The sequence below is a fragment of the Salmo trutta genome, chromosome 18 (genome assembly GCF_901001165.1).
Source record: "Salmo trutta chromosome 18, fSalTru1.1, whole genome shotgun sequence".
NCBI lineage: Eukaryota > Metazoa > Chordata > Actinopteri > Salmoniformes > Salmonidae > Salmo > Salmo trutta.
The window spans coordinates 58753512-58859180 of NC_042974.1; the positions used below are offsets into that span (position 1 = coordinate 58753512).

The window sequence follows — 105669 nt, forward strand, 5'->3', positions numbered from 1 at the left end:
GTGCCTTTGGAATAGTGTTCTGGACGCGCCAACAAAACGGAGGTATTTGGACATAAATGATGGACTTTATCGAACAAATGAACATTTCTTGTGGAATTGAGAGTCCTGCGAGTGCATTCCGCCGAGGATCAGCAAAGGTAAGGAAAGATTTATAACACTAATTTAGAGTTTTGTTGATGCCAGAACTTGGCGGGTAACTGTATAGCTTGCATTGATGGCTGAACTCTGTACTCAGAATATTGAACAATGTGTTTTCTCCGTAAAGTTATTTTGAAATCTGACACAGCGGTTGCATTAAGAAGTAGTATATCTATAATTCGTTATTTTGTCAACGTTTATGATGAGTATTTCTGTAAATTAATGTGCACATTCACCGGAAGTTTTGGGAGGCAAACATTTTCTGAACATCACGCGCCAATGTAAAATGCTGTTTTTGGATATAAATATGAACTTGATCGAACAAAACATTCGTATTGTGTAACATGATGTCCTATGAGTGTCATCTGATGAAGATCATCAAAGGTTAGTGCTTAATTTTAGCTGTATTTCTGGTTTTTGTGACACCTCTCCATGCTAGGAAAATGGCTGTTCGCTTTTCTTGTTTAGGTGGTGTCCTAACATAATCTAATGTTTTTGCTTTCGCTGTAAAGCCTTTTTGAAATCGGACAATGTGGTTGCATTAAGGAGAAGTGTGTCTTTAAGATGGTGTAAAATAGTCGTATGTTTGAGAAATTTGAATTATGAGATTTTTGTTGTTTTGAATTTGCCGCCCTGCTATTTCACTGGCTGTTGGGAGTGTGTCCCGCAGGTGGGACGGTCACGTCCCACATACCCAAGAGAGGTTAACTCAGTCGACAGGGGACTTAACATTCTACAAACATGTCATAAAGCAATTAGCTGCTACGCACTAGCTCAGCACCGGGATTAATAACTGTAGTTTAGGTTCATGCTATGTCAAACAGAAGTTACCAAGACATCTACAGCCATCTCCACCTCTGCACTGTTTTGAGAGAAAAGTTTTGCTCTTCACTGCAGCTGCATCCATGTACTCTCCATAGTCCTAAAGCCAGCCAGGCATACAGCCTTCCCACCTGCTCCGAGGAGTCCACATGGTCTTAAAACATACTCTCTACTACCGCTAAACAGCCTGCCCGTCAGCATGGTCCTAAAGCAAGCCTCTAATAACACTAATCGCAGACCTGACAGCACTGTCAAACTTTTTAGAGTACCAGACGCACGGGGCAAATTGGAGATTCATGTGCTTTGACATTATGGATCACACCTGGTTCAGATCAGTCCTCTGAAAAGGTATTTACAGAACATAAATAATAGATTCATACTGATGAGTACAGAACATATAAAATAAATATATGTTTTGTGGAATTAGCACAGACGGTCTATGTTTATTCCATTGCATGTACAGTGTAGAATGGAGATAAGAAAAACGTTGTAGATAATTAGCACATGCCCCCAAGTTTAGTCTCTATAGTAGAGGAATGCGTTGTCACCTCTCAAACAGGGCCAACCACTAGGGCCAGCTCACAAGTATAGGCTTTTTAGACACGGTTCCTAATCAACACTAAAAGCTAAATCTTTTTGAGAAAAAAATAAAATAAATAAATTAAATTTAAAAAAAAAATCGCATCGACACAGACCAAACTGGCTACACAAAGCTTAAGTAGGCTACTGCAAAGGGAATCTGAACACTGTTCGCTAGAAGAGTCCGGTGCTTCAGCCTATGTAAAGGTGTCTATTGTATTTCTTTGCAGCATATACATTTCAGATTTTTGAAATTGATCTCAAATCTTGTGCAAAGACATTTTAGAAGCATTGCCTCTATAGCTAACACCGGACACTCATTCATTCTTCATCGCGCAGTCTTCTAAACTCCTGACTCCATTTAATGCCATGATGTTTATATTTATTTTTGATTATACTTTTGTAATGCTTTCTGTGATGTGGATTATAGTTAGTCTATCAGGTTGCGTGATCCTCATAATGTTACGTGGAAAATACAACTAATGGGACATATACATTTGATTCTATCACACTCGCGCAAATGCGACCCGTTCTTTTTCATATTTGCATTTAATTTCTTTCACTAGCAAATGTGAGTGAACTGCTGGCACTTTAGAGCCTACTGAATGTCCATCTTATGTTCGATAACTTTAGCTTCAGGCAATTAGTGTTTACCTTTCCACAACACACAGAGTCGAAAAGGGATTTGTCCATGTGTTTACGTACAGCTGAGTCGGCAAACTTGGCATCACAACAAACAGGAGGAGGGGCAGACACGGGGTAGCTACGTCGAATAATGATGTATTAATCTCCATGTCCGTTGACACAAACTCCGTACATGTCTGTGTGTTGCAGCTCGAGAATCGTGATGTTAGATTTACTCAGTGGATTTATTTTTTATGAATTGTGTTTTTTCAAAAAAGTACACATTACATTTTTTTTTATCTGGCTGTATTCATTTCTGCGTACTTTTAACTTGGATTTCGTACCTGCTTACATGGACAGAGAATTGCGTAGCTGGTACGCAAAATGCATGCATATTGGCAGGTCTGTAATCGCCTTTGCCTTTTCAATCTGGATTGGAATGATTTTAGTAGCTTATTTTAAATTGGTGTTGAGCTAGCTAGGGCATTACCAGTGCGATAACATTTGACACATTATCTTGAGTTTAACAAACATGATTTATTGTCGAAAATATTATTTTTAAAACACACGCCAGACCAGACCGATGCAAGGGTCGCATCCTGTCTAAGACTCATCACCTTTAAAGATTCTCTAAATCCTCCTGCCACGACCTCTGAACCCTTGGACAGAACCCTGGCCGAAACACACCGTCCTAGGAACCCTGGTGGAACAGAACACAGTCCACTAAACATACACAATCCATTCCTGAGAAGTGCACTACCGCGTCCCACGACAGCGGTTGTGTATATCCAGCTATACCCCTCCCATTGTTGTGGGACTTGGCTTCATTTTGCATAGTTAAAAAAATATAACAAAAATTGCATGGACTATGTAAAGGCATTGCAGTTCACCAGTCCCACTTCAAATGTATTATTCTATATTCATGTATGCATTCAGGGTCATTGCACATCGACTGTAGGTCTAAGGGAAATACAGTAGAATAATGTAGTGCACCATGTAGGAAATAGTGTGCCATTTGAGATTTGAAGTGAATACTGACCTGTAGGAGTGTCTCTCTCTGTTGTGCTGTGGTCTCTGTTGGTTTGTGGTGGGCTGGATGGTGACAGAGAGGATTGGGGCAGTATCATGATCTGTGGGCAGCTCTACTGTGTTAATTGGGATTCCTGCAGGGTCCAGGATACCTGGTTCCAGAGAGTGATTTATCTCCATATATTCCTCTTCCTCTGGTTGGTCAGGCAACACCTCACACACACCCTCAGGTTCACTCACACTCATGGACACCTCCATACTTGTGCCTTTCTGCGGCATATTCTTCTTCGCTCTGTAAGACAGGGGGGAATGCTTTATCCTCTACACACACATACTTCAATCACAGATTTTACCCAATGCTGATAGATGACTCATTCTGACACGCTTCCACCACCTGTTGGACACAGTGAGAACAACCCTTGAATTTGTGTTTACATTTTGATATTCTTGATCCTCTTCGCCTTGTCGAACATGAAGTCAGAAGGGTACTTATGGATCTTGATCATATGGTCTTTCCTCTGTTCTCTGGTTCTGAACTTCAAACCACAACCCTCCACTAGACACTGGTACTTGGGGGAAAAAAGAGAGAGTGAGAAACAGTGTGCATAGACTGGTCCAAGTCAAGGCCAGAGTGAGCAACATAGTGAGTGTGTGTGCACGTGTGTTTGTGTGCATGTATGTTAGCTACCATGTCCTGCCTTTCAGCCAGAATGCTGAAGAGCGAGTCGTGCCACTCCTGGATGTGGATGTCGAGCAGGCGAGCGGAGGGCAGCGACCTCTGGCAGGAAGAACACACGTGTCTGTGGAGCATGTTATAGTGATGCTCATAGTCCTCCACAGTACTGAACACCTGGCTACAGCCAGATATATGACACCTGAACTCACACTGCCTGAGAGAAGGAAAAAAAGGAGGGGTCAAGAGAGAAATACGGAAAGTCAACATGAAGGTTATTCTAATGACTTCAATTGACTTACTAAAAAAACTGTCTGAAGTACTATGTCAGTGTTTCTCCAGATATCACGGGACACAGAACAGTCTCATGAATCCCTCCACAATTGAACTTTGTACTAATAGAACTGCTGATCTGTATACTGGACACCATGGGACAGAAATAAAAAGTAGCTGAAGTCAAAAGATACTTTTGGTTCCATGTGAGAAGGCAGAAGCTGAAGATCAGCTCTATCAATTAGGCCTAATGCCATTTAGCAGAAACTAGACACTGACAATAAACTTATGTTTTGTGCCAGAAAGACATTGAATAATCAAGACTAAGGAAGCCATCATATCTTGAATGTGACTTGTCTTAGCATCTTGCATTTGTGAATGTGACTGCATGTACCCAGAACACTGTGTTAAAGCTGTTACTTCGACCGTGCCTCTGACTTTAACTTTTTTTTAACGGACTCAAGTCTATCACCTGACTAAGTAAACTTATCTGAAAATACTGCTCTTTAACAGTCATCAGCTATTTGTAACATTATGCCACATACGTCATTCTTTCCCATGCCCCACTGTATTACCATGTGAATGGGTTATACTGTAAAATCTGTTGTTGATCACCATGATAATGATAATATTGTTACCTGGCTGTAGGTGAGTCATAAGCTGGGCAGGTTGAGAGGTTCTGGAGGTACAGGTGTCTATGTATGTCCCCATCCTAACACACACACACACACACACACACACACACACACACGTCAGTTACACTGCTGTAGCTTCTCTGCATGTGACTATAACACTGCTGGTGGTGGCAATGATGGTGTATTACCACACTAAATATGTATTGTTTTAGTTATTATAAACATACATTTTATTACCCCGAATAGCCCATCTTATATAGCATATAATATAATCACTATGGTTACATAAGACAGATGGTTACCCTTCCCCTAACCTTAACTATTTTAGTTAAGACTAACCCATTGCCTAGCTAAAGTTAGCCACCTAACTAGAATCTGAACATATACGTTTAGCAAATACTTAAAATATTGAACGTTTTGAAAATTCGTAACATAATATGAATAGTAATTTGTTACATATACGAAATGAGTGATGGACATCCACAAATGAATACAATACTACGTTAAATGGACAGAATCATATGAAACGGTTGACCTGGTTGCATTTCCTTATCTGCGGTCATCAAAATGCTAAAGAGAAAATTGGTGAAAAACACAGAACACATAGGCTACATTCAGTTTTTCAGCGGTTATAGATTTAGCAGCAGCAGCAGCTAGATTACCTCAAAAAACTCGTGGTCCTTGTTGAGCAGTATTTGATGTGGAATGAAGGTGAACGTTAACCTCGCCTCCCTGTCCTGTGATGTGAACGAACTGAACAAACTCCCCGGTCTGAAGCCCACCTGCAATTTAGGAATTTCGTCGATTCGTAAATCAACCAAATCACTCGCTGTCAAAATCTGTATCAATTCAGGCTTCAGCATTGTAGCTAGTTTGCGAAAGAGGATTTTATGTCACTACCAAGTTCTCTGACATTACGAACCGATAACGACGAAAGTGTGTTGTTTTCAACGTCATGGCCGTGTAATGCCAAGGCAGAGTTGCCGCGTTCAAAACAACTGGGAACTCGGAAAATAGGAAGTCAAATAAAGAGAAAGTGGCCCAAGTTGGAATTCCGAGTTGGATGACGTACAAAATTATTTTTCCAAGACGGAGTTTTTTTTCCCGAGCTCCCAGTTGTTTTGAACGCACTGAAGTCGGAGCTTCACGAGTTTCTCGTTCCCAGTTGTTTTGAACGCGGAAAGTGCCTCGGCGTCACACGGCCATGACGTTCAAAACGTGCGACAGTTCAACGGTTTCCTACTTAGTCAACAACAAACTTTCGTGGTTATCAATTAGAAATTGACATAAGATATATTTAAAGGTCCGTGTACTTTAATTAATATTTCATATTAGACATGATACAAAACGAGTACAGGATCGTTCTTTGTTTATTTGATTTGAATTTGAAGTCAAACAACACAAACGGTTTAGTTTTTATTGTTTAAATTAAAGGAAATATGAAATAACGAGAAACTGAATAATGGTTTGATTATTCAAATATATTGTTTTTAATTATAAGTTCTGGTTCAACCCATGCACACGTTTTGGCCTATTAATAGTTGTGACTTTCTAACAACACAGAAAATTATAAATGGGTTGATCTTCATGATATTTATCTTACATATTATGTAATTGAATAAACATAAAGATTATTTAGGCCTATTGATTCTTTTTTTCTTCTCATTCCAATGATGTGATCATTGACAGTCAATGTAGTGGCGAACAGATGGAAGAAGAAGGAAAAGATGGCGGAAGTGGACGCTGATGTGGATCTTGAATCTAATGGTGTAATCAAGGAGAATTGTAATATTGTCTAAAAGAATGGAAAATGGAGCAAAGTAGCGTACAATGCTGAGAATGTCCCTTCTTACCAAAATTGAAGAATCCATTTGAGATATCCAAACTGGTGGAGAGTTCTGGGTAAAGTGAAGGCTATGAGGATCACGAGAGGCGGGCTTGTTTAGATGTTTTGTACTTCTGAGGATCAGAAGGAACGTGTGTTGCATCTCACTCGATTTGAGAAGTTTAACATGTCGTGTGTGTCTCTTCGGAACAGGCCCACTCAAGGGGATAATATCTGGCGTCTCGAGGGAAGTCGATGTTGCAGAAATGAAAAATATTCCTGGAATGATTGATGCATGTAGGGTGAATCATGTGGTGAATGAAGAAAAAGTGAAGAGTATCTGTTCTTTAGTTTTTTGAAGTGGAGTCTCTCTCTTCTCAAGTGCAGTTGGGGTATATAAACTACAGTCAGAGCATTTAACCCAAAACCAATGCAGTGTGATCACTAAAGCTTTTGGACATGTTTCAAGTGTTTGCAGAAGGGAGAAGCCAAGATGTACAAGTTGTGGAAAGGATCAAATGTTTTAAAAGTGATGAAAATGTGACATGTTGCAATTGTGGTGGGAACCATGAAGTCACGTCTTTGGAATACGCGACAAAGGTGAAAGAGAATGAGGTGGCCAAAGTCAGGGCTGTCCAGAGAATTTCATATGCAACAACTGTTAAAAGGGTTGAGGGTTTGAATGGTGCTCCTGAAGAGTCCATGGTGGTGGATAGGCCTTCACTGCAGGGGATGCCTTTCACCAGCAGGGCGCAGATATTTTAAAGGTTAAGAAGGTGGAATTTGTGGCCTTTATAGCTATAGTGATTAATGGCACTGCCAAGGTGGAGAGGAAGTCCTAGAAAATAGATATCATTATGGATGCAACAGAGCAGTTCCTGAGACTGAAAGAATTCTCAGCAGAGGAGTTGAATGGAGTATTGTCACAAGCCATACCAACCCTCTCAGGCCCTGGCCTAGAGCCTGAGATATGGACATTTGAAGTGGGAGTCTTGGTTTTGTACAATTTTTACTTGAATGGATTGTTAGTTTTCCCTATCACCTATGGATGTTCTTTTTACCTTGTTTTTTTTCAACCCATTCCAGTTGGTGGAGGCTTTTTGGGTTATAATACACCATTTACATTTTAGTCATTTAGCAGACAGGAGCAATTAGGGCGAAGTACCTTGCTCAAGGGCACATCAGTAGATTTTTTTACCTAGTCGGCTCGGGGAATTGAACCAGTGACCTTTTGCTTACTGACCCAACACTCTAACCACTAGGCTACCTGCTGCCATAAAACCCACAGAATAACTTATGGTAGTGGGTCATGTGACCAGTCCAAATTTGCCCAGGTCAGTGAGACAGCCACTTCCACAACTTTTACAACCTTAAGCACTTTAACCTGTAGTCTTGTGGATAGGCTCAATAACATGCAACTTATCACCACAAGCTTCAGTGCCTACGAGCTTAGACAACAATCAATAGATTTTACAGGAAAGCATGAATGTCATTCGATATTCAATTATAGAGGCATTATTTACCATGGGCAGGCAAGCCGGGGTCTGGTAAAATTTGTGCCAATGACCAATGATTTACACAGTGGTCATAACCAAGAGTGAACAGTTTCTAGTTTTGTCGATTTCAGGATCTGGATATTTCTGATGAGCCTATAAACCTACATCAATAATTAGGTATGATATAAAAACTTAGCTCTTTCAACAGACCTATGAGATGATGTGTCCTTTGAAACTCTCAGATGCGCAACCGAGTGTTTAAGACCTGACCCGTCCGGTCTCTCCTGGACTGTATCACCTTAGGTGACATTCCCGGGGAAAAGTCCCTCACAGTTCAACAGCCAAGTTGGCAATGCTATTAAGCTATGATTTACAACGTTTATTTGTCTAAATATGTAGGCTACTATGCCTTTACAATGCAGGGGCGCAGAGCAGCTCGCCATATAGCTTGATGGGGGGCATCGGATAAATTACTTCCCAGTGATTTCACACATTGGTATTTTTGCAGAATCCTAGCCTTGATTGTCAGGGAAATGTTCTGTATAAGTATAGGCTACTTTGACTGGACAATTAGCCTACGATACAAAAAAGCTACTATTGAATAGGCCAAAAGTATAGCCTATCCATTTAGCGAAATTAATGATTGAAGACAGGATTTATGCAGTCTTCCACGGTGCCCGTCTCTATACCAGTGGTGTCGGTCAAGCGGTAATGCGTCCATAGGCCTATTAGAAACTGTACATCTGCCCTGCTTGAGGCAGGACTCAAATGCTACATTGAAATATCACATTTACATAAGTTTTCAGACCCTTTACTCAGTACTTTATTGAAGCACCATTGGTAGCAACTACAGCCTCGAGTCTTTGGTATGACGCTACATGCTTGGCACACCTGTATTTGGGGAGTTTCTCCCATTCTTCTCTGCAGATCCTCTCAAACTCAGTCAGGTTGGACGGGGAGCGTTGCTGCACAGCTATTTTTAGGTCTCTCCAGAGATGTTTGATCGGGTTCAAGTCCGGGCTCTGGCTGTGCCACTCAGGGACATTCAGAAACTTGTCCTGAAGCCACTCCTGCATTGTCTTGGCTGTGTGCTTAGGGTCATTGCTCTGTTGGAAGGGGAACCTTAGCTCCAGTCTGAGGTCCTGAGCGCTCTGGAGCATTTTTTAATCTAGGATCTCTCTGTACTTTGCTCCGTTCATCTTTGCCTCAATCCTGACTAGTCTCCTAGTCCCTGCCGCTGAAAAACATCCTCACAGCTGCCACCACCATGCTTCACCGTAGGGATGGTGCCAGGTTTCCTCCAGAGGTGACACTTGGCATTCTGGCAAAAGAGTTCAATGTTGGGTTCATCAGACCAGAGAATCTTGTTTCTTATAGTCTGAGAGTCCTTCAGGTGCCTTTTGGCAAACTGCAAGCGGGCTTTCATGTGCCTTTTACTGAGGAGTGTCTTCCGTCTGGCCGCTCTTCCATAAAGGCCTGATTGATGGAGTGCTGCCGAGATGGTTGTCCTTCTTGAAGGTTCTTCCATTTCCACAGAGGAACTCAATAGCTCTGTCAGAGTGACCATCGGGTTCTTGGTCTCCTCCCTGAACAAGGCCATTCTCCCCCGATTGCTCAGTTTGACCGGGTGCCCAGCTCTAGGAAGAGCCTTGGTGGGTTTACAAACATATATTGTGATAAATGGATTTGAAACTTGTATCTCATTATTGTAAATGGTGAAATAAGTAGAGTCAGTTATAATTATAATGGTTTAGCAAGATAATAAGAAAAGACGATCAGTATTTACCTGGCTAAAAGAGGAGGAAAAGCATATCTATTCTTTACAGGAAACTCATTCAACAATTTTAGATGAAGTTGTGGGGGAAAATGACTGGACGGGCAAAATATATTTCTCCCATGGGCAAAAAGAAAATCAAGAGGGGTGATGATATTAATGAACAGTAATTTTGATTGTTCAAACAGATCCTCAAGGTAGTTATTGGACCATATACAGATGTGGCTCATTATCCTATACGATCCACACTTCTTTAAAAATATATAATAATTTATCAACCCTGCAAGCAATACAAGACTCTATTATTATGGTGGAAGATTATAATACTGTTTTTAAAACCTCTATGGACCGTAAAGGAAATCACACTACAAACTATCACCCTCACGCACTTAAGGAAATCACAAATGTCATGGATATATAGGAACTAGTGGATATACGGAGGCTTAAATATCCTGACCTAGTGAGATACACATGGCGGAGGCTCAATCATGCTAGTCGTCATTCTCTCTGGCACCAAATGTGTTGATAGGGGACAGAATGCGGTCGGACCATCAAATAATTGGCATATATATTACTCTTACTGGATTTCCACATGGGCGAGGATATTGGAAATTTAATCAAAGCCTATTGGATGATAACTATAGGACAGAATAATTTATAACTGACTTTTTCCGACATAACATACAGTTGAAGTCGGAAGTTTACATACACCTTAGCCAAATACATTTCAACTCATTTTTTCACAATTCCTGACATTTAATCCTAGAAAAATTCCCTGTCTTAGGTCAGTTAGGATCACCACTTTATTTTAAGAATGTGAAATGTCAGAATAGTAGTAGAGAGAATTATTTATTTCATCTTTTATTTCTTTCATCACATTCCCAGTGGGTCAGAAGTTTACATGCACTCAATTAGTATTTGGTTGCATTTCCTTTAAATTGTTTAACTTGGGTCAAACGTTTCAGGTAGTCTTCCACAAGCTTCCCACAATAAGTTGGGTGAATTTTGGCCCATTCCTCCTGACAGAGCTGGTGTAACTGAGTCAGGTTTGTAGGCCTCCTTGCTCGCACACACTTTTTCAGTTCTGCCCACACATTTTCTATGGGATTGAGGTCAGGGCTTTGTGATGGCCACTCCAATACCTTGACTTTGTTGTCCTTAAGCCATTTTGCCACAACTTTGGAAGTATGCTTGGGGTCATTGTCCATTTGGAAGACCCATTTGCGACCAAGCTGTAACTTCCTGACTGATGTCTTGAGATGTTGCTTCAATATAGCCACAATATTTTCCTCTTCATGATGCCATCTATTTTGTGAAGTGCACCAGTCCCTCCTGCAACAAAGCACCACCTCAACATGATGCTGCCACCCCCATGCTTCACGGTTGGGATGGTGTTCTTCGGCTTGCAAGCCTACCCCTTTTTCCTCCAAACATAACGATGGTCATTATGGCCAAACAGTCTTATTTTTGTTTCATCAGACCAGAGGATATTTCTCCAAAAAATACAATCTTTGTCCCCATGTGTAGTTGGCTTTTTTTATGGCGGTTATGGAGCAGCGGCTTCTTCCTTGCTGAGCGGTCTTTCAGTTTATGTCGATGTAGGACTCGTTTTCCTGTGAATATAGATAATTTTGAAACCAGTTTCCTCCAGCATCTTCACAAGGTAATTTGCTGTTGTTCTGGGATTGATTTGCACTTCTTGCACCAAAGTACATTCATCTCTAGGAGACAGATCGCGTCTCCTTCCTGAGTGGTATGATGACTGCGTGGTCCCATGGTGTTTATACTTGCGTACTATTGTTTGTACAGATGTACGTGGTACCTTCAGCCTTTTGGAAATTGCTCCCAAGGATGAACCACACTTGTGGAGGTCAACATTTTGTTCTGTGGTCTTGGCTGATTTCTTTTGATTTTCCCATGATGTCAAGCACATAGGCACTGAGTTTGAAGGTAGGCCTTGAAATACATCCACAGGTACACCTCCAATTGACTCAAATGGTGTCAATTAGCCTATCAGAAGCTTCTAAAGCCATGACATCATTTTCTGGTATTTTCCAAGCTGTTTAAAGGCACAGTCAACTTAGTGAACTTCTGACTTCAACTCTGGGTACAGCAGAACCCCTTATTATATGGGACACCTTTAAAATGTGCCTTCAGAGGCCATGCAATTCAGTACACATCTCTAAAACAAAAGCCTTTTAGGTTAAAAGAGTCCATATTAACAAAGGAAATGGAAGGACTAACAGTACAGATAGATAGCAATAAAAACTGTACCATTGAGGCTCAGAATAAGTTGGAAAAAAAAAAAAAGAAATGGAGGAACTTATTCAACAAAGATCAAGTGTAATATACTATACATATAAAGTGGACTGGATGGAATATGAAAATCTTCAACATAGAAATGCTACCAAAAATAATTTACTGTACTTGTCATCCATGATTCACCAAACAATATTTTGAAAGAGGAAGTACTTTAAGCATATGCTTTCGTTTCAGTCTCCTCCATCTCTACTAACCAAAGCTAATTGTGTGGATTTTTTTCTGCTAATAATGTAAAAGACACATTTCAGAGAATTCTTGATGCAATTAAAGCTTTTAAGTCCAGGAAAACTCCAGGGCTGGATGGCATAACGGTGGAGGTATACCAAACCTTTTTTGATATTGTTACATTCCACAGTTTGTGTTGTTATGGGTTTGTAAGTGTGCGTATTTCAGGAAATGGCTTCCTGGATTCCAAAAGCAGCTGATTGGTCGGCCCCATCGCTGATTGGCGCTCTGACCCCTCCCTCTCATCAGGGGATACAGCTGTCTCTTCAATTACCAACTCGTTCTCCAGCTTGATAAAAGCAAGTGTTCCTCCCTTAGGTAGAAGAGCTTCTTTTTGTTATGTCCTGTGTTGGTTGTTGTTGTTGTTGTTGTTGTTGTTGTTGTTGTTGTTGTTGTTGTTGTTGTGGTGGTGGTCAGTAAAAGTTTTGTTGATATTATTTTGTAGCCACTCCTTCAGAGATATGTGTATGCCAAAAGGACTTAGTGTTTTTGGTTGATGAAATGTTTCACTTAAAGTATTGGTAGTTATTCTGTTTCATTTGTTCCCAGAGGGGAAGGGGAATGCACCTTGGAAGTGTTTCGGCAAGAGGCCTGCGGGTATACGTAACCCGTAGTATTTAATCTGTCTATGCACACTAGGTAAGACCTGGGCAGACCACCCCCTGTATTTTGTTTAGCGTGCCAGGTGGAGCTAAAGGTTAGGTAAGAAGTGGGAAGGCCTCTTCAACTTTTACTTTCTTTGCTTTAGTTCCGTCCAGCCCCTTTCCGTCCAAAGGTATTTTTCTTTGCCTCTGTTGTCCTTCCCCGCACCTACGATCACATACTTTTTATCACTCCACGGGGTGTTGAGATGTAGCGGGGGGTTGCGTTCCCTCCAAGAGGCGTACGTAACAGATATACTCAGAGGACCATTATTTGCATGTTTTAACCACACCTATATAAATGGTAGATAATCAGACACTCAACAAGGTCTTATTTCATTATTACTGAAACAGGATCCAAGTGGTGTGTGTGTGTATATAAAGACAGTCCATTAAAAAAATTGGAGACCTCTTACACTTCTGTGCAAATGTATAGTGCGTAGAATTAAAAAGGTTTTGTCGGATATTATTCATCCTAATCAGACAGGTTTTTTTTACATGGACGATACATTGGTGATAATATAAGACAAGTATTGGAAACAATAGAACAATATGAAATATCTGGGAAACCAGTTCTACTATTCATAGCTGACTTTGAAAAGGCTTTTGAAATTGTACGACTGGATCTTATTTATAAATACCTGGAATACTTACATTTTGGAGAATCGCTTATGAAATGTGTTAAAGTTATGTATAGTAACCCTAGGTGTAAAATTGGAAATAATGGCTATTTCTCAGGTTTTAAACTCAAGAGGCGTAAAATAAGTTTGTCCACTATCGGTATATCTATTTATTATTGCCATTATTATTGCCATTTTAGCTGTTAAATTCAGATCCAACAATAATATCAAGGGGTTAGAAATCCAGGGCTTAAAAACAAAAGGTGTCATTGTAAGCTGATTCATGTTTTCTTTTAAATCCACAATTTGGATCCCTCCACAGCCTCAATGAGGATCTCAATACCTTTTCTAACCTCTGGATTATATTACGTATTGGAACACACACACAAAAAAAAACTTTTACATCACCGTGTAGTATACCAATAAAATGGTCTGATGGTGATGTGGACATACTCAGCATACATATCCCAAAAGAAAGAATTGCTCACTCCAATACATTTTAATATAAAGTAAGCAAAAATAGATAAGATCTTGCTACGATGGAAAGAAAAATACCTGTCTATTTGTGGAAAAGTCACCCTGATAAACTCTTTAGTCATATCCCAGTTTACTGATTTGCTTATGGTCTTGCCTACACCTAGAGACCTGTTTCAAAAAAGAAAAAACTATTTTATGAAATGAGCAAAAAATATTCAATTTTGTTTGGAATGGCAAGCCAGACAAAATTAAAAGGGCCTATTTTTATAATGAATATGAATTCGAGGGCAGAAATGATTAAATATTAAAGCATTAGACCTCTCACTAAAGGCTTCAGTCATACAAAATGTTTTCTTAAATCCGAACTGGTTCTCTAGTAAATTAGTAAGAATGTATCACCCCATGTTCAAGAATGGCCTTTTTCCCTTTATTCAGATTACAACCTCTCACTTTCAGTTATTTGAAAATGATATAATCTCACTATTCTTAAAACAAGCCATAGAAAGTTGGTTGAATTTCAGTTGAATCCACCGGAAAAGTCAGAACAAATAATACAACAAATATTGTGGTTAAACTCAAATATACTAATTGATTAAAAAAAAAAGAATTATCTTTGTAAATTATATCATTAAATAGGACTGGTGGAGTTATGTCATACATGCAGCTAACACAAATATATGGGAATGTCTGCTCTACCCAAAATTACAACCAACTAATTGCAGCATTACCGCACAAATGAAAGAGGGAAGTGGAATTGGGAAAAAGTAAGGAACTTGTCTGTCGGCCCAGCATTAACGACCAAAATTGGTTAAAGAAAATTGTGGTAAATAGTAAAGTATACCAGTTTAATTAAGGACCCCAAAATTTGACAGCTGTGCTATATAGATTATAAAATTGTTGAAGAGATTTTCGATGTACTGATTCCATGGTTTATGAACTGATACGCAAAATGTATTCAAAAAGCCAGATTCAAAATTCTTGCAATATAATGTTATATAAAATGGGGGATACAACCTTCCCAGCTCTGCCGACTTTGTTGCGAAGAGAAAAAGTAATTAGATACTTTATTTTGGCACTGTCCATATGTAGTAGCATGTTTTTGGTCACAGGTCCAGGAATGGCTGAAGAATTGCAACCTTTACCTGGAGCTAACTCTGCAGAAAGCACTACTAGGTGATTTGAGAAGTCATAGTCAATCGATCAATAATATAGTAATACTTTTAGCAAAAAAAATTCTTTAATTTACAATCTGTAGAAACTATGAGAATAGAAAGGTTCAGAACTTTGTCACAGCACAGTTGAAAAATATATGACAAATAGAAATCCAATATGGATGGTGTTAAGAGATAGATGGGAGAGGTAGAATGGAGCTGAAGGGTGGGACTAATAACAACAAGATAACTGATGTAAAATATACTGTGTCTGTAAAATGTATATAGGTTCAGAACTTTTGTGAAACAGCACAGTTTAAAAATATATGGCAAATATAAATCAAATTGGATGGACGTAAGCCTTCCCTGTAGCTCAGTTGGTAGAGCATGGTGTTTGCAACACCAGGGTTGTGGGTTCGATTCCCACGGGGGGCCAGCACAGAAAAATAATGTATGAAATGAAATGTATGCATTCACTACTGTAAGTCGCTCTGGATAAGGGCGTCTGCTAAATGACTAAATGTAAATGTAAATAAGAAATACATGGGTGACGTTGAGGGTAGAGGAAGGACAGGACTAAAAACAAACAAAATATAGCTATTGAAAAATATATTGTGTACATAAAATGTATATAGTATGTAGAAGCCTAAATGTTGTTGTTCATTAGTTTACTCCAATTACGGGAGGGGTATATGTATATGTACAGTACCAGTCAAAAGTTTGGACACACCTACTCATTCAAGGATTTTTCTTTATTTTTACTAAATTGTGGAATAATAGTGAAGGCATCAAAACTATGAAAAAACACATATGGAATCATGTAGTAACCAAACAAATGTTAAACAAATAAAAATATATTTTATATTTTAGTCTTCAAAGTAGCCACCCTTTGCCTTGACAGCTTTGCACACTCTTGGCATTCTCTCAACCAGCTTCATGAGGAATGCTTTTCCAACAGTCTTGAAGTAGTCCCCACATATGCTGAGCACTTGTTGGCTGCTTTTCCTTCACTCTGCAGACCAAGTCATCCCGAACCATCTCAATTGGGTTGAGGTTGGGTAATTGTGGAGGCCAGGTCATCTGATGCAGCACTCCATCACTCTCCTTCTTGGTCAAATAGCGCTTACACAGCTTGGAGGTGTGTTTTGGGTCATTGTCCTGTTGGAAAAACAAATGATAGTCCCACTAAGTGCAAACCAGATGGGATGGCGTATCACTGCAGAATGCTGTGGTAATTCTAAATAAATCACAGATGGTGTTACCAGTAAAGCACCATCACACCTCCTCCGCCATGCTTCACGGTGGAAAACACATGCAGAGATCATCAGTTCACCTACTCTGCGTCTCACAAAGACACGACGGTTAGAACTAAAAATCTAGAACTAAAAACTCATCAGACCTAAGGACAGATTTCCATTCCTTGTGTTTCTTGGCCCAAGCAAGTCTCTTCGTATTATTGGTGTCCTTTAGCAGTGGTTTCTTTGCAGCAATTCGACCATGAAGGCCTGATTCACGCAGTCTCCTCTGAACAGATGATGTTGAGATGTGTCTGTTACTTGAACTCTGTGAAGCATTTATTTGGGCTGCAATCTGAGGTGCAGTTTTTCTAATGAACTTATCCTCTGCAGCAGAGGTAACTCTGGGTTTTCCTTCCCTGTGGCAGTCCTCACGAGAGCCAGTTTCAGTATATCGCTTGATGGTTTTTGCGACTGCACTTGAAGAAACTTTCAAAGTTCTTGAAATGTTCCGTATTGACTGACCTTCATGTCTTAAAGTAATGGACTGTTGTTTCTCTTTGCTTATTGGAGCTGTTCTTGCCATAATATGGACTTGGTCTTTTACCAAATAGGGCTATCTTCTGTATACCACCCTACCATGTCAAAACACAACTGACTGGCTCAAACGTATTAAGAACGAAATGATCTTTTAAGGAACACCTGTTAATTGAAATGCATTCCAGGTGACTACCTCATGAAGCTGCTTGAGATAATGCCAAGAGTGTGCAATGCTGTCATCAAGGTAAAGGGTGGCTACTTTGAATAATTTCAAATATAAACTATTTTTTGATTTGTTTAACACTTGTTTGGTTACTACATGACTCCATGTGTGTTATTTCATAGTTTTGATGTCTTCACTATTTTTCTACAATGTAGAAAATAGAACAAATAAAGGAAAACCCTTGAATGAGTAGGTGTGTCCAAACTTTTGACTGGTACTGTAACTACTGTATAGTAGGTCAAAGCTGTGTGCTGGAAAACCTCGGTAGAGCATGGGTGGAATAGGCACTATAGCGCTCCTGAATTTCCTTTTTTTCCAGCTTCAGACTTGAGCCTATTCTCACTTAACTTCGTTTTTTGTTTTTAATATTATATTGTTCAAATTGGGAGACATTATGTATACTCAATCATGAAAATGATAATGCAAAATATTTTTTTGCATTTCAATTTGAATTTTGTCACAAAATGCTTACCCATTTAGGAAAAGGAATGGCAAACATGATATTGATTTATCATTTCACCATTTGCATTTCCAATTGAGTTCGGCAGCTATACTGAACAGAAACATAAACGCAACATGCAACATTTTCATTGATTTTACAGAATTACAGTTCATATGAGGAAATCAGTCAATTGAAATGAATTAATTAGGCTCTAATCTATGGATTTCACATGACTGGGAATACAGATATGCATCTGTTGGTCACAGATACCTTTAAAAAAAATGGGCCTTACAATGGGCCTCAGGATCTCGTCAATGTATTTTTGTGCATTCAAATTGTCATCGATAATATGCAATTGTGTTCATTTTCTGTAGCTTATGCCTGCCTGTACCATAACCCCACCACCATCATGGGGCACTCTGTTCACAATGTTGACATCAGCAAACCGCTTGCCCACACAATGCCATACATGTGGTCTGTGGTTGTGAGGTCGGTTGGAGGTACTGCTAAATTCTCTAAAACGGCATAGGAGGCGGTTTATGGTAGCAAAATGAACATTCAAATCTTTGGCAACAGCTCTGGTGGACATTCCTGTTGTCAGCATACCAATTGCACACTCCCTCAAAACTTGAGACATCTGTGGCATTGTGATGTGTGACAAAACTGCACATTTTAGAGTGGCCTTTTATTGTCCCCAGCACAAGGTGCACCTGTTTAATGATCATGCTCTTTAGTCAGCTTCTTTATATACCACACCTGTCAGGTGGATGGATTATCTTGGCAAAGAAGAAATGCTGACTGACAGGGATGTAAAGACATTTTGTGCACAACATTTGAGAGAAATACACTTTTTGTGCATATGGAACATTTTCAAGATATTTTATTTCAGCTCATGAAACATGGAACACATTACATGTTACGTTTATATTTTTGTTCAGTGTAATTGCGTCAACATCATTATGGTGTCAAGGGCTATTATACTATTTGTAAGGTGCGCCCCCAGCTGGTGAAAGACATTACTGCTTGGCTAGGGACGTGCCACCGTAAACTTGTATGTTTACAGTGGTTGTGAGCTATCAAGCCAGAGTCCACTGTGCTTTTTACTGTTGGCATTTATTTTCCCTCAGTTGTCATTATATGAAACCTCCAATCTGGATCGCGGCGGTAGCAACAGGAAGAAGATAGAATAATTATCTTGGTCTTCTCGTGACAAACTTGTCCAATCAAAGAACAAAATGTTGTCAAAATTTACATATATTCTACAGCACGCAGTCGAGGCGGTGAGTTTTAATTTCTGTGGAAAGGTGTCAAACCTCAAAGAATGGTTCAATCGAGGTCGGGGACAATTGGGTCCAACTTGACGTTCAATTTAAGTTAGCCAACTGTACTGCAGTTAACTATGTAATAACCTAGCTAATTAGCGTAGCTCTGTTAGATTTGCCAGATGTCTGCTGCTAATGTCAACAACCGATGTTGTACAAAGCCTGGCAAGCTAAAGCTTTCCCTCTTTTTTCCGGGCTTGTTTCTGTTCAAGCAATGCGATTGAAAATATTCGCTGAAGGTGTTAGCTAGCTAGCAATGGCATGCATTCATTAATATTTGCTATCCTAATTGTTAGAACTGTTAGCTAACTAGCTAGTTATTGCTAACTAGCGGCTAGCGTTAGCATATCAGACGTGTTTATGCTGATGTCACAGGAGCTAACGAGTTGAGCTAGCTGCTGTACGCCTATGAATAGATAGCAGATTCTGATACGTCTGCAATCTGGTACCAGCCTTCTGCCGTATGGGTTATAGCGAGAAAGGCAAATGAATTGTTGTGATGTAGACATGTTAGTTATTCAGCTGGTAGACGTTTTCATCTGCCGTCAAACGTGAGCTGGGTTCCATCTGTGGTGGATTTATCCACAACCTTGTTAATGTGACTTCACTTATCGATGTTGTCCAAACAAGATTGACGGTAGAAAATAGCTACAGATTGTTACACTAGATAATATGATTTAACCAAAGATTTTTGGTATCCATTATTGGGAGTTACAGGATAGGCACACTTTAGTGTAGCACAGAGACTTTTCGACCAACCTTAACCTGTCAATACTATCTTCGTTCTCGATTCGGCCAAACATCTAAGTTATCTTCTAAAATGTCCGTGTCTAGATGAAGATGGTGTGTTTTGAATTTAGAAAATGCTCCGTTATTAAAATCAATGTATTTTTTGCTCCATGAAGTAATCCAACAATATGTACACTGCCATTTTGTCTATTTCAAATCTTCTCACTTTGATCGAGACAGGTGAGCGCCATTATGACTGCAGCACTTTGTGGAGGACCCACCTGTCTCCTCTTCTGATTCTTTGTGTGGCTTTCTGGCAGACTAGACGATGTGTTATGCAGGTTTGCCCATTTGTAAACCCCCCCCCCCCCCCAAAAAAAAGGGGAATGGGAAAACCATCTAACCCTTCACCTAACAATATCCCCCAAAAACCACCACCCCATCCCACTACTTTGTCCCTAAACGAGTCGAATCAAGTCATCAAAAAAACAAAAGAATTCGACCCTAACCCTTAAATTCAGAGCAGAGCAATACCCAAAGGACTATTATGAGTCAGGCGATAAGCTGTTTTGCAAATTCTGTCAACATACTATTGATTGGACCCGTAAAAATACGTGTGATGACCACTTAAAGTCTAAAGCCCATGTGAAGAACAAGGAAAAGCACTGTGTTAGCCAGAGCATGCCTCTTCAAAGGACCATTACTAGTGCAAGCGCATCAGCACATTCAAGACAAGAATTTATTCAGGACTTTGTGGCTGTGTGCACTGAGTCTGACATTGCAAACAGGGAGGAGCGTTGCCCGAAAATGAGAGCAGCCTCCGTCAAACACACCTGCCCGGTGTGTTTGACCAACATATGACTGCCATTCTACAGAGGATCTGTGGGAAGAAGTTTGCAGTGGTTGTTGACAAGACAACAGATGCAAGGGATTGCAGGGTTCTAAACATGAGTCATTGGTGAGTTAACTTAACAGCCTATTAATACACCGTTGCAAAAGCCTACATTTACATTCTGCAATGTGAATTGTATGCATGCAAATTGTGATATTCCAAACAACGAACTATCGTGAAATATAGCAATGCGTAATGTTAGCAGCTGTCTTCCTCTCTATCTAACTATTGCTGTATCTATATCCAATTTGTAAGTCGCTCTGGATAAGAGCGTCTGCTAAATGACTTAAATGTAATGTAAATGTATATTGTGTTTACACTTAACATTTAAATAACACTTATTTTGTCAATTTTATTTTAGGTTAAACATAATTCAAGTTTTTCCTTATCTTTCATTGCAGGTGTTGAAAACCAGTACTTTCTGGTGGATGCTGTTTTCATGGACAGATGAAAAATAATACTAGCCTCCCTCCACAGCAACAATCTAAACCTGAATGATGCCTGGGCAGTGGTCACAGATAATGCCTCCTACTGCCTGAAGGCATGCATGGAGGTTCTGAAAGGAGTGATGCCCAACAGTGTCCATGTAACCTGTCTCTGCCATGTCATCAATCTGGTGGGTGAGACCTGGCAGCACTACAAATATTTCACTTGTGACATGGATGAGATCTGTCTTCTTCAAGAAGCCTGCCAGAAAGAGAAGATGGGTGAACTTCCTCATTATGAAGGAGTTTGTGCTGGCCAAGGATCCTCTTGAAGCGGTGTACTCCAGATGGAATAACTGGTTTGAATCAGTGAAGTACCATGTAGTTCATCTGTACAGAGTTTTTGGTGGCAGAAAAGTCATCAGCCCAGGCAGTCACAAACATCCTCAGCCAGCTGGAAACAAAGGAGAAAGTTGCTGCATTGTTGCCTATATTCTTGCATTACTTTTTTCCCATTTATAATGAAATGCTTAGTAGGACTCTGTATTGAAGCACTTGTCTTGACAAAAAATAGTGCAATGTTGTGTTGCATCATTACAAATTTACTGTTATATCTTATTAAATTGTTGACTTTTTATTCAGTCATTATTAGACAGTCTTTCTGATGATAAAATTTGCGTAAATCGTAGAACACAGAATTCAGAAAAATGAAAATGGAATTTTGAGAAAAATAAAACAGATTTCATAGGGCCTTAGATATGCCACACCTGTCAGGTGGATGGATTATCTTGTCAAAGAAGAAATTCTTGTTAAAAAATTTGGGCCCCAAATTTGAGAAAAATAAGATTTTTTGTGCTATAAGATCTTTTATTTCCACTCATGAAACATAGGACTAACACTTTACATGTTGCCTTTTATATTTTTGTTCAGTGTATTTAGCTATTAGCATGTATTAATGTTATTGTCATGTCCGATTAGCCTAAAATAACATTCCATCGTCACTCGTGGGATGCAAATGGCGGACTTGCGGTTGATGGGGGTGCACAGTTGAGGAAACCAATGCTGCATACTCCAGTTGTAAAACCGTCTCAAGCTCTCAAAATTGGCTAGGATTTTCCTCTTTCAATTCTAGCCATGTAATATGAAAAGTAAAAAAAGATATATTCTTAGAATAGCCTTATTGACAAACTAAAATGCTGTCAAGATCTCCCCTGAACACTGAATATTTTAACCTTACAAATATATACATATCTGAGTTAGTTACCTTGCCCTCTTAGCCCTTTGATCCCTTGTTCATTGAATGAGGGAATTTATTTTATAAAGACATTAAAAGTATTTGGTTGTAATTGTAATGCTACAGGGTGGCCAACCATCCTCCAGGAGATTCCAGGTGTGCAGGCTTTTGCTTTAGCCCTGCTCAAACACACCACATAAAAAAGCAGCTGCTCAACAGGACCTTGATAAGCAGACTAGTGTGCTTGAGGAGGGTTGGCTCAAAAGTCTGCACACCCAGTACCTCTCCAGATGGAGGGTTGATGAATGTGTTTTATACAGTAGCCTATCAGTGCAGTATTTTACATTTGGGGCGGTTAAGTGCTTTAATCAAGGCGATAATGTATAATACTTGGGATCAGAGACCTACAGCCTTCCATTGTCAGTACCAGTGATAACAATGAATGTTATTTTGTGAAGTGGTTCCTTGCATTATCCAACACAATTTTCAGTCACCTTTTTAAGTGGCTTCTGCTTTCGGATAAGTAAAAAAATCTGTCAAATCAAAAATCGAATCGCATTTTATTGGTCACATACACATGATTAGCAGATGTTATTGCGGGTTTAACGAAAATGCTTGTGCTTCTAGCTCCGACAGTGCAGTAATATCTAACAAATTACACAACATATACCCAATACACACATCCTAAGTAGGAATGAATTACGACTATATACATATGGACGAGCGATGTCAGAGTGGAACGGACTAAGATACAGTAGAATAGTATAGAAAACAGTATATACAAATGAGATGAGTAATGCCAGATATGTAAACGTTAAGTAACTAAGATACTGTAGAATAGTATAGAATACAATTTATACATATGAGATGAGTAATGCCAGATATGTAAACATTATTAAAGTTCCATTCCTTAAAGTGGCCAGTGATTTCAAGTCTATGCCTGTAGTCAGCAGCCTCTAATGTGCTAGTGATGGCTGTTTAGCAGTCGGACGGCCTTGAGATAGAGACTGAAAAACAGCTTCTTTGTCCCATCTTTGATGCACCTGTACTGACCTCACCTTCTGGATGATAGTGGGGTGAACCGGCAGCGGCTCAGGTGGTTGATGTCCTTGATGATCTTTTTCGTCTTCCCGTGATATCGGGTGCTATAGGTGTCCTGGAGGGCAGGTAGTTTGCCTCCGGTAATGCGTTGGGCAGACCGCACCACCCTCTAAAGAGCCTTGCGGTTGCGGGCGGTGCAGTTACCGTACCAGGCGGTGAAAGAGCCGACAGGATGCTTTCAATTGTGCATCTGTAAAAGTTTGTGAGGGTTTTAGGTGACAAGCCACATTTCTTTAGCATCCTGAGGTTGAAGAGGCCCTGTTGCGCCTTCTTCACGGCACTGTCTGTGTGGGTGGTCCATTTCAGTTTGTCAGTGATGTGTACGCCAAGGAACTTGAAGCTTTCCACCTTCTCCACTGCGGTCCCGTCGATGTGGATAGGGGGGTGCACCCTCTGCTGTTTCCTGAAGTCCACGATCATCTCCTTTGTTTTGTTGATGTTGAGTGAGAGGTTGTTTTCCAGGCACCACACTCCCAGAGCCCTCACCTCCTCCCTGTAGGCTGTCTCGTCATCGTTGGTAATCAAGCCTACTACTGTTGTGTCGTCTGCAAACTTGATGATTGAGTTGAAGGTGTGCTTAGCCATGCAGTCATGGGTGAACAGGGAGTACAGGAGGGGGCTGAGCACGCACCCTTGTGGGTCCCCAGTGTTGAGGATCAGCGAAGTGGAGGTGAGGTTTCCTACGTTCACCACCTGGGGGTGGCCCTACTTGTCCAAGTGGCTAAAAAAAGGTAATGTCAAGCCCTGTAGCCTATCGAACTGTTATGCATGCAACTGCATATGACTGTCAGATAACAACAGTGCGGGCGACACAGCTGCTTGTGCAAACGAGAGAGAGACATATCTCTGTTCTGATAGGCTATTCACATTTTGTACATCTGTGCGGCACCTTCAGCTTTCAGATGCTTGTAAAATTGCTTTCCCTATGTCAAATCATAGGCATCATTAGTTGAGTGACAAGCAATGTAATTTGTTTGTCACTCAACTAATTGTGTGGAAAATTGTGTTTTACCGGGAGTTGTATAGCCTACCGGAGTGGACGTAACTCGTATCCAAATGCAGATTGGGGTACAGTCATTCAGATTTGATTTAGATTGTTCAGGTTAACCATAAGAAATAGTTGAACAGTGTAATTTCAAAAAGGAAAGCAAGACATTTTTGGAGTTGAGCATGGTTGACGTGGGATAAACTCTCAGGAAAATTCAAAATGGTCTAAACCGTTCGCTTTTGAGAAATCCAAAGCTGCATTATATTAATTGGCTAAATGCCATGATCATTTCTAAAGATGGATATTGTCATAGAACTAGCTCACATTTTTTTATCTGCAAAAATACATGAATCAGTTGGTGATTTCAGATAGTGTGGGGACAAAAAGCATACATATACTTAATGGTCTACATGCGCACAGTCGTGAAGAAGCCTCGACACCACACACGCTCACACACAAAATGCACACACATTTATACTGACTCATCGTACAGTGCATTCGGGAAAGTATTCAGACCCCTTGACTTTTTCCACATTTTGTTACGTTACAGCCTTATTCTAAAATTGAGTCACCCCCCTCATCAATCTACACACAATACCCCATAATGACAAAGCATTTTTTTTGTTAAATGTATTAAAAATAAAAAACGTATATATACCATTTACATAAGTATTCAGACTCTTTACCCAGTACTTTGTTGAAGTACCTTTGGCAGTGATTACAGCCTTGAGTCTTCTTGGGTATTACGCTACAAGCTTAGCACACCTGTATTTCGGGAGTTTCTCACATTCTTCTCTGCAGATCCTCTCAAGCTCTGTCAGGTTGGATGGGGAGCGTCGCTGCACAGCTATTTTCATGTCTCTCCAGATATGTTCGATCGGCTTCAAGACCGGGCTCTGGCTGGTGGTGAACCTTTGCTCCAGTCAGAGGTCCCGAGCGCTCTGGAGCAGTTTTCATTAAGGATCTCTCTGTACTTTGCTCTGTTCATCTTTACCTCTATTCTGACTGGTTTCCCAGTCCCTGCCACTAAAAAACATCCCCACAGCATGATGTTGCCACCACCATGCTTCACCGTAGGGATGGTGCCAGGTTTGCTCCAGATGTGACGCTTGGCATTCAGGCCAAAGAGTTCAATCTCGGTTTCATTGTTTTGTCATGGCCTGAGCATCTTTTAGGTGCCTTTTGGCAAACCCCAAGCAGACTGTCATACCTTTTACTGAGTGGCTTCCGTCTGGCCACTTTACCACAAGGTCTGATTGGTGGAGTGCTGCAGAGATTGTTGTCCTTCTGTATGTTTCTCTCATCTCCACAGAGGAACACTGGAGCTCTGTCAGAGTGACCATCGGGTTCTTGGTCAGCTCCCTGACCAAGGCCCTGGTCTGTTTGGCCGGGCGTGTCTTGGTGACTTCAAACTTCTTCCATTTATGAATAATGGAGGCCACTGTGTTCTTGGAGACATTCAACGCTGCAGACCATTTTTTTGGTATGGAAATGGAAAAAGGATGACATTTCAAGTCTCAAAGCAAAGGGTCTAAATACTTATGTAAATAAGGTATTTCAGTTTTTTCATACATTTTTAATATTTTCTAAATGTGCTTTCAAAATATTTTCTTGAATCCATTTTAGAATTAGGCTGTAACGTAACAAAATGTGGAGAAATTCAAGGGGTCCGAATACTTACCGAATGCACTGTATATGCTGCTGCTACTCTGTTTTAAATGTATATATCCTGATGCCTAGTCACCTTACCCCTATACTGTACATATCTACCTCTATCACTCCAGTATCCCTGCACATTGTAAATATGGTATTGGAACTGACCCTATAGCTTACTTCTCCTATTCTGTGTTTTTTGTTCTACCTTATGTTATTTTTAATACTACATTTGTATTGATTGTTGGGTTTAGAGCTTGCAAGAAAGGCACGTGACCTTGAAACTAAATTGCCCCCACCCCTAATCTGATAGTGGGGTGGTAGACGCTCAGTCTGCCCTATGGCTCAGCTCAGGTACCTACACACAACATTGACATTGAGACACACACACACACCGAGGGCCACTCAGCTTAGAGAAGTAATCTCAGACAGATGCAGCTCATAGGCCCAGCTCCTGAGCTTCCATCAGCAGCAGATAGAAATGTAAAATGTATTTGTTCATGCAGAAAGAAATTGTCCATCAATTTGTTCCCTAATCAAACTGAATCTTTTAAAACTAAAGCGTATTTTTCCTCTATCGGAGCCCTTGTATCTGGATGAGTATCAAATCGTTCATGAAAGGAGATATGCATATCCCTAGTACCTATCCTGTAACTGGCAGTAATGAATACCAGAAATCTTTGGTTAAATCACATTATTGGGTGTAACAATCTGTAGCTAGGTAGAAAAGTGATTTATACGGTTTTTAAGACACTACAGTTGGGGGCTACAAGAAGTAGGCCTACATGTCCAGTGTGCAGAGAGAGTGAACATCTGCTCAAGCAGATTACATGTTTGTGCATCTTGCCTGGACGAGAGTGCATGCTTTACGCACAAACTGGCTATAGGCCTATAGTAGCCCAATAATGGACTAAAGCAGTGCTAATTATGTCCTAGCTATCTGCGTCTCCAAACACCTGTGTGTAAACCGAAGACGGACACCACAAACGTGTTGTCAGTCACAGAGCTCACTCTGACAGAGCTCCAGTGTTCCTCTGGAGATGGGAGAAACCTACTGTTCACCATGTTAACCAGTTTTAACACAGTTGCAGCCAACAGTATTTTTTAGGTGTGGCGTCCGTCTTCCGTTTACACGAGTGTTCGGTGATGCAGATAGGGCGTAATTAGCACAGCTATGACTATCTATCTTCCGTCTGTTTTCTGTAAACAAGCACCGTAACATGGAAATATGGCTGTGTGCAAACGGCCCGAGCATCGGGTCTCCTTAACAAAACTCCTCCGGCCAGAAAATACTATCGTCAATAGGCACTAAAGGTAGTTTGTGTGCCTGAATGGGTTAGGCCTAGAGTGGAGATCTCTAAACTAATTAAGCAAACACTGGACTTATCCCATCCTCATATCTCAATCTTGTGTGGTAAACATGCTTTTGATTGAATCTCTCTCCGTTTCAGCTTGCGCCTTCACTGCCCTTGCAGGAGGACTTTGTGTATCACTGGAAAGCCATCACACATTACTACATAGAGACATCGGGTAATAAACAGCACTTAATAGAAATCCAGTATGAGTTTTAAATCACTGTAAACATACATGGAGAATAGATGTTATTAATTATGTATTACCTGTAACGACAATGTGCATCGAAAGCAATGTTTGTTTGTTTATTTCTACCTTGTCAGATGACAAAGACCCCGTGACAGACACCAACATCCCGTCCCATCTGGAGCAGATGCTGGACATCCTGACGCAGGAGGAGTCAGAAAGAGAGTCTGGAGAGACTGGGCCATGCATGGAGTACCTGCTGCACCACAAGATCCTAGAGACCCTCTACACCCTGGGCAAGGCAGATGTAAGGGGAACAATGCCATTTTCACACTATCATGCCAACTCAAACCACACTGTGCTGGCTTGGATATTTATTTTCACATTGTCCTTTTCAGCAACTTTAGTGGATGCGTAACCAGGCCAGCACAGTACAGCAAGACTTGGCTCAGTAGTGTGAAAAGAGTAAAATACCTCACTGCGCTTTATTGGGTAGTTAGCCTATACCAAACCATGTAAGAAATACCAGATCATGTATGAAAAGTACCACAATGTTTCTTCATCTTAATCTAGTGGTGTTTTGTCGCCATCAGTGTCCTCCGGGAATGAAGCAACAGGTCCTGAGTTTCTACACCAAGCTGCTAGGACGCATTCGCCAGCCTCTTCTGCCCCACATCAATGTCCATAGACCTGTACTGGTGAGATCCCAGAAGTTCTCATGTAACATGTAGATATGTTTACTAGGGTTGGGTGATATTATGATAGCATACAGTGTGTGCTCAACAAATTTTTTTGAAATTATGATGTTGGATTTATAGGTAATTTAGTATGGTACCCTGCGTACCTGCTTCATTGCTCCAGACTAGCGCAAGCGGGAGTTAGAGCACTGATTATGCTTTTGGGTCCCAAGGCGCTAATGTGTCTCTAACTGACAATGAATGGGTGACATAAACCAAATAGAAACTGATATTTGTGCACGGCTTCAAAATTGAATTTCAATTAACTGAATGATGAGGATGAAGAAGGTGATTGAATTTAGAACAATAATGTAAGAATTGCTATTCCTCTGTCCTGCATGCGTACACCCTTGTTTCTACTCGTCAATATTACTTACTAAAACTTGTTAATCTAAGGTTTTTATTCTATGAGAAACAAAAATGTTCAATTATATTCCATGATATTCTTAAGATATGTGTTGACTGAATATGATCAAGGGATGTCTGCTAAATAATCAAGTTGATGGCGCATTCATATAGCCTCGGCACCTACATAAAGCTGAGTGACTCAGGCATTCATGGCTTTGGATCAAAATAAATAAGTACCAACATTCTTTCTGATACTCTTTAATAAAGAAATGTTTTGGTTATTATAATAGCCATTATGGGTTATTAGCAGGACAATACTCTTTCCAACACCTCTCTGTATTTTTTATAGTTTGTGCAAGGCAATTGAAACTTTGAAATCATCTCCACAATATCACTATGGTTTTAAACAAGCCATAGAAAGTTGCTTGCAATTTCGGTTTAGTCCACCAGAAAAGACAGAACAAATAATACAACAAATATTGCGGTTTAACTCATTTAAATATACTAATTGGTAAAAAAAACTTTATTGGCTGTACTAGATTTTCCGTTCATCCTGAAAGCCCAAATCTGCTCACTTAAATTAAGAGATCCTGGTCATGTTGCTACAGTATGTTGTTATAGCGTAATCAAACTGAGGACAATCTGCGATCTGCTGTATACTTACTTAAGGTGTAAGCTGAAAGTCACACCTTACCAGTACTCCTCGAGCCGTTTATCTTAAAAAAATGACATTGCAATCAAAGAGAACAGACGAAATGGACATCGTTTTCATCAAGCCAGCTTCTTTCTATGGTGCTACCCGTTCCAGGGTTAGGACCGTAACCACCAGAGGACTTGAAAATGAGCCGGAGCTGAGAGGATCACCAAAACTAAAGGTATTTTGGTTTCAGTGCATTTTCTTTAAACAAAAGATCAATGTGTAGCTATACTGTGTAATAAAATTGATAATTAAATAAAGGTGAAATAAAAAATAATTGCGGACAAAAAACGTGAATGTGTTTTTGCAGATCATACAACCAACCATCTGTGGAGATCAGTGGACAAAGGGCTGGATAATGGGCCGCACCGAAAAAACGCATGGTTCCCATAAAAAGCGATTAGTTTTGCTAGATTCTTAAAATGTGTTTCTGTACGCTGCATTTGTGTGTTGGAGTCACTTAATTCTTAGTTGATCTACCGTTTCTATCATAGGCCACTGTTATTGATGGGGGCTCAGGGCGGTCATTCACTTTAGGTTATTTGAAAACAAAATAACGCCCAAAATGTCGTTATTTTTTAAAACAAAGCAATGGATGTTATAATAGCGCCGATGGAGATGGCAGTATTTTGTTTTCAAATAACCTAAAGTGAATGATTGTAATCTGAATAAAGGCCAAAATAATATTCATAAAGGCCAAAATATTTCTGTTTTTAGAGGGAGAGAAACCATAAGCCCACCATGCCTATTTTTTGGACAAGGTCATCCTGGCCGGGTAAACTCTCCCCTAAACCCGGAAGACGCTGGGCCAATTGTGCATCGCCGAATGGGACGCCCAAACACGGTCGGATGTGATACAGCCTGGATTCGAACCAGGGACTGTAGTGATGCCTCTTGCACTGAGATGCAGTGCCTTAGAACCACTGCGCCACTCGGGAGCCATGACCAATATATATTGTCCTACTAGCTTTTAAGCAACTCTGCAGTATTTTGTTTTATGTACAATTTTTTTACGTTATTAGCTCAGGAATTGTTTTGTGTCATTACATACAGCCGGGAAGAACTATTGGATATTAGAGCGGCGGTTAACCCACCAGAACTTCAAGCATTATCACCAGGATTACGACTTCCCTGGAGCGGATCCTTTGTTTGCCCTCCCCAGAGTAATTGAACTTATTCCAGAGGCTGGCCCAATACAACGGCGGTGGAGGAGAGGTACTCAAGGGGGGTCTTCTGGTCCGACTTAGGAAGCGTGCACACCACCCACCAAGTATTTTACTCGCAAATGTCCAATCTCTCGTTTTAAAATTGATGAGCTCAAGGCGAGAGTTGCTTTTCAGAGAGACATCAGGGATTGTAACAAACTCTGCTTCACGGAAACTCTCTCGAGATATACTGTCTGACTCTGTAAAGCCAATTGGGTTCTCAGTACATCGCACCGACAGAAACAAATGTCTCTCCGGGAAGCAGAAGGGTGGAGGTATATGTTTATGATTAATGACTTATGGTTTAACTGTGATAACATACAGGAAGTCCTTCTGTTCACCCGACCTAGAATATCTCACAATCAAATGCCGACCGTACTATCTCCCGAGATACCTTTCGTCAATAATAGCCACAGCGGTCTATATCCCCCCCAAGTGGATACCACGACGGCCCTCAAAGAACTTCACTGGACTTTATGCAAACTGGAAACCACATCCTGAGGCTGCATTTATTGTAGCTGGGAATTTTAACAAAGTAAATTTAAAGGAAAAGGCTCCTGAAATTCTATCAACATATTGATTGTTGTACTCGCGCTGCTAAAACCCTCAACCATTACTATACTACCTTCCAGAATGCATATAAGGCCCTCCCCTTGCTACTCCCCTCCTATAGGCAGAAACTCACTCGCTTTGAGGATAATACAGCGCCAACGACGCGGCCACTATCAAAGACTGTGGGCTCGACTTCTCCGTGGCCGACGTGAGTAAGACATTTAAGCCTGTTAACCCTCGCTGCTGGGCCAAATGGTATCTCTAGCCGCGTCCTCAGAGCATGTGCTGGTGTGTTCACAGATCAATTCAATCTCTCCCTATCCCAGTCTGTTGTCTCAACATGCTTCAAGATGGCCACCATTGTCCTTGTACCTAAGAAAGCAAAGGTAATTGAACTAAATGGCTATTGTCCCATAGCACTCACCTTTGTCATCATAAAGTGCTTTGAGAGACTAGTCAAGGATCATATCACCTCCGCCTTACCTGCCACCCTAGACCCACTCCAATTTGCTTACCGCCTCAATAGATCCACAGACGATGCAATCGCCATCATGCTGCACACTGCCCTGTCCCATCTGGACAAGAGCTATACCTATGTAAGAATGCTGTTTATTGACTATAGCTCAGCATTCAACACCATAGTACCCTCCAAGCTCATCAAGCTCGAGACCCTGGGTCTGAACCCCGCCCTGTGCAATTGGGTCCTGGACTTCCTGACGGGTCGCCCCCAGGTGGGGAAGGTAGGAAACAACACCTCCTCTGATCCTCAACACTGGGGTCCCGCAAGGGTGCGTGCTCAGCCCCCTCCTGTGCTCCCTGTTCACCCATGACTGTGTGGCCAAGCACGCTTCCAACTCAATCATCAAGTTTGCAGATGACACAACAGTAGTAAGCTTGATTACGAACAACGATGAGACAGCCAACAGGGAAGAGGTGAGGGCTCTGGGAGGGTGGTGCCAGGAAAATAACCTCTCACTCAACGTCAACAAAACTAAGGAGATGATCGTGGACTTCAGGAAACAGCTGAGGGAGCAGCCCCCTATCCACATCGATGGGACCGCAGTAGAGAAGGTGGAAAGCTTCAAGTTCCTCGGCGTACACATCAATGACAAACTGAAATGGTCCACTCATACAGGCGCACCAGCACCTCTTCAACCTCCAGGAGGCTAAAGAAAGTTGGCTTAACACCTAAAACCCTCACAAACTTTTACAGATGCAAAATTGAGAGCATCCTGTCGGACTGTAACACCGCCTGGTACGGCAACTGCACTGCCCAGAACCGCAAAGCTTTCCAAAGGGTGGCGCGTTCTGTCCAACGCATTACCGGGGGCAAACTTCCCGCCCCCCAGGACACCTACAGCACCCGATGCCATAGGAAGGCCAAAAAGATCATCAAGGACATCAACCACCCGAGCCACGGCCTGTTCACCCCACTATCATCCAGAAGGTGAGGTCAGTACAATTGCATAAAAGCTGGGACCGAGAGACTGAAAAACAGCTTCTATCTCAAGACCATCAGACTGTTTAACAGCCATCTCCAGCACATCAGAGGCTGCTGCCTATAGACATAGATCAGGAATCACTGTCCACTTTAAGGAAATTAAACACTAGCCACATTAATAATGTTTCCGTAAATACAGCCTTGCAGACCTTTGGCGTTCTAGTTGTCAATTTGTTGAGGTAATCTGAAGATATTTCACCTCATGCTTCCTGAAGGACCTCCCACAAGTTGTATTGGCTTAATGGGCACTTCTTACGTACCATAGTCAAGCTGCTCCCACAACATCTCAATGGGGTTGAGATCCGGTGACTGTGCTGGCCACTCCATTATAGACAGAATACCAGCTGACTGCTTCTTCCCAAAATAGTTCTTGCATAGTTTGGAGCTGTGCTTTGGGTAATTTTCCTGTTGTAGAAGGAAATTGGCTCCAATTAAGCGCTGTACACAGGGTATGGCATGGCGTTGTAAAATGGAGTGATAGCCTTCCTTCAAGATCCCTTTTACCCTGTACAAATCTCCCACTTTACCACCACCAAGCACCCCCAGACCATCACATTGCTTCCACCATGCTTGACAGATGGTGTCAAGCACTCCTCCAGCATCTTTTCATTTTTTCTGTGTTTCACGAATGTTCTTCTTCATGATCCGAACACCTCAAACTTAGATTGGTCTGTCCATTACACTTTTTTTTCCCCCAATCTTCCTCTGTCCAGTGTCTGTGTTCTTTTGCCCATCTTAATTTTTTTTTTTTAATCGGCCTGTCTGAGATATGGCTTTTTCTTTGCAACTCTGCCTAGAAGGCCAGCATCCCGGAGTCGCCTCGTCACTGTTGACATTGAGACTATGTTTTTTTGCGGGTACTATTTAATGAAGCTGCCAGTTGAGAACTTGTGAGGTGTCTGTTTCTCAAACTAGACACTCTAATGTACTTGTCCTCTTGCTCAGTTGTGCACCGTGGCCTCCCACTCTGCTTTCTATTCTGGTTAGAGCCAGTTTGCGCTGTTCTGTGACAGGAGTAGTACACAGCGTTGTACGAGATCTTCAGTTTATAGCCTTCATTTCTCAGAACAAGAATAGACTGACGAGTTTCAGAAGAAAGGCCTTTGTTTCTGGCTATTTTGAGCCTGTAATCAAACCCACAAATGCTGGCGCTCCAAATACTCAACTAGTCTAAAGAAGGCCAGTTTTATTGCTTCTTTAATGAGGACAACAGTTTTCAGCTGTGCTAACATTATTGCGAAATTAGCCCTTTAAAATGATAAACTTGGATTAGCTAACACAACGTGCCATTGGAACACAGGAGTGATTTTCTAAGTGACCCCAAATTTTTGAATGTGTTTATATATATTCTTAATCCATTCCTTACTTAGATTTCCGTGTATTTTGGGTCTATGTTTTGACACGGTTAGATATTACTTGTTAGCTATTACTGCACTGTCAGAGCTAGAAGCACAAGCATTTCGCTACACCCACAATGACATCTGCTAAACACGTGTATGTGACCGATTTTGATATATTGTTGTTAATTAATTTAGAATTATATAAAGGCCCCTTAGATATTCTCACAGATCAGATTTGCCCTAATGACAAATGCCCTTTAGATATTAATTTAGAATCCTCCAATCTTCTAAATCTAATTATTGGCGGAGAGTCACGTCATTGAAAATAATATTTTTAGATATACTGTAGGTGTACATAGGCGACATGAGTCTCACTAGTGTTAAAAGTGGTGTAGATCTTATTTATTTAAGAAGCATATTGAAGTTTGAAGCAATAGGATTTGAAGCAATACCCTACCCGCTGTTTTCAGCTATTTCAGCACCGTTTCGCACTGCTCTGAGACAAGCATGGGGACTGGTCTTGATAAATTAATGAGATTTTATTTTCACTGAGTAACACGCTGAGTAACATGCCTGAGTAACACGCTTTTCATCCGGACGTGAAAATACTGCCCCCTAAAGAGAGGTTAACAGGTGTGCCTTGTTAAAAGTTAATTTGTGGAATTTCTTTCCTTCCTTAATGTGTTTGAGCCAATCAGTTGTGTTGTGACAAGGTAGTGGTGGTAGGGTATACAGAAGAAAAAGACCAGGTCCATATATATTATGGCAAGAACAGCTCAAATAAGCAATGAGAAACGACAGTCAATCCAGAAAATTTCAGGAACTCTAAGTTTCTTCAAGTGCAGTCGCAAAAACCATCAAGCGCTATGATGAAACTGGCTCTCATGAGCACCGCCACTGGAAACTATGACCAAGAGTTTCCTCTGCTGCAGATAAGTTCATTAGAGTTGATTGCACCTCAGATTGCAGCCCAAATAAATGCTTCACAGAGTTCAAGTAACAGACAGATCTCAACATCAACTGTTCAAAGGAGACTTCATGAATCAGGCCTTCATGGTCGAATTGCTGCAAAGAATCCACTACTAAAGGACACCAAGAAGAAGAGACTTGCTTGGGCCAAGAAACACGAGCAATGGACATTAGACCGGTGGAAATCTGCCCTTTGGTCTGATGAGTTCAAATGTGAGATTTTCTGATTCCAACCACCGTGTCTTTGTGAGACGCAGAGTAGGTGAACGGATGATATCCGCATGTGTGGTTCCCACCGTGAAGCATGGAGGGGGAGGTGTGGTGGTGCGGTGGTGCTTTGCTGGTGACACTGTCAGTGATTTATTTACAATTCAAGGCACACTTAACCAGCATGGCTACCACAGCATTCTGCAATGATACGCCATCCCATCTGGTTTGGGCTATCATTTGTTTTTCAACAGGACAATGACCCAACACACCTCCAGGCTGTGTAAGGGCTATTTGAGTGATGGCGAGTTATGGAGTGTGATGGAGTGCTGCATTAGATGACCTGGCCTCCACAGTCACTCGATCTCAACCTCAATGAGATGGTTTGGGATGAGTTGGACCACAGAGTGAATGAAAAGCAGCCAACAAGTGCTCAGCATATATGGGAACTCCTTCAAGACTGTTGGAAAAGCATTTGAGGTGAAGCTGGGTAAGAGAATGCAAAGCTGTCATCAAGACAAAGGGTGGCTACTTTGTTTTAACACTTTTTTTGGTTACTACATGTTATATATTTCCTTTTTTTTTTTACACATTTAACCCCTTTTTTATATCTCTTAGATTATGGACAGACACTTCAAAACCTTGTTTCTTATGAATTTTTTTTTGAGGACTGCACTTTTTTGCATTTATGAATGAATGTGTTATTCAATACGTTTCTATGGGCTTTAGAGTAAAAGCCAAAATCTATGTCGTCAGTTGTCTGTCACTCCCATCATTTGCGTGACACACAGACACACACCTGACCTGGCCATGTTGAAGCTCCACCAGAAATATTGGAAAATATTTGCCTCCACTTAGCCTCTGCCAGGGCTTTCAAATACATTCTTTCGTCATGATTCTTCTAGTTGTGTTATGCGATTTCGTGCTATAGCCCAGCTGTGGTTGGCCAGTAGAGGGTGATATCATAGTATATCACTTTTTTTGTTGAGTACATAATCATGATAGGACAAAGGTTGACATCGCCCATCCCTAATGTTTAACATGTAAATGGTATTTGTACACTGTTTCAGTGTGAAGCAACGTTTCTCCCTGGTTGTCTCCTTAGAAACTAATCCGTCTGTGTGGAGAGATCCTGGCTGCTCCCACAGAGAACGAGGAGATCCAGTTCCTCTGTATCGTCTGTGCCAAACTGAAGCAGGACCCCTACCTTGTTAACTTCTTCCTGGAGGTACGTATGATGTTCGTAAGATGCTACCTTTACAGAGACAGCAGGGTTGTGTTCATTAGTCACCAAATGCGCTGAAATGGAGTGAAATAGAGGTACTATCTGTTGCAAAATGTTTTGTTAGTGTGCTCAAATGAGCACAACCCAGCTCGTTTCAGTAAGGAGACTTGAGAGACAGCTGAACTGATGTCACAGTGTTAATCCTTCAACAGTTTTTTTTCTTGTTTCTCCTTGTTCACAGAATAAAGTGAAGAGGCCTGACCCAAAGAGTCCCAGTGCAAAGGGGGTCAGAGAGGATTTGGCTTCACCAGACACAGGTCAGCCCCAGGCAGAGGGAAAGGCAGCTGAACCACCTGATGAGCCCAAGGCTGCTGCTGACCAGTCCAACATCAACAACTACAACATAGTCACGTCTCTCCTCAACCTCACCAAGAGCCCGGTCAGTACCTGCTCATACCACAGATCCCGGACCAGGTTACTCATACCACACTGTTGTGGAATATAGTCGTTTTGATATGAGGTTGCAGTGGGAATAGCTTCAGTTGTGTTTTTAATGTAGATTGAACTGTGTTTGTGTTGTTTTAGTAGCATTTATATTCATACTTTTCTCTTACTCTTCCTCCCTCTCTCTGTCTTGTCTCTCAGGATGGCAGGATAGTGGTGAAGGCTTGTGAGGGTCTCATGCTGCTGGTCAGTCTGCCTGAGCCAGCCGCGGCCAAGTGTCTGACAGAGAACACTGAGCTGTGTGAGCTCCTGACTGACAGACTTTCAGCCTTCTACAAGGCTCTCCCCACGTCCATGGATCCGCTGGACATTGAGACAGTGGAGTCTGTCAACTGGGGGTGAGGCTTCGTTGTCCGCTATTCAAGCTAGCTCTGCTCTGTCAGAGATCTGTCTGTGGTGCTATATGTGTCCCCCAAATGGCACCCTATATAGTGCACTACTTTTGATCAGGGCCCATTATTAATGGAAACCCACAACTAAAATCTCACGCAATTGCGTCAGATGCTCCAAACGAAAACTCTGAGCCAAAGCATGGGCCAAATGTCTAACCAAATGTTTAATCTGTTGCTGTTAGTAATATTTCACTAAAACAATGAAGTGTGCGTGCGTACATACAGTACCAGTCAAAGGTTTGGACACACCTACTTATTCCAGTGTTTTTTTTATGACTATTTTCTACATTGTAGAATAATAGTGAAGACATCAAAACTATGAAATAACACATATGGAATCATGTAGTAACCGAAAAAGTGTTAAAACTTAAGTATCGGCGTTCCGTAAAATGGGACAGTTGTAAATCATGCAGCGCGTTATGTCAAGATCGCAGATTTTAGAGAAACAACAAATGTTGGTACATATGTGTCTTATATGAGCTGAAAGCTTAAATTCTTGTTAATATAACAGCACTGTCCAATTTACAGTAGCTATTAATGTGAAAAATTGCCATGCTATTGTTTGAGGAGAGTTCCTAACAACAAAACACTTTTTACCGCGATAGGTTTGATAAATTCACCTCTGAAGGTGAAATGTGTACTTAAATCAGAGCAAGATTTAAAAATGTATCATCCAAAGGGTCCCAGAGATAACATGAGGTGTTGTTTTGTTAGATAAAATCCTTTTTCATATTCTAAAAAGGTCCATATAGCATGCACGATCGATTTTGTATTTCCACTCGTTCAATTTGCAAAGAAAGGAATCTGAAAATCTCACCCTAAACGTTGTTTCATTGAGTCAAATCACATTCGTATCTATTCCTCAGAGATCCTAGAAGGTAACAAGACTTCACTATTTCATTAGGGGTGTAGTATATCCTATAGGACACCATATTTGGTCAGAGAGCAACGCCTTCATGGCACGCCTATGACGCGAGCGGCCATCACTTGAACGACTGTATCTTTGTCAAATAAGCACCAATCGGGGTCAAACAAGCTAGCTAGATAGCCAATGAGCTGGGCTTTAGGGGAGTATCCGGAAACAATGTATATGTCGTAAAATGTAGCTGCTAACCTTGTACGACAGCATGCCTTTTCATTTTGGACAAAAATTATAAGTATATTCAGAGTTATGAAGTTATGAAAACTGATTGTTTTGCAAATGTTGAACTTATAATATGGCTACTAATACTTGGAAAGCTAAATCGAAGTCCAAGTATACAGATTTGTTGATACCACATTTCCACAAACTTCAGTGTTTCCTTTCAAATGGTACCAAGAATATGCATATCCTTGCTACAGGCATTTAGATTTGGGTATGTCATTTAGGCGAACATTGAATAAAAGAGGGCTATCCATAAAAGTTTTTTTAAACAAATCAAAATATTTGTTATATTTGAGATTCTTCAAAGTAGCCACACTTTGCCTTGATGACAGCTTTGCACACACTTGGCATTCTCTCAACTAGCTTCATGAGGTAGTCACCTGGAATGCATTTAAATGAACAGGTGTGCCTTGAGAAATGACAGTCTATCATTACTTTAAGACATGAAGGTCAGTCAATCTAGAAAATGTTAAGTACTTTGAACGTTTCTTCAAGTGCAGTCGCAAATACCATCAAGCGCTTTGATGAAACTGGCTCTCTTGAGGACTGCCACAGGTAAAGAAGACCAAGAGTTACCTCTGCTGCAGAGGATAAGTTAGAGTTACCAGCATCAGAAATTGCAGACAAAATAAATGCTTCAGAGTTCACATCTCAACATCAACTATTCAGAGGAGACGGTGTGAATCAGGCCTTCATGGACACCAATAATAAGAAGAGTCTTGCTTGGGCCAAGAAACACGAGCAATGGACATTAGGCCGGTGGAAATCTTTCCTTTGGTCTGATGAGTCCAAATTTTAGATTTTTGGTTCCAACCGCCGTGTCTTTGTGAGACAGAGTAGGTGAATGGGTGATCTCTGCATGTGTGGTTTCCACAGTGAAGCATGGAGGAGGAGATGTGATGTTGTGGGGGTGCTTTTCTGGTGACACTGTCAGTGATTTATTTAGAAATCAAGACACACTTAACCAGCATGGCTACCACAGCATTCTGCAACGATACGCCATCCCATCTGGTTTGCACTTAGTGGGACTATCATTTGTTTTTCAACAGGATAATGACCCAACACACCTCCAGGCTGTGTAAGGGCTATCTGACCAAGAAGGAGAGTGATGGAGTACTGCATCAGATGACATGGCCTTCACAATCACCCGACCTCAACCCAATTGAGATGGTTTTGGATGAGTTGGACCGCTGAGTGAAGGAAAAGCAGCCAACAAGTGCTCAGCATATGTGGGAACTCCTTCAATACTGTTGGAAAAGCATTCCTCATGAAGCTGGTTGAGAGAATGCCGAATATAAGGCAAATTTGTCATCAAAGAAAAGGGTGGCTACTTTGAAGAATCTCAAATATATTTTGATTTGATTAACACTTTTTTTGGTTACTGCATGATTCTATATGTGTTATTTCATAGTTTTGATGTCTTCACTATTGTTCTACATTGTAGAAAATAGTAAAAATAATGGAGAACCCTTGAATGAGTAGGTGTGTCCAAACTTTTGATTGGTACAGTATATATTTTTTCATACATATAGTTTTTTTTAGATCTGGCTACTGTCCCCCTGCAGTACCTCAGAACTCCACTTTAAGAACCCCTACCATAGTAGTGCGCAATATACTCTTTACGTTTTATTTGTGAATGGTCTACTAAGGAAGAATTGATTTATCAAATCAGTGTAATGACTTATCAATGTTTGCTTGCACTGGACACTTAACAAGCTACATTAGACCCCATCAGTCTAAAAGCCCCACCTGAGAGAAACCTATAGCCAAACAGTGGCCACAGTTCAGAATAGAAACATTCCATGATTCCTCAGTTAAAACACACCAAATATATCTATCCGAGTTAAGACAACTATAGAATGAACATGCATCTTCCTTTTTTTATGTAACCTTTATATAACTCGTCAAGTCAGTTAAGAGCAAATTCTTATTTACAATGACGGCCTACCGGGGAACAGTTTGGGGGCGGAACAACATATTTTTACCTTGTCAGCTCGGGGATTCGATCCAGCAACCTTTCGGTTACCGGCCCAATGCTCTAACCACTAGGTTACCTGCCACCCCGTCCCTGCCGCCCCATCTTGTTCAATTAAGGATCCAGAATTTGAAAAGTATAATATTTAAATTGTCTCTGTTGCAGACTGGACGTGTATAACATGAAGGATGATGCTGCAATCTTCACTGGGAAGCGAGCACTCATCTCATTCCTATCTTGGCTCGATTACTGCGACCAGCTCATCAAAGAGGCACAGAAGGTACAGAGCAACAACATTGACACACCATTGACTGGTAAATGCTTTAAATAGAAGACAGTGGCTTGAAAAAAGTTACTTACATTTTTTGGGGAACAACAAAGACAGAAGATAATACAATTAGCTATACATACAAGACTCGCATTACATACATTTTCTATCATGAGTTTTTATATCAGTGACTTCGGGAGTAATGAAATGTTTCCTGGTCTTGTACCCTCAGACTGCAGCTGTAGTGTTGGCTAAAACAGTGAGAAAGATGTTCTTTGTGACGGTCATGGAGCCCCAGCTGATGCAGACGTAAGTACCCATTCAGAATCATCAGGGGAACACTCATAGATGCCTCTTTGTGTGTGTATGTCTGCCCAATACATCCATTGACAATGAACAAAGGACTTGGTCATAATGCCAACACACGTCATTCAGTGATGAGACATTGTTATGGGAATGTGGGTATAATCTAGGGCTGACTGACTCCAATTAGTCGACTGGTCGATTGTTTGGGCGACCAATATTTTTTTTAGTCGAGCAGGAGCAAACATATATCTATATATTTTTTTTTATTGCACACGAGACACACCTGTCTTATTCGCACCCATCTCAGTGAACTAATACATTGTGGAGGCCGAGACTAATCCTTTGCGGAGGCCGCAGGGATAGCACCGTTCAAGAAGAAGGGGAGTGTGGCTAAAATGCACAATGCACGTCTCTCTCCAGAATGCGACCTCCCCCGCCAATTTGTGCACATTCATTGTTTCGTAACTTCATAGTGTGAAGTGTTTGCGTTTGATTGTTAGTGTCTATCAATTCCCCATTACATACAGTACCAGTCAAAAGTTTGAACACACCTAATCATTCTAGGGTTTTTCTTTATTTTTACTATTTTCTTCATTGTAAAATAATAGTGAAGACATTAACGCTATGAAATAACACACATGGAATCAGGTAGCAACCAAAAAAGTGTTAAACAAATGGAAATATATTTTATATTTGAGATTCTTCAGTCATTTTTTTTTGTTGTCATTTTTATTAGGATCCCCATTACCTAACGCTATAACGCTAGCTAATCTTCCTGGGGTCCAACACCAATTAACAAGACATTACAAACCACAAATCAAGACTTCACAAACATTCAACAAGTAGACAATACAGACAATTAAAATACCTGACAGGAAACACATTTAACATTCAGTTGATGCTTTCTATTTCCTGGTCTATCACATTAGATATTCTTTTATTTTTTTGTTGAAGTTGGATTTACTTTTTGCCTGAGAAATATGGATTGGTAAAGAGTTCCATTCAGCTATGTCTCTATATAAAACTGTAGATTTAGGGCGATTTGTCCTTGGTTTAGGTTGTCTTAGCTGCCCTGAATTTGCCTGTCTGGTTAGGTGGTTTTGCGTGTTGCTAGTAACTGGCCTGAAAAATGTAGCATTCCTAAAGAAAATCAGAAGACTGGATAGTAATTTGTTTTTAACGTGAAGCCATGAGAGATTGTGATGCGTTTGGATAATATTCATACAGATAGAGCAATGAAGAGCTAATCTGGCAGCCCTGTTTTGAGCGATTTTGAGCTTTTTTATATCTTTCTTTGCTGTAGATGTCCATATAACCGGACAGTACTCTAAGTGTGATAGGACCAGGGATTGAATCACCTGATTCAGTGTGCTAGATGTTACATACTCTGAACATTTTCTTGTGACAGCAATTCCCTTACCCATCTTAATAACAATATTATCTATGTGTTCTGACCATGATAAAGCTGCATCCAACATGACGTCTAGTAGTTTAGTTTTTTTCACTTGCTCTACATGCGTTCTATTCATCGACAAATTTAATTCGGGATCATCAGCAAGCATATATCTTGAACCAAATACAATACAATTCATTTTAGAAATGTTCAACACCAATTTGTTCATATCAACCCACTCAGACACCGTTCTTAGTTCACTGCTCAGTACATCTGTTAGCTCATTACATTCGGATGCTGCGCTATACATTGTAGTCATCAGTATACATGACCACTCTTGCTTTGTTCATTACTAAAGGTAAATCATTAGTAAAGATAGAGTAGAGAAGTGGGCCTAGGCAACTTCCTTGAGGAACACCACAGTGTAAATCTTTACTGTTTGAAAGTTACCATTTAAGAACACTTTTTGCCTTCTCCTGGATAGATAGCCTTCCATCCAGGATAGAGCTATAGACTTAAAACCATAACATTTGAGTGGATTTCATAATCAATTACATCAAAAGCAGCACTGAAATCTAGCAAGACTGCACCAACTAACTTCCTGTCATCCATACTCTTTAACCAATCATCTGTCATTTGTGCTAAGGCCGTACTCGTAGAAGTACTCGTAGAATGCCCTTCTTTATAAGCATGCTGGAAACCCGTTATCAGACCATTATGTGAGAAATAATCCTTGATTTGTACAGATACATTTTTTTCAAATAATTTACATAACACACACATATAGGACAACTATTAGGACCAGTGAATGCATATTTTTTATCATTAGGTAGTGGAATAACCTTTGACTCTTCCCAGACTTCTGGGCACATCCCATACATCAAGCATTTATTAAAAATATGTGAGATTGGGGTAGATATTTGGTTAGCTGTAACGCTAAGCAATTTGGCGTCAAGATTATCTGTACCAGGTGACTTGACATCCAAAAGAGACAACAGCATCCTTTTTTCCCTCTTGATAAAATTCAAACATGCATTGCCTTCTCCTTACATTTACATTTACATTTAAGTCATTTAGCAGACGCTCTTATCCAGAGCGACTTACAAATTGGTGCATTCACCTTAAGATATCCAGTGGAACAACCACTTTACAATAGTGCATCTAAATCTTTCGGGGGGGGGGGGGGGGGGGTAGAAGGATTACTTTATCCTATCCCAGGTATTCCTTAAAGAGGTGGGGTTTCAGGTGTCTCCGGAAGGTGGTGATTGACTCCGCTGTCCTGGCGTCGTGAGGGAGCTTGTTCCACCATTGGGGTGCCAGAGCAGCGAACAGTTTTGACTGGGCTGAGCGGGAGCTGTGCTTCCTCAGAGGTAGGGAGGCGAGCAGGCCAGAGGTGGATGAACGCAGTGCCCTTCTTTGGGTGTAGGGCCTGATCAGAGCCTGAAGGTACGGAGGTGCTGTTCCCCTCACAGCTCCGTAGGCAAGCAGCATGGACTTGTAGCGGATGCGAGCTTCAACTGGAAGCCAGTGGAGAGAGCGGAGGAGCGGGGTGACGTGAGAGAACTTGGGAAGGTTGAACACCAGACGGGCTGCGGCGTTCTGGATGAGTTGTAGGGGTTTAATGGCACAGGCAGGGAGCCCAGCCAACAGCGAGTTGCAGTAATCCAGACGGGAGATGACAAGTGCCTGGACTAGGACCTGCGCCGCTTCCTGTGTGAGGCAGGGTTGTACTCTGCGAATGTTGTAGAGCATGAACCTACAGGATCGGGTCACCGCCTTGATGTTAGTGGAGAACGACAGCGTGTTGTCCAGGGTCATGCCAAGGTTCTTAGCGCTCTGGGAGGAGGACACAAGGGAGTTGTCAACCGTGATGGCGAGATCATGGAACGGGCAGTCCTTCCCTGGGAGGAGGAGCAGCTCCGTCTTGCCGAGGTTCAGCTTGAGGTGGTGAGCCGTCATCCACACTGATATGTCTGCCAGACATGCAGAGATGCGATTCGCCACCTGGTTATCAGAAGGGGGAAAGGAGATGATTAATTGTGTGTTGTCTGCGTAGCAATGATAGGAGAGACCATGTGAGGATATGACCGAGCCAAGTGACTTGGTGTATAGTGAGAATAGGAGAGGGCCTAGAACAGAGCCCTGGGGGACACCAGTGGTGAGAGCACGTGGTGCGGAGACAGATTCTCGCCACGCCACCTGGTAGGAGCGACCTGTCAGGTAGGACGCAATCCAAGCGTGGGCCGCGCCGGAGATGCCCAGCTCGGAGAGGGTGGAGAGGAGGATCTGATGGTTCACGGTATCAAAGGCAGCAGATAGGTCTAGAAGGATGAGAGCAGAGGAGAGAGAGTTAGCTTTAGCAGTGCGGAGAGCCTCCGTGACACAGAGAAGAGCAGTCTCAGTTGAATGCCCAGTCTTGAAACCTGACTGATTAGAATCAAGAAGGTCATTCTGAGAGAGATAGCAGGAGAGCTGGCCAAGGACGGCACGTTCAAGAGTTTTGGAGAGAAAAGAAAGAAGGGATACTGGTCTGTAGTTGTTGATATCGGAGGGATCGAGTGTAGGTTTTTTCAGCAGGGGTGCAACTCTCGCTCTCTTGAAGACGGAAGGGACGTAGCCAGCGGTCAAGGATGAGTTGATGAGCGAGGTGAGGTAGAGGAGAAGGTCTCCGGAAATGGTCTGGAGAAGAGAGGAGGGGATAGGGTCAAGTGGGCAGGTTGTTGGGCGGCCGGCCGTCACGAGACGCGAGATTTCATCTGGAGAGAGAGGGGAGAAAGAGGTCAAAGCACAGGGTAGGGCAGTGTGAGCAGGACCAGCGGTGTCGTTTGGCTCAGCAAACGAGGATCGGATGTCATCAGCCTTCTTTTCAAAATGGTTGACGAAGTCATCCGCAGAGAGAGAGGAGGGGGAGGAGGATTCAGGAGGGAGGAGAAGGTAGCAAAGAGCTTCCTAGGGTTAGAGGCAGATGCTTGGAATTTAGAGTGGTAGAAAGTGGCTTTAGCAGCAGAGACAGAAGAGGAAAATGTAGAGAGGAGGGCGTGAAAGGATGCCAGGTCCGCAGGGAGGCGAGTTTTCCTCCATTTCCGCTCGGCTGCCCGGAGCCCTGTTCTGTGAGCTCGCAGTGAGTCGTCGAGCCACGGCGCAGGAGTGGAGGACCGAGCCGGCCTGGAGGATAGGGGACAGAGAAAATTGAAGGATGCAGAAAGGGAGGAGAGGAGGGTTGAGGAGGCAGAATCAGGAGATAGGTTGGAGAAGGTTTGAGCAGAGGGAAGAGATGATAGGATGGAAGAGGAGAGAGTAGCGGGAGAGAGAGAGAGCGAAGGTTGGGACGGCGCAATACCATCCGAGTCGGGGCAGAGTGAGAAGTGTTGGATGAGAGCGAGAGGGAAAAGGATACAAGATAGTGGTCGGAGACTTGGAGGGGAGTTGCAATGAGATTAGTGGAAGAACAGCATCTAGTAAAGATGAGGTCAAGCGTATTGCCTGCCTTGTGAGTAGGGGGGGAAGGTGAGAGGGTGAGGTCAAAGGAGGAGAGGAGTGGAAAGAAGGAGGCAGAGAGTAATGAGTCAAAGGTAGACGTGGGGAGGTTAAAGTCACCCAGAACTGTGAGAGGTGAGCCATCCTCAGGGAAGGAACTTATCAAGGCATCAAGCTCATTGATGAACTCTCCAAGGGAACCTGGAGGGCGATAAATGATAAGGATGTTAAGCTTGAAAGGGCTGGTAACTGTGACAGCATGGAATTCAAATGAGGAGATAGACAGATGGGTCAGGGGAGAAAGAGAGAATGTCCACTTGGGAGAGATGAGGATTCCAGTGCCACCACCCCGCTGGCTCGATGCTCTAGGGGTATGCGAGAACACGTAGGCAGACGAGGAGAGAGCAGTAGGAGTAGCAGTGTTATCTGTGGTAATCCATGTTTCCGTCAGCGCCAGGAAGTCTAGGGACTGGAGGGTAGCACAGGCTGAGATGAACTCAGCCTTGTTGGCCGCAGACCGGCAGTTCCAGAGGCTGCCGGAGACCTGGAACCCCACGTGGGTCGTGCGCGCTGGGACCACCAGGTTAGAGTGGCAGCGGCCACGCGGTGTGAAGCGTTTGTATGGCCTGTGCAGAGGGGAGAGAACAGGGATAGCCAGACACATAGTTGACAAGCTACAGAAGAGGCTACGCTAATGCAAAGGAGATTGGAATGACAAGTGGACTACACGTCTCGAATGTTCAGAAAGTTAGGCTTACGTTGCGAAAATCTTATTGACTAAAGTGACGAAAATGCTAGCTAACTAACACAACACTACACTAATCAAGTCGTTCCGTTGTAATGTAATAGTTTCTACAGTGCTGCTAGTCGGTAGAGGTTGGCTATTATACAAAAGCAACTTTGTAGCTAGCTAACATAACATAACACTAATCAAGACGTTCCTTTGTAATGTATTTAGTTTCTACAATGCTGCTCGTCGGTAATAGTTGGCTGGGTATGGAACAATGGCGTCGCGGGGGACGGAAATAGCTGGCTAGCTAACCTAGCTAACCTAGCTAGCCTCGATAATTACTAAACTACACAATTATCAAGCTATGACAAAGACAGCTATGTAGCTAGCTAGCTAACACTGCACTAGTCAAATCGTTCCGTTGTAATGTAATAGTTTCTACAGTGCTGCTAGTCGGTAGAGGTTGGCTATTATACAAAAGCAACTTTGTAGCTAGCTGACATAACATAACACTAATCAAGACGTTCCTTTGTAACGTATTTAGTTTCTACAATGCTGCTCGTCGGTAATAGTTGGCTGGGTATGGAACAATGGCGTCGCGGGGGACGGAAATAGCTGGCTAGCTAACCTAGCTATTACTAAACTACACAATTATCAAGCTATGACAAAGACAGCTATGTAGCTAGCTAGCTAACACTGCACTAGTCAAATCGTTCCGTTGTAATGTATTTTTAATTACAGCGCTGCTAGTCGGTAGCGGTTGGCTAGCTAGCGGTGTTGACTAGCTAGCAGCTAGCAGGCAGCAGTGTTGACTACGTTAGGAGGACGAAAAAATAGCTGGCCTCGATAATTACTCTAATTACTCTAAACTACACAATTATCTTTGATAGCTAAGAAAAAATTGTTCAGATCAAACAAACCAAACCGTTGTAATGTAAAGAAGTGTAATATTACCTGTGGAGCGAAGCGAAATGCGACTGCTCGCGACTGCTCGCTCCGGACCTTCATGATACAATCTTGTATAAGGGTAAATGACATGAAGACATCAGTTGGAATCATAGCATTCCTCAACTTGTCCACTTTGCCTGTAAAATATTCATTAAAGTAGTTTGCGATGTCATGTGGTTTTGTAATAAATATACCCTCTGATTCAACAAAAGAGGCAGACATGTTCGAATTCCTACCCATAATAGTGTTCAACGTTTTCCACAGTTCTTCCCCCATCACCCTTTACTTAATCAATTTTGTGCTGATAGAATCCCTTCTTTCCTTTGTTTAGCTTGGTCACAAGATTTCTTAATTTACAATAACTTAGCTTATCAAACAGTGCACCAGATTTATCTGCTACTTTTTTGACATCATAACGTTGAGTCATTAAATTTCTCAGCTCATCATCAATCCATGGGGCACTGTTTGACCTCACAGTGCATTTCCTTAAAGAGGCATGCTTATCAGCTATACTCATAAATCAAATTCATTTATAAAGCCCTTCTTACATCAGCTGATACCTCAGTGCTGTACAGAAACCCAGCCTAAAACCACAAACAGCAAGCAATGCAGGTGTAAAAAAAAAACTCCCTAGAAAGGCCAGAACCGAGAAAGAAACCTAGAGAGGAACCAGGCTATGAGGGGTGGCCAGTCTTCTTCTGGCTGTGCCAGGTGGAGATTATAACAGAACATGGCCAAGATGCTCAAATGTTCATAGATGACCAGCAGGGTCAAATAATAATAATAATAATCAGTGGTTGTCGAGGGTGGAAATGGTCAGCACCTCAGAAGTAAATGTCAGTTGGCTTTTCATTGCCGATCATTCGGAGTATCGCTACCGCTCCTGCTGTCTCTAGAGAGTTAAAAACAGCAGGCCTGGGACAGGTAGCACGTCCGGTGAACAGGTCAGGGTTCCATAGCCGCAGGCAGAACAGTTGAAACTGGAGCAGCCGCACGGCCAGGTGGGCTGGGGACAGCAAGGAGTCATCAGGCCAGGTAGTCCTGAGGCATGGTCCTAGGGCTCAGGTCCTCCGAGAGAGAGAGAATTAGAGAGAGCATACTTAAATTCACACAGGACATCAGATAAGACAGGAGAAATACTCCAGATATGACTGACCTTAGCCCCCCGACACAAACTACTGCAGCATAAATACTGGAGGCTGAGACAGGAGGGGTCGGGAGACACTGTGGCCCGATCCGACGATACCCCTGAAAAGGGCAAAACAGGCAGGATATAACCCCACCCACTTTGTCAAAGCACAGACCCCACACCACTAGAGATATCTTCAACCACCAACTTACCATCCTGAGACAAGGCCGAGTATAGCCCACAAAGATCTCCGCCACGGCACAACCCAAGGGGGGGCGCCAACCCAATAAATAATTTCATAAACAAACTTAGTGACATTTCAGGATCATCCTTACTACACACTTCTAATGATTGCACATTCTTAATCTCATCCACAAATGAGTCCTGATTGAACCCTCTGTAGGACCTTCGGTAGATTACCTTAAGCAAAGCATCCACCCTTTGCCTTGATGACCGCTTTGCACACTCTTGGCATTCGCTCAACCAGCTTCATGAGGTAGTCACCTGGAATGCATTTCAATTAACAGGTTCACCTTTTGTTAAAAGATAATTTGTGGAATTTCTTTCCTTAATGCGTTTGAGCCAATCAGTTGTGTTGTGACTAGGTAGAGGTGGTATACAGAAGATAGCCCTAATTGGTAAAAGACCAAGTCCATATCATGGTAAGAACAGCTCAAATAAGCAAAGAGAAACGACAGTCTATCATTACTTTAATACATGAAGGTCAGTCAATCCGGAAAATTTCAAGAAATTTCAATGTTTCTTCAAGTGCAGTTGCAAAAACCATCAAGCGCTATGATGAAATTGGTTCTCACGAGGACCGCCACAGGAAAGGAAGACCCAGAGTTACCTCTGCTGCAGAGGATAAATTCAGCCTCATAAATTGCAGCACAAATAAATGCTTCACAGAGTTCAAGTAACAGACACATCTCAACATCAACTGTTCAAAGGAGACTTCATGAATCAGGCCTTCATGGTCGAATTGCTGCAAAGAAACCACTACTTAAAGACACCAATAAGAAGAGACTTGCTTGGGCCAAGAAACATGAGCAATGGACATTAGACCGGTGGAAATATGTCCTTTGGTCTGAGTCCAAATTTGAGATTTTTGGTTCCAACCTCTTTGTGAAATATGGAGTAGGTGAACGGATGATCTCCGCATGTGTGGTTCCCACTGTGAAGCATGAAGGAGGAGATGTGATGGTGTGGGGATGCTTTGCTGGTGACATGGTCAGTGATTTATTTAGAATTCTAGGCATACTTAACCAGCATGGCTACCACAGCATTCTGCAGCGATACACCATCCCATCTGGTTTGGGCTTAGTGGGACTATCATTTGTTTTTCATCAGGACAATGACCCAACACACCTCCAGGCTGTGTAAGGGCTATTTGACCAAGAAGGAGAGTTATGGAGTGCTACATCAGATGACCTGGCCTCCACAATCACCCAACCTTAACCCAATTGAGATGGTTTGGGATGAGTTGGACCGCTGAGTGAAGGAAAAACAGCCCACAAGTGTTCAGCATATGTGGGAACTCCTTCAAGACTGTTGGAAAAGCATTTGAGGTGAACCTGGATGAGAGAATGCCAAGAGTGTGCAAAGCTGTCATCAAGGCAAAGGGTGGCTACTTTGAAGAATTTCAAATATAAAATATATTTTGATTTGTTTAACGCTTTTTTTGGTTACTACATGATTACATATGTGTTATTTCATAGTTTTGATGTCTTCACTATTATTCTACAATGTAGAAAATAGTAACAATACATTTATTTATTTTTTGCCAATTTAGTCCTTGTGCTTTGATTGGAGCACTCCTGTCAATGTTGAGTAAGGACGTGCACCTGATTACGCTAGAAGTAGGCCTATAGGCTTCCTGGCCTGCGTGCAAATGTAGGCATATTAATGTGCCCATTTGGGGATCTGATAGTATTTCTGATTTGGCATAACGCACCACCACTAATGAGCTGTGGAGCTTCTCAATGTTTTCTTCACCTCAAACAGCAAGCAAACAAGTCTGTTTTTACATCCGTTGAGAAAGACAATTGTTCCTCAATGTATTTAAAAAATCTTTCCAGCTTTCTCCCTTTCGATAACCGCTGCGTGAAAGGGGCTGCTGCATGAAAGGGGAAAATGTCATGCTCTAATCCAGTGGAAATGTCATAAAATCGGCCTACCTGATTACTTATCCAGTGAGCTCGGGACAGACGGCCTACAGCTGTGTCTGTCCAGAGCTCACTGGAGCAGGAAACTCTGAGTGCTCAAAATATTTTATACAATGTTGCAAGTTTGCTAGCACAGCTTCAGGTTGGACCCAAGTTAATAGTTGTTACAATGTTTCAAGTTCGTTGCAGACAGGCCATGCATAGCCAATGGGATTCATAGGATATTTATTTTTATCAGGATATGTTTTACCTGCGGGCTGCAATGTTTTTGTTTGTTGGCTTTATAGGCAATTTTTTTACGTAGTTGGCATTGGCAATAGAAGTTACTTTTTAGGTTTGTATAACTTTCATTTAGATTTGGATAGAATTTTGTTTTACCACGACAACGATTTTGAGATACGACGATGTTATTATAAATGAAATGAAACTGTTCCACGAAAATGTGCATATCAAAACCATAACTGGCAGGTAAGATCAGTAGAAATGGTAAGATAAATTAGAATTCCAAATAAGAATGGTTGCCGATTCCTCATGTAGCCTATTACCGGCAACTTCAGGAGAGCAACTGCAGTATCTGCCAAGCCAGTAGGAGTGGGAGGAGGATGGTTAGGTTAATATGTTTATTTGAGTATAATGCTGTGACAGTGGTTGACAGTGTCCCTTTTGTCCCCTGTGTAGGTCGGAGGTGGGCATCCTGACCTCCACAGCTCTGCTGAACAGGATCATCCGCCAGGTGACCTCAGAGGCCCTGCTGCAGGAGATGGTCTACTTCCTGCTGGGGGAGGAGAAGGGACCAGAGACCCTCGCCACCATTGCCCAGAACCCCCTCCGACACAGACTCATCGAGCTCTGTGACCACCTGTCAGATGAGGTACAGTGCCTAGTGATTGACAGTTGTCACATTTTGCAGCCTAATATTTAAATCTAAAAAGGATTACATATGGTTTTTTTCCTACTGATCTATACAATCTACTTCACATATTTGTATCATGTAGAATGGCGCAGAAGAGGATAGCTGATGTTTTACCTAACCAACTGTGCTATTTTGTTAGTTTTTTTACATTGTTTGTAACTTTATTTTAAACTTATTTTGTACATAATGTTGCTGCTACTGTCTTTTATGACGAAAATTACTTCTGGACATCAGAACAGCGATCATTCACCTCAAACTGGAAAAATATTTTACCTTTAACGAGTCCGTGTCCGACGCGAAGGATATACTGCTTTCTTGGGAACAGGCCCAAATCCCTGTCATTTGCCTGAAGAAAAGATGGAGAAAAAGGTGGCGGAGGTCGGGCTGCCTTCTGAGAATTCGGAGACGAGCGAGTAAACTCTCTCTGCCATCCGTTCTATTGGCCAACGTGCAATCATTGGAAAATAAAATCGATGACTTAAGGTCAAGATTATCCTACCAACGGGACATTAAAAACTGTAATATCTTATGTTTCACCAAGTCGTGGCTGAATGACGAAACGGATAATATAGAGCTGGCAGGATTTTCCATGCACCGGCAGGACAGAGAAGCTACATCTGGTAAGACTAGGGGTGGGGGGGTGTCTATTTGTCAATAACAGCTGGTGCACGATGTCTAATATTAAAGAAGTCTCGAGGTATTGCACGCCTGAGGGTAGAGTACCTTATTACAAGCTGTAGACCACACTATCTACCAAGAGAGTTCTCATCTATATTATTCGAGCTGTCTATTTACCACCACAGACCGATGCTGGCACTAAGACCGCACTCAACCAACTCTATAAAGCCATAAGCAAACAAGAAAATGCTCATCCAGAAGTGGTGGTCCTAGTGGCCGAGGACTTTAATGCAGTCAAACGGATTTAAGTTTGCCCTAATTTCTACCAGCATGTCACATGTGCAACCAGAGGGGAAAAAACTATAGACCACCTTTACTCCACACACAGAGATGCATATAAAGCTCTCCCCCGCCCTCCATTTGGTAAATCTGACCATAATTCTATCGTCTTGATTCCAGGCTTACAAGCAAAAACTAAAGCAGGAAGTACAAGTGACTCACTCAATACGGAAGTGGTCAGATGACGTGGATGCTACGCTAGCACAGACTGGAATATGTTCCGTGATTCATCCAATGGCATTGAGGAGTTTGGCAGTCACCGGATCATCAATAAGTGCATCGACGACATCATCCCCACCATGACTGTACGTACATATCCCAACCAGAAACCATGGATTACAGGCAACATCCGCATCGAGCTAAAGGCTAGAGCTGCCAATTTCAAGGAGCGGGCCACTAATCCGGGACACTTATAAGAAATCCCGCTCTGCCCTCTGACGAACCATCAAACAAGCAAAGCATCAATACAGGATTAAGATTGAATCCTACTACACCGGCTCTGATGTTCGTCGGCTGTGGCAGGGCTTGAAAACTATTATGGACTACAAAGGGAAACCCAGACGCGAGCTGCCCAGTGACGTGAGCCTACCAGACGAGCTAAATGCCTTGTATGCTCACTTCGAGGCAAGCAACATGCGCGATAGCACCAACTGTACTGGACGACTGTGTGATAACGCTCTTGGTAGACGATGTGAGCAAGAACCTTTAAACAGGTCATCATTCACAAACCCGCAGGGCCAGATGATTTAAAAAAATGTATTTTATTTAACCTTTATTTAACCAGGTAGGCCAGTTGAGAACAAGTTCTCATTTACAACTGCGACCTGGCCAATATAAATCAAAGCAGTGCGACAAAAACAACAACACAGTTACACATAAACAAATGTACAGTCAATAACACAATATTACCAGGACGTGTAGTCAATGCATGAGCGGACCAACTGGAAAGTGTCTTTTCTGTCATTTTCAACCTCTCCCTGACCGAGTTTGTAATACCTACATGTTTCAAGCAGACCACCATAGCCCCTGTGCCCAAGGAAAGGAATGTAACCTGCCTAAATGATTACTGCCCTGTAGCACTCATGTCGGTAGCCATAAAGTGCTTTGAAAGGCTGGTCATGGCTCACATCAACAGCATCCTCCCGGATACGCTAGAATCACTCCAATTCGCATACCGCCCAAACAGATCCACAGATGACTCAATCTCAATCGCACTCCACACTGCCCTTTCCCACCTGGAAAAAAGGTTCATTGACTACAGCTCAGCGTTCAACACCATGGTGCGAACAAAGCTCATCACTAAGCTAAGGACTCTGGGACTAAACACCTCCCTCTGCAACTGGATCCTGGACATCCTGACGGGCCGCCCCCCCAGGTGGTAAGGGTAGGCAACAACACGTCTGCCACGCTGATCCTCAACTCTGGGCCCCTCAGGGGTGTGTTCTTAGTCCCCTCCTGTACTCCCTGTTCACCCACGACTGCGTGGCCAAACTACGCCAACACCATCATTAAGTTTCCTGACAACATAACAGTATTAGGCCTGATCACCAACAACGATGAGACAGCCAATAGGGAGGGGGTCAGAGAATTGGCAGTGTGGTGACAGGCCAACAACCTCTCCCTCAATGTGAGCAAGACAAAGAAGCTGATCGTGGACTACAGGAAAATGCGGGCCGAACAGGCCCCCATTAACATCGACGGGGCTGTAGTGGAGTGGGTCAAGAGTTAAGTTCCTTGTTGTCCACATCACCAACAAACTAACATGGTCCAAACACACCAACAAACTAACATGGGGACCCACACCAACAAACTAACATGTCCAAACACACCAAGACTATCGTGAAGAGTGCATGACAACACATTTTTCCCGTCAGGAAAGAAAGATTTGGTATGGGTCCCCAGATCCTCAAAAAGTTCTACAGCAACTGTTCGGCCTCTGACCGCAAGACACTACAGAGGGTATTGTGTACGGCCCAGTACATCACTGGAGCCAAGCTCCCTGCCATCCAGGACCTATATACTAGGCGGTGTCAGAGGAAAGCCCAAAAAATTGCCCGACTACAGTCACCCAAGTCATAGGCTGTTTTCTCTGCTACCACACAACAAGTGGTACCGGAGCGCCAGGTCTAGTACCAAAAGGCTCCTTAACTTTTTAAGGTATAGGGGGCAGTATTTTTGATTTCGGATGAAAAGTGTGCCCAGAGTAAACTGCCTAATACTCGGGCCCAGAGTCAAATATTTGCATGTTATTAGTATATTTGGATAGAAAACACTCTGACGTTTCTAGAACTGTTTGAATGATGTCTGTGAGTATAACAGAACTCATATGGCAGGCAAAAACCTGAGAAAAATCCAACCAGGAAGTGGGAAATCTGATGCTTGTAGTCTTTTCAAGTCATTGCCTATCTAACACACAGTGACTTAGGGTTCATTTTGCACTTTCTAAGGCTTCCACTAGATGTCAACAGTCTTTAGAACCTTGTTTCAGGCTTTTGCAGTGAACAGAGAGCGAACAAGAAAATGACATGAGTTTATTGGCGCGCGTCCACATGATGAGGTAGCTGTGTTCCATAACATTTTTCAAGACATTGGAATCGTCTGGTTGGAATATTATTGAAGTATTATGTTAAAAAGGCCTTAAAAATTTAGGCTATACAACGTTTGACATGTTTCTGCGAACGTAAATAGAACTTTTTTTGACTTTTCGTCGTGAAATTCTTGGCGCGCTACCTACATTTGGAGATGCTTACTGAACGCGCAAACAACAAGGAGGTATTTGGACATAAATTATGGACTTTATCGAACAAAACAACATTTATTGTGGACCTGGGATTCCTGGAAGTGCCTTCTGATGAAGATCATCAAAGGTAAGTGAATATTTATAATGCTATTTATGATTTTAGATGACTCCAAAATGGCGGGTATCTGTATTGAATGATGTATTTTTCTGAGCGAAGTACTCAGATTATTGCAAAGTGTGCTTTCCCCGTGAAGCTTTTTTCAAATCTGTCACAGCGGTTGCAATAAGGAGATGTTTATCTATAATTCTTTGAATAACAGTTTAATATTTTATCAACGTTTATGAGTATTTTTGTAAATTGTTGTGCTCATTCACCGGCAGTTTTGGAGGCAAAATATTTCCTGAACATCACGCGCCAATGTAAAATGGGCTTTTTGGATATAAATATGAACTTTATCGAGCAAAACATACATGTATTGTGTAACAAGAAGTCCTATGAGTGCCATCTGATGAAGATCATCAAAGTTTAGTGAATATTTTAGCTGTATTTTTGTTTTTTGTGATGCATGTCCTTGCTTGGAAAATGACTGTGTGGTTTTTCTTGTGAAGTTTATGTCCTAACATAATCTAATTTTATGCTTTCGCTGTAAAGCCTTTTTGAAATCGGACAATGTGGTTGGATTAACGAGAAGTTTATCTTTAAAATGGTGTAAAATAGTTGATTGTTTGAGAAAATGAAATTATGAGATTTTTGCTGTTTTGTATTTCGCGCCATGCTATTTCACTGGCTGTTGAATAGTGTGTCCTAGCCCATAGAAGTTAACAGCTTTTACCCCCAAGCCATAAGACAGCTGAACAATTAATCAAATGGCCACTGGACTATTTACATTGACACCTCCCCCCTCCCACACACTGCTGCTACTCGCTGTTTATTATCTATGCATAGTCACGTCACCCCAACCTACATGTACAAAGTACCTCGACCAACCTGTACCCCCGCACATTGACTCAGTACCGGTACCCCCTGTATAGAGCCTCGTTATTGTATTGTTACTTTTTATAATTTTTTACTTTAGTTGATAAATATTTTCTTAACTCTTTCTTGAACTGCACTGTTGGTTAAGGGCTTGTAAGCATTTCACGCTAAGGTTGTATTCGGCACATGTGACAAAGTTTGATTTGACATATTTCAAATTCTCAATCTCAGTATCCCTTCTTTCTTTTCTCTCCAAAACTCTTGAACGTGCCGTCCTTGGCCAGCTCTCCTGCTATCTCTCTCAGAATGACCTTCTTGATCCTAATCAGTCAGGTTTCAAGACTGGGCATTCAACTGAGACTGCTCTTCTCTGTGTCACGGAGGCTCTCCGCACTGCTAAAGCTAACTCTCTCTCCTCTGCTCTCATCCTTCTAGACCTATCTGCTGCCTTTGATACTGTGAACCATCAGATCCTCCTCTCCACCCTCTCCGAGCTGGGCATCTCCGGCGCGGCCCACGCTTGGATTGCGTCCTACCTGACAGGTCGCTCCTACCAGGTGGCGTGGCGAGAATCTGTCTCCGCACCATGCGATCTCACCACTGGTGTCCCCCAGGGCTCTGTTCTAGGCCCTCTCCTATTCTCGCTATACACCAAGTCACTTGGCTCGGTCATATCCTCACATGGTCTCTCCTATCATTGCTATGCAGACGACACACAATTAATCTTCTCCTTTCCCCCTTCTGATAACCAGGCGGCGAATCGCATCTCTGCATGTCTGGCAGACATATCAGTGTGGATGACGGATCACCACCTCAAGCTGAACCTCGGCAAGACGGAGCTGCTCTTCCTCCCGGGGAAGGACTGCCCGTTCCATGATCTCGCCATCACGGTTGACAACTCCCTTGTGTCCTCCTCCCAGAGTGCTAAGAACCTTGGCGTGATCCTGGACAACACGCTGTCGTTCTCCACTAACATCAAGGTGGTGACCCGATCCTGTAGGTTCATGCTATACAACATTTGCAGAGTACGACCCTGCCTCACACAGGAAGCGACGCAGGTCCTAATCCAGGCACTTGTCATCTCCCGTCTGGATTACTGCAACTCGCTGTTGGCTGGGCTCCCTGCCTGTGCCATTAAACCCCTACAACTCATCCAGAACGCCGCAGCCCGTCTGGTGTTCAACCTTCCCAAGTTCTCTCACGTCACCCCGCTCCTCCGCTCTCTCCACTGGCTTCCAGTTGAAGCTCGCATCCACTACAAGACCATGGTGCTTGCCTACGGAGCTGTGAGGGGAACGGCACCTCCATACCTTCAGGCTCTGATCAGGCCCTACACCCAAACAAGGGCACTGCGTTCATCCACCTCTGGCCTGCTGGCCCCCCTACCTCTGAGGAAGCACGGTTCCCGCTCAGCCCAGTCCAAACTGTTCGCTGCTCTGGCACCCCAATGGTGGAACAAGCTCCCTCACGACGCCAGGACAGCGGAGTCAATCACCACCTTCCGGAGACACCTGAAACCCCACCTCTTTAAGGAATACCTGGGATAGGATAAAGTAATCCTTCTAACCCCCCCCCCCCTTAAAAGATTTAGATGCACTATTGTAAAGTGGTTGTTCCACTGGATATCATAAGGTGAATGCACCAATTTGTAAGTCGCTCTGGATAAGAGCGTCTGCTAAATGACTTAAATGTAATGTAAATGTAAATTCACATTTTAATGAATTAATTAAAAATAGAAAACGAGATGTCTGAATTGCATATGTCTTCACACCCCAGAGTTAATACTTGCTTGAAGCACCTTTTGCAGCAATTACAGTTGTGAATCGTGTTGAAAAAGATTCTCCCAACTTTGCACAACTCTTGGAGCAAAATATATCCATTGTTTTTGACAGAATTGCTCAAGGTCAGTCAATTTGGTTGGGGATCATTAATCGACATCAGTATTTAAAGTCTTATCGATCAGATTTATGTCAACCCTGAGTGACACTGGACCACTCAGGGACCCTCAACACCTCTTGGAATGCCATTCTGGTGTGTCTTTAGTCTTAAAATGTGCATACTTGTATTTTTCAATGAAACAATTATCTCCTTACCATACTCAAAGGGATATTCAGTGTCTTGGAATTATTTAGTAACCTCCCCTGACATGTGCATGTTAATTCTAGTTGGCACATTGTGGTTTTGAATCAACTGTCTGAGGTTGAAGCTGAGCCAATCTGACGACTTGGGCGAGGAAAGAAATCTCTAGCTCTCCACTCCGATCCAGACATCAAAACAGAATTCAACATTATTCAACAATTTATTGAACTTAGTAGGAAAGTCAATGTATTGAACCAAGTTAATCATAAGACATGAACAAAATGCGTCAGTGATTTGTATTTTCCTGCAACTTCAGGAATGCCTGTCTGTATGTGTGCGGTGCACGCGTATGTCTACACTTTGTGTCGCCGTTAGCGATGATGCTAATGATGAACTTCTTCTGGTAGAGATGGAAAGGCTTTCCGTAAAACCTTCTCAATTAAATGTAACCTGTTGTCTGCCTACCTGGTGTCACAACGTGGCCCTTTGGGTTGTATATCATGGCTCCCCCTCTCGAATGAGCAGCCGTTCATGTTCAAAGTATTAGCATTTCAATGGATCTAATTATCAACTGTGTTTAGTAAATCCATTTTGTCTTTCCCGCTCTTTCTCAGTCCCCTTTCCTTTGTCTACCAAGCCATCATATCGGCTTCGTCCGCTAGGGAATTTTTCTTTGTATCATGTAGTAATCCAAATAGCTACTGTTTGTTTAATTCTGTGTGATTATTTAGTATAAACCAACTTGTATATCGCTGATTCATGATTTAGGCTAGGGTTTGTGCAGATATCCAAGGGTTTGCGACGTTCAGTAATGAGAACTTATGAGGTAATAATAATACATTAATGAGAATGACTAATCGATGAGATAAAATATCTGAGGAGTTATATTCGGGAAATTGACACTATATAAAGACATTTCCGTGGTGCCTCGACTTCCTAGTTAATTTTAGTTTAATCACGTAATAATAATTACACGTAGAATTGATTTGATAAAATAAGTCTTCACATTTAATGATAGTTCAGACACGACACTGGCATAATGATATCATGATTATTTGCATTAATCCTGTGGCCATTTGTTTAGCAAACTCTGCAATCACGCAATCACGTGAGCGCTACAGAAACATCACTAATCAAACAAGGTCTCTTGCATTAATTGGTCACTACACCCAAAAAACAACATTTCTTAGATTTTTCCCAGACCTCAGAACTAGTCTCCTTATTATGGACTTTTACATTTTTTTTAAATTGTAGCTTTATTTAACTAGGCAAGTCAGTTAAGAACAAATTCTTATTTTCAATGACGGCCTAGGAACAGTGGGTTAGCTGCCTTGTTCAGGGGCAGAACGACAGATTTGTACCTTGTCAGCTCGGGGATTCGATCTTGCAACCTTTCGGTTACTAGCCCAACGCTCTAACCACTAGGCTACCCTGCCACTCACAGCCCTTGTCATTTTTTCATTGAGAAGTGCCTAAATTGGAACGCATTGGCTGTACAGTAACATGCTATACAAGGCTCAATCTCTCATCTTTCAGAACACATCGACCCTATCGATTTACAGCATTTCCCTCTCTCAGACAACAGCAAATGTGCAAAAGTAGACCAATTAGCGGGAAGGATGAGGTTCAGAACTCAGGTTCTCCGCTTCTCGGCGCTGGATGGGTTTGGACTGAAAGCTGTTATAAACTTGAGTACAGCACGTGACAAGAAGATTCCCCCATCCTTCCCGCTAATTGGTCTACTTTTGCACATTTGTTGTTGTCTGAGTGAGGGAAATGCTGTAAATCGATAGGGTCGATGTGTTCTGAAAGATGAGAGATTGAGCCTTGTATAGCATGTTACTGTACAGCCAATGCGTTCCAATTTAGGCACTTCTCTTTATATTTTTTCTGTGGCCCTATCCATATAGGCAAATTTCAATGATTGTAAGGGATAAAAAAAAAAAGTATGATTTTAAGAGCAAAAAACAGAAACCTGGAATAAGTAAACGGAATCGGGCAAAAAATAAAACCGATTTTATAGGGCCCCAGCATTGGCCATTGCGATTGCATAGGCCTCATTGGGTGGTAGGCTACACCTGCAAAGTTTTTTTAGGACATTACATTTATTGTTAGATTAATACATTGCTACTAGCAGTGGGTATTATATTTACAATTTGCAATCTAGCTAATGTGTTTAAAGTTTCCACTTACTCAGATGGTGAATTAGCCCCAAATGCATTTGCCTATTATATTAGTACACATAAAGATGCAGGCAAATTCACCTCTATTGAACCCCAAAAAATACTGAAGCACTATTTTAACAGTAAAATATAACAATAGCCTAATTGTCAACCCAAAATGCATGACAATCACTGGATTAGGTTGCACATGAAAATATACTGCTCAAAAAAATAAAGGGAACACTTAAACAACACAATGTAACTCCAAGTCAATCACACTTCTGTGAAATCAAACTGTCCACTTAGGAAGCAACACTGATTGACAATACATTTCACATGCTGTTGTGCAAATGGCATAGATAACAGGTGGAAATTATAGGCAATTAGCAAGACACCCCCAATAAAGGAGTGGTTCTGCAGGTGGTAACCACAGACCACTTCTCAGTTCCTATGCTTCCTGGCTGATGTTTTGGTCACTTTGAAGGCTTTGGTGCTTTCACTCTAGTGGTAGCATGAAACGGAGTCTACAACCCACACAAGTGGCTCAGGTAGTGCAGCTCATCCAGGATGGCACATCAATTCGAGCTGCGGTAAGAAGGTTAGGTACCGAGATGAGATCCTCAGACCCCTTGTGAGACCATATGCTGGTGCGGTTGGCCCTGGGTTCCTCCTAATGCAAGACAATTCTAGACCTCATGTGGCTGGAGTGTGTCAGCAGTTCCTGCAAGAGGAAGGCATTGATGCTATGGACTGGCCCGCCCGTTCCCCAGACCTGAATCCAATTGAGCACATCTTGGACATCATGTCTCGCTCCATCCACCAACGCCACGTTGCACCACAGACTGTCCAGGAGTTGGCGGATGCTTTAGTCCAGGTCTGGGAGGAGATCCCTCAGGAGACCATCCGCCACCTCATCAGGAGCATGCCCAGGCGTTGTAGGGAGGTCATACAGGCACGTGGAGGCCACACACACTACTGAGCCTCATTTTGACTTGTTTTAAGGACATTACATCAAAGTTGGATCAGCCTGTAGTGTGGTTTTCCACTTTAATTTTGAGTGTGACTCCAAATCCAGACCTCCATGGGTTGATAAATTGGATTTCCATTGATTATTTTTGTGTGATTTTGTTGTCAGCTCATTCAACTATGTAAAGAAAAAAGTATTTAATAAGATTATTTCATTCATTCAGATCTAGGATGTGTTATTTTAGTGTTCCCTTAATTTTTTTGAGCAGTGTATATCTCAGTAGTCTATTACACTTATTAATAAAGCACTGTGAATTACTTTATAAGATGATACACATTTTTTTCTATTGCGTGATGCCGTGGGAAAAAATGTGTGTAACCAAATCATGGGCTTGTGCCAAAAACTGAAAAAATTAGGGGCCAATGTTAATTTGAAGCCCTGTTGTCTACCCAATGTTATACTCAACATTTTATCATTGTCCTCATCTCTTTCAGTTCAGGGACTACTGTGGGATATGTCAGAGATGGGACTGGCGCGGCACCCCCAAGGCCCTAGATAAGTGTAACCTGGACAGTCCCTTCTTCGAGGGCCACTTCCTCAAAGTCCTCTTCGACAGGATGGGCCGTATTTTGGATCAGGTGAGTTTGAAGTAAGGAAAGATCTCAGAGGGATGTTTTCCCGGACACAGTTTTAGTGTAGTCCTAGACTAAAAAAGCCTGTTCAACGAAAATGATCCATTAAAAGTGCTTCTTAGTCCAAGACTCAGCTTAATCTCTGTCAGGGAAACTGGCTCCGAATTTTCAAGCGGGACATCAATTGGATTAAACACTTAAATCTGCTTTGTGAGTTTAGCGATATTGTGGTGTCTAGTTCTACATTCACTTAGGTGTACCTGAGCTCACTGACTGTCCCTTCTCTGTCCTCCAGCCTTATGATGTGAACCTGCAGGTGACGTCAGTGCTGTCCAAGCTGTCTCTGTTACCCCACCCACACATGCATGAGTCCTTGCTGGATCCCTACATCAACCTGGGCCCTGGCTGCAGGTCCCTCTTTTCCGTCATTGTCAGGGTATGTTGAGGAATCAACATGAGCAGATTCTCAGATACCCAGTATTGATCTATCTTGGCACAGTGATTGTAGGAAGGTTGTTAAAGGGGCAATCTGTAGTTGCTGCGTCCATTTTTGGATGCGTGTGTAAACTCAGCAAAAAAGAAAGGTCCTCTCACTGTCAACTGTGTTTATTTTCAGCAAACTTAACGTGTAAATATTTGTATGAACATAAGATTCAACAACTGAGACATAAAATGAACAAGTTCCACAGAAATTGAATAATGTGTCCCTGAACAAAGGGGGGTCAAAATCTAAAGTAACAGTCAGTATCTGGTGTGGCCACCAGCTGCATTAAGTTCTGCAGTGCATCTCCTCATGGACTGCACCAGATTTGCCAGTTCTTGCTGTGAGATGTTACCCCACTCGTTCACCAAGGCACCTGCAAGTTCCTGGACATTTCTGGGGGGAATGGCCCTAGCCCTCACCCTCCGATCCAGCAGGTCCCAGACATGCTCAATGGGATTGAGATCCGGGCTCTTCGCGGGCCATGGCAGAACACTGACATTCTTGTCTTGCAGGAAATCATGCACAGAACGAGCAGTATGGCTGGTGGCATTGTCATGCCGGAGGGTCATGTCAGGATGAGCCTGCAGGAAGGGTACCACATGAGGGAGGAGGATGTCTTCCCTGTAACGCACAGCGTTGAGATTTGCCTGCAATGACAACAAGCTCAGTCCTATGATGCTGTCACACACCGCCCCAGACCATGACAGACCCTCCACCTCCAAATCGATCCCGCTCCAGAGTACAGGCCTCGGTGTAACGCTCATTCCTTCGACGATAAATACGAATCCGACCATCACCCCTGGTGAGACAAAACCGCGACTCGTCAGTGAAGAGCACTTTTTGCCAGTGCTGTCTGGTTCAACAACGGTGGGTTTGTGGCCATAGGCAACGTGGTTGCCGGTGATGTCTGGTGAGGACCTGCCTTACAACAGGCCTACAAGCCCTCAGTCCAGCCTCTCTCAGCCTATTGCGGACAGTCTGAGCACTGATGGAGGGATTGTGCGTTCCTGGTGTAACTCGGGCAGTTGTTGTTGCCATCCTGTACCTGTCCCGCAGGTGTGATGTTCGGATGTACCGATCCTGTGCAGGTGTTGTTACACGTGGTCTGACACTGCGAGGACGATCAGCTGTCCGTCCTGTCTCCCTGTAGCACTATCGTAGGCGTCTCACAGTACGGACATTGCAATTTATTGCCCTGGCCACATCTGCAGTCCTCATGCCTCCTTGCAGCATGCCTAAGGCACGTTCACGCAGATGAGCAGGGACCCTGGGCATCTTTCTTTTGGTGTTTTTCAGTCAGTAGAAAGGCTTCGTAACAATGACCTTTATTACCTACCGTCTGTAAGCTGTTAGTGTCTTAACGACCGTTCCACAGGTGCATGTTCATAAAATGTTTATGGTTCATTGAACAAGCATGGGAAACAGTGTTTAAACCCTTTACAATGAAGATGTGTGAAGTTATTTGGGTTTTTATGAATTTTCTTTGAAAGACAGGGTCTTGAAAAAGGGGCGTTTCATTTTTTTGCTGAGTTTATTTACCACTTGGATCCTGTTTCAGTAATAATGAAATCAGACCTTGTTAAGTGTCCGATAATCTACCATTTTATATAGGAATGGTTAAAACGTGCTGATAACGGTCCTCTGAGTATATCAAGGTTTGGTATACCTCCACTGGTATGCCATCCAGCCCTGGAGTTTTCCCAGATTTAAAGGCTTTAATTGCATATGTCATGACTGTCCTGATCAGGTCAGGGTACAGGAGACCACCACCCTACAGATTATCTCCCAAACCCCCAACAGAGGAGGAGAGATCTAGGGGTCTGAAGATGTGGGGGTTTTATGACACCTCATGCCCAGAATAAACTTAGGCCACAGAGAAATTCCTTTGTCCTAACAATGGAGAACTGGCCTCAGAACATTAAACATGCAATAAAGGGACTTTGGAACAATGGTTTCCGTCAGCCACAATGGTGGTTATGACGAAAAGTGGAATATTAAAATGTATGTAACTTTTGTATTTGTTTTTAAAGGTTAAGAGATGACGTTATTATGAAAACATTGTACCTTTAAGAGTTTTCCCAGTATATGCCTGATGTTTATACATTGTACGTTGTGTAGAAAATATCCAAATCAAACAGAATGTTTTGGTAAAGATGAAATGTGAAGTTAGTGTCTAAAATTGGATATTTTCTAGAGCCAAAGCCTTGCCCCCTTTACTTGGTCCGCCCAGAGAATTGCCCTAAAGGCGGTTACACCCACTTCTGACCCGAGGGTATAAGACAGGAGAGTGAAGAATTAACTTAGGAGACTATTGACCCCAAGCTGCAGCTAAGGTCTAACAAAGTCGACGAACCCCAAAACGAAACACAAGGTTGAAGACAAAGAAATATTTTTCTACACGAGCTACTGACGAGTAGCTGTCTCTAAGCGGGTGAATTCAAGCCGAACCACCCAGCCTCCACTCTCCATTGAATCGTGGTATCGACACCATTCGAGCCGAAGCTGTGAGCTCTGAGCTACAGAGCTGTCTGTCCTCAGAAGACCCCTTTCCGATCAAGGGTGAGGATCAGACCACTTAGCCAAGAAGGACACTGACATCGTGAGGACAACCAGAGAGTTGCGCCGGAGAACTGCATCATTTAGAAGCCTAAACGACCACGCGGAGCTTCCCACCTGAGAACTCCAACACGTAATTACATCATTATATTCTGACCCATAAGAGCGGCAGTTCGGGGCAAGGCTAATTTTAAATAAGCATGGCTGACAAATGAACCCAAATGTATATTTCTCTCGTGTACTTCCTTTATTTCTCTCTCTTTAAAATCCCCATTTTGGGTAACAAGCGCCATAGTGTGTTGGCCCGTTATACTAAGTCCTAATCAATAGCTAGACTGTGTTTTGTGTATGTGCATTTTTATCATCATTTTAGCTTGCTAGTAAATAAATAATCAACTAAGATTGGTGTGGTAAATTCAGTGGTAAAGCCCGGGTCCGTGCAGATTCCCAGATTATACGACGTTCAGATTATGAGACTCTAGAGGAAATTGATTAATTTAGCGACTGTTGTAATCGATATTCTGATATCCTTTGAGTTAATTTGGGAAATAGAAACTCAATCAAAACAATGTTCCCATGGTGCCCCAGGTTAATTAGTTAATAATTGCTTGATTCATTGCTTAATTCATTTAACCACGTAATTATAAACCGTTAGTCATTCGATGAGCAACAGTCGTCACATTAACTAATACAACGTCACGAGATATGGCGCCCCATGTGAGGAATCTAAGATAGGACTAGGCCGCACTGTTGTGTTATTCCATATCAATTGTGTAGCAATATATATACATTCCATTAATAGCTATAGGCAGGACTAGTGCGGGAGAGAAGTGTGTGTGTGTCGTTCCATTTGACCCAGATACTGGTCGGGAGAGAACGACCCCTGTTGTATATCTGACCAAAGCCAGTGTGAAGGGGGTCTACTGAATGCTACGAGCTAGGGCATATGTACCAGCCGATGCAGGCATTCTGAGAAATAATACTAGTTGGGCCTAACGTAGTGTTATTTCTGTCGATCGCTTTCAGGAGTGATCTGACTCGGTCATAAGTAATTCCTAGAGCAGAGGACATATGAGCCAGCCATTACGGAAATTAGAGTAGATATATTCGTTTGACCGAAGCGAAGTTATTATCTCTACCTCTCGCGTTGGGTAACGGGGAGAGGTTAAGGGTTGAACGTGAGACGTCACCAAGTAAACCCGTTCCCTTGTTGGAGGGAACATCCCTTGTGCGGCGAGGGGGAAACCCCGCGCAAGGAAAGCTAAGCATTGCGCCAGATGCTAAGCTAACAAAGGGGAGCCGCCATTTTTGTTTTCCTCTTTGTTCATAGTGAATTCCCGCGTTAGACGGGAATCCTGTGTGATCTCAGCTTGGGCTATCCGTAACCTCTGGCGAAGAAACGCCAGTCATTTTTCGTGAAATAAGTCAGGTTACGCTGTACGATATCTAACCAGTCTCAACTGATTGGATATCACTGTCTCGTTCAATTTAATATACATTAAATTGCTACACTATCTGTGCAGGTTGGTTAGGGGAATAATACACACACGAATGTGCCTTAACCAATGAGACATTGTTAAACTGTTCCACGTTAACTTAGATATAGCAACTATTTCAGGTTAATTAAAGCTAATTCCTTTAGCCTATACAGGGTTGACTAATCATTCAAATTGATTAATAGATTAAAGCTGTTTTACCAGCTTAATGGTGTTTAGGTAGACTTTTTAACAGTTTAGTAAAATTCTATTTTCACTGGTACCCTGTCGATTTTAGCTTGTCTTAACAGTGACCTCCGGTGGTGAAGAATCACCAGTAATTATTTTTAAATAATTCAGGTTATGCTGTACGATATCTAACCAGTCTCAACTGATTGGATATCATTGTCTCGTTCAATTTAATATACATTAAATTGCTACACTACCGTTCAGGTTGGTTATTGGAATAATACGCAAACTAATGTGTTCTAACCAATGAGACATAGTTAAACTTTTCAATGTTAACTTAGATATAGCAATTACTTCAGGTTAATTAAAGCTAATTCCTTTAGCCTATACGGGGTTGACTAATCATTCAAATTGATTAATAGATTAAAGCTGTTTTACCAGCTTAATGGTGTTTAGGTAGACTTTTTAACAGTATTGTAAAATTCTATTTTCACTGGTACCCTGTCGATTTTAGCTTGTGTTAACAGTGACCTCCGGTGGTGAAGAATCACCAGTAATTATTTTTTTTAAATAATTCAGGTTATGCTGTACGATATCTAACCAGTCGCAACTGATTGGATATCATTATCTCGTTCAATTTAATATACATTAAATTGCTACACTACCGCCCAGGTTGGTTATTGGAATAATACGCAAACTAATGTGTACTAACCAATGAGACATAGTTAAACTTTTCAACGTTAACTTAGAGATAGCAACTCTTTCAGGTGAATTAAAATTAAAATTCCCAAATAGCCGATACAGGTTAGATTTATCATTAAAATCGATTTAATCAATTAAACCTGTTTTGGCAAGTTCAGTAATAACCAACTCACATTACTGACCCAGTCTTGATGATTCACTGACGTTTACAAACTGAGTTAAATCGTGTTTGCAGCCTCCAACTAAAAACCCCAAACATTACGTAAATTGAAATAACTGACAATCATAATAATGAGCAATCCATCAGATGGGTTTCCACCCATTTCCCCTCTAATCAGTGGACCTTCACCCACGGAAAGATTGATCGCGGACCTCAGCAACGATGCAAATCCTAACTATGCCGAGGGGCTGAAAATGTTAGATTTCAATGCCATAAGCGAGAAAAATGCAGACATTGCTACAGACGCTCTTCAAAATAGACCATCAGGCGGAGGCCTTGTGAAGGTTCTCTCCAGTTTAGCCCTCAACTATGCCCACCAGCAGAGATGGACAGTGCACCAGTACCTCAGTGCCCAGCAGAGGCACGAGCAGGAAGCTGGGGAGTTCAAGGTACAGGTGGAGAGAACCAGGGAGCTGGCATCGAAAGCCGAAAAAGATAAGCTACTGCTAGCTGAGGAACTGTGTGTGAGAACAGATAAATTGGAAGATCTGTCTAACACTTATAACAAAGAACGCGAACAATCTCTTGACCAAGTCCGTATTCTAAAAGAACAACTCGGCTTAGCCAAAACTAAATACGATGAAGTCCACGCGAAACTAGATGAATCGGACGAGCTAGCTAGAAAACGGGGCAAGCAAATTGATGCCCTACAAACGGTTGTGAATGAAACCACTCAAAGCAATAATGCTCTATTCCAAAAGCTGCAGACCAAAGACGATCAGTTAATGAACACAATGACCAAGTTGGAGGACAAAACAGCAGAACTCATTGAAGTCGCTGATTTAATGAAGGATGAGAAAGACCAGGTGAGAAAGTTGGAAAATGTGACCTCTAAACAAAAGGAGGACATCGCATCACTGGATCTCTCACTCCACACTCGCGACCTCTCCCTGCAAACCATGACAGATAAGTATGAGGCCGAGCGAAAAAAGGGCGACACCTACGTGTCGAAAATAAACACCCTCAACTCCCAGGTGGACTCTGCGATGCAGCATAACACCACCCTTAGGTATCATCTGGAGGAACTCCAGAACAGTCACGCGCTATCGCGGGACAACCAAACCAAGCAACCTAGCTCACATCCGGAGCTAAGAGAACGAGGGAATGTAGATGACAGGAGATTTCAGCCTCTTTCTCTTGGCCATTCGGCCCACAGTGAATTGGGGCCTCCTCGCCAACACAACCACAGCTTGACTTTTCCTCTTGGCCTCTCGGCCGACAATTCTCCACGGGAGAGTGCAGATGCTCCCCGCGCACTTGGCGGGGATCGCCTTGACAAAATCGTCAAAAACTTCCGCCTCTTCGACCCCGTTCCGGGAAAGCCAAACGACACTGAGACATTCTTAGCCGACATAGAGGACGCCTTGGATGGCTACCCAAACGCTACGAATGCAGACAGGCTCTATCTTTTGAAGCGAACGTCCAACAGACACGTGACAAGGTTCATCCGTCTACAAGAGCAACACGTGCAAAACGACTATGCTAAACTTGCCACGGTTTTGAAAATAGAATTCAGTGGTTCTGCGACTCGCAAACACGATAGTTCGTTGGCTAACAATATCAGACAAGCTCGAAATGAACACCCACAAGCCTACTATCACCGGCTTCGTTCAGCTTACTTTGGCATGCTCACTGAAACAGGAATGGAAGACCTATTACCGTTCAAACAACTTTTTCTGTCAAACATGTCTCCCAACTTCATTAACTACTTGGGCCCTACTGCCCACGTCGGGTTGCCAATCTCGACGCTCCGAGAGCTGGCAAGCACCGCTTTTGAAGCATCAAAAGCAAGCCGGGCTAAGAGCCCGGACACCTCGACTTTCGAGCTTAGGCGGGAACCATCACTCGAATTAGAAGGGGCTGCATCAGGGACATATGCTGTAAAAGAGGACGATCAAAGGGGGTGGCTACCAAGTAACCACCACCCCGACAACCACCGCCGTAACAATAGCTACGATGAACGTCCCCAATCTAGCAGGTCCCGTAGAGATCAACCTAGCCGACATGCCCCTCCGCCTAACTCTCACAAAGGGTCAGGACACAAGGGTAACAAGCGTAACAAGGGCAACAAAGTGTTCAACAATGATTTAAACGCTAACCGAAATGATATAGAAGCTCTGATAAAAGATGTACTGCATCGTAAGAAATTTGAGAAAGAGGACAAGGATAAATCCTCATGACTAGGCGTAAAATCGTTGGAAACCGAGTCCGCCGAAATTCATGCAATTCAAGAGGACGCAAACATTTCCATTACCCCCGCCCCCACTCGAATCCCTGTCCAGGTACCGCCCGTTCTAGACACAAGCCCGCAGGTTTTGTCTACAGACTTGGACACGGAGGTGGAGATGCACGAGATAAGCAGCTTTGCAACAGATGATTCCTCTACCATTCCGATAGAGGACCCACTGGGTCACGTAGGTGACTTATCTGTCTTGGAAATCGACGCAGATTACAAACCGCTCCGTTCTCCCAACCCACTCCATTTTGTTGGGGATATGACGAGAAAAACCAACTCGAACAGGCCATACCTTAGAACAGTCCTGGAGGACTGTGTGACCTGTCACGCTCTGATAGATTCGGGTTCAACAATTTCCCTCATATCCGAAACCTTGCTGGATGAACTAAAAAGGGCAGTGGACCCAACAAAACGTTGGTTGAAAACGTAACATTGCGATACGAATCTTCGAGGTTTCACTCAAGCTACCTCGCCCCTAACCAAACGTCTCCTACTTAAACTCAACTTCGAAAGCGTGTCACTGATACACCCCGTGTATGTGACTAGCATCGAAATCGAACGAATGCTGATTGGGAGTGATTTAATTGACCGTTTGGTACCACTAATGGATTGGAAAACCAATCAAATCTGGTCACAAATACCTATGCCTACTCCGTTGACTTCGCCGCATTCTTCCAAGGCTACCTGCCTTACATTGTGCAACGACGTGGGTCCGACGTCAGCATCTGACGCAAACCCTGTGAACTTGGCCATGAGCCCGCCATTTGTGGCAAAGGACAATGTGAGTTCGACTCGGAACTTAACCGAACATGTGGTTTTCTTGTGCGGCTTGGGTGATTCACCAGCCGACACTTACCGCCCTCCTCTGATAGGGGGCGTGTGCCTAAACGGCACTAGGGCTGAGGATACCAGGCTGGCCACCTGGTCAGAAAAATCCGCAATCAGTTTGGAAATGTTCAACGAAATTTCGAAAACGGCTAACTGCCATCCCCTTGTGCCGAAAACGTTTAGATTTCCACTGGGAACGACTCCCCAGACAACACTCACCGCAATAGGGGTGTGTGCGCTATCGATCCGCATTGGAACCAAGGAATTATCCCACTACCTACTGGTTGTCACGGACCTCCCACATACAGTCTATGTGGGAGCGGACATTTTGGTAAGATTGAGTGTTAAACTTGATACCATACACCAAGTTCTTTGGTCTTTGGCGCAGCCAAACCAACATGCCTTGTCTTTCGACCCGGTGCGAATGGCTTCCGGGCAGACTATTCCTGAAGCTTGCAAGACGATAACTGAGTCCGCCATGTTGATACCGGCAAGAACCACAGAGGTTTCTGTAAGACTGAACCTGGCGCCCGGATACCGGATGGAAGGCACCACTGCGTTCTTCCAACCCTCTCCAAAACTATTCGACTTGGGGCTAACTATCAATGGCAACCCACTGTTGGAACTAACCGCTAGATCCACTTACCTCCTGGTACAAAATCTGACTCAAGCGGATATTTCCATTCCTCGGCACACTCAGCTAGGAACATTGATCGATTACGCCTTCCATGATTTTGAACTAGTTGTTCCTGTGATTGGGCCTCTTCCGTCCTCCCTAGACCTAGATGGCGAGGGAGGTACGCTGTTTACTTGTCAGTCAAAAGCAATAGCACTAACTCCTGTATTGCCACTGGACGACACATCGGCATTCCGGCTGGATGCCGATCCTGACAGCAACCTGTTAATATACTCCATCGTCACGGAGGATGATATTGCGTCTCCTCCTGCATGCGAAGTACACTCTTGTGAGAAAACAACCGATGACTCTTCCAAAGGTGACATGCCGTCACCATCCGATGAAGACCTGTACAATGTCGCCGAACCATATCCTGGTTTCCATGCACAGGTAATACAACTACTATCGGAGGCTGATGCTCTTGTCAATGACACTGAACGCCATCAGTTGAGAGAATTGTTTAACAAACACAGTGAGATCTGGTCGACAGACTCGCTGGATTGCGGGGTTACGGGTATCCATGTGGTGCGTATTCCTACGCCACCCGGAGCAACTCCTACGTTCGTTAGACAATACAAAATCCCGCTCGCAGCATACGCAGCAGTACAAGAGATTATCGATTCCTTATTAGCTAAACGGATAATCAGGGAATGTAACAGTACGTACAGCGCTCCCGTGTGGCCCGTTCTGAAACCAACGGGTAAATGGCGTCTTACCATTGACTATAGACAACTCAACAAACTGGTTCCGTTGTCTCGTTGGCCAATGACACAGCTCGACCAAGAGTTGCCAAAGGTGGCAAACGCCAAGTACTTCTCCACCGTCGACGTGGCAAATGGTTTCTGGACCATGACAGTCGACCCGCGTGACCAACACAAGTTGGCTTTCTCTTTCTCGAACAAGCTCTTCACGTTCAATCGTTGCCCATTCGGGTATGCGAACTCCCCCTCAGAGTTCAACATCTTCCTGCACAAGGCGATGCCAGACGCAGCCTCTAGGGGGACGATAATTTACGTGGACGACGTTCTCATGAGAAGTGAAACTTGGTCACATCACCTCAATGAAATGGACCACGTTCTCACCCAACTCGGGACTGCAGGGGCTAAGTTGGCCATCATGAAAGGACAATGGTGCAGGACCAAGGTAAACTACGTTGGGCTTCTGGTGGGTGCCGAGGGCATCCTGCCACAGTCTAACCGAATCCAAGCAGTCCGCAACATCAAAACACCTACAAACCTTCATGAGGTGCGCAGCTTCTTGGGAGTATGTAATTACTCCCGTCAATTCATCGAAAACTACGCCGACTTGTCAAAACCGTTGACTCACCTTCTTCAGAAAGACACCCCATTCGTTTGGGATGCCACTCACAACGAAGCGGTGGCTTCCTTGAAAAACCTGCTTTGCGAGGCACCCTGCCTGGTATACCCCAACAAAGACAAGACATTCTTTTTGGAAGTCGGTTTCTCAGAGCACTGCCTCAGCGCTGGGTTGTACCAAAAATACGACCAAGACAAACGTGTGGTTGCTTACGCGAGCAAAACACTCAACCCCGCCGAACACAAATACTCAGACTGCGAAAAAGCGCTGCTGTCGACAGTCTGGGCGATCAAACACTTCACCAGTTATGTCGGCGGACAAAAGGTGATCATAGAAACATGTCACCAGCCTGTGACTTTTCTGAAAAGCCAACGAATCCGTGAGGGTGCTGTACACAACAGCAGGATAGCGGCTTGGCTCATGACGCTGCAGAGCCATGATGTAGTAATCAACTACGCAAAAGCAAAGAACCTGCCTTTGGGCAGTGCTTTGGCGGTGTGTCAACACTGTGGTGACGATGAAACCGACTCCGGACCACCCTCGCGTGACGTCGCTCCGCCATTGCCTTCGAACCATCACTATTTCGAAGAGAACGTGTGTCTCGACATGCCGATGGCATTTGTAGATGGCTGTTCTTACCGCCATCTAGACCACTTGCAAGCTGGGGTGGGATTGGTATGGCACAACGACATTCCGTGCAAACCACTTCAATTTCAGCTTGGCAACAAGACCAGCCAGTTTGCAGAAGTGGCTGGCGTGCTGATCACCCTGCAAACAGCGGTGAAACACGAATTGGCAGAACTGGCGATCTGCACCGACTCTAACTACGCGAGACTCACCTTCTTATGCCACTTGCCGTTTTGGAAACAAAAGCACATGACTACTTCAAGTGGTAAAGAGGTGAAAAACAAAGAGCTCATTCTAGCTTGTGATGATCTCATCACCAAACACGACATACAGGTGTATTGGAAGAAAGTCAAGGGACACTCCAAATCACCTGGTCGTGACAAACTTGGCAACGACCATGCTGACAGCATGGCGAAATCTGGTGCAATTCACGGCACCCCTTGGGTGTTTGCTGCTCGAGACGAAAAACCCACTGAGGAAGCTATGGTGTCTGCGGTAACGCGTAGCCATGTAGCACCACGGAAAACGTCGTCGCACAAACATAATGTGTTGCTAACGCATTCATTCATGAATGGCGACCTGGTAGCAATGCAACACCAAGATGAGTCCCTCGCCACTTTGATGGCATTCCTGTCGGATCCTGTCAACCACCCAGTGTCCGAACTGGCTTTGGCAGGTTCACACGACTTGCGTTCGCTGTACGCAACTAAACAGCACCTCACACTTGTAGATGACCTATTGGTGTATGTTTCAGAAACCGACACCGCTCGAAGGTGAGTGGTTCCTAAAACACAGAGGGGGATAATGATAGCTCATGCCCACGACGAGCCATGTGGAGGCCATAGGGGGGTCAAGGCTACATGTGAAACATTGCGACAGGTGGCCCACTGGCCTCACATGGAACAAGACGTGGCACGATACGTGAGGGGGTGTCTAGTTTGCTGCCAGTTTCAACCCACCAAGCCACTTCACAGAGCACCCCTGCAACGCAAGGGTTTGTCTTACCCCTGGAGCTCGATCCAGATCGACTGGGTCGGCCCAGTTGCCAGGTCTGCCAGAGGCAACAAGTACCTCCTCACAGTGACTTGCGCATTCACAAAGTGGGTGGAGTGCCTGCCGGCGACCAATGACACAGCGGAAACCACTGCCGTTCTTTTGCTAAACCACGTTTTCAGTCGTTTCGGCCTGCCAGGAGAAACCGTGGACAGCGACAGAGGAACCCACTTTTCGGCAGCTGTAATGACCGAACTGTGGAAGCTCCTGGGAGTCAAAGCTAAACTCCACATCGCGTACCACCCTAGGAGCTCGGGGGGGGGTAGAAAGGAGCAACCAATCAATTGTCAGAATCTTAAGGAAATATGTGGCAGCCAACCACAAAGATTGGGACCTCAAACTCCCATTGGTACTGATGGCAATCAGAGCCACACGCAACAGGTCTACGAGAATGACACCCTTTGAGATGATGACGGGCCGGCAAATGACCCTTCCACTGCATCTCCTGTACCAACCGGGAGATGTCGCCGCAGCCACCGCCTACACGGCTCATCAATACGTGACCGACTTGCGGAACCATCTCCAGACTACCTTTGCGTACGCTCAAGGACAATTGGAAAGAAGTGCAGAAGGTGACAAGACCTATTATGACAAAAAAGCCTCACACCAGGTGTTCGAGGTCGGAGATAAGGTGTGGTACTACATATACACCAAACCCGCGGGCGTCGCAACAAAGTTCCTGCCCCACTGGACGGGGCCACACGAGATTGTGGTGAAGCTATCACCTGTAGCTTACCAGATCAAAATCAGCAAAGGTCGACAAACCGCCACATTAAAGTGGGTCCACCGGAACCAAATCAAGTTGTACACTCCCCCCATGGGAATAGAAGGGGTGCTAGCCAGCACCGAATAGATAAAAACCCTAGCAAAAACCCAGAGGTACTAAGAAAATTCTTAAGTACCCTCAGCTGATCCCTTCCAGGAGACCAGTACGTTGCACCTAATATCTTTTATTCTCTTCCCAGCTACCAGATATACATCTGTTGTCACTAGTGATATCGTCCTGCGCTGTACTGATTAAAAATAAGAAAAACAGAAAAATAGTTGTCAAAACAATTTTTGTTTACGAATACAAATAACTGAAATAATCCAACAATCTCTGATTATGCGTTTCTGTAGGATGGAGTTCCTTTGGATGATCCTGACACTCTGCGCCCTGGTCAAAACCAACCCAGCAGACGTAATCACGAACGGACCCCCTACGGGAATCGTTCTCCGCGACGATCCAGGACTCCTCATAACTAACTGCAGAGTACACACGCAGAGGGTATATGTCCGCCTAGATGCAGAGAATGTGTACCGCCAACACATTCCACCTGCGGCGCATTTGAGTTGGGCCGGGGCTGACTGGACCAGCCAGGCAATTAAGCACGCCCAGCTAGACACTGCCCATATGTTGGCCCAACTCCAAAAGTTCACAGTAACCCAGTCAGAACTAGCTGAGCCCAGGCGAGAAAAACGATTCGTCGGGGCGCTACTATCAATAGGGGCAGCCGTAGGGTCACTATTTGCCCTAGGTACCACTGCCGTCAACGCAGTCAGTCTAGCCACAGTCAAGAGGAATGTTAGGGAGATTACTGAAGAGATGCCACTTATCCAGCAGCAGATGAAGGCATCGGCCCTTAGGTTGCAACATGTGGAAAAGTCTCTCCAGGACACTATTCTGGTGGTCAACACACACGCTACTCTCCTGAACAAAACTATCCTGTCTGTAGGAAAGCTAGCAGAGGTCATGAACCATGACTATGCCCATGTCCAATTGGTTCGATTGTTACTGGAGGATTTTCTCCGTGAAGTTAGCTCTTCTATGGACCACTTGGCCATGAATAGAATCCCCTCATATCTAGTGCCCCTCTCAATGGTGCACGACATATTGACCTCAGCTACTTCAACCACACTAAGGCCGTTACAATCACATTTGGCCTATAGTCTGGGGTCGGCCATCCCAATACACGTTGATGTTGATCGTAATGAAGTGGGTTTTCTACTGACGCTGCCGGTAGTTGAACTGGAGAATATCTATAGATTGAAAACGGTTCTCAATGTAGGATTTTGGCGCGACAGTACCCACGTAAAGATTGCCACGCCCCCAGTTGTAGCTTACCAGGAAAACAACCCAGATTTCTATCTCACCCCTAACCTGCTAATGTGTACTCTAACCAAAGATGTCCACTACCTTTGTCCTAGCAAACCATTTGTCAGGGATAACACTGAGCGTCTTTGTGGTATTAAAGCTATCACCAGTGAAGAACGCTGTAGAGCCAAACTAACAGCCAGGGATGGGGCCACCACCACACAAGTGGAGGTGGTAGGGAACCGATGGTTGGTCAACACACCGTTCGGGTCCGCCACTATGACTTACGAACGCCATGACTCCATCACCCAATTGAACCTCCCCAACCAGACTGTTTTTGTTACGGTACCAGAGGGGGCGATTATTCACGTAGACGACCTCGCTCTATACCACCTTCCCGACGACCGGATAGACACAGAGATTGAAATGCCGGACGCTTTTGCTAAACGTTCCCTTGAGTTACCACAAGCTATTCAATACCAAATCCAGTACGAGGGACCCATGACTGTTGATCTTAGCGTACTGGATGAGGCACTGTTAGTCGACCCGACTGACTACAGACCAAAAGATTGGTCTGTCGCCCGCTCTTGGACGGTGCCGGACAGTATCCTGACTGTTACCATGATCCTTGGTCTCATTTCCCTTGGCGTGTGCACCTACTACGTACACAGGCGCACACGTGCAATGGAAGACCTAATGAGGTCTTATACTAGGATCACCCGTGGGACGGAAGCGATCCCGATTTTTGGAAAGGTGGCAATGGATCCGGAAACCCTTTTACAGGGCCCAGTCCCAGCCTCCTCTCCCGAACTCGCTAGGTCAGCCCAGTAATGTCCCTAATGTAAGCTTTGGCCTTCAGGGGCCAAGTTTTTCCAAGTGCCTTAACTACCCACCTGCAAGTAGGATCAACCTAGACATGACATTAGAGACAATGCCATGATAGAGCTATTTAGCCAAGGCCTTGGACATATATAGAACATAGTCCATATTAGATGATTAAGGTGTGGTAGACATATTTTGTATACTTTTATGTTTTTATTCCAATTTTTCGTTTCATTACCTTTGACACTTAGAGCCAAGACACCGCTCGTTTGGGGAGGAAATGTAATGATGAATTGCCTGAGTGTTGTGCGTTATTAACGTCTGCCAAGTTACTGCCTAGGTCCACTAACCGGGATAACCGGACGACGGGCCGGAACACAGAGCCACTGCCAGACCTCCTTGATCCATTCTGGTGGTGATCCACAGCTTGCGGAAAGCCTACCAGGGGGAACCACTAAAGGGGGGGGGGGCTGCTCTGATGATCCACAGACCAGGACATCCAATGGTCATTCTTATGGTGGGTTGCAACATGCAGAATCATTCCAAGTTGAACCTACCAGAGGGGGACTGTCATGACTGTCCTGATCAGGTCAGGGTACAGGAGACCACCACCCTACAGATTATCTCCCAAACCCCCAACAGAGGAGGAGAGATCTAGGGGTCTGAAGATGTGGGGGTTTTATGACACCTCATGCCCAGAATAAACTTAGGCCACAGAGAAATTCCTTTGTCCTAACAATGGAGAACTGGCCTCAGAACATTAAACATGCAATAAAGGGACTTTGGAACAATGGTTTCCGTCAGCCACAATGGTGGTTATGACGAAAAGTGGAATATTAAAATGTATGTAACTTTTGTATTTGTTTTTAAAGGTTAAGAGATGACGTTATTATGAAAACATTGTACCTTTAAGAGTTTTCCCAGTATATGCCTGATGTTTATACATTGTACGTTGTGTAGAAAATATCCAAATCAAACAGAATGTTTTGGTAAAGATGAAATGTGAAGTTAGTGTCTAAAATTGGATATTTTCTAGAGCCAAAGCCTTGCCCCCTTTACTTGGTCCGCCCAGAGAATTGCCCTAAAGGCGGTTACACCCACTTCTGACCCGAGGGTATAAGACAGGAGAGTGAAGAATTAACTTAGGAGACTATTGACCCCAAGCTGCAGCTAAGGTCTAACAAAGTCGACGAACCCCAAAACGAAACACAAGGTTGAAGACAAAGAAATATTTTTCTACACGAGCTACGGACGAGTAGCTGTGTCTAAGCGGGTGAATTCAAGCCGAACCACCCAGCCTCCACTCTCCATTGAATCGTGGTATCGACACCATTCGAGCCGAAGCTGTGAGCTCTGAGCTACAGAGCTGTCTGTCCTCAGAAGACCCCTTTCCGATCAAGGGTGAGGATCAGACCACTTAGCCAAGAAGGACACTGACATCGTGAGGACAACCAGAGAGTTGCGCCGGAGAACTGCGTCATTTAGAAGCCTAAACGACCACGCGGAGCTTCCCACCTGAGAACTCCAACACGTAATTACATCATTATATTCTGACCCATAAGAGCGGCAGTTCGGGGCAAGGCTAATTTTAAATAAGCATGGCTGACAAATGAACCCAAATGTATATTTCTCTCGTGTACTTCCTTTATTTCTCTCTCTTTAAAATCCCCATTTTGGGTAACAAGCGCCATAGTGTGTTGGCCCGTTATACTAAGTCCTAATCAATAGCTAGACTGTGTTTTGTGTATGTGCATTTTTATCATCATTTTAGCTTGCTAGTAAATAAATAATCAACTAAGATTGGTGTGGTAAATTCAGTGGTAAAGCCCGGGTCCGTGCAGATTCCCGGATTATACGACGTTCAGATTATGAGACTCTAGAGGAAATTGATTAATTTAGCGACTGTTGTAATCGATATTCTGATATCCTTTGAGTTAATTTGGGAAATAGAAACTCAATCAAAACAATGTTCCCATGGTGCCCCAGGTTAATGAGTTAATAATTGCTTGATTCATTGCTTAATTCATTTAATCACGTAATTATAAACCGTTAATCATTCGATGAGCAACAGTCGTCACATTAACTAATACAACGTCACGACACATAATAATGCATAATTTTACATTATTAATAGTAAAACAAATCCATACAATTAGCTTTGGTTAGTGGAGATGGAGGAAAATGAAATGAAAACATGCTTAAAGTACTTCCTCTTTCAAAATATTGTTTGGTGAGTAATGGGTTACTCCATCATTTGTAACAAGTTGCAGTAAATTATTTTTGGTGTAATTTCTATGTTGAAGATTTAAAAAAATATATGGTGCCTTTTTCCACACATTCCATCTAGTTAGCCTTATTTTTATAATATATTACCCTCAATTTCTTTTTTGTTTTTCCTTTAACTTATTCTGAGCCTTTATGGTGCAGTTTTTATTGCTATCTATCTGTACTGTTAGTCCTTCAATTTCCTTTGTTAATATGGACTCTTTTAACCTAAATTGCTTTTGTTTTAGAGATGAGTACCTCTAAAGGCACGTTTTAAGTGTCCCATACAATAAGGGGATCTGTACGTATGCTCTGTCGGAAAAAGTCAGTTATAAATTTCTCTGTCCTAGTTAAAAACAAGTTATCATTCAATAGACCTTGATTACATTTCCAATATCCTCGCCCACGTGGAAATTCTGTAAGAATAATATATATGCCAATTATGTGATGGTCTGACCACATTCTGTCCCCTATCAACACTTTTTTAACTTTTCGTGCGAGAGAATGACATAGGAAAGTAATCAAGACGACTAGCATGATTGAGCCTCCGCCATGTATATCTCACTAGGTCAGGATATTAAAGCCTCCATATATCCACTAATTCCAATATAACCATGACATTCATGATTTCCTTAAGGGCATGAGGGTGATAGTTTGTAGTGTGATTTCCTTTACGGTCCATAGATGTTCTTAAAACCATATTATAATCTCCCACCTTAATAATAGAGTCCTGTATTGCTTGTAGCGTTGATAAATTATTATATTATATTATAAAGAAACGTGGATCATCATTATTTGGACTGTTTAGGTTAATGAGTCATATCTGTTTATGGTCCAATAACATATTTAAGATCATCCATCTACCTTCAGGATCTGTTTGGTCAATTTGCACATTTGGATTAATATCATCATGCCTTTTGAATTTCTTTGCCCATGGGATAAATATATTTCGCCCCCCCCCCAGTCCTTTTACCACACAACTTCATCTGAAATTGCTGAATGAGTTTCCTGTGAACAATGTATTTTAGCCAAGTAAATACTGACTGTATTTTCTTATTATCTGCTAAGCCATTATAATTATAACTGGCTATACTTATTTCACCATTTATCATAATGAAATACAAGTTTCAAATCTATTTATCATAATATATGTTTGTAAACTCACCATTAAAAAGTACCATAGTGATTGAGTGTCCATATTATACTCATGGTTATAATACCATGATATTTGCATTGCTACTAAGTAAACCTCCAATTGTTCCCCACTTTTCCACCTGCTAAAACTTCTCCATATCCCAAGTTGGGTTGTCATCCCAGTGACCGGCAGACCACCCCTGATCCCAAGGCCCCTGAGAGACCGGGACCAAATCCTTCGAAAAAACAGCACACGGTGCCACCCACAGAACAAAAGCAGATCAGCTGCCAAAAGCAGATCTCGCCTAAATTTGTATTATATATAGCTATAAAATATATATATATATATATATATATATATATATATATATATATACACTGCTCAAAAAAATAAAGGGAACATTTAAACAACACAATGTAACTCCAAGTCAATAACACTTCTGTGAAATCAAACTGTCCACTTAGGAAGCAACACTGATTGACAATAAATTTCACATGCTGTTGTGCAAATGGAATAGACAACAGGTGGAGATTATAGGCAATTAGCAAGACACCCCCAATAAAGGAGTGGTTCTGCAGGTGGGGACCACAGACCACTTCTCAGTTCCTATGCTTCCTGGCTGATGTTTTGGTCACTTTTGAATGCTGGCGGTGCTTTCACTCTCGTGGTAGCATGAGACGGAGTCTACAACCCACACAAGTGGCTCAGGTAGTGCAGCTCATCCAGGATGGCACATCAATGCGAGCTGTGGCAAGAAGGTTTGCTGTGTCTGTCAGCGTAGTGTCCAGAGCATGGAGGCGCTACCAGGAGACAGGCCAGTACATCAGGAGACGTGGAGGAGGCCGTAGGAGGGCAACAACCCAGCAGCAGGACCGCTACCGCCGCCTTTGTGCAAGGAGGAGCAGGAGAAGCACTGCCAGAGCCCTGCAAAATGACCTCCAACAGGCCACAAATGTGCATGTGTCTGCTCAAACGGTCAGAAACAGACTCCATGAGGGTGGTATGAGGGCCCGACGTCCACAGGTTGGGGTTGTGCTTACAGCCCAACACCGTGCAGGACGTTTGGCATTTGCCAGAGAACACCAAGATTGGCAAATTCGCCACTGGTGCCCTGTGCTCTTCACAGATGAAAGCAGGTTCACACTGAGCAAGTGACAGACGTGACAGAGTTTGGAGACGCCGTGGAGAATGTTCTGCTGCCTGCAACATCCTCCAGGATGACCGGTTTGGCGGTGAGTCAGTCATGGTGTGGGGTGGAATTTCTTTGGGGGGCCGCACAGCCCTCCATGTGCTCGCCAGAGGTAGCCTGACTGCCATTAGGTACCGAGATGAGATCCTCAGACCCCTTGTGAGACCATATGCTGGTGCAGTTGGCCCTGGGTTCCTCCTAATGCAAGACAATGCTAGACCTCATGTGGCTGGAGTGTTTCAGCAGTTCCTGCAAGAGGAAGGCATTGGACTGGCCCGCCCGTTCCCCAGACCTGAATCCAATTGAGCACATCTGGGACATCATGTCTCGCTCCATCCACCAACGCCACGTTGCACCACAGACTGTCCAGGAGTTGGCGGATGCTTTAGTCCAGGTCTGGGAGGAGATCCCTCAGGAGACCATCCGCCACCTCATCAGGAGCATGCCCAGGCGTTGTAGGGAGGTCATACAGGCACGTGGAGGCCACACACACTACTGAGCCTCATTTTGACTTGTTTTAAGGACATTACATCAAAGTTGGATCAGCCTGTAGTGTGGTTTTCCACTTTAATTTTGAGTGTGACTCCAAATCCAGACCTCCATGGGTTGATAAATTGGATTTCCATTGATTATTTTTGTGTGATTTTGTTGTCAGCACATTCAACTATGTAAAGAAAAAAGTATTTAATAAGATTATTTCTTTCATTCAGATCTAGGATGTGTTGTTTAAGTGTTCCCTTTATGTTTTTGAGCAGTATATATAAATCCTGCTTATCTTAATTTCCATAATTAACAATTAATATATGTTATTATGCAGGTAGTTCATGCAAAGGATTGTTTCCTCTTACCAGGATTGCCATTACAAAAATTACATTTTGGCAAGCAATTGTTATTTTAGCAAACAATTATTGTGATTCATCCTATGTTGTCCCTAACATCTTTTCTCCCTAGCAACAGTTGTGGAATACACACAAACACTCATACACACTCAACCCCTTTCCCACATAAACAACCATAAACTCAGATGCTCAACAGTTGTTCCATCCCAGAGCCCAACTCAAGAAAGGACTTGATTTACGAATGCATATACAGTTGCAGCTGTATGAGACGGCATGCAATAATTGGGAGATTTGATTAATCTTTGTCAAATCCTAGGTGAGGGAGATCCCCTGAAACGCCCACACACTGGTCCCCCGTTGTGACCATATTCCCAAGCATCTCTGTGCAGTCAGACCTTTGATTTTGTGCCACCAGGGCCACCATAATATGCCCCCTCTCTGAATGTCCGAGTGTGACCCCCCCCCCCCCCCCCCCCAATGGGTTACTGCAGCTAGTGTTGCCAGAACTGCCACTGCCTGGGTGGGGGCACCCTACCGGAATCCCCACTGTCTAGGATCAACGTCGTCAAGGTTCTCTTTAGCAGCTTTGGGTATTTCCTTGTATATTATGCTCTCCCATCAGGGGGTATTGTTTTATAGGACTAACACTGCCAGGCTCAGAATCTTGAGGGGGCGGTGCTGCTTTAGTAGGGTTCTGACACATTCATTCATCACATTCATCTTTCTGATTTGGTTGCGTATAGGCTACTTACAGTAGGACCATAAAACAGATAAGGACTTCTCTTTAGTGTATGGGTTGCTCAAGTGGGTGTCTAGGGTATAGGGTTGGGGACCATTCCATGATGATAGGACAGTAAATAAATAAACTATATTAATAATTTATTTAAAAATGTACACTGCTCAAAAAAATAAAGGGAACACTTAAACAACACCAATGTAACTCCAAGTCAATCACACTTCTGTGAAATCAAACTGTCCACTTAGGAAGCAACACTGATTGACAATACATTTCACATGCTGTTGTGCAAATGGAATAGACAATAGGTGGAAATTATAGGCAATTAGCAAGACACCCCCAATAAAGGAGTGGTTCTGCAGGTGGGGACCACAGACCACTTCTCAGTTCCTATGCTTCCTGGCTGATGTTTTGGTCACTTTTGAATGCTGGCGGTGCTTTCACTCTCGTGGTAGCATGAGACGGAGTCTACAACCCACACAAGTGGCTCAGGTAGTGCAGCTCATCCAGGATGGCACATCAATGCGAGCTGTGGCAAGAAGGTTTGCTGTGTCTGTCAGCGTAGTGTCCAGAGCATGGAGGCGCTACCAGGAGACAGGCCAGTACATCAGGAGATGTGGAGGAGGTTGTAGGAGGGCAACAACCCAGCAGCAGGACCGCTACCTCCGCCTTTGTGCAAGGAGGAGCAGGAGGAGCACTGCCAGAGCCCTGCAAAATGACCTCCAGCAGGCCACAAATGTGCATGTGTCTGCTCAAACGGTCAGAAACAGACTCCATGAGGGTGGTATGAGGGCCTGACGTCCACAGGTGGGGATTGTGCTTACAGCCCAACACCGTGCAGGACGTTTGGCATTTGCCAGAGAACACCTAGATTGGCAAATTCGCCACTGGTGCCCTGTGCTCTTCACAGATGAAAGCAGGTTCACACTGAGCACGTGACAGACGTGACAGAGTCTGGAGATGCCGTGGAGAACGTTCTGCTGCCTGCAACATCCTCCAGCATGACCGGTTTGGCGGTGGGTCAGTCATGGTGTGGGGTGGCATTTCTTTGGCGAGCCCTCCATGTGCTCGCCAGAGGTAGCCTGACTGCCATTAGGTACCGAGATGAGATCCTCAGACCCCTTGTGAGACCATATGCTGGTGAGGTTGGCCCTGGGTTCCTCCTAATGCAAGACAATGCTAGACCTCATGTGGCTGGAGTGTTTCAGCAGTTCCTGCAAGAGGAAGGCATTGATGCTATGGACTGGCCCGCCCGTTCCCCAGACCTGAATCCAATTGAGCACATCTGGGACATCATGTCTCGCTCCATCCACCAACTGCTTTAGTTCAGGTCTGGGAGGAGATCCCTCAGGAGACCATCCGCCACCTCATCAGGAGCATGCCCAGGCGTTGTAGGGAGGTCATACAGGCACGTGGAGGCCACACACACTACTGAGCCTCATTTTGACTTGTTTTAAGGACATTACATCAAAGTTGGATCAGCCTGTAGTGTGGTTTTCCACTTTAATTTTGAGTGTGACTCCAAATCCAGACCTCCATGGGTTGATAAATTGGATTTCCATTGATTATTTTTGTGTGATTTTGTTGTCAGCACATTCAACTATGTAAAGAAAAAAGTATTTAATAAGATTATTTCTTTCATTCAGATCTAGGATGTGTTGTTTAAGTGTTCCCTTTATTTTTTTGAGCAGTATATATCCCATATCTGCACAAAATTGAAAATTCTCTCACAACCCCTGCTCTCAAACACACATGGGCTCTGGGATTTGCAACCCTAGCCTTTTTCACTGGATATATAAATGAATGATCTGTCCCCATTGATTCTTTGAGTTTGTCTCCTTTGCGCTCTTCTATGCTGTGTGCACTGTGAACCCCCTACTCGCACACAGCTGTGCTAGTTGTCTGGTCTTTGTTTTATAAATGTGCAATGAGCATAAAAATATGCATTTGTGTAAGGAATTGGCAACACGTTCTCATTTTGAGAAATAAGCATATTTTTATGCAGGTAGGCCACTTGATTTCAACATCTAAACAAAGTGAACAGGCTATATTGTTCAAACAGTTGGAGATGGATAGGAGGGTGTATTCATAACACTTCAACTGTTCTACCTTTTTAGCAAGCAAATGGATCCAAATTGGCTAGACTTTAAATATAAAGATTTGCTGGCTACTCACTGGCATTGGGCTTGTGCTTAAGAGATTGTTTATGAGACCTGTGTTCATTTTCTATAATGCCTGCTACCACTCATTATTAGTAGATGTGCATGGTTCAACAAAAATGACATTTCCATAGACAGACTTGAAAGCCAGATCAGTGATTATTGCAAAAAAGCAGGTAAAACTATTTTTGTAAAATAATAAAATTATACCGAACAAAAATATAAACACAAAATGTGAAGTGTTCATGAGCTGAAATAAAAGATCCCAGAAATTTACCATATGCACAAAAAAGCTTATTTCTCTCAAATTTTGTGCACTAATTTGTTTTCATCCCTGTTAAGTGAACTTTTCTCCTTTGCCAAGGTAATCCATCCACCTGACAGATGTAGCACATCAAGAAGCTGATTAAACAGCATGATCATTACGCAGGTGCACCTTGTGCTGGGGACAATAAAAGGCCAATCTAAAATGTGCAGTTTTGTCACACAACACAATGCCACAGATGTCTCAAGTTTTGAGTGAGTCTGCAATTGGCATGTTCATTTCAGGCATGTCCACCAGAGCTGTTGCCAGATAATTTTATGTTCATTTCTCTGCCATCAACGTCATTTTAGAGAATTTGGCAATACGTCCAACCAGCCTCACAACCGCAGACCACATGTAACCACGCCAGCCCAGGACCTCCACATCCGGCTTCTTCACCTGCGGGATCTTCTGAGACCAGCCACCCGAGACCAGCCACCCGGGCAGCTGATGAAGCTGTGGGTTTGCACAACCGAAGAATTTCTTCACAAACTGTCAGAACCTGTCTCAGGGAAGCTCACTTGCGTGCTCGTTGTCCTCACCAGGGTCTTTGTGTGACTACAGTGCTTTGTTGTAACCAACTTCAGTGGACAAAGTCTCACCTTCGATGGCCACTGGCACACTGGAGAAGTGTGCTCTTCACGGATGAATCCCGGTTTCAACTTTCCTGGGGAGATGGTGTCGTGTGGGCGAGCGGTTTGCTGATGTAAAAGTTGTGAACAGAGTGCCCCATGGTGGCAATGGGGTTATGGTATGGGCAGGCATAAGCTACAGACAACGAACATAATTGCATTTTATCGATGGCAATTTGAATGCACAGAGATACCATGACGAGATCCTGAGGCCCATTGTTGTGCCATTCATCCACCGCCATCCCCTCATGTTTCAGCATGATAATGCACGGCCCCATGTCGCAAGGATCTGTACACAATTTCTGAAAGCTTAAAATGTCCCAGTTCTTCCATGGCCTGCATACTCACCAGACATGTCACCCATTGACATGTCCACCCACCCATGCTCTGGATCGAAGTGTACGATAGGGTGTTACAGTTCCCGTCAATATCCAGTAACTTTGCACTGCCATTGAAGATGAGTGGGACAACATTCCACAGTCCACAATCAACAGCCTTATCAACTCTATGCAAAGGAGATGTGTCGAGCAGCATGAGGCAAGTAGTGGTCACACCAGATACTAACTGGTTTTCTGATCCACGCCCCTACCTTTTAATTTTTTTTTTCTGTGATCAACAGATGCTTATCTTTATTCCCAGTCGTATGAATTCTATAGATTTGGGCCTAATTTATTTCAATTGACTGATTTCCTTATATGAACTTAGTAAAATCTTAGAAATTGTTGCATTTTGCATTTCTATTTTTGTTGTGTATGAGTGGGTCTTATGGTTGAAGGCTTATATTTAGCCTAGGTATAATTTTACATTAGATTAGTCCCAATGCAGTGTATTGACCTTTTTAATTGTGCAACAAAGCTTATTTAGAGAGAATAAAAAATAAAAAAATGTAGATAATGTATATCGTGAATCACTCATAAGTTTGAAAAAATTGAGAGAGAATTTTGTTGGCCATTATTGCCCAGCTCTAATATAACTTTTAAATGCCTCTTGAGCTTAGTTCAACTGTATTAGCCCATCAAAACCCAAAGTATAAGCTTGTTTACTTTAATGTTTTTAAACCATTTTTTTTTAACATGGTTAAAACAATCATTTTGATATCATGGAAGATCAATCCATGCATCCATAGCCCGGTCTATAAATTTGAGAGTGGTTACATTTCTCCAGCCCCATCCCTCAGATTACCGAAACAGTGGTGCTGAGAACGCTTTGATATTGTTTCAACTGCGGATTGCCCCATTAATGTTGTGGGCCTATGGAGGAAGTATAATGTTCTTGTTAAATAGAGTAAATCTTGAGTATCAATTTAGTAATATCAATTATGTTCTAGTCACGTTTATGTTAACATAAAAAAATCCCACATTGTCAGTATTGAACTTGCTCTGATCCTTTACTGATTGTCCCTGTACATTTCACTCTGTCAGGTGGTTGGGGAACTCATGTTGAGGATTCAGCGCATCCCAGACTTCACACCCAAACTCCTGCTGGTGAGAAAGAGACTGCTTGGCCTCGAACCAGAGGGCTTGAAGTAAGTACTCTGTGAAACGTTTCTGTTCTTCACAAAAGATTCAGGATTCATGCAGCATTCAGCTAGCCACTAGCCAGATGTCTTTTATTTATTTTTTATTTCACCTTTATTTAACCAGGTAGGCCAGTTGAGAACAAGTTCTCATTTACTGCGACCTGGCCAAGATAAAGCAAAGCAGTGCGACACAAACAACAACACAGAGTTACACATGGAATAAACAAACATTCAGTCAATAACACAATAGAAAATTATATATACAGTGTGTGCAAATGAGGTAAGTTAAGGGAGGTAAGGCAATAAATTGGCCATAGTGGTGAAATAATTACAATTTAGCAATTAAACACTGGAGTGATAAATGTGCAGAAGATGAATGTGCAAGTAGAGATACTGGGGTGCAAAGGAGCAAAAATAAATAAATAACAGTATGGGGATGTGGTAGTTGGATGGGCTATTTACAGATGGGCTATGTACAGGTGCAGTGATCTGTGAGCTGCTCTGACAGCTGGTGCTTAAAGCTAGTGAGGGAGAAATGAGTCTCCAGCTTTGGTGATTTTTGCAATTCGTTCCAGTCATTGGCAGCAGAGAACTGGAAGGAAAGGCGGCCAAAGGAGGAATTGGCTTTGGGGGTGACCAGTGAAATATACCTGCTGGAGCGCGTGCTACGGGTGGGTGCTGCTATGGTGACCAGTGAGCTGATATAAGGCGGGGCTTTACCGAGCAAAGACTTATAGATGATCTGGACCCAGTGGGTTTGGCGACGAATATGAAGCAAGGGCCAGCCAACGAGCGCATACAGGTTGCAGTGGTGGGTAGTATATTTGGTGTATATTTAGTAATTGGTGACAAAACGGTTGGCACTGTGATAGACTGCATCCAATTTGCTGAGTAGAGTGATGGGGGCTATTTTGAAAAATGATATCGATAGGATAGTCAGTTTTACAAGGGTATGTTTGGCAGCATGAGTGAAGGATGCTTTGTTGCAAAATAGGAAGCCATTATAGATTTAATTTTGGATTGGAGATGCTTAATGTTAGTCTGGATGGAGAGTTTACAATCTAACCAGACACCTAGGTATTTGTAGTTGTCCACATATTCTAAGTCAGAAACGTCCAGAGTAGTGATGCGGGCAGGTGCGGGCAGTGATCGGTTGAAGAGCATGCATTTAGTTTTACTTGCATTTAAGAGCAGTTGGAAGCCACGGAAGGAGAGTTGTATGGCATTGAAGCTCGTCTAGAGGTTAGTTAGCACAGTGTCCAAAGAGGGGCCAGAAGTACACAGAATGGTGTCGTGTGCATAGAGGTGGATCAGAGAATCACCAGCAGCAAGAGCAACATCATTGATGTATACATAGAAGAGAGTCGGCCCGAGAATTGAACCCTGTGGCACCCCCATAGAGACTGCCAGAGGTCCGGACAACAGGCCCTCCGATTTAACACACTGAACTCTGTCTGAGAAGTAGTTGGTGAACCAGGCGAGGCAGTCATTTGAGAAACCAAGGCTGTTGAGTCTGCCGATAAGAATACGGTGATTGACAGATTCGAAAGCCTTGGCCATGTCGATGAATACAGCTGCACAGTATTGTCTCTTATCGATGGCGGTGTCGTGTCTTTGGCTATGCCGGATTAAGTGATATGACATGCTAACTTATAAAATGATTTCTCTGTAATTAATATTACCTGATTAAGCTAATCATGTAAATGTAATTAACTAGAAAGTCGGGGCACCACGGAAGAACGTTTATAGAGCTGTTATCTTCCGAATAAACTCTTAAAATATTTAGTAATATTTTACATCGATAGCAGTCAATATTAACCCTTATCTTATTTTCAGTCTCATAATGAAAGTTGTAAATTCTTGGTTATCTTCACGAACCCTGGCTAACAAGTTGAATCAGCAATACAAAATTGGGTTTAATTATTTATTTACTAAATACCTAACTAATCACACAGAATTACAAATACACAGAATACATATGATGTCATACAGAAAACGTCCTGGTGGACGGAACCTGTATCATGGCTGGTTACACAAAGGAAAGGGGGTTGGGCTTGAATGAAAGGGCGGGAAGACTTAGGAACAAAGAAACAGCAGCTATGCTATCGTAAATACATTATCTTATGCATTCTAAATTACCGCCCATTTGGAAAAGGAAAATGCAATAAATATTTACTCTGAGCTGCGCTTCGGTAGATTGGTTGTAGATGCTGGCAGGGGTGGCCAACAGATCTTCCTGTACTCGGAAGAATGTCAATGGTGGTAAATTGGATACGTGGTGGTATCTTCGTCTGGTTGTTAGACTGGATCCGTCGTCCGTCCTTTCCTAGCCCACGTTAGCAGCGGCTAACTCACCGGCTAGGAAGTATCACTTCTGTAGTGAATAAGCTCAAAGTTCATACCAGTTCATACCATAGCTCACGCCGAGGTTGGCTTAGTTCTGTTCTTGACATGTGTCCTTCTAATGTAGAGGCTGCAGACCTCCCGTACTGGAACTGGTGAATGTCTTTTCGTCAAAGGCTTATATAGTGGAGAGGGGGTAGGAGGTGTTTCATCGTTTATAACCCCTGTCTCTTCACAGGGTTGGACCACTGATCGAGCAGGGCACTTTCCTTATGAAAACCCAATTCTCTCATTTGGAAGCTAAAATTACATTTAATCTCCTAACAAACAATTTCAATATCAAACATTTCAATTGCATAACAATTCCATGTGACTCTGATAACTAGAGGGTGTATACTTTCTCAGGTACAGTTTATGTCGTCCTGTCATCAATCATAATGTCTCAGATAACAATGAACTGACATACATACTCATTACGTTATCAAGCATATTTCCAACTGGTTTTATTATCAAAATATGGTTCCTTTCCCCATTTGTTTGATGTTCCCAGACTCTCTATATTTAACAGGACAGCAGTCCTTCAGTAGGGTCAGTAAGAGAGGGGAAGGGAGAAAGGTATTTATGGGGGGGTCATAAACCACACCCACAGGCCAACGTCATGACAGCGGTTATGATATTGTTTAGGAACTTGAGCGTGGCTGAGGTGCATCCATGACCAGCTCGGAAACCAGATTGCATAGTGGAGAAGGTATGGTGGGATTCGAAATGGTCGGTGATCTGTTTGTTAACTTGGCTTTTGAAGACCTTAGAAAGGCAGGGTAGGATAGATATAGGTCTGTAACGGTTTGGGTCTAGAGTGTTTCCCCCTTTGAAGAGGGGGATGACTGCGGCAGCTTTCCAATAGTAATAGGGGTTGCAACAATTGCGGCGGATCATTTTATAGAAAGAGAGGGTCCAGATTGTCTAGCCCGGCTGATTTGTAGGGGTCCAGATTTTGCAGCTCTTTCAGAATATCGGCTATCTGGATTTTTGTGAAGGAGAAATGGGGGAGGCTTGGGCAAGTTGCTGTGGGGGGTGCAGGGCTGTTGACCGGGGTAGGGGTAGCCAGGTGGAAAGCATGGCCAGCCGTAGAAAAATGCTTATTGAAATTCTCAATTATTGTGGATTTATCGGTGTTTCCGAGCCTCAGTGCAGTGGGCAGCTGGGAGGAGGTGCTCTTATTCTCCATGGACTTTACAGTGTCCCAGAACTTTTGGGAGTTTGTGCTACAGGATGCAAATTTCTGTTTGAAAAAGCTAGCCTTTTCTTTCCTAACTGCCTGTGTATATTGGTTCCTAACTTCCCTGAAAAGTTGCATATTGCGGGGGCTATTCGATGCTAATGCAGAACGCCACGGGATGTTTTTGTGCTGGTCAAGGGCAGTCAGGTCTGGAGTGAACCAACGGCTATATCTGTTCCTGGTTCTACATTTTTTGAATGGGGCATGCTTATTTAAGATGGTGAGGAAAGCACTTTTAAAGAATAACCAGGCATCCTCTACTGATGGAATGAGGTCAATATCCTTCCAGGATACCTGGGCCAGGTCGATTAGAAAGGCCTGCTCGCTAAAGTGTTTTAGGGAGCGTTTGACAGTGATGAGGTGTGGTCGTTTGACCGCAGACCCATTACGGACGCAGGCAATGAGGCAGTGATCTCGGAGATCCTGGTTGAAGACAGCAGAGGTGTATTTGGAGGGCAGATTGGTTAGGATGATATCTATGAGGGTGCCCGTGTTTGCGGATTTGGGGTTGTACCTGGTAGGTTCATTAATAATTTGTGTGAGATTGAGGGCATCTACTTTAGATTGTAGGATGGCCAGCATGTCCCAGTTTAGGTCACCTAACAGTACGAGCTCTGACGATAGATCGGGGGTAATCAATTCACATATTGTGTCCAGGGCACAGCTGGGGGCAGAAGGTGGTCTATAGCAAAAGGCAACAGTGAGAGACTTGTTTCTGGAAAGGTGGATTTTTAAAAGTAGAAGCTCATTGTTTGAGCACAGACCTGGATAGTATGACAGAACTCTGCAGGCTATCTCTGCAGTAGATTTCAACTCCGCCCCCTTTGGCTGTTCTATCTTGTCGGAAAATGTTATAGTTAGGGATGGAAATTTCAGGGTTTTTGATGGCCTTCCTAAGCCAGGATTCAGACACGGCTAGGACATCCGGGTTGGCAGAGTATGCTAAAGCAGTGAATAAAACAAATGTATTTTAAGTGGATATATTGTTCAACATGTCTACATTGTTCTATTTGTATTGCATCAAAATGGAAATACATTGTTAAACAGGCTATAGCGTTCACACTGATATAGGTGCTAGGTAGGCCTACTGTAAATTGCAATCTGGACATATACATGCCAAACGTAAGAATTGCGTGAGAATCGCAATACATATCGTATTGATGGTCTTTACCTTGTCATCAAATCCAATTCGGCTGGGGACATAAACTATTATCGTCCTGGTCCATTGTGGATTGATTTTACAGTTTATTAAATATAATTTTGTACTTGTTTTTAAACGGGTACTTCAGGATTTTGGCAATGGTAGCAGCAGATACCCATAGCAGATACCCATAGACTTACAGCCTTATTCTAAAATTGATTAAATAGTTTTTTCCCCTCATCAATCTACACACAATACCCTATAATGACAAAGAAAAAATAGGTTTTTAGAAATGTTTGCCAATAAAAATGTAATTAAATCACATTTACGCAAGTATTCAGACCCTTTACTCAGTACTTTGTTGAAGTACCTTTGGCAGCGATTACAGCATCGAGTCTTCTTGGGTATGACGCTATAAGCTTGGCACACCTGTATTTGGAGAGTTTCTCCCATTCTTCCCTGCAGATCCTCTCAGATCCTCCCATTGGTTGGATGGGGAGCGTTGCTGCACAGTTATTTTCAGGTCTATCCAGAGATGTTCAATCGGTTTCAAGTCCGGGCTCTGGCTGGGCCACTCAAGGACATTCAGAGACTTGTCCCGAAGCCACTCCTGGGTTGTCTTGACTGTGTGCTTAGGGTCGTTGTCCTGTTGGAAGGTGAACCTTCACCCCAGTCTGATGTCCAGAACACTCTGGAGCAGGTTTTCATCAAGAATCTCTCTGTACTTTGCTCCATTCATCTTTGCCTCGATCCTGACTAGTCTCCCATTCCCTGCCGCTGAAAAACATCCCCACAGCATGATGCTGCCACCACCATGCTTCACCGTAGGGATGGTGCCAGGTTTCCTCCAGACGTGACCCTCGGCATTCAGGCCAAAGAGTTCATTTTTGGTTTCATCAGACCAGAGAATCTTGTTTCTCATGGTCTGAGAGTCTTTTTTGGCAAACTCCAAGTGGGCTGTCATGTGCCTTTTTGCTGAGGAGTGGCTTCCTACTGGCCGCTCTACCATAAAGGCTTAATTGGTGGAGTGCTGCAGAGATGGTTGTCCTTCTGGAAGGTTCTTCCATCTCCACAGAGGAACTCTAGAGCTGTGTCAGAGTGAACATTGTGTTCTTGGTTACCTCCCTGACCAATGCCCTTCTCCCCCGATTGCTGAGTTTGGCTGGGCGACCAACTCTTGGAGAGTCTTGGTGATTCGGAACTACTTCCATTTATGAATGATTTGAGCGCACTGTGTTCTTGGGGACCTTCAATGCTGCAGACATTTTTTGATACCCTTCCCCAGATCTGTGCCTAGACCCAATCCTGTCTTGGAGCTCTAGGGACAATTCCTTCGACCTCATGGCTTGGTTTTTGCTCAGATATAGCACTGTCAACTGTAGGACCTTATATAAACAGGTGTGTGCCTTTCCAAATCATGTCCAAGCAAATGAATTTACCACAGATGGACTTCAATCAAGTTGTAGAAACATCTCAAGGATGATCAATGGAAACAGGATGCACCTGAGATCAATTTTGAGTCTCATAGCAAAGGGTCTGAATACTTAGGTAAATAAGGTATTTCTGTTTTTTATATTCAATACATTTGTAAAAGATTCTAAAAACCTGTTTAGATTTGTCATTGTGTGGTATTGTGTGTAGGTTGCTGAGGATTTTTTTATTTCTTTAAAGACAAGGTCTGAATACTTTCCAAAGGCTATGTACATTTGCACTCGTTACATGTTTTTATCCGATTCTTTGCTTTCTTATGAAACTTCAAGGCAAGTCAGTGTTTGAGGAATGTGACAGCTATTTTTATTTTATTTTGCCTCCTTGATAGTGTTTTATTTTGATTACCATAATGGCTGTTACAAAATGTACACTGCTAAATTGAATACTTCCTGTATGTTGTCTTTATCTGTACTACTGGCATGGCCATATTTCAGCAATCCTACATTGAACACATTTTATACCTGTTATTAATGACTTGTTTATTTATAAGGGGACATCTTATTTTCATAAACAGTGAAAGGGGTTGAGAGGTCCTGTCTTCAAAGTGATCCTATTTCATAATTCATTCTTCTTTGGTTAGCTTACATTGTAGCATGTAGGCCTACTATAAATGTATGTAAACACAGTACATGATTTTGATATAAGTTTCTTCATAAGCTACCATTTTATAAATGCAAGTATTTTCTGTAGAGGTATTGAATTTGCCAGCAGTATTGCTTTTCAGGATGGTCTTTGAGGAGGCAGATGAAAGAACTCAAATGAATGTACCCTTAATGTTAAAGGGTTGATGACTGTTATTTACAGTGTTTTGTGGTGTAGAAGATAGAGTGGAACCAGGGTTCCTTGCAAGTACCTGTTGGAGTCATTTTATGGAGTTTGGAGACTTGTCCTTAATTTTTTAATTGTTCTAAATTAAGGAACTATTTGACATAACTGATGCCGGTGCTGGGGATGTGTGTTGCCTGTCTGAATGCTTTGGGTTTGTACATGGATGGTGAGTGGATTGTGTCGTTGTGCTATAGGGGATGAGTGTGTTGGTGTGTCTATGTGTGAATGCTTGCTGTAATAACGCAGTCTTTCAATGAGGTCTGGAGTTGAAATACTCAAGACTACCTGGGGCACTGAACATAGTGACTAAAGCTGGTGTTCCACAATGTTGAGATGGCTTCTGGATGTTCTGGTTGACCACCCTATACAGCACCTGGAGGTTATGTAACAAAGCAGGGTCAACGAGTTAGCTAACTTGCTTGATGTTCTGAATAACTTTCTAGGAAGATATGCTTGAAATGGACATGAATTGATTCAAACAACAACCCATATTGAAGCTTATGCAAACGTTTGCATGAAATCAGATTAGCAAATTGTCTTTATTCTTGTTCATTTGTTGGACATACACTGACTGTACAAATCATTAGGAACACCTTCCTAATATTGAGTTCCCACTTTTCCCTCCGAACAGTCTCAATTCATCGTGGGCGTAGACTCAACAAGGTGTCAAAAGCGTTCCACAGGGATGCTGGCCCATGTTGACTCCAGTGCTTCCCACAGTTGTGTCAAGTTGGCTGGATGTCCTTTGAGTGGTGGACCATTCATGATACACATGGGAAACTGTTGAGCGTGAAAAACCCAGCAGCGTTGCAGTTCTTGACGCACTTAAATCGGTGCGTCTGGCACCTACTACCAAAGGCACTTAAATATTTTGTCTTGCCCATTTACCATCTGAATGTCACACATACACAATCCACGTCTCAATTGTATCAAGGCTTAAAAATAATTATTTCGCCTGTCTCCTCCCCTTCATCTACACTGATTTTGAAGTGGATTTAACAAGTGACATCAATATAGGATCATAGCTTTTACCTGGTCAGTCTGTCATGGAAAGAGCAAGTGTTCCTAATGTTTTGTGCACTCAATACACAGTACCAGTCAAACGTTTGGACACACCTACTCATTCCAGGATTTTTCTTTATTTGTAAAACTATTTTACATTGTATAATAATAGTGAAGACATGAAGGTCAGTCAATCTGGAAAATTTCAAGAACTTTGAACGTTTCTTCAAGTGCAGTCGCAAAAACCATGAAGCATTATGATGAAACTGGGTCTCATAAGCACTGCCACAGGAAAGGAAGATCCAGAGTTACCCCTGCTGCAGAGGATAAGTTCATTAGTTACCAGCCTCAGAAATTGCAGTCCAAATAAATGCTTCACAGAGTTCACATCTCAACATCAACTGTTCAGAGGAGACTGCGTGAATCAGGCCTTCATGGTCGAATTGATGCAAAGAAACCACCACTACTAAAGAAGAGACTTGCTTGAGCCAAGAAACACGAGCAACTGTTCATAGGAGACTGCGTGGAAATCGGTGGAAATCTCTCCAAATTTCTGATTTTTGCTTCCAACCACAGTGTCTTTGTGAGACGCAGAATAGGTGAACAGATCATCACTGCATGTGTGGTTCCCACCGTGAAGCATGGACGAGGAGGTGTGATGGTTTGGGGGTGCTTTTCTGGTGATGCTTTCAGTGATTTATTTAGAATTCAAGGCACACTTAACCAGCATGGCTACCACAGCATTCTGCAGCAATACGCCATTCCATCTGGTTTGGGCTTAGTGGGACTATCATTTGTTTTTCAACAGGACAATGACCCAACACACCTCCAGGCTGTGTAAGGGCTATTTGACCAAGGAGGAGAGTGATGGAGTGCTGCATCAGATGACCTGGCCTCCACAATCACCCGACCACAACCCAATAAGGATGGTTTGGCCCGCAGAGTGAAGGAAAAGCAGCCAACAGTCGTGGCCAAAAGTTTTGAGAAGGACACAAATATAAATTTTCACAAAGCCTGCTGCCTCAGTTTGTATGATGGCAATTTGCATATACTCCAGAATGTTATGAAGCGTGATCAGATGAATTGCAATTAATTGCAAAGTCCCTCTTTGCCATGCAAATGAACTGAATCCCCCCAAAAACATTTCCATTGCATTTCAGCCCTGCCACAAAAGGACCAGCTGACATCATGTCAGTGATTCTCTCGTTAACACAGGTGTGAGTGTTGATGAGGACAAGGCTGGAGATCACTCTGTCATGCTAATTGAGTTTGAATAACAGACTGGAAGCTTCAAAAGGAGGGTGGTGAGACCGTGTCTGTGCCTCGATCTAGGTTGGGCAAAATTAAAGATGGCGGTGTTCGCTTTAGCAATCTCACTAGTATAAAGACCTCCTCCATTCCTGCCATTATTGAAAGAGATTGTGATACCTCACATCTCAAAATAGGACCACTTAATGTTAGATCCCTCACTTCAAAGGCAGTTATAGTCAATGAACTAATCACTGATCATTATCTTGATGCGATTGGCCTGAATGAAACATGGCTTAAGCCTGATGAATTTACTGTGTTAAATGAGGCATCACCCCCTGGTTACACTAGTGACCATATCCCCCGCGCATCCCGCAAAGGCGGAGGTGTTGCTAACATTTATGATAGCAAATTTAAATTTACCCCAAAAAAAACAACAATGACGTTTTCGTCTTTTGAGCTTCTAGTCATGAAATCTATGCAGCCTACTCAATCACTTTTTATAGCTACTGTTTACAGGCTTCCTTGGCCATATGCAGCGTTCCTCACTGAGTTCCCTGAATTCCTATCGGACCTTGTAGTCATCGCAGATAATATTCAAATTTTTGGTGACTTTAATATTCACATGGAAAAGTCCACAGACCCACTCCAAAAGGCTTTCGGAGCCATCATCTACTGGGTTTTGTCCAACATGTCTCTGGACCTACTCACTGCCACAGTCATACTCTGGACCTAGTTTTGTCCCATGGAATAAATGTTGTGGATCTTAATGTTTTTCCTCATATTCCTGGACTATCGGACCACCATTTTATTACCTTCGCAATCGCAACAAATAATCTGCTCAGATCCCAACCAAGAAGCATTAAAAGTCGTGCTATAAATTCTCAGACAACCCAAAGATTCCTTGATGCCCTTCCAGACTCCCTCTGCCTACCCAAGGACGTCAGAGGACAAAAATCAGTTAACCACCTAACCGAGGAACTCAATTTAACCTTGCGCAATACCCTAGATGCAGTTGCACCCCTAAAAATGAAAAACGTTTGTCATAAGAAACTAGCTCCCTGGTATACAGAAAATACACGAGCTCTGAAGCAAGCTTCCAGAAAATTGGAACGGAAATGGCGCCACACCAAACTGGAAGTCTTCCGACTAGCTTGGGAAGACAGTACCTTGCAGTATCGAAGAGCCCTCAATGCTGCTCAATCATCCTATTTTTCCAACTTAATTGAGGAAAATAAGAACAATCCGAAATTTATTTTTGATACTGTCGCAAAGTTAACTAAAAAGCAGCATTCCCCAGGAGAGGATGGCTCTCACTTCAGCAGTGATGAATTCATGAACTTCTTTGAGGAAAAGATCATGATCATTAGAAAGCAAATTACGGACTCCTCTTTAAATCTGCGTATTCCTCCAAAGCTCCGTTGTCCTGAGTCTGCACAACCCTGCCAGGACCTAGGATCAAGGGAGACACTAAAGTGTTTTAGTACTATATCTCTTGACACAATGATGAAAATAATCATGGCCTCTAAACCTTCAAGCTGCATACTGGACCCTATTCCAACTAAACTACTGAAAGAGCTGCTTTCTGTGCTTGGCCCTCCTATGTTGAACATAATAAACAGCTCTCTATCCACCGGATGTGTACCAAACTCACTAAAAGTGGCAGTAATAAAGCCTCTCTTGAAAAAAACCAAATCTTGACCCAGAAATTCTAAAAAAACTATCGGCCTATATCAAATCTTCCATTCCTCTCAAAAATGTTAGAAAAAGCTGTTGCACAGCAACTCACTGCCTTCCTGAAGACAAACAATGTACACAAAACACTTCAGTCTGGTTTTAGACCCCATCATAGCACTGAGACTGCACTTGTGAAGGTGGTAAATGACCTTTTAATGACGTCAGACCGATGTTCTGCGTCTGTCCTCGTGCTCCTAGATCTTAGTGCTGCTTTTGATACCATGGATCACCACATTCTTTTGGAGATTGGAAACCCAAATTGGTCTACATGGACAAGTTATGGCCTGGTTTAGGTCTTATCTGTCAGAAAGATATCAGTTTGTCTCTGTGAATGGTTTGTCCTCTGACAAATCAACTGTAAATTTCGGTGTTCCTCAAGGTTCCGTTTTAGGACCCCTATTGTTTTCACTATATATTTTACCTCTTGGGGATGTCATTCGAAAACATAATGTTACATTTCACTGCTATGCAGATGACACACAGCTGTACATTTCAATGAAACATGGTGAAGCCCCAAAATTGCCCTCGCTAGAAGCCTGTGTCTCAGACATAAGGAAGTGGATGGCTGCAAACTTTCTACTCTTAAACTCGGACAAAACAGAGATGCTAGTTCTAGGTCCCAAGAAACAAAGAGATTTACATTTACATTTAAGTCATTTGGCAGACGCTCTTATCCAGAGCGACTTACAAATTGGTGCATTCACCTATAATATCCAGTAGAACAAACACTTTACAATAGTGCATCTAAATCTTTTAAAGGGGGGGGGGGGTTAGAAGGATTACTTTATCCTATCCCAGGTATTCCTTAAAGAGGTGGGGTTTCAGGTGTCTCCGGAAGGTGGTGATTGACTCCGCTGTCCTGGCGTCGTGGGGGAGCTTGTTCCACCATTGGGGTGCCAGAGCGGCGAACAGTTTTGACTGGGCTGAGCGGGAACTGTGCTTCCTCAGAGGTAGGGAGGCGAGCAGGCCAGAGGTGGATGAACGCAGTGCCCTTGTTTGGGTGTAGGGCCTGATCAGAGCCTGAAGGTACGGAGGTGCCGTTCCCCTCGCAGCTCCGTAGGCAAGCACCATGGTCTTGTAGCGGATGCGAGCTTCAACTGGAAGCCAGTGGAGAGAACGGAGGAGCGGGGTGACGTGAGAGAACTTGGGAAGGTTGAACACCAGACGGGCTGCGGCGTTCTGGATGAGTTGTAGGGGTTTGATGGCACAGGCAGGGAGCCCAGCCAACAGCGAGTTGCAGTAATCCAGACGGGAGATGACAAGTGCCTGGATTAGGACCTGCGCCGCTTCCTGTGTGAGGCAGGGTCATACTCTGCGAATGTTGTAGAGCATGAACCTACAGGATCGGGTCACCGCCTTGATGTTAGTGGAGAACGACAGGGTGTTGTCCAGGATCACGCCAAGGTTCTTAGCACTCTGGGAGGAGGACACAAGGGAGTTGTCAACCGTGATGGCGAGATCATGGAACGGGCAGTCCTTCCCCGGGAGGAAGAGCAGCTCCGTCTTGCCGAGGTTCAGCTTGAGGTGGTGATCCGTCATCCACACTGATATGTCTGCCAGACATGCAGAGATGCGATTCGCCACCTGGTTGTCAGAAGGGGGAAAGGAGAAGATTAATTGTGTGTCGTCTGCATAGCAATGATAGGAGAGACCGTGTGAGGATATGACAGAGCCAAGTGACTTGGTGTATAGCGAGAATAGGAGAGGGCCTAGAACAGAGCCCTGGGGGACACCAGTGGTGAGAGCACGTGGTGCGGAGACAGCTTCTCGCCACGCCACCTGGTAGGAGCGACCTGTCAGGTAGGACGCAATCCAAGCGTGGGCCGCGCCGGAGATGCCCAGCTCGGAGAGGGTGGAGAGGAGGATCTGATGGTTCACAGTATCAAAGGCAGCAGATAGGTCTAGAAGGATGAGAGCAGAGGAGAGAGAGTTAGCTTTAGCAGTGCGGAGAGCCTCCGTGACACAGAGAAGAGCAGTCTCAGTTGAATGCCCAGTCTTGAAACCTGACTGATTAGGATCAAGAAGGTCGTTCTGAGAGAGATAGCAGGAGAGCTGGCCAAGGACGGCACGTTCAAGAGTTTTGGAGAGAAAAGAAAGAAGGGATACTGGTCTGTAGTTGTTGACATCGGAGGGATCGAGTGTAGGTTTTTTCAGAAGGGGTGCAACTCTCGCTCTCTTGAAGACGGAAGGGACGTAGCCAGCGGTCAAGGATGAGTTGATGAGCGAGGTGAGAAGGTCTCCGGAAATGGTCTGGAGAAGAGAGGAGGGGATAGGGTCAAGTGGGCAGGTTGTTGGGCGGCCGGCCGTCACAAGACGCGAGATTTCATCTGGAGAGAGAGGGGAGAAAGAGGTCAAAGCACAGGGTAGGGCAGTGTGAGCAGGACCAGCGGTGTCGCTTGACTTAGCAAACGAGGATCGGATGTCGTCAACCTTCTTTTCAAAATGGTTGACGAAGTCATCCGCAGTGAGGGAGGAGGGGGGCGGAGGGGGAGGAGGATTCAGGAGGGAGGAGAAGGTAGCAAAAAGCTTCCTAGGGTTAGAGGCAGATGCTTGGAATTTAGAGTGGTAGAAAGTGGCTTTAGCAGCAGAGACAGAAGAGGAAAATGTAGAGAGGAGGGAGTGAAAGGATGCGAGGTCCGCAGGGAGGCGAGTTTTCCTCCATTTCCGCTCGGCTGCCCGGAGCCCTGTTCTGTGAGCTCGCAGTGAGTCGTCGAACCACGGAGCAGGAGGGGAGGACCGAGCCGGCCTGGAGGATAGGGGACAGAGAAAATCAAAGGATGCAGAGAGGGAGGAGAGGAGGGTTGAGGAGGCAAAATCAGGAGATAGGTTGGAGAAGGTTTGAGCAGAGGGAAGAGATGATAGGATGGAAGAGGAGAGAGTAGCAGGAGAGAGAGAGCGAAGGTTGGGACGGCGCAATACCATCCGAGTAGGGGCAGAGTGAGAAGTTTTTGATGAGAGCGAGAGGGAAAAGGATACAAGGTAGTGGTCGGAGACTTGGAGAGGAGTTGCAATGAGATTAGTGGAAGAACAGCATCTAGTAAAGATGAGGTCAAGCGTATTGCCTGCCTTGTGAGTAGGGGGGGAAGGTGAGAGGGTGAGGTCAAAAGAGGAGAGGAGTGGAAAGAAGGAGGCAGAGAGGAATGAGTCAAAGGTAGACGTGGGGAGGTTAAAGTCACCCAGAACTGTGAGAGGTGAGCCATCCTCAGGGAAGGAACTTATCAAGGCGTCAAGCTCATTGATGAACTCTCCAAGGGAACCTGGAGGGCGATAAATGATGAGGATGTTAAGCTTGAAAGGGCTGGTAACTGTGACAGCATGGAATTCAAATGAGGAGATAGACAGATGGGTCAGGGGAGAAAGAGAGAATGTCCACATGGGAGAGATGAGGATTCCAGTGCCACCACCCCGCTGGCTCGATGCTCTAGGGGTATGCGAGAACACGTGGGCAGACGAGGAGAGAGCAGTAGGAGTAGCAGTGTTATCTGTGGTGATCCATGTTTCCGTCAGCGCCAGGAAGTCTAGGGACTGGAGGGTAGCATAGGCTGAGATGAACTCAGCCTTGTTGGCCGCAGACCGGCAGTTCCAGAGGCTGCCGGAGACCTGGAACTCCACGTGGGTCGTGCGCGCTGGGACCACCAGGTTAGAGTGGCAGCGGCCACGCGGTGTGAAGCGTTTGTATGGCCTGTGCAGAGGGGAGAGAACAGGGATAGACAGACACATAGTTGACAAGCTACAGAAGAGGCTACGCTAATGCAAAGGAGATTGGAATGACAAGTGGACTACACGTCTCGAATGTTCAGAAAGTTAAGCTTACGTTGCAAAAAATCTTATTGACTGAAATGACGAAGATGATACAGTACTGCTGGCTGGTGGAGTAGGCTAGCTAGCAGTGGCTGCGTTGTTGACTTTGTTTGACCGTGTAGCTGGCTAGTTGTAGCTGGCTAGGTGACCTCGATAGTTTCAGTACTACACCTTGTCATGATACAAAAGCAACTTTGTAGCTAGCTAACATAACACTAATCAAGACGTTCCTTTGTAATGTATTTTAGTTTCTACAGTGTTACTACTTGGCTGGGTTTGGAAAAATGGCGTCGCGGGGGACGGCAATAGCTGGCTAGCTAACCTCGGTAATTACTAAACTACACAATTATCAAGCTATGACAAAGACAACTATGTAGCTAGCTAGCCAACACTGCACTAGTCAAATCGTTCCGTTGTAAAGTATTGGTATCTACAGCGCTGCTAGTCGGTAACGGTTGGCTAGCTGTTGGCTAGCTAGCTAGCAGTGGGTTAATGATGACTAGGTGTGTTGACTACGTCTGGCGTCGCGGCTGGCTACTTACTAATAATTACTCTAAACTACACAATTATCTTAGATGCAAAGACAACTATGTAGCTGGCTCACTAACACTACACTAGTCAAGTCGTTCCGTTGTAATGTAATAGATTCTACAGTGCAGCTAGTCGGTGGAAGTTGGCTGGTTGGCTAGCTAGCAGTGTTGACTAGCTAGCTAGCAGTGATGACTACGTTAGGAGGACGAAGATAGCTAACTTCGATAATTACTCTAAGCTACACGATTATCTTTGATACAAAGACGGCTATGTAGCTAGCTAAGAAAAGAATTGCTCGGATCAAACAAATCAAACCGTTGTAATGTAGTGAAGTGTAATATTACCTGTGGAGTGAGATCTTCTGTTGAATCTGACAATTAATCTGGATGGTTGTACAGTCGTCTCAAATAAAACTGTGAAGGACCTCGGTGTTACTCTGGACCCTGATCTCTCTTTTGAAGAACATATCAAGACTGTTTCAAGGACAGCTTTTTTCCATCTACATAACATTGCAAAAATCTGAAACTTTCTGTCCAGCCTTTGTTACTTCTAGGTTGGACTACTGCAATGCTCTACTTTCCGGCTACCCGGATAAAGCACTAAATAAACTTCAGTTAGTGCTAAATACGGCTGCTAGAATCCTGACTAGAACCCCCCCAAAAATTTGATCATATTACTCCAGTGCTAGCCTCCCTACACTGGCTTCCTGTTAAGGCCAGGGCTGATTTCAAGGTTTTACTGCTAACCTACAAAGTATTACATGGGCTTGCTCCTACCTATCTTTCCGATTTGGTCCTGCCGTACATACCTACACGTACGCTACGGTCACAAGACGCGGGCCTCCTAATTGTTCCTAGAATTTCTAAGCAAACAGCTGGAGGCAGGGCTTTCTCCTATAGAGCTCCATTTTTATGGAATAGTCTGCCTACCCATGTGAGAGACGCAGACTCAGTCTCAACCTTTAAGTCTTTACTGAAGACATATCTCTTCAGTAGGTCCTATGATTAAGTGTAGTCTGGCCCAGGGGTGTGAAGGTGAACGGAAAGGCTGGAGCAACGAACCGCCCTTGCTGTCTCTGCCTGGCCAGTTTCCCCTCTTTCCACTGGGATTCTCTGCCTCTACCCCTATTACTGGGGCTAAGTCACTGGCTTACTGGTGTTCTTCCATGCCGTCCCTGGGAGGGGTGCGTCACTTGAGTGGGTTGAGTCACTGATGTGGTCTTCCTGTCTGGGTTGGCGCCCCCCCTTGGGATGTGCCGTGGCGGAGATCTTTGTGGGCTATACTCGGCCTTGTCCCGGGATGGTATGTTGGTGGTTGGAGATATCCCTCCAGTGGTGTGGAGGCTGTGCTTTGGCAAAGTGGGTGGGGTTATATCCTACCTGTTTGGCCCTGTCCGGGGGTTTCATCGGATGGGGCCACAGTGTCTCCTGACCCCTCCTGTCTCAGCCTCCAGTATTTATGCTGCAGTAGTTTATGTGTCGGGGGGCTAGGGTCAGTCTGTCATATCTGGAGTATTTCTCTTGTCTTTTCCGGTGTCCTGTGTGAATTTAAATATGCTCTCTCTAATTCTCTCTTTCTCTTTCTCTCTCTCGGAGGACCTGAGCCCTAGGACCATGCCTCAGGACTACCTGGCTTGATGACTCCTTGCTGTCCCCAGTTCACCTGGCCGTGCTGCTGCTCCAGTTCCAACTGTTCTGCCTGCAGCTATGGAACCCTGACCTGTTCACCGGACGTGCTACCTGTCCCAGACCTGTTGTCCCAGACCTGCCGGAACCCTGACCTATTCACCGGACGTGCTACCTGTCCCAGACCTGCTGTTTTCAACTCTCTAGAGACAGCAGGAGCGGTAGAGATACTCTCAAAGATCGGCTATGAAAAAGCCAACTGACACTTACTCTTGTGTTACTGACTTGTTGCACCCTCGACAACTACTATGATTATTATTATTTGACAATGCTGGTCATTT

The 105669-nt window shown here is 43.3% G+C and overlaps 2 protein-coding genes across 2 annotated transcripts; one reads left to right on the forward strand and one right to left on the reverse strand.

The window, feature by feature from the left end:
• Nucleotides 1-2680: 2680 nt before the first annotated feature.
• On the reverse strand, nt 2681-5942 carry znf511 (zinc finger protein 511). The gene is made up of 6 exons (XM_029699231.1): nt 5436-5942; nt 4777-4850; nt 3881-4082; nt 3628-3761; nt 3203-3484; nt 2681-2863 (listed from the first exon to the last, which is right to left on the reverse strand). The coding sequence occupies exons 1-6, from the start codon at nt 5634-5636 to the stop codon at nt 2794-2796; spliced, it is 963 nt and encodes a 320-aa protein (XP_029555091.1). The 5' UTR covers nt 5637-5942; the 3' UTR covers nt 2681-2793.
• A 12848-nt stretch (nt 5943-18790) lies between these two features.
• LOC115153611 (protein FAM160B1) lies at nt 18791-105341 on the forward strand. Its single transcript, XM_029699232.1, has 14 exons — nt 18791-19024; nt 27540-27618; nt 27765-27934; nt 28221-28325; nt 36289-36411; nt 36650-36847; nt 37054-37250; nt 40589-40703; nt 40924-41000; nt 51518-51710; nt 62128-62271; nt 62561-62701; nt 88205-88308; nt 105299-105341. Exons 1-14 carry the CDS (start codon nt 18980-18982, stop codon nt 105303-105305), a joined length of 1698 nt encoding a protein of 565 aa, XP_029555092.1. The 5' UTR covers nt 18791-18979; the 3' UTR covers nt 105306-105341.
• The last annotated feature ends 328 nt before the right edge of the window (nt 105342-105669 follow it).

Coding starts and splice junctions, on each gene's coding strand:
- LOC115153611 (XM_029699232.1), top strand. CDS start 18,980: ATGTTGTCAAAATTTACATATATTCTACAGCACGCAGTCGAGGCG. Junction 28,326..36,288: donor ATGTCCATAGACCTGTACTG/GTGAGATCCCAG, acceptor TTGTCTCCTTAG/AAACTAATCCGTCTGTGTGG. Junction 40,704..40,923: donor TCATCAAAGAGGCACAGAAG/GTACAGAGCAAC, acceptor TTGTACCCTCAG/ACTGCAGCTGTAGTGTTGGC.
- znf511 (XM_029699231.1), bottom strand. CDS start 5,636: ATGCTGAAGCCTGAATTGATACAGATTTTGACAGCGAGTGATTTGGTT. Junction 3,485..3,627: donor AGGATCAAGAATATCAAAAT/GTAAACACAAAT, acceptor CCTGTCTTACAG/AGCGAAGAAGAATATGCCGC. Junction 2,864..3,202: donor AGAGAGAGACACTCCTACAG/GTCAGTATTCAC, acceptor CTGTTCCACCAG/GGTTCCTAGGACGGTGTGTT.